Below are 144,179 nucleotides of genomic sequence, written 5' to 3'. Positions count from 1 at the left end.
GTTTCTTCGTTTCCCAAGGGAGGAAGAAGTAAAACTTTTATTGTACTTTGGACTAAATTTCTTGGTAGCTTAGAAGTTGGAACAATATCAACTTGATAAGATGAATGCCATTCCTTGCTTATGTTAGGTCTATTTTCCCCCCATTAAAGTAGCATTTATATTTATTTGAAAAAGAAAGGTATGGAAAGCATATTCTTTATTTGTTCTGGAGGGTTTTTCTTACTGTCATGCAGAATGAAGAGTGAGCTCTTTGTGATGGCTTTGGAAGTACCGCTAGGTCTATTTTCTACAGGTTAGAACTTACTTGAATGGTGGTTGTTGGTTCTATGTACCGAGAGTACATATTTAGTGTTTCCTACCTGTCTATCATTATGCTAAGGGCTTTATACAAATGATTCTCAAGACAACCTAATACAGCAGATCTTAAGTTGTCTTCAGTTTAGAGATGAAGAAACATAGGCTTAGAGTTGTGGACTAATTCCTTTAAGGGCACATGAACAGTAATTTAGACTCACATGTGTCTGATGTCAAAACCCTTGTTTTTAATTACAGAATTGTCATTGTCCATACATGACTACATATTCCTGGTCACTGACTTCTTTGCATTTTAGCTCTGTTAATTTTCTGCAGATCTTGGCACATAGAATAAGCTCAACAAATAAACTGCAATTAATTGATTTGTGGCAAATAATTCTGAATTGGTTTGATTCCTATGATTTCATTCCTTATTTCAAAATTATGACATTTTAATTTTCTTGAGTATAAGCCATTGAAGATCTTAGGTGGCCTTGGTTGCCAACTACTATTTTAAGCTCTAAATTACAAATCAGAAATTAATAGACAGATTTCAGAGAAGTAACTGAACTAGAACTTCTGACTCTCAATCTAATTAGGGAGCTTGATGATAATTATTTTGTTTACAAACTTGGAGTCATCCATCTCATTACCCTAGGCATTCAGCTAAGCTCTTTAATTTCCATCACCACTACCACCACCACCACCATCATCATCATCCCCATAATAATCATCAGTCAGCATGTATTTACAGGGTTTTTTTATGCTTGCAAGATACTTTCCTAGATTCTGGAGATAAATATAAAGAAGTACAATCTGTGAGGATTTGAAGTCATATTTGAGGAACTTCTGATTCAATTGAGAAACTAGAGAAATTTCCAGGTTGAAGTACATTTAGACTGAACCAGCAGGAGACAGTTTATCAAAGGAGAGAAGGAATCAACAATATAAATAAAGGAGATGTGGATGACTACACTTAAAGAAATGTAGGCAGTAGAAAGGAGAGTGTTTAAACACTGTTACCCATGTAATAATCTTACATGGTGTGAGGTAGGGACCTGACCATTTTCCTTCATGTGAATGGTTACTTGTTTCAACACCATTTAGCAAATCATAGATCCTTTCTCCCCTACTTAACAATAACACGTTTTTCATATATCAAATTTTCTTAAACACTTGGGTCAGTTTCTGGATTCTTTTCTATTTCATTGCCCTCTTTGTACCTGAGCCAGGACCACATTATTTAGATTCATAGAGCTTTGTAATGTGCCTTGACATCTAGTAAGGCAAGCATCCTTTCTTTGTTCTTTTCAAAATAGTTATGGCTATTCTTGCACACTGCCTCTTCTAGACAAATTTTAGAAGTTACTAATCAAGTTCCCTGGAAAAAATCAGAGTAGGCACAAAGAGAATGCTGTGAGGCATAGAAGGAGTGTAATGGGCTATGAGGTTGGTAAAGTCATTTGAAAGTCAGATAATGGAGGCTTCGATTCTCCAGTGAAGACATGCAGAACCCACAGCACTTCTGGGCATTTCAAAAGAAGTTAAGATCACTTCTAACATCCAGGCCCTTTCTTAAGGAACTTGCCTGTATTGCTTGCTCCATAGACATTCATGGACTGGCCAGAACACCCATGTCCCTAGAGCCTTATATTGTGAGCTAACAAGAAAGCTTGGCTTGTGTCTGTCGTCAAAAGAGCAAAAAAAGGCTTGTCCATCTCTCCTATTCAGAACTCAGAAGTGGCCTGGTTCTGAAGTCCCAAAGCAACTCCTTTCTCTCTGCCTTGGTCTTTTCATTTCCTCTGCCCCTTTCACATGCAGCCCTCCCTGGCTACCATCTGTCACAGTTACAGATGATTGGACAAGGATAAGGAGAGAGAGAGTCAGCAACCCATTGTGTCTTCCTCTGAGGACTAATGTCAGCCCTGGATCAGAAATCACGGGAAGCAACCCTGGCCTTTGCGTATGGGGAGGGAGCACGTGGGCCCCTCAGACAAGCCTCCAAGGACTGGCTGTCCTCTCATCCATCCCATTCCATTAGCTAGGAGACAGAGACATGAGAGTGGGGAAATACCTCTCCTTTTTTGTCTCTGGTTTCTCTCCTCTTCCATTTTTATTTATTTCTTCACAGAGTATTTATTGAACTCTTGCTATGCATCAGGTAGGCAATAGACAAGGTGAGCAAAACAGACTTCGTTTCTATCCTCATGTGACTGATAGTCATGTGTGTGTGTGTATGTGTGTGTGTGTGTGTGTGTAACAGTCTAAAATAATCTAACCAACACAAACAAACAAAAAAACTTCTCTAAGCACAGCTCTCCTCAGGAAGCCTCTGTCTGAATGGAAGATAGGGAAAAGGATGATGTATCCATCATTCCCTTTTGAAGGCTGGTTGTATGAACAGCATCCCTCACAAAATGGTATGATGTGTGTGTGTGTGTGTGTGTGTGTGTGTGTGTGTGTGTGTGTTCAGTAGCAGGATTTCTCTGTTCTAAGCAACAATGAAGAATGCAGAATGTTTTATCCAAAAGTGGTAGGGAGGAGGCTACAGTAGTTTGGAGGATCCCAACTTCCCAGAGGCAATCTGTAAAGCATTCTCCCCAGAGGGGTTCCTGGTGCTGATGACCATAATGTGATGTGTGTGATTGAAATATTGGGCTGGCTCTGCAGACAGACTAATCCAAAAGACCAGGGGATCAAGGAGCACACAAAAAAGGAAGATGCAGTGGCATAGCCTTGACACCAGGCATAGAAAGTCTCATGTCCTGACAAAGCCAGGAGATCACCCATCAGGTTTTGCATTTATAAAGAAGAAATCATGATGGGAAGCGGGGGGAGGGGGAGGGAGGAGTTGAGGTACTGGGATGATATTTAATAATTTATAATGTTTTTTCAACTTTCAGTATATGTGATTCCATGAGAATAGAAGTGTGTTAGGATGTGTGGTGTGGAGTATTTGTTACAGTGGGTTTTCCTAAGCTTTGTTTTTGTGAGTCTATAGGCCCTGAGGATAATGGATGTTTTCTTAGCATAAAGCCCCTCAAAGTTTTGTTGAATAAATTATGAATGAAGAATAAATAACATGAAAAAAGTCTATCTCTAGGTTGGAAAGACTGAATAATACTTTTTAAATAGTCTTAAAAAAAAAGTCTGCTGGACAATCCATACTTAAGTTCTAAATTCTAACTCAGGTTCCAGAGATAACTGTGGACAGCTCCATGGTGCTGAAGTTGCAGTTATAATGAATGAGCGGAATGCACTTTCCAATTCAGTGTTCGCCAATTCATTCATCCCACAAACATTTACTGAGGGCCTTTTACATGCAGGCAGCATCCGCAAATGGAAGGAAAGAAGAAGTCTGAGTATTTTAAAGTTGAACATCACCTTAGGGGAAGTGACCAGAAACTATTACAACATGTTTCCAAAAAAAGAAACACAAAAGAAAGACAATTTTGTTTGTGGAGTCAAATTAAGAAAAATGAGGACCAGAAAGAAAGTGTGTGTGTGGGTAAACAAGAGAAGGTAATGGAAAGAGACTTCCTATATTCTGTGACTTCCCCATAAAGGGATTGATCCTCTCACCAAGGGAGAAAGGAACAATTACTTGTTGGACTTATGAGGCATGAGGTCAGCTGCTTCACTCACTTCCTCTTGTCTGTCCCTCCTTACCATCTTGGTCTAGGTTAGCACCAGCTGATGAAGAGGGGAGGCTCTAGGACCATTTTGGATGTGTGTGTTGAGGCATTCATTAGAGATTTTTGAGTAGGGTAATGTCTTTCCCATCTCAAGTAAGTCTTAGGGAGAGAGGGAGAGAGAGATGAGGGAGAGAGAGATGAGAGAGATAGAGGAGTGAAAAGAAGGGGGAGGAGGATGAGGAGGAGGAAAAGGAGGAGGAGAAAGAGAAGGAGGAGGAGGAGGAGGAGGAGGAGGAGGAGGAGGAGGAGGAGGAGGAGGAGGAGGAGGAGGAGGAGGAGAAGGAGGGTGGGCATTACCTTGGAAGACCAGGAACTGTGGATGTAGATCTAACTTCAATACCCTGAATCCTCCAGTGGTGGCTATCACAAGCTATCATCATGACTCTGTGCCTTTCTCTGGTCCTCATTCTCTGCTTTGTTTGATTCTGAAGACAGAGACAAGATGGTTGCCAGGGGCCCCAAAATCACACCCTCTCTGGCTTGCAACAGTAGGAGAAAGGTACTTTCTCTCTTCATTTCCACACCTTAAAGACAGAAGAAATGAGTACTGACTGGCACAAGGAACATGAGAATGACATTCAGATGGTGTCCCCTGAAGTGACGCAAGCATTTCCTAAAAGCTAGAAGAAAGACACTGAGAAATCGAACTGGAAAAACGCAAATGGAAAACACACTGTACTGGTAGAGTAAAACACACAGGCCCAGACAGTTAGGTCAGGGGCTCCTTAGATGCTTTTTATCTTAAGAGAGGGCAGTGGAGGAGGCTGTGGAAAGCAGGGCATAAGCAAAGCACGTGGCCCCTCTCAGTGTTTTTTGAGGGACAACAAAGCTTTTTGGGTCTGCAGAGGTCCCTGCAGAGCTCTCTCCATTATAAGGCAGGTCTGTAACCCGTTCTCAGCTGTCTGACCATTTCCACAGAGCTGCACAACAACTCTGTGCAAGGTAGACGTTACTTCTCTGTTTCACAGGTGAGGAAACTGAGATGCTCAGATGCGAAGTGACCTTCCCAAGGTCACTCAGTTAAGTTGCAGTGTGGTGACTATCAACCAGCTTTCCAGCATGCTGAATTAATTACAGTCCTATGAAAATCCTCCAACACGAACGAGATTGGTTAAGTGATAAAGGACAGATCTGATTGGTTAGACAAAAAGCTGCAGAGGGGACAGCCCTGCCAGTTGGAAAGGCAAAAACAGGAAGCTTGGCCCGATTGCACAAGAAGAGAACAAAGAAATAGCCAGAATTTATAGGCGTGAGAAGAGAAAAATCCAAGAAAGAAATGAGATGCAACCTGCAAAACACATAAAAGGAAATAGAAAAACATTCTTTAAAATACACTAGGAACAAGAGAAAGATAAGGGGGAATGCTTCTTCTTAATAGATGATGAGAGAAAGCTGATAATAGATGACACCAGAAATGCATAGATTTTTAATGCTCTGTTCCTTGGGTAGCTGGAACTAACTGCATACAGACTAGAAAACAAGGGCAATGGCTGGAGTATGGAAGGTGAAGGACAATACCAGAGAGGAATGGAAAGTTTGAGATTACTTTTAGGGCCTGGGGGGCCCGCATGTCACTTCTCAGACAGACAGAAATCAGCCATGGGGAGAGAGTTGCCCAAGGTCACTCTGTATTGGTAGAGCCAGGACTAGACTTGAGGTTCTTGGCTCCCAGTGCAGTGAGTTTCTCTCACCCATGGAAGATGAGGAGAAGAGAGACAGTGATGGATAAGCCAAGGCATAGGAAATCTAGTGCAAGAATTAGCAAGTGCACAAATAACTCTGACTGGAGCCAAAGTGAAGGACAGAGTTGCAAAGTAAGGAGGAAGTTACTCTGAATAGCAAGGTTTGAGTCTTGCTGTTGCTTTGGCCTCCAAGGTCTTGATTTCAGGCTCTTTCAGATCCCAGTGTCAGTGGCTGTTTTCAGATGTGGATGCTGCCTGTCTCAACTCTCGCCACTTTCATCCCAACATCGCAAGCCTTAAAACAGTTAACATTCCTTTGCCTTTCTCAGTATGGGTGGGTAAGTTCTAAGTAGCTGTTTTCTTTTACATTTGTGGAAAGGCTAGCTAGCTGCTGGCTGATCTGGATGACCTCAACTGGATGGACTGGATGACTGAGGTGACTAAGATGACTTAGACCTTTTTCCAGGGCCAGCAGGTTAACCCCAGTGTGTTCTCATGGTATAGCTGAGTTGCATGACCAACAAGCCCAGGTGTACAAGGAATGGAAACACACTTCAAGGTTCTGCTTGCAAACATGTTTGCTCACATTTCATTGGTCCAAACAAATTATGTGGCCAAGTCTAGAGGCAACTGGGTAGGACTATACAATGACAGCCTAAAGGGCACAGTTTGGCAAAGCTGTTATCTGGAGCTATTTGCTCAGTCAGTCCACTACCATATGTGTTCCCATGGTCACTGGCCTCACGGCCTTGCTCTATTTTCTATCTTCTTTGTCCTCCCAGTTGAGCTGCTTATGTAGTTCTTGACCCTCATGCTTTGAGAGAGCTCTCTTCTGCCCAGGATCCTCAGCCTGTTTGCTGGTGGGACAACTACCCTTAGAGACGGGGTCTTTATAGAAGTAATTAAATTAAAATGAGATCATTAAGGTGAGCAATAAACCAGTAAGGCTTGTATCCCCAAGAGAAAAGGACACTGGCAAGTATAGAGGGAAGACCCTGGAAAGAAACAGAAAACCCGTGAACACTATTAAGCCACAGAGCAAGGCCTCAGGAGAACCTAGCCCTGCCAACACCTTGATCTCAGAGTTTGAGCCTCCAGGATTGGGAGAAAAAAATGATGTTTGTTTTGGAGCCACCTAGTCTCCCTTGCCTAGTTCTGGCTGCCCTAGGGAAGGCACACAAAAGGAGTGGCCTGGCTTGGCTACTGGACCATAAGTAACAGGAGAGGTAGGGATAGAGCTCCTTGGCACTGCCACTCCACACTCAGACAAGAATCACTCCACAGAGACACCATTTATGTGTCATCTGGAGAGCTGAGCATGTCCAGCTTCCCTTTCTTGTGGCGCCTTGAGTTGGGCCTACTGCCTGTGGGATACAGCCTAACTTGCAGTTTTCTAGACAAGGCAAAGTTTCCCTGGTTTGGGCTCCTCTTCTATTGCTGGGCTCTTCCCACCTCCTACATCTACCCTCCCTATTCTCACTGGCTAGTTTAAGCCATGTAGCATTTCCTGGCCCAGGAGGTCCATTGCCAGGAGGTCGAGTGTGGATTCCCATGAATTTTGGGAGACGAAACATACTCTCTCCTTTCTACCATCTTCAATAATTCATATGATTTTTTAAAAATCATTTCTCTGGGGCTGGGGATATAGCCTAGTGGCAAGAGTGCCTGCCTCGGATACACGAGGCCCTAGGTTCGATTCCCCAGCACCACATATACAGAAAACGGCCAGAAGCGGAGCTGTGGCTCAAGTGGCAGAGTGCTAGCCTTGAGCGGGAAGAAGCCAGGGACAGTGCTCAGGCCCTGAGTCCAAGGCCCAGGACTGGCCAAAAAAAAAAAAAAATCATTTCTCTGGAAGGAAAACTTTGAGAAGGAGGGGTATGTTTCATTACAGCAAGAAGTAAGCACCCTTGTTAAGGACTGAAGGAGGAGTCCATGCTCACTGGATGTGGAAGCAGTTTAGATGTCAGGGGATGGGCTGTATGCTGGGAACTGAGCCAGGCAGCCATAGTTGGTTCTGTCAGGTGGGAATAGCTTGCACTAGGAGTCAGAAGACCCTGCTCGGAACCTGTCCACTAAGCCTTGTATGGATTTAGGGTAATGTTTTGTGCTAATTTGCCAGGTCTGGGCACCGAGAGGCCGTTTTCCTTGTGCATTTTAGGCCACAGGACAGGAGAAGAAAATTGCCACTTCATTGTTCCAGCCTGGGGAATTAGGAACCGGAGACAGCTGTCCTTCTTAACACAATGTTTCATCTTCCAAGGGGCTCGAGTGCCTGGCAACCCAATCAAACCATAAGCACCCACCATTTAGTTAATTTGACAAGTGTTATTTTAGTAACCTTTCATGTTCTGAGCAACAAGTTAGGTGCCAAGGCAGAAGACATGAGTAAGGGACGGTCCCTGCTCTAAATTTAGAGTGGGGTGGGGCAGGCCAGACACATATGTGACTCACACAGGCTGTGACTTAGTGCAGTGTTTCAATGCTGGTGAGTAATTGGGACGGCTGAGCTCTGGGAGAGCCTCACGGAGGAGGTGGCATTTGTGCTGGACTTTGTGCACAATCTGTATTGAAAAAGAAAAGCAAAATACAGGGACTTACAGAAGCATAACCTGCAGGATTTGGCAGGAGGAGAAGGGCAGAGGATGGCCTGGGGAATGGAGAATGTTCTGGGCCAAGGATGTGATTAAATTTGGAGATGGCTTGGGTGGGAGCTGAGGCAAAGGGAAATGACCTTGGATGTCTTTAGTGCCCACCCAGGACAGGATCAGATGCTGTAATTTAATTCAAAGCTAAGGAGTACTACCAACCAGGGGACAGGAGAAGCTATTGGTGGTGGTGGGTGGTCAGCCAGAGGGGGAGGCAGGAGAAGAGCCAGTTATAAACAGCCATTGGACATGGAAGGTTTCAACAGTGCTGTTTCAGAGGGGTGAAACAGGCCAAGTTGCAAAGGCAAGGAAGGCTCCAGAGCCTGAGAGGACAGGGCACTGATGAGCTGCTTGGCCAGTGAAGCAAGGAAAGGAACCGAGATGGCAGCTGAAAAGATACATAGGGTCAGAGTAGGAGGGAGGCAGGAAGCACCTGGGGGTTCTTAGCTCCTCCCCACAGTGAGGCCTGAGGCTAGAGGTGAGGGGGTCCCAGGGCTTGGTGGGCTCCACATGGCTGGGTTGTGGACCCACCTGGGCTGGGGGTAGAGGGTTCTGAGCAAGGTGGGGAGGTTTCCCATCAGAGCACAGGTAACCAAGCTTTCAAAGCAGTGAGCTGACCAGATGCAGACCGCATACCTGGCAGGGATCACAGACAGGGGATGAGGTATAGGGTCCAGACCCTCCCACAACTCCCACTAGCTTCCTCCTAAACACCCTGCCTTTCTTTTCTTTCTGCTGGTCCTCCCCACCACTACCCTTTCTTCTCCACAGTGAAAATGTATTAAGCTTTTATTACATTCACATTAGGCTTTCTTCTGCACTGAGCTTTAGAGATCTTTTGAAGGTGGAAAACTCCAGCTCTTATTCCTGTGTCCCTCAGTCTGACTCCCAGTTAGGGTGTCTGGAAGAGCCAGTCTATGCCCCCACATAGCTGAGCATAATAAATCATGTAGGCTAGTCTGTTCTTATGCCCATTGCCCTGGTTAATGACATGCCAAAGGAGACACAAGGTAGGGCTCTTAAGTTCTTGGCTAAATTTTAATCTTGACACGAGCTTGTGTTATGTTCAACCATATTTATCTTGTGAATGTTAATTCGATGAGCTGTTTGTGTTATTTTAATTTCTGACTTTCCCACATGGTTTTGAGAGAGCAGAATAGTTCATCTAAGAATAATAATGGTGGCTATCTCTTAATAAGCAGTTATAAAAATGCCAGGCATGATGTTAAACAAATAACTGTAGTTAGGCCTTAAAATAACTCTGTAAGGTGTATATATCCCCCACCCCTGCCCCAGTTTTCAGATCAGCACACTGAGGCTCAGAGAAGATAAGTTACCTTGTCAGACAGTTCCTAAGAAGGTCCTATTCAACGTCACTCCTCCCTGACTTGGGACCTAAGCTATGAATACTATAGCAGACTGACTTCCTCTACTATTCAAGTAGGATTCAGGGATATCTGTCCCCTGGGATGAGAGATCAGATAAGCTCCTCCCCTCCCTCATCTCTCCTCCCTGTGAGTCCATCATCCACACCCTCAATTCCCATCTAAGAACAGTGACATTAGCTTTGTTGAGGAGGAGATCTGGGGCCATAATTCCCCACTGGCTTATCTGAGCCAGGGGAGGCCAAGGGAATTTGGCTGCATAGATGACAGAGCTCAGACACAGAACACCCGAGGACAAGGGCAAGGGAGAGAGTGGGTTCCATTTTTCAATCCTGGTGGCTTTATTGGCAGGACAAGGTAACCAAGCGTTGCCAAAGCTAGTTCACCAACCTGTATTTTCCTCTCTAGCTGGAGCTGATGCTCCCATCCCCATCCAAGCAGATTGGTGTCCCAGAGCAGCTGTTGGTTCCTGTTATGTCTGCTGCCTTCCCTCTCTTCCTAGTGCCCCCTCCCTCAAGCCCCAATCTCTTCCTGAGGAACACAGACATGAGTGTGTTATATGTAGCAATCTGTACAGCATTTTCACAAGTATCTTCTCCTCTGGCATGTTTAAGCAACAAGACCCTGTCCCAGTGCATTCTTGGTGGTCCTGCCAAGCCTACATTCTATATAACACGGTTCTCTATCTCCTTGCTTAGATTCAGATCTTCCTTTGCTCTTTAGCTAGGCTTCAACCCCAATTCCTTCTCTTAATCAGTAGACTCCACAGTTTCTGGCAAGGGAAATTGTGCTATCTACTTACAATATGGAGAGACTGTCAGGTTTAGTGTTTCATGTCTGTAATCCCAACACTTGATAGGCTGGGGAGGACTGTAAGTTTGAGGTCAGCCTAGGCAATTTAGTGGGACCTTGTCTAAAGAAAAATATGGAGAGACTGAGGCTCTAAGAGGTTAAATCTTAATTCCCACAGTTATTAAGTAGAGAAGCTAAGATTCAAGCCTATGGGTCTTTCTACACACTCTCTTTCTGTACTCTTTTCCCCACAGAGACGTGGGCCATGTTGCACAGGCAGGATGAGTGAGGAGTATGAAAAAGTCATGAAGGTGGACAGTGTATAATGAGTGATCTTAGCAGACAGGCAAGGGGGAGGTGACATGGTGGGGAGGTAGAATCCCCTTTTCTAGGCTTTTTTTTGTCTATTGTATTAATGACTTAGACTCTCATTAGAAGCATGGGCAATGAGGAACCACTAGAATGTGTGTATGTGTGTGTGCGCGCGTGCGCGTGTACTCATGCACTCACTTGTACACATGGGCATGCACTGATCCTGGGGCTTGAACTCAGGGCCTGGGTGCTGTCCCTGAGCTTTTCTCAAGGCTAATGTTCTACCCCTTGAGCTACAAGTTCATTTCTGGCTCTTTGGTGGGGTATTTGAGATAAGAGTCTCATGGATTCTCCTTCCCCAGCTGACTTTGAACCACTATCCACAGATCTCAGACTCCCGAGAAGCTAGGTTTAAAGACGTGAGACATCAGTGCCTGGCAAGCCATAAGAATTTTGAGGCAGGAAGTGTTGCCCTCTAATTTGAGCTTTAAGGAAGTAGGATTTGTGAAGTAAATAGCTGACATTCCAACCTTTGGGGAATCAAATGAAATAATTCAAGTTGAATCTAGTGGTTTTGCCTAGTAAGAACATCACTGGAGCTTGTTGGTCAACAGCAAGCAGAACAGACATCAAGAAAATCATGTCTGGAGGACCAAGAAGTCCTCCAGGCTGGCTTTTGCTTAGGTCATGGCACGGGATCTCAGGGGAATAGGGACAAGAAGGGTCCCCAGAGTTCCCATCAGGTGAAAGAGCAAATGCCAGGGCTTCAGGAAAGAGCTGTGGATTATTTTTAGATCTCAGGACTCACGTGAGCCAGTGCTCAGGGAAATAGGAACTGGTCTGAATGGACTTTATGGAACCCAGAGTCTAGAATCTGATCTCCCGTGTATGTCCAAAGGGAGGGGAGGGGCTCTGCCTTTTAACATTAGACCTCTTGAAGAAGGAGGTTCAGCATGTGCTCCTAGCTGAGAGGTGGTCGTCCTTCCTGGATCGACATCTTTCTGTACTAAATTGCCAAAGGGGTTTTCTCCAAGCTCATAGGTTCTCTAAGTCATTAATATGGCAGAGAAGGTCCTGGAGATGAGGACCCTGCTTCTTTAGGTGTATGCTTTGCATCTGTCTCCACTAGGCCACATGTGTGCACCTGTTTTCTGGCTGAGCCTGGCATACAGAAGATCCTTGGTAAAGTATAACCTCTCTGTGGTTAGCACTTCTTGCCATGGCCCCAAGCCAGATACAAGAGTGCCTTGTGCCTTTGTGTTAACCTCAGATCTGTGATTCTATGGGGCCAGGGCTTAGGCATCAGTGGGCTGGCAGGGCCACCACAAACCCTGGGAAGAACACCAGAGAGCTTTGGGGCTATTTTGGGGCATTCTAGGGGCATTTACTGGATCATGTAAGAGACTCATTTTCCTTAAGTGGACATCTGTGTGGTTGCCCTCCTATGTCCAAAAGCACTTTTTTTTGGACTTTTTTTCTATAACATCATCCAGTAAGAAATGCTGTACAAGATGTGACAGCCATTATGGTTGCACTTTTTTTTCCCACTTGATTTCACAATGTGGATAAGTGGGGTAAGGATTATGACCCCCTCCCATACTTTATTGCAGTATTTGGGATTGAATTTAGTGCCTTCTGCTTGCTATGCAGGTACTCTATGATTTGAGACACTCTGCAAGGCCCTTTTATGTTGATTATTTTCAAGATAAGGTCTTGCTTTATGGCAAAACCAGCTTGGACTATGAGTTTCTGTTTTTTGTGATTCCTTGTGTCTCTAGCATGAAAGGTGTGTACCATTGCACCCAGCCATTGGTTGAGATGGAATGTCATGAACTTTTTGGTGGGGGGTGGGGTGGGGAATGGGCTGGCCTTGAAATTTGGTCCCCTGGTCTCAGCCTCCCAATTAGCTAGAATCATAGGCTTGAGCTGCCATGTCCAGCTTATATTCTCCTTTTGAGAGGGGTGAAAGCAAGACTTTGAGAGCAAAATGGTCCTGGTCAGCTTCATCTGTAATTTAGGATGCTAGGTATGCACCATTGTGTTCAGCTTTAGGTTGAGAAGGGGGTCTCCCAAACTTTTCTGCACACACTGGCTTCAAACCACAATCCTCTTATTCTCAGCCTCTCAAGTCACTAGGATTATGAGTGTGAGCCACTGGTACTGAGCAGGTTAAACACAGCAGGTAAAAGACAGCAAGACAGTGGCCCTGATCTTCCTGTTTGGGGGAAAGGCATCCTTTCCCTTTGCCCCTGATATCCTCCAGATGTTGCCAATGGGACACATGTTTCTCCCTATTATCAGGAGGCTAGCTCAAGTCTACCTTGGATCCAGGGCAGCTGTGACAGTCTACAGAGTGGAAAAGTGAGAGACAATAGAGGATAGTCCACCTGTGATCTTGTGTCCAGTCAAAGGCAACTGACATCCTGAAGGAAATTCCTTTGTGCCAGGGAGCCATCGTGTGTGTGTGTGTGTGTGTGTGTGTGTGTGTGTGTGTGAGAGAGAGAGAGAGAAAGAGAGAGAGAGTATGTGTATGTGCTGGTACTGGAGCTTGGCCTGGACACTCTCCCATAGCTCCCATAGCTCAGATCCAGTCTTTCACCCTCGCAATGTGCTCACAAATAAACTGAATTCTGGGGAAGTCCCAGTCTGTCACCTAACTCTCCCTTGCACAGGGCGGCTTAGATTCTAGAACAAGAAAGTTTATGAGTATCTTTCCCCCAAAATTGAGAGAGAGAGAGGAGGGGGAGAAGGAGAGGGAGAGGGAGAGGGAGAAGGAGAGGGAGAGGGTGAGCATGCAGCAAGCGGTGGGCATTTATCAACGGAGAAAAACAAGACAGAAGAACAAAGAGAAGTCGGGGGAATGGGAGAAACAGGAATCAAGGGTATGGTGGACCACCAAAAAAGACAGAATGACTCAGGAAGAGGGATGGGTGCCCTGGGGGATGGGTCGGAACAGGACTAGGATTGGTGAGCTGCAATTTGTGAAGTTTACAGATAAATCTTGGTCCTTTCAGCAAAGCTTATCTGTAATGGGCTCCGCTTGCTGAGGCCCCGTCTCCTGTAGACATAAATCATTTTCTAATTTATAACATGAATAATTGATTTTGCCTCTGTAGCCTCAACAATAAATCTCCCGATCACACATGCATAAGAAAATAATAATAATGAAAGCGATCAGGATATGCTGCCATCGATTAACTGTGAGAGGGGCCACTTGATTCGCAATTCATGTTTTAAGAATTCCAGGTGGCACTGTGCCCACAAGCCCACTTCTGCCCCCTTTGCCCCTGGGCTCTGTGTGTCACCAGTGGGGTGCAGAGCACAGGTGAAAGGTGTGGGGAGGGGCAAGAAAACTGGGTCTGGCCACAACTGGAATCAATTCAAATGGTTTTGTGGCAGTCAGTTATTCATATAGCAGCTGTTTGTAAAGTGTCTTTTAAGTAGAAAGTCCTGGGACAGCACAGGCCCTGCTAGTTGGTTTTAAGTTGTAAATGTTTCAGTTAAAGGGTCAAGCTGGGAACATACAACTAGGTGTACAGGCTTTCACAGTCCTTCTGTAGTCACTTCCAAGCCAGAGACCCTGGTGTCCTCCATCTCTCTCCACTAGGTGCTGCAGATTCTGTCTCTCAGAGGACCCAGGATCCAGCACCCTTCAGCCCTATAGAAGCCTATCATAGGCCGCTACCATCTTTCCCCTGGTGACAACCTTTAACATGGCTGCCCTGCATCTCTTCTACCCCTACCCACATCCATTATCCTGTAATCAGAGTGGCCTCTAAATTAGCACAGGTGTGCTTTCCTGAGGTTCATGATCTCAAGCCGCCTCTTGAGACTGGATAAGGCTTCTGTGGTAAGTACCCCTGTCACATATTACTTTGCTCCTTGGTAATTTCCTGTGGATGATAACGTTTAGGAGGCCAAGATTCTCACATCTTTGCCATTTGGAACTCAGCAATGCCCAGCACCTAATAGGAGTTTAACCACCAGCCTCCTCTCTGGATCATCCTGTAGAAATCTCTCTCTCTCTCTCTCTCTCTCTCTCTCTCTCTCTCTCTCTCTCTCTCTGCTTCCTCCTCCTCCTCCTCCCTCCATCCCTCCCTCCTTCCTTGCCTCTCTTCCTCCCTGCCTCCCTCCCCGCCTCCCTCCCCGCCTCCCTCCCTCCCTCCCTCCCTCCCTTCCTCCCTTCCTTCCTTCCTTCCTTCCTTCCTTCCTTCCTTCCTTCCTTCCTTCCTTCCTTCCTTCCTTCCTTCCTTCCTTTCTTCCTCTTTGTTTTCAACATGGCCAGGTTATTTTTGTTGCTGTTATTTAAAGAGAAAAAAAAATCACCAGTTTCCAGGGCCATCGCACCAAGTCCAAATAACCCAGCCTGTAGGAACTTGTGCCACTTAGTCATTTGCTGTTTCTGTGTCTCAAGTCATCTTAGTGGACTCACTGCTACAATCCTGCTCAGCCTCCGGATGGGGTTCAAATACCAGATCTCTTGCACACCCATTCCCTTGCTTTAAGCCCACCTTTGTCTTCCCTTTACTGATTGGTGGAAGGGCGACACTGAGAGGAATGGAGGAAGGCGGTTTCAGGCTGTTCATGGGCATTTGCATATCCATGGAGCCAAGGGCTTGCTCAGATTGTGCAGTGATCCATCATCAGACTTAGATTTATACCCAGTTGATGCCCAGGCTTGCTGTCATTTTTATTCACTTAGGCTCTGATCGGGCCCCTGGGATTGTGGGTTTTCTAGCTCCCTGGATCCCTGGCCTGAATCCCAGGGTCTCCCTTACAATGGAACCTAAAAATAGAAGCTGTGGTTATAGAGTTGAGGGAAAAGGTGAAGGACCCAGGCAAGGTTTGAATAGATGGGCATGATCCCTAGAGGGCTCTCTGGGAAGCCTGGGGACTGCCCAGGAAGGCACTGGGTACAAGGGGCAGGACTTCAGCAGGAGACAAGTGTGGCTCTGATTGCATTTGGAAGGCCTGGATTTTCTTCTTACCCACTCTGTCTCTTGTTGTGACTTTCCTGGCTGGGACCCCATGCCTTGGACAATATTCTGTGCTTTTCCCTTAGAAAAGACTTTTGTAGCCATCAAACCAATAGGGAAGCATAGAAAACTAAGGAGCCAGGAAACCAAACCCAAAGCATGGCACTGAGGTGGGAATGTGGCAGGGGAAGGGCAGAGCAGGGACAAAGACATGACTCAGGATATCCAAAATGACTCATGGCTACCTGGAGCAACAAGCAGCTCTTTCTGATGACAATCCCAAGCATGTACTGCTCCCAGCCCTGGGTCATTGAAAATGCCATCGGCATGCCCAAGTGCCAGAAGGGCTGTATCACACAATCCTTGGAAGGTTCCAGTCTGACAGTGTGATCCTAGAGTTATTACTTTCCTAGACCGCTTACTTTACCAATATAAAGATCCTTGTCTTTATAATGGGATCTTTTTAAATAGGAGGGTTTAAAATGAAAACAAGTTGAGGTATAACTCCATAAAGTAAGTGACATAAATCTTAAGTGCTCAGCTCAATGACTTTTTGCACATTTGACTGCCCCTGTAACCCCCATCCAGATCAATATTGCTAGCATCTCCACCCACCACAACCCCCATCTACCAAAGGAAGCCACTGTTTCTGATTTCTATCATTATCGACTAATTAGGTTGATGGATCTTGATATGTCATGTAAACCCATACAGTATGTACTCTGGTGTCTGGATTCTTCATGGAGTTTTGTAAAGATCAAATGGGATCAAATCATAGTTCATAGCAAAACATTTAGTACAGCAGCCACCATGGAAATCTAAGAAGGCACAAAGCGGTTTGAAGCAGGAAGACCTGACTTTGACACCAGCTCTGTGTCTTGCCAGTTATATGGCATTCTAAGTCTTGATTTTCCCATCTGTATAAAAGGGGTACTAATTGCTTCCTCAGGGGCTCAACACAGGGGTTAAGTGAGATAATGAAGGGATAGCATGTGACAATAAGTGCTCAATAAATGTCCAGTCTGTGATCCTCCCACCAAGAGGGCTGCTGAAGCTTTAGGCCATTAATAGCACTGATTCTAAAGAGCCAATCACTTTGCTATATTCCAGTGTTTTTTAGATTACATTTCCTGGGGCTTCAGGATTCTGCAGTCATGAATCAAAGTCTGAAGGGAAAAGGGAGAAGAACATGGGAAAGAGAAAGCTTAGCAGGTGAGATTTGGGTTTCCTGTCGCAGGTCAGCCAGAGCCGCTGTATGTGTGTTTGACGTCTCACTGTCTGCTGGCTCCATCTGTATGTATATATCTTCTGTGTGTTAAAGAGGTGTGGGATGGCCTATGAAAAAAAATAGACCAAAAAAAAAAGTTCTGCTTTCAAACTTGGCTTGAAAACAACAATTCTGTTTCACAGAGCATTGCTCAAGATGACAGACATATGTTGCAGAAAAGAAAAACAAAGGAGAAAATATCCACTGTTAATTGGCTAGAACTTCCTGAAAGCCTCTCCAGACAAGCACCCTTCAGGGCAAGGACACAATAAGATGGCTGAGAGAAGGAATGAAGCTGCCCATGCTTGTAAGCCTAGCATTTGGGAGGCAGAGGATTGAGTCTGAAGCTAGCATGGGCTACATAGTGAGACCCTTTCTCAAAAAAAGAAATGAAACACAAAATTAATCCTTTAGAAGTTTTTCCCTCTCAAGTTATAAATTTCTTGGTAGGAATATTTATATTTTTCTACTTATTTTATGAACTACAATACAAAATAAGGTAATTTTTTTTATTGTCCTGAGGTTTGAACTTGGCTTCAGGCTTGTTGGGCAGGTGCTCTACCCCTGAGCCATGCCTCTAGTCCTTTTTGCTCTGGTTATGTTTTAGATAGAGCCTTGCTTTTTGCTTGGGCTGGTACCTGGACCTTCATCCTCCTATTTTATGCTTTTTGTAGTAGCTAAGGTGACAAGCACATACCCTCTAATTTCTTCCATTAAGATGGAGAATGTTTTTATGCTAATATGGCTTGGAACTGAGATCTACCTTGAAGATTTGATCCCTGCCCCATTTTCCCAGGCTCATACAGGCACCAGGCAGAACCCCAGGTATGTACAGACTTGCTTTTAATGTGCAGGCAGGGCAATTCACCTAAACCCAGCTGTAAACAGCCCATTGTAAGCCCAACCCCAAAGTCCCCAACTTCCTAAGACCTAAAGGCTTTTTATTAACCTCTTCCTCCTTGCTCAGACCCCATGTAAGCCTGATTCCAAATTCATCCCATTGCACAGTCTCCAAGCAGGGGAACGCTGTGTCCCTCGCTGCTCTCTATAAAAAAAAAAAGTCCTCACCTGTGGAAGATGGAGTCTGGCCTGTTTCCTTTTCTCCTCCATTTTCCTAACATTCCTAATCTTAGCTTCCTCCATAGCTGGAATAGCAGGTAGGAACCATTGTGCACAGCTACTGGTTGAGATTGGGGTCTCATTCATGAGCTTTTTGCTCAGCTCAAACTACAGTCCTCCCAATCATGGCCCACGGGATAGCTTGGATTACATGTGTGAATCACTGTGTGCATGCGTGCGTGCGTGCGTGTGTGTGTATGTGGGTGTGTGTGTGTATATGGTACTGGGTATCAAACTCAGGGCCTTGTAATGCTATTGCTCTGCCACTGAGCTGCACACCTGCCTTAAAGTAAATTTATAAAAGAAAATCTTTCATGATTCTATTACTTTAATTTGACAATTATGAAGCCCATTTTTAAAAAGATCAGAGTGAATCTGTTATTTTTGTCTCCTAACCATACATCTGTCCCTACTCTGGTACCTGAATACTATTTTACCAATATGGAGGCACTCTTTGCTCACTCTTGGTTCATGTGGGGTCAGTCTTGGTTGTGGTCATTGTTTTGGGAGGGTCATCATACCAGTTTGAACTCTGAGACTGTATCCTGGGACTTTTGTTAAAACTAGTGGGAAAGTGAAGGTCTCTCTCTCTCTCTCTCTCTCTCTCTCTCTCTCTCTCTCTCTCTCTCTCTCTCTCTCTCTCTCTCCCCGCCCCCATTGGACTTGAAGATTGAACTGCTGGGGTTCTTCTTCCATGTCAAGTCTGCTTGAGAAAGAGAAAGAGAGAGAGAGAGAAGAGGGAAAGGAAGAAGAGGTGAAGAAAGGGGAGGAGCAGCAGGAGGGAGAGAAGCAGGAGGAAGAGGGGAAAGAGGAGGAGGAGGAAGAGGAGGAGGAGGAGGAGGAAGAGGAGGAGGAGGAAGAGGAGGAGGAGGAGGAGGACAGCTGAGAGATTAAGAAAGGCTACGCTATTTAAACCCCTGGTTCTAGCCATACCTAAAACTTTTATTTCAGACATGATCTTCTCTAACTATTCAGTTGGGTCTGATCTAACTGTAGATGTTTCAAGTCATTGAGAAATAAATTATTTTCCCCCTTAAGCCATTTTTTCACTTTCTTTCACTCTCCACTAATAAGCTCCTGCTTAATATATAAGTAGATCAAAGCTTAATCATGGAAGTATATCTCCCTTCAAAGTTGTCACCTTGGGAAGCCACACTTATTCCAAAGCAGTTTTTAGAACTCCTCGGTGAGATAATCCATAGTATCAATTTAACAATAAAGTTGTCTCCTCACCTTATTTCATCTGAAGGGAGATTATTCTGTTTGATCACCTGCTTTGTGCATGAGGCTTAGTTCTGAATAATCATTTCCAAAAGCCAGACCTGGCCCATCTCAGAAGATGGAGACTTGCTGACGAGGATGCCAGCTGCAGATGGGTTGCAGGCACAATTCTCAATTTGTGATTTGCTTTTCAAGGTGAATGGGAGAAAATTAATTTGCATAGATGAGTTGTAGTACGAAATATCAACCTCATTATCTTTGGTCATACCTCAAAACTAACAACAGTGCTTGTTCTCCTCTAGCCTTTTTCCCCCCCTCAGAGCCATATGGATGTCATCTCATGAAGATCTTAAAGGGAGGATTCATGTTCTGGTTTTACAAATAAGAATAGCAAGGGAATGTAAGTTCTGAATAAGTTTCTTTTTCAATGAACTAATTAATTTTCATTTTCAGATAAGGTCTTGCTATGTAGCCAGGGCCTCGAGCTTGCAATCCTGAGTATTGGAATTGTAGGTGGGCATCAACAGGCCTAGATCAAATGAGGCTCTCTTGTGAAGCTGAATATGTGTTAGGATCCATGATATTAGGTGGAATTACTGAACAAAGAGAACAACCAAGAGGCAGGGCCAGAGGATAGATTTTGAGATTTGGACCATGACTAACAGATGGAGCCAGCAGACAGTGAGACGTGAAACACAGGAGGAAAGGAACAAGCAATGATAGCTCTTAATCAGGAGCAAGAGGAAACAGGACCAGAAGAGCCACCCAGCAAAGGGAACAGGTGTATGTGTCCTACCTACTCCAGCTGGTGATTGTCTGTACTCAGTCTGGGCTTCCCTGCCAATGTGTGGATGACCTAGGGAGCAAGTAAGGCTCCTAGCTTCCATGTTCTGCCCAAGAAGAGGTTTCTTGGCTTTTGTGGAGGTTTACTACATCCAGAAAATTGAATCCTCCCAAGTAGTTGGGCAGGCCCTGGAGATCATAAAGAAAGAAGGTAATAGTAGATCAGCAAAGCCTTTAATACACAACAGTAAAGGGTAATGGGAAAATCGATGGGACTATCCAACAGGGTCATCCCAGCTGGCAGCAGTGCTGTCATTAATGGGACAGTTGGTCCTCCAGTCACTGCAAGGTGGTTAGGAAGTGCCCTAGCACCAGAGCCCAAGCCAACCTTTTCAGAGCTCAAGTGGTTTTGCACACTCTTAGGCTTCCCACTGATCAGAACATGGACAAATAGTCTTCTTCTCTGTCTTAGGCACACTTCATGCTCCAAACTTGGCTAAGTGACTTAATCATAGTGATCATTTATTGATCCCTTTCTTTGGGCCATGCTTTAGGCTAAGATAACTTTCTGAACTATTGTATTTAATACTTTTACCAGCTGTATAAATTAGCTAGTGGCACCATAATTTTCATTTCACATGTAAGTAAAAGCAAAGGAAAAAGTCAGAGAGACCCATGCACCCTTGACCATTGGCCAGGAGATAGGGTAGATGGCTGAGCACAGATCACTGGCAATGAAAAAGCTGAGAAAACAAACCCAATGCTGGTGACTTGTGTCTGTAATGCTAGCTACCCAGGAGGTTGAGATCTGAGGATCATAGTTCAAAGCCAGTCCAGGAAGGAAAGTCTGTAAGATTCTTATCTCCAGTTAACCACCAGAAAATGGGAAGTGGAGCTGTTGACTGAAGTGGTAGAGCTCTAACCTTGAGCAAAAGAGTTCAGGGACAGTGCCCAGGACCTGAGTTCAAGCCCCATGACTGGCAAAGAAAAAGAGAAAGAAAAGAAAAAGCTAGGAAGGGTCTCACAGCACATCAGGACTGACCCCTCAGGACACGGATGGAACAGCTTACTTGGAATTACACAATGGGTCAGTGGCAAATCTGGAATTATAAAGCAGGTGTCCACTATTTAGTTCTGTATTTTATCATCACTATTATATCATCTCAAACCACAGAACACACACCATGCTAGTGTTAGACTTGGATGAAAGGGATGGTCATGTAGGAATTGTTTCAATTCAATGCAAAGCTCCTAATCATAGTCACTGTGTTCCAAGGATAAGGGTACTAAAGAACCAAAAGGTCTAGTTGTTGTTTTAAAATTCTGTACCATCCGGCTGGAAAAAAACGCATAAACCTGAAACAATCTGAGAATAATTTTTAGACAACAAATAAGTAAGTGTGAGAGCGTGTGATGCCAACCGTGTACACTGAGAAGCTGGGAATTAGATGGGATGGGAGACTTGGTCACTGGAGGCTGTGGAGGCACAGGTTTGGAACTGAGCTGTTACAGGAATGAAGAATCAGGATTAGAGAGAACAAATGAGGAGGGAGGGAGTTGTCTGATGGTGGATACCACATGGCTGCAAAGAACATAGCATATAATACTCTAGTCCTGCAGAAAGGAGAATTCATACTGCTGAAGCAAGGGTTGGTCTGGGTGGCAGAGGTTTTAAACCAGTATAGGAAGCAATGCTGGACCAATGTTGGTAGTTAAATAAAGCGAAGTGAGACAACAGAAGTGGGCTTAGGAAGATTCAGCTGATGGCAGATAGTCTAGAACAGTGGACATTGAGGGATTCTGGCTGGGAAGGTAATGAGGTAAGGCTTCCAGGCATGGGGTTGGTGGTGGGGGGGGGGGGGAACTACTGTAAATGCTACAAAGCAAATAATCAAGAGAAAAAGGTATTAGATGGGACCACCTTGGCACAGACCTGAGAGTCTGGGAGGCTAGCTGGATAGTTTATGTTGAAGTTGGGATGGGAGTTATCTAGGAGGAAGGTCAGAGGTATAAGGAAATGGAAACCAGCCTTTTTTGTTTGTTTGTTTTTGCTGGTCCTCTTGCTTGAACTCAGGGCCTGGGCACTGTCCCTGAGCTTCTTTTACAGCACTCTACCACTAGAGCCACAGCGCCACTTCGGGCTTTTTCTAAGTAGTTTTGTTGGACATAAGAGTTTCAACAGGCTTTCTTGCCTGGGCTGGCTTTGAACCATGATCCTCAGATCTCAGCCTCCTGAGTAGCTCAGATTACAGGTATGAGCCACCAAGCCAGGCTGCCATTTTCTTTTTTTTTTTTTTTTTTTTGGCCAGTCCTGGGCCTTGGACTCAGGGCCTGAGCACTGTCCCTGGCTTCTTCCCGCTCAAGGCTAGCACTCTGCCACTTGAGCCACAGAGCCGCTTCTGGCCGTTTTCTGTATATGTGGTGCTGGGGAATCGAACCTAGGGCCTTGTGTATCCGAGGCAGGCACTCTTGCCACTAGGCTATATCCCCAGCCCACAGGCTGCCATTTTCTAAGGCCAATCTTCCTTTGAACTTTGAATGGGAAAAAGAAGTTCCTGTAACCATCTCCCTCCCCCACCCTTACATGTGTTCTCCCCTTTACCCTACCACAGCATACTTATGCTGTAAGCAGTGTGGAAGGTTAGGGCCAAGGGCCAGATGGACCGGCAGCTCAGATGTCAGCTGTGGCTGCCTTCCCCAGAGTCCTTGTAAACATGTGTTAGGTAAATGATAGCTACTGTTACTAGAAAAGCAACTTTAACACAGATGATGGCCCGGGTTCCCAAACCATCAAACGAAAGCTAAGGACTTAAACACGTGGATGCTACAGAGAGCAGAGTTGGAGGACGGACAAGCTGTTGGAGGGCCATTGGTCAGGGAGGAAGTGTGCAGTAACAACTTGTCCCACCTCACTTCTGAGTTTCTCAAAGGGATTGACAGCCTCCTTGCCTGTGGGCATTTCCACGGGGAGGGTGGGAACTGTAATTCTCTGGACTCTTTGCAGATCTGGAGAACAGAAGCTCAGCCCAGGGTGTGGAAGTCTTCTTTTAATAAGCTCCATAGGTGACTCGAAGTCAATCTGAAGTCTGGGGAACACACGTGAAGTGCCCTCATACATCTTTCCACAATCACCGATGCAAGGTGGCCCAGAGTTCACCTTCAGCCAGCCAGTCCGTCTCTCTTGGTGGACCAAGGCTCTGGTTAATAAGGTCCCTCCAGGTTCATGTACCTCTCAGAGAGAGAGAGAAAAAAAGAAGCAAGAGAGAGAAGGAAAGTGGTAGAGCAAGCAACAGGGGAGAGGAAGAGAGGGACTGAGAAAAAAGTAAAGAAGATCCTTGCTGGGGAGGGAGGGGGTGAGAAGGAGCCAGCGCTGGCCCCCAGGGCAGCACAGCCACACGAGGTTATTAAAGGGAAGAAGAATGAGGCTCCTCTGTATCTCTATGGAGCAGGGCAAGAGTCATCAGCAGACGTTATTAAAATCCTTTCCCCACCAGTGAAAGACACTTATCGCTCTTCATCAGCAAAGGGCTCTCTTTTTGAAAAGGAAAATCAACTTAGCAGGTGGGAGCTGTCCTTCCCCTCCTCCTGGGAAAGAAACCAAGGCTGCCTCTTGTCAGTGCAGGACATACAGAGCTCCCTTCAGTGGTGGGTGGGGTTATCTGGACCCTCAGGGTTCTGGCCTTGTAGACAGGAGGGGACCTCTCCCCTGCTGCAGGGACTATGCAGTGGTGGGGGTGGCAGCTGCATGCTGGACAGAGCCATAGTGACTGCTGCAGAAGAGGCCTGGATCCCTGGACAGGAAACGGTTGGGGCCTATGCTGCAGTGTGGCTGCAGGCCACAGGACCTGCTTTGGGCTGCAGCCTCCTTGCTGTTTTCCCTATAGCTGGCCTCCTTCCTTCCGCCCTCCCTCCTACCAGTCATCTCTCTGGAACATGTCAGTGCCTGCTGACAAATGCTTGGCAATCACCCAGGATAACAGGAGCACAGCCATGCATTAGCACCCCACACCAACATGCAGACAGGCCCAGACTGACTGCAAACCCCTCTCCCAAGCTGGCAGCAGGTCAGATCATTCCTCAAATCCCCATTGCTACCACACTCTTGTCCAAGGTGCTGCTCTTTGGATACTTGCTTCCTCCCTTTTCCTCCCCCAGGTGTTCTGTTTAGTGACTCAGCTCAAGTGTTTCCTCCTCTGGGAAGCCCACCCTGACCTCTCCTGGAAGAACTAATTACTCCTTCTCCAGCTCTCACAGCAGAAAGCACATACTGTTTCCATAATGACCACTGTTCTCCTGGGTTGTGATTCCTTGTTCTTATATCTGCCTCCCTCATTATGGGCAGTTGATAGGAAGAGGAGGAGGTCCACAGGACTAAGCACAATCTTAATAAAAGAAGAGCTTAACACTCTGGGGCATCCAGACATATTATTGTACTAATTCTTGGAGACTGTATTTGTGTGTGTGTGTGTGTGTGTGTGTGTGTGTGTGTGTGTGTGTGTGTGTGTGTGTGTGTGTGTAGAGGAGGATCTCAAAGCTCAGTCTAGTCTGTAACTTGCTATGTAGTCTAGGCTGGCCTCAAAGTCACTGTTCCAGAATTCAGTCCCAACACAGGTAACTCTTGTTGCAGCTGGCTCTGGGCAACTTGTCCTCCCCAGCTGCTGCTATGCAGGCAGCACAGCTGACTCTCTCTCTCTCTCTCTCTCTCTCTCTCTCTCTCTCTCTCTCTCTCTCTCTCTCTCTCTCTCTCTCTCTCTCTCTCTCTCTTTCTCTCCCTGTCTTTCGCACCAACAATTCTTAGGCCTTGCCTCTGGCCAGGCACTACACAACCCTACAGAACAGTAGTGCTCTTGTCTGTCCTCAGGTTCCAGGTATCTCTGGAGGGAGACAGAGACCTGGACAGTTGTCCTTTTCCCACTGTTGGATTTAGCAGTAACTCTTTTCTGTGGGCCCCAGTTTTCAAGACCAAGTCCAATTTTTCAACCTTGTAAATTCCCTAATGATAGCAACTAAGCTTTTCCCGATTCTGCAGGTCTCACCATCCCTAGTCCAGAGCTCTGCACCTAGACAGATGCCCTGTAAACAGGAAAGAATGACTCCCAGAAAGCCAAGAATATTCCATAAGTACCTTTTTCAAACCCAACCCTTCCAATCTTGATCCATTCTAGCCCTTACCAATCCCCTTATTTTCCCTCTAGTTCTGGAAAGAGTAGTCTCTCTTCATCTCTGTTGTGCCCTCTTCTTTGAGCAGCAATTTTCTAACTACCCTGTGCACTGGCCAGTGGGCCCCAATGACTCCTCCCTCTATGTGCCCAGTACCCTTGCACACTGGGACTCTGCTTTAGATGGAGAACAGAACCTAGGATGCTTCTGTATTCACTTAACCTCTAGTGACTTGTGTCAGGAATGGAGAGGAATATGGTTTGGGGTCCCCTGGTGGGACACAATCCATTAGCACAACTCCACCTGCCTGAGAGCTTTGTTTTTAATCTCTCCTGTTTTTCCCATCTTCCAAAGTTCCATCACCGTGTGTGTGTGTGTGTGACACGTGCACGTGCGTACCAGTCCTGGGACTTGAACTCAGGGCCAGAATGACAGCTTTGTGGTAGTTAATTGGAGATAAGTGTCTCAAAGACTTTCCTGCCTGGGCTGCCTTTGAACTGCGATCCTCTGATCTCAGCCTTTTGAGCAGCTAGGATTACAGGTGTGAGCCACCAATGCCTGGCTGCCTTCTATCCCTGTTTTTCTTCCTATGAAACCTGCAACATTATGAACCATTTCAGTGAAGAATTTGGTCATCTCTTGGTGACCCACAGAGCCTCATGGCCTGCCCACCTTAGCAGTTATTGGCTCTCAATGCCCCCAATCCTTCCTTCTCTGGAAAGAGAGACTGCATAAAAATCCTGCATGTCGGCCTCACTACAAATGTATGTTGACTAGCTTCAGTTGCTTGCCAATGCTCAAAAAAATGTGCATTTAAACAATTTTCTGAAAGGGAAAACACTCTTTTCATCTCCTTGTATGAACTATTAACATAACTCAGTGACCTTTCATGAACCATATCATTGTATACTCGTTATTTTCCAGGGTAGAAATCAACTCATCTAGCCTATTTCATACTCTACCATGTTCACCTCACATTTCTCATGTATTGACAGAGTGCTCAAATTTATCATTTGTAATGGTTATATAATATTCTATGTTATTAACATTCCATAGTTACTTAAACATTCCCTATTGGTGGAGCATTTGGGTGTTTTTGCTGCTATGAACAAGATAGCAACACACATCCTTTTGCAAATAGTTTGTATTTCCTTTTCAGTTATGTTATGGTGTGTATTCCCAGAAGAGGGATTATTGGGTCATAGGCCAGAAACACTTTTATGGCTCTGCTCACGAGGCGCCAGACTGCTCTCCAGAAAGACTAGGCTAATTTGCAATTCTCCAGTCTTTTTATTTCTGTTTTGTAGCTTCCAAATGATTTCCCCCAGGGATTATTCCAATGTTTCTGGGTCTGCGCGGGCCATCCAGCCACCCTGACCCTCCACAGGTGATTTTTCTTGAGATTCTTCCAGGTTTCCCTGAGTTGCCTCAACTTCATTCTACACCAACATTTCTGACTTCATCCTGCTCCCCTCCTTGGCTGCTCTCTGAGGAAGCCATGTCCGATTTCTGTTCCCACCAACCTCGTGGCCTGTATATGTAACCTTATTTCTTCCTGTGTCCCTACATGTCCACATTACCTTGCTTACTCCCCCTTCAGCATCATCCTTCTATCCTCTTCTGCTCCTTCTCAGCCTGCATAAAACCTCAGATATCCCTCTGTCAAAAATCAATAAACAGGGCTGGGGATATGGCCTAGTGGCAAGAGTGCTTGCCTCGTATACATGAGGCCCTGGGTTCAATTCCCCAGCACCACATATGCAGAAAATGGCCAGAAGTGGCTCTGTGGCTCAAGTGGCAGAGTGCTAGCCTTGAGCAAGAAGAAGCCAGGGACAGTGCTCAGGCCCTGAGTCCAAGCCCCAGGACTGGCCAAAAAAAAAAAAAAAAAGAAAAGAAAATCAATAAGCAGCTTTCCCTTCCATTGGAACTACCCTCTTGTCCCTTGGCCATATACTATTCTGAAAGAATAGTATATCCTACCTGTCTCCTTCTCTTTTTCTAGTTATTTCTCAGTCTGCTATTCTTTTCCATCTCTGACAAACATTCAATTAATATAATCATCTCAAAGACACTAATAATGATTTTTTTGGTGCCAGTACTGGGGCTTGAAATCAGGGCCTCATGCTCTTGCTTAGCTTTTTCAATGAAGTCTGGTATTCTACCACTTGATCCACAGCACCAGTTTCAGTTTTTGGTGGTTAATTGAAGATAAGACTCTCACAAACCTTCCTAATCTGGGATGTAATTGAACTTCTATCCTTCGATCTCAGCCTCCTGAGCAGCTAGAATTACAGGTGTTTGCCACTAGCACCTAATCACTCAAACAATGGCCCTTATGTCATCATCCCCATTTTGTTGGTTATCTGCACTGAGACGTGCCATGCCAGTGCAATTTCCTTAGAGCCTCTGTTTATCCTATCAGGATTGCTATAGGAGTCTGCCATGGATCTTTTAAATTTTAAATTAAGTCTGCTTCACATTGGTGTAGCAGCAAGAAGAACTGGACAGAACTGATTCTATACTCCGCTCTAGTGGTGGGCTATGGCTGGTCCAAGTCCATAACTACAAATGTATTCCTGCTATCACAGGGAAATCAGACCAGAGCAATCAACATGTTATCTCTGGAGATCCAATTAGAGCAAACTCAAGACTTTTGTTTGCTAGTAGAGGGAAATGAGTGTTTTTCCCTCCTCTGTGTATATATAATAATAATGTAAATATAATTATTACTGATATCATTTTATGATCTGCAGGGAATCCAGTATGAAGAATGAAGTGAAACATAGAAAAGAGCAGACTTGAGAGAACTGACTCGAACTCCCTGATTAAACTATGCCTGATGCCTACTCTACTCATACTGTTGTATGAGCCTATACATTTCTTGCACTAAACGTAGTGTGTAGAAGTTCCTGTTATTTGCATATTACTATCATAACCCTTCTCACTGCTCTCTCTTTATATTCTATATCTCATTGCTCTTACTCATTCGTCACATTTTCCAGGATGATATATGCATAGATAACTCCTCTGTACCCCTTGCTACCACCTGTCTCCTCAGCTTTAGCTCCAGTACTCATTGTTTGTGCTGAGTGGCTATACTGAATGTTTTTTGAAGTTCTAATCTTAGCATGTTTAGCAGCAACAATGAAATTCCACCACCTAAGACAAATCAATCTCACTTGTTGTTTCATTATATCTGATTATTCAATTGTCAGAGTTGGAAACTTCAGAGCTTCCTTAACCTTTTTGTCCTTGAGAGTCTGCAGGCATCAGCTGCCATGACCTGAACCAGTGTTCTTGGCCCCTGACTCTGACTGCATTGGAGCTGTGGTTCCCAGCATATGGCCAGCATGGGGGCGGGGTCTTAGAAACTGAGGGAGGATCTACCTTTGAATGGTACCCATATTTAGGAAAAACTGAGTTGTTATAACTATTAAGGCTAGTGGGAAAAAGAATCCAAGGACCAAGAACCAATGGATCTGTGTCTTTCGTTAACTGTGAGACCTTAAACAAGCTTTCCTTCCTTCCTTCCTTCCTTCCTTCCTTCCTTCCTTCCTTTTTTCTCTCTTTCTTTCCTTCCATCTTTTCTTTTTTCCATGTGCTGAGTTTCAACTCCAGACTTCACGTTTGCAAAGCAGGTACTCTACCATTTGAACTACTCTGCCACCTCTATGTTTTAAGTTGATTATTTTCAATATAGGGTCTTATTTTATGCCTGGGCTGGACTGGACTTCAGTCTTCTTATTTGTGATCTTCTGTGTTGTTGGGATGATGGGCATGCACCACCATACACAGACATTATCCTTTCTCCATAGTTTGGGAGAAGCTCCCTGCCATTGCTTGAGATGGAATCTGTGAACTTTTATTTCCAAGGCTGGTCTCGAACTTCATTTCTGCAATCACCTCCTCCCGAGTAACTAGAATTACAGGCTGGAGCTATCATGCCGGGCTTGAACAAGTCTAACTTCTCTGGGAACCTTCAGCTCCTTTATCTGGGAAGCAATAGGGCTAGGCTGGAATGTTTCTCAAAGTGTAGTCCTCAGAATATTTGCTTCAGATTCTCCTGAGTGACTTTACAATCTGCAGATTCCCTGGGCACAAACCAGTGTTATTAAAAATGAATCATTGGGAGCATGGATGGGTGTCAATTAGACAAGGTTTCTTATTCCTATTCAAGTTAAAACTGTCCAGAAGGTAACAAATGCACACTTCCTTCTGTTCTAAGATGTGATGTTGCTGGCTTTTGTAATTGTTTTAGTTGCTTGCATCTGGATGACTAAGTGACCCAGAGATTATTTTTCCCTAAAGGAGTGTTTGTAGATAGAAAGGTTAGAGGCTTCTAGCCCAAGGTCAAGATCCTGGGCCATCATACCCCTCTACCAGCTGGCATCCTTTCTTGACCTCTCCACTCCTTCTCTTCTTTTCCTTTTCCCCTTTCTTCCCTTTTGTTCCTCTCTCCCCTCCTGTCTCCCCTACCTTCTTTTCTTTTCCTTTTCCTTACTTTCATCCCTCCTCTTTCTCTTCCTCCTCTCTTGTCTTTTGTTTTCTTTGCATTTTTGTTATTGATTTGCGATTCTTCCTGTATAACTTGGGCTAGCCTCAAACTTGCGATTCTCCTTCCTCAGTCTCTGTGGTGCTGGGATTAACAGGCATGCAGCCCCACACCCAATCTCTTTCTTGCCTTTCACATTTTTCCAAATCCCACTGGCACCTGGGCTAACACATCATTACTAGTACATTCATTTGCACTTACCTAATATCCTTCTTCCACGAAGTCTTTCCCGCTCCCTCAACCAGAGGTAAACATTTCCTGCTCAGAACTCTCACAGCACTCTGAACTTCCCTCAAGCCATTAATCATGCTTTGTCCTGTAATATTTCTAGCACGACTCTATTGTCTGCTCCTGAGGAAAATGGCCACTGTGTTAATCTCTATGTGCCTCCTTCTATAGCACCTTACATGGTCTTCTGAAGGTGCTTCACATATGATGACAATATTTCACATTTCTATAGCATCTATCTGTCTAACATTAGAAAATAACCAATGTGAAAAAGTGTTTTCTGAGTAGACTGATGCACAAATTACTTTTTCCTCCTGTCTCATACTCTTTTTGGCTGCAATGGAGCTTGAACTCAAGGCCTTGTGCTTGCTAGGCAGGTTCTCTACCACCTGAGTCATGTCCCTAGCCTGTTTTGCTTTTGTTATTTTTTCAAATAGGATCTTTTTGTTCCTGGCTGGCCTGGACCATAATCCTCCTATTTATCTTTTTTTCACAGTTAGGATAACAGGCAGGTGTCACTGAGCCTAGGTATTTATTAGTTGAGATGGGAGTCTTGTACACTTTTTGGCCTGGACTGGCATGGAACCCTATTCCTCCTTATTTCAGCCTCCTGAGTCACTGAGATTACTGTTGTGAGTCACCATGCCTGGCTATAACTTATTCTTGAGCTTGTCTTCCTCTTGATCCAGGAGGCAGGATTGAGTAGAGGGATAGACATTGACCTTGAAGTTAGAGGACTGAATTTGAAGACTTTTTCTACCTCTCAATAGCTGGTAGTCTTGGGCAAATCATTTAACCTCTCTGAAGCATGATTTATATATGCAGTATATATGAAATGCTTTCTTTCCAGAGTTGGTGTATTTAACTGCAATTACCTGTGAAAATCTCTGGCACATAGAAGATAATTTTAAAGTACTCCTCAAATGGAAATATTCCTTGCTCCTAAACCTTCGCCTCCATTAGAATGTACCTTAAGGACAAACACTGGCCCTGCTAATTCTTTCTCTCCAGCTTTTTACGCTGTGTCTTGGTGTGCTGCATACAAAGTGTGTAGAATACATTTTGTGAGCTCAAAAGCAGTCAATGTCATAAGGTGAAGCAAGTATGAAAAACATTTGGATGGAAACGAATAAACTGTGTTCATCAAAAGTTCTTTGTTGAAGGTCCAGACACTCAACTCAAACAAGCTTGGGGGGGTAGGGGAAGAGACATAATTTATCTACTTCTATCATTGGGAAATACCAGGATTTAAGTACAGCTGTGTTATGGGTTTAAAATACTGAAGTCAGGACACTGCCTCTTTCTCTAGCTCTAGGCCCTGCGTCTGTGTCTTCAGCCTTGGGTGTTGGGAAAGATGGCTGCTGGCTGGTGAGCCAAAAGGGAGGGGTCCTTTCTATTTTGTGTCGATGTGCAAATCCCATGGAAGAATTCTCATGGATCCTGCTTGCACGCTATGTCCACACTGAGCTGGTCAGTGGGTAATCTTGGCTTTGCCTGCCTAGTCTCGTGACCATAGGAAGGGCACAGCACTGGGCAAGCCCTCAGACCTCAAAGAATGAGTGAGAAGTTGTTTCTCCAAAAGCAAGGATGCTGGCAGGCAAAACCAACTTGTGTGCACATGCAAAATATCCCTTCTGCTTCCTGTAAGATGAGTCTCTTGGTCAGCTTTGAGTTGTTATAACAAAATGTCTGGAGTCATTAACTTACAAAGAGAACAGACCATATTTGGCTCATGGCTCTGGAGATTCTAGTTCAAGACCAAGTTACCTTATGGCTTAAGGCCTCTGGGGAGGGGTCCTAGATGGCAATGCTAGGGAGTACATGGTGAAGCAAAGAAAGCAAAAAGGAAGAGATCAAGGTCCCATTGTCACCATCAAGGTCATGCCTCGAATGGACCTAAGGACTTCCCACCTCCTAAAGATTCCACTGCCTTCTAAAACAACCACCCCAGGGACTATGCCTTTGGGGGACAATCAACATCGAAACTATAGGATGCCCTATGTTTAAGACTGCCTGCTTTGTGTTATATCACGAGCCCAGCAGATTGATTTATTCATTTACTGTTATTGGACAAAAGACAAGCATTTGGAGTATCTCCTTATTTTGAGTTCCCCACTGTGAATGGTTGGAATAAGGGAATGAAGACAAGCACAGGCCTCCTCCCACAGAGCTTCAGTCCAAGGAGGGCCCCAATACCTGTCACTACATGGACTACCACAGTTCCTAAAGTCTGTCCACTGCATAAGGTATTTTGCTTCAAGGAATGATTCCAGAAGCTCATTACAGTATATCAATGGGGAGGAGATTTGCTTTATTCTGGTATCACTCGTTTAGCACAATTGGTTTGTTGGCTGTACTAGCCTCTCCTGGCAGACAGAGATCAGGGGATAGGATGCTCAGGTGAACAGACAAAACGGCTTCCTTAAAGAAGCCTGGGCACAGTTCTGCCACCAAGCATAAGGGGCAAGTTCAGGGGTTCCATTGTTGTTTATGTTTTTGTAATTTAAAACTTCTTTGTTGTTGGGTGCTGGTGGTTCTCTCCTATAATCCTAACTACTTTGATCATACTGCTTTGAAGCCAGCCAGGGCAGAAAAGCCCATGAGACTCTTAACTACAATTAACCAGCAAAAAACCAGAAGCAGAGTTGTGGTTCAAGTGGCAGGGTGACAGCCTTGAATGAAAAAGCCAAGTGACAGTGTGAGGCTCTGAATTCAGGCCCCAGGATTAGTATAAACAACAAAAACAGCAAATCAATTGTGGTAAAATACACATGACATAAAATTTACCATCTTAATCATTCTTAAGTGTTTAGTTCAATACTGTTAAGTGCATTTATACTGGGGTAAACCAATCTCCAGAACTCTTTCATCTTGCAAACCCAAACTCTGTACCTAGGAAATATCAACTGTCCATTCTTCCCTCTCCCATCTTCTGGCAACCACCATGCTATTCTCTCTCTTTTCTATGAGTTTCACTACTGTAGATTCTTCCTGTAAGTGGAATCACATAGGTTTTGTGCTTTTGTAATTGGCTGATTTCACTTAGTGTAATGTCCTGAAGAGTCTCATCCATTGTTTTTGTTAACTCCATTTTGTCTACCAATTCATCCATTCACAGATACTGAGTTTGCCTCCACCTTTTGGCTATTGTATAATTGCTTTTTTTTTTTCTTTTGCCAGTCCTGGGCCTTGGACTCAGGGCCTGAGCAATGTCCCTGGCTTCTTTTTGCTCAAGGCTAGCACTCTGCCACTTGAGCCACAGCGCCACTTCTGGCCATTTTTCTATATATGTGGTTCTGGGGAATCAAACCCAGGGCTTCATGTATACGAGGCAAGCACTCTTGCCACTAGGCCATATTCCCAGCCCCACCTTTTGGCTATTGTAAATAATGCAGTTAGGAGCATGACAAGGAAGGCCAGTTTTAATGGCAGGAGCCCAGCTGGCAGAATTCACATGTAGCAGGGCTCAATGAGGACCCTGAACAGACAAGCCCAGTGTTAGAACAGGCAGCATACTCCAGGGAAGGCTAGGATTCGAAGAGAGTTGATTTTCTGGGTCTAAGGAAGTATTTACACATGAGGGAGAAGATCTAGAAGGAAAGGAACTGCCACACTTGATATAGCTCACAATTTGTTCAGCACTGGCCGGGATTTCACACTTTGTTGACCAATCTTCAGAGCTCTTGTCAGGTCATTAGAGGTGACTTCCACACTATAGCATTATACTAATTACTGTAGGAGAGATCTCATTCTTCAAGACCTACCACTTTCCTCTGTTGAGCAGTCCATCAAAGGGCTCCCAACAGCCTCTGCTGGTCCCATCCTACCCCCCAGCAGAGCCAGGCCTCCCTCCTCTATCATCGCCCAGGATTGATTTCACTTCCCCTTGTCAGATTTGCTGGTGTATCTGTTTATCTTTTGCCTAGGCAAGACTGAGGTGAGAAGCTAGCCTCACTCAAGTGCCCAGCTCTTCCCACATCTGAAGAGGAAGATGTTCAATGCAGCGGCTTTGAAGGCAGTCAAGGGTGGTGCTTTGGACTAAACTGTGGGCAGGATGGTGGCACCAGCATAAATAGCCTGTTAGCTGGAGACTGAACCAAATAGAAGCTGAGTTTCTAGGGGACTTTGAAATGGCTGCTGAAGACCAGGGAATTGCTTGTTGGAATTAGGTGACCCAGAAGCAGACTTCACCATGCAGGAGATCAATACTGTTCCTTCTAAGAAAACAAACAGAATCAATGCTAGCTGCCCTAGGTCTCAAAGCAGATCTGAAAGCCACAGGGCCCATGGACAGAAGGCTCCATGCTGATTTTGTAGAATATAGCACTATGTACTTTTCTGGGAGACTAGAACACACTTCTCTGAATTTTATATCTGCAAGTGGACCTGGACCACCATAGACCCAACATCCAAGCATATAGAGTAGCAACAGAGGAACATTCAAGTGAACAGTGGAACAAGGCTTTAGACGTTGCAAATGGCATTTTGGCCACCATCCTTTGCTCTTCTATACACAGTAGACAACGTGGTGATTGATATCTATACACTTGCATTCTGAGCCTAGTCACAGCTTCAAAATGATTTCTTTTAAACCATTGTTTCAGGAGCCAGTAGCGCCTAGTCCTGGTTGGCTCTCAGTGTGGGTCAATCTAACACCATTCCAGAAAGGGCTATTTCTATAGCTTTCAGGGGAACTGCTCTGGAGGCCTTGTAAACATGATTTCCTTATTGAACAGCCCAAATTCTTAAACCTCCAGTTTAGTTAAAATCCATCATGTGTTTACTACAGGAAAGGCTTTGGGCTAAGTGTTTTGAAGTCCCTACCTTAAACAAGGCAGAGACTTCCTCCTTTTAACTGCTTCTCATTGGCTCTGCACTTGTCTTCAGAATGACACAGAATAAGGTTGTCCCTACCTGTATGTCTACTCTTTCCAACACATGAAGTTGGCATGTTGTGTCTTCTCTCTTCCCACCTTTGTCTTTTTGTTTTCATTTCTTTATTGTCAAAGTGATGTATAGAGGGACTACAGTTTCATATGTAAGGCAGTGAGTATATTTCTTATTCAACTTGTTACCTCCTTCCTCATTCCCCCCTCCCCATTTCCCTCTCTCCCCATGAGTTGTACCGTTGGTTTACACCATATGGTTTTGTAAGTATTGCTGTTGCATTGGTTTGTCTTTTTATCCTTTGTCTCTTGATTTTGATATTCCCTTTCCCTTCCCTAGTTCTAATACACATATACACAATATCCAGGATACTAAAATCAGTTACAGTGATATCAGGGGTAAAACCATGGGAAAGAAATACAAAAGAAAAAGGGCATAATTTCACATGGCATGTTGAAAATAACAACAATAATGATATCCACTTGTTTCCATAACTTAGAGTTCATGAGTAAGTCATTCTAGCTGTTTTAGACTGCTCACACTCTAATGGTCATGCTCCAAATTGTCTGCATTGTTTTTAGTTGGAGTGACCAGGCACACCCAGTACGTATCTGTAATCACAAACCAGCACACAGGGACACAGGAACATTTAGGTGAGTCTTATTTTTGGTCGGTTCTGGGGTTTGAACTCAGGACCTGGGCGCCACTCCTGAGCTCTTTTGCTCAAGGCTAGCGCTCTACCACTTTGAGCCACACCTCTACTTCTGGGCATTGTTTTTTTGTGGTTAATTGGAGATAAGAACCTTACAGACTTTCCTTCCTGGGTTGGCTTTGAACTATGATCCTTGGATCTTAGCCTCCTGAGTAGCTAGGATTATAGGTGTGAGCCACCAGCATTTGGCTGTGTGTTTTTTTTTTTTTTAATACTTGGGTTTGAATATTCAGAGCCTTTTTTTCCCCTTCTAGTTAGTTTTCAGATAGGGCCTATGTTTTTCTCCTGGGCCAACATGGATTGAGATTTTCCTATGCCTCCTGAACAGCTATGATTATAGGCATGGCCCACCATGCCTGACCTATGTCATCCTAAGACTTTACCAAGTTAACAAAGTACAGCAGGGTATTTCTCAGCAGGGAGAAGTCATTGCAAATGTGTCTGTGACTTGTTTGGGATGGATTATGTAAATTCTCATATGAACCCAGTCCCATCAATTTCATGGCTTAAAATTATTCTTAGAAATATAAAAGCTCAGAGTTACAAAGATTCTTAAAAAGACACAATATCCTATCTGATGATTAAATGGCTAGTCTATAATATCACTTACAAAGGATTAGAGGTCTTGAGTCTCTTCTATAATGGGAAACTTTGTTCTTTTGAAGGCAGTCCATTCAATTTTTGGCTCCTCTGTTCAGAAGTTCCTCCTTTCCAGCTGAAACCTGTTTCATGGCAACATTAGTCATTTTTCAGACATATTAAGTATTTCATTTGCTCAGCGCTATTCTAGGCATTGCTGTGTATGGAAAGCAACTCTGCTCTATGTGAGTAATCAAGAAGAGAAACAAGACAAATAAGCTCAAACTTTTGTCTCTTAAGAACTTAAACTCCGGTGGAGACACCATATGCATAAAAAAAAAAAGAGTGAAAATAAATATCGTGAAAGGAGACATGGGAGAAATACTGAGGAAGCACAGAGGAAGATATCAGAGATGACCTGTTCTCTGGTCTCAGCAGCAGCCAGAGTTATCTCTCTCCAAACCAAATCAGATGGCATTACATCTGCTGAAGACTCAGAATTGAACCCAAAGTGCTGACTATGGCCTGCAGCACCTACACGAGCTGACATCTGGACACCTCTCATTGTTCACATGACCTCTTGCCTTTTTCTACTTTTCTTTTTCCAGGTCACCTTCAGTCCCTTTGGTTTTTCCATGATGTACTCCTTCACATCATTCAGTCTCTGCTCCACTGTCAGCTACACAGAAAGACCTAAAGTCCTCCTCCATATCCCATGATGCATCCTTTGCTATTTCCCTACTTCTTTACTTAACTACCAATCATTATTACCTAAAACTACCTTTTTGTTTATTTACTAATTGTCAGTCTTCTAGTAGTATGTGATTTGGTAGAAGCATGGATTTCTATCAGCTTCATTCATCACTGTACCGTTAGTACATAACAAGCACCAAATAAATATCGTAGTGAAATGAATGAATGAGTTAATGTTTTTGATAATCAGTTCTAAAAACCTTGGAGCAGGTGATAGTAACATCCTGGATATGTTGCTCTTTTTAGAAACAAGTCCAATCTTTGCGAAATGAGCCCAAATAGTTTCTCATTTGAAATCCTATGCGACCTCCTTCTTTATATGATTTCTCAAAAGATTTTTATTTGTGATTCTAAGATTTGCAAGTTCTTCCATCTACCTGGGAGATTTTTCTACCTAGGCTGAGGTACCAACAAATTGCACGCATGGAGGATTCTTATAAGGTTATATTTTCAAGTCAGCATGCAAAGGTAAAATTGACATATCACTGGAATTTTCCTTGTACATCCTCAGCACCACAACAGAGAAAGGGTTCCTATTTGTGCATCCAAGGAATTGAGTTGTTTGCATTAAAAACCCCGCAGTGTGAAAACCAGGGCTCCGCGAGTACAAATCACTCTTTGCCTGGCTAGGTACTTTTCCTATTGGAATGAGTTTGGGAATTAAGGCTGAGCAACCAATTACTTACATTTCCTGGCATAGCAAAGTGATTCTGAGTATGTGTGTTAGAGCTAGACTGTCTAATTTTATTCTGTTTTATTTTTGTGCTAGTAGTGGGGCTTGAACTCAGGGCCTCACGTTCTTGCTTAGCTTTTTTCTCAAGGCTGGTACTCTACTTGAGCCACACCTCCACTGCTAGCTTTTTGCTTGTTAATTGGAGATAAGAGTCTTTTGGATTTGTCTACCTGGGCTGGCTTTGAACTATCATTTTCAGATCTCAGACTCATGAGTAGCTACCAGTGCCTGCTCAGATGGTCAAATTTTGAGTCAGTCCTGCCTCTAACATTTGTTTACTTGTCATATGGCTTGCAAACAAGAATTACCAAAGCTCTCTACAAAATCAGTTTCCTCATCTGAGTACCTACCTCATGAATGTATACCAGATCCTTAGAATGACATCATATGACTTGGCACATAGTAAACATTTCTATCAATGCTATCAACTGGTTTATTATCTCTCATCAAAGTTCATACCAGAACATGAACTGAGTGGGTGGAAAGGCAGGCAGAATATGCTGGACTGTTCAAACTGTAATTGCTTGCTTGTTCTTGCCCCTTCTTTCTCGTTTCTCTTTCCCTAGATGCCAATAGTTGCATTTATCTGATGTGACCTCACTACAAATTGCTCGAGTGCTTTCCCTCTGCTGGATTTCTTCACATTCTTCTATTGATTATCATGTGATTTCTAGCTTACGTGTCTTTCTAAAGATTGACTAAGGTGAGAACAACACAAAACAAAACATTTATGGAGTTGGGTGACCTGCTCCTCTGCCACACACACATTTTCATACTTCTACCAACAGACACTTTGGCTCTTTCCTAATGTCCCCCTTCCAAACACAGCTACTGACTCTCTTCAGTGGCTTTCCACTTTTCCTGGAGCCTTGGTTCACCCTATGGCTTCAGGTAGTTGGACACTTTTCTTTTAGATTCATGCTCTTCTCTTTCTTTTAGTACTGAGAAAGAAAAAAAAGCCAAGAAGAAAGGCAACCCTGCAGAAAATGCATGAAAAATAGCCAGGCAGGAATTTTTTTTAAATGTGAAGAACAGAAAAGAGCGAGGCTCAAGGAGTTGGCATGAGGCAGAAGGAACATTTGCTGTTATATACGGCAGAAGCTGCTGTCCTACCAGAGGTGATGAATTCCCAGAGGCCAGAGCTGCAGGAGACACATGGGGCTCTTTTTTTTTTTTGGCCAGTCCTGGGCCTTGGACTCAGGGCCTGAGAACTGTCCCTGGCTTCTTTTTGCTCAAGGCTAGCACTCTGCCACTTGAGCCACAGCACCACTTCTGGCCGTTCTCTAGATATGTGGTGCTGGAGAATCGAACCCAGGGCTTCATGTATACGAGGCAAGCTCTCTTGCCACTAGGCCATATTCCCAGCCCCCACATGGGGCTCTTGGGGCAGTCAATCCGGCATACAAGCTTAGTGCCAGAGGGTGCAGGCCAGGTTTTGACCACATCTGGAAAGTTCACTTATTACAAGTATTTGTTTTCCTTTTAAGCTCTGGCACAGAATCCCTTGAGACTAGAGAGGGAAATAGTATATAAGCCTCAGTAAGGGCCAGCTGTTATTATTAATATCCTTTGATTCCCTATTTGATTGATTGATTCATTTATTCATTCCTTCACTCAGTAAATGTTCTCTGAGCATTTATATTCCAGGCACAATACAAAACACGTGGGATAAAATGATGAAATAGATGTAAGTCTTCTCTTTTAGGAAATTCAGGTCCATGGACAAAGAGAGGCAAACATAGATAACTGTCTAAAGGCCAGATGGGTCAGCATATGAGGTTGGGTATCCAACAGTCATGAAGAGTGATCCCAGGAATTACCAACAGAGGAGAATAAGGAAAGGAAATCTAGTACAGGGTGTGTTGATCAAGTTACTGCTTTGGGTCCCTGGGGTTCAGTCCCACTGCGGGCCTCTCAGAGACAGAGGAGAAGTGTTGTCCCATCTGAGGATGAGGATCTGAGGTCTTATTCCATGAACTAGCATCTAGACTGCTCTGATTTTTGGAAACGTGTATGCCTGGCCATAGGTAATAGAAAGAAATAGAAATTTACCAATTGGTAAATAGGAAACAAAAGTTCCACAAGAACACTGACAGTATCTATTATGTACATTTAAAGAAACAAGCAGAATGCCTTGTGGAATCTTTTTTTTTTGCCAGTCCTGGGGCTTTGGACTCAGGGCCTGAGCACTGTCCCTGGCTTCTCTTTGCTCAAGGCTAGCACTCTGCCACTTGAGCCACAGCGCCACTTCTGGCCATTTTCTGTATATGTGGTTCTGGGGAATTGAACCCAGGGCCTCATGTATATGAGGCAAGCACTCTTGCCACTAGGCCATATTCCCCAGCCCCCCTTGTGGAATCTTGAAGGGATTCCAGTTCAGCCTGGTTGAGTCTAAGAAGTCTTCCTGGAAGAGGTGACAATTGAGCAGTATCCCAAGGGCTATCTTGCTCTACAGCTGTTCAGGGGTAACTCATGCAAGGAGTCCCTGATGTCTGGCCACATGGAAGTTTCAAATTGCAAGTTCTGGTTAAGGTTAATAAAATATCTACTGATTACCCTACCCATGGGTGTCAGGAGGATAAGAGCAGAAGAACACACGGAGCAGAAGAACACATAGAGCTGTTTTTGTAAGATATGAGAGAGAGAGAGAGAGAGAGAGACAGACAGACAGACAGAGAGACAGAGAGAGAGAATGCAATAGTGAGAGCAAGAAAGAGAGGCACTTTTTTGGGGTTGCCTATGACCTGCTCTAGGTTTCTGTGGCTCTGTGAGATTCGGTGCTTTCCCAGAGCATCCTTCCTTCCAGATCTGTCTCCTTGCAGCAGCCCTGCCCAGCCCCCACATGCCTGCTGCACTGGCTTATTCTTCACCAGCACTGCCTCCCAATTAGACCAAGGATGTGGCAACTGGGCTGCCCAGAATTGCTCTCCCCACCTTCGGCTTGCCCTGAACAGAGTTCAGATTGCACATTTCCCGACACTCAGAAAGACCCATTAATATTTAGCATATTACATTTTCAAAGCACTTTGCTAACACGAATTGATCTTCTCAGCACCCCCTTGTGAGGCAGCTCAGTACTGCTAGCCCTACTGGGGACATAAGGCTTCAGGAAGATAAGCTACTTAGGCTGGGGCCATGGCTGATGAACGATGGATCCAGATTAGAACCAAAGGTCGATGACACCAGTTGTCTGCGCCTCCAGACAGAACTCTAGAGTGGCCACGACACCTCCTCCCTCCCCAGGCTTCCCTGGAACAAATCCAGCCCTCAGAAGGTTTAAATATAATGGATTTGTCATCTTTAAGATTGAACTGTCTACAAACCAGCTACCATTTATAGACCTTGGCACTTTACACAGATTGTAGCATTTAATTCTCACAACCCATGTGCACATTCTGTGATATCACTATTATTGTGTGCATCAGAAAACTGAGGCACAGAAAAATTAAATAACTTCAAGTTTGCCCAGTGAGTAATTAGTGGAGCTAGGACTCAACCGTAGGCTGTATAGCTTCTGAGGTCTTACCTCTTTTGAAACAGAATAGGTATGGATAGATGGACAAGGTCAAGTGGAATTACTCTTTGTGAAGTTCTGCCTACTCCCAGGCAATTCATCATATGCCTTGCAATATTATTTCTGCAGGTAAAGGAATTAGAGGAAAGTGGGGGTGGTCTGCAAAAAATTTTTTGGTGTGTGTGGGGGTCCTGGGGCTTGAACTCAGGGCCTAGGCACTGTTCCTGGGCTTTTTTTTTTTTTCAAGGCTAGTTCTCTATCACTTGAGCCACAGCACCACTTCCCACTTTTTTTGGTGCTACTTAATTGGAGATAAGAGCCTCAGGGACTTTTCTGCCCAGGCTGGCTCCAAACCACAATTCTCAAATTTCAGCCTCTTGAGTGGCAAGGATTGTAAGAGTGAGCCAATAGTACCCAGCAAAAAAAAAGTATTCTTGAAGAATGAGAATATAAATTAAAGTTGTTGGTTGTTGGATTTCTTCTGATTTTTTTCATCCGCTTCCTATTGCGAGCCCTCCCTAAAAGGACAGAAAGAACCAGTTTATCCAATGAACCTAGGGCTCATATACCATGCACTGCGTTTCATGGTGACATACGTGCAGAAATTCATAAGTAATTACTCACAAGTAATTGTGATTTAGTAGGGAGCACTAAAACCAAGAGTTGTAAGAGCTCACTGAAGAGGAAAGAGGCAGGGATACTGAAGTTTTTGGTAGAGGTGCTACAAGTTAGATACTGATGGAGGTAGAGAGAAAGGACAACATGAGCAAAGGAAAGGAACTGTGAGAGAGAAAAAAAAAAACCCACAGTGGGGTTGGAGACCAGTAAGAACCTCTGTCTGCCTGGAATTATGTTTCTTGCTTTTTTTCCAGTGATGTGTATCAATTTGGGGCTTCACTCTTGAATGAGAGAATGGTTACAAATTAGGGGGGGGGGTGGTTTACCTGAAATGTAACTCTCGGACATAACTAGATCAGTTCTTGTCTTAGTATTTTGCTGTCGAATTGAAAGGATAATTGTCTAACAGATAATATATGCAAGGCCCTAGGAGTCCTGGCAGGGGAACCATGCCTTTCTGAGAACACAGGCCTATAAGGAAAGAACCTGGGACTGAGAGTTGAGAGTTGTGTCCTGAAAACGAACTAATTTTAAAATGTATTAGTTCCCTGTCCATATTATGTCCCTTTGTGTGATGTAAATCCTCTCCCCGTTTAAAAATACTTTACTAAGCCATTCCCATTCCTTTTGTAACTTAGTACTCACGGTTACTTGACAGTCTTAGTGGGTCTCCATCTTATAGTTGAGTTTTAGTGAATCCTCTAAGGTTATATACTTTTGGGGGGCATACTGGGATTTAAATTTAGGACTCATGCTCAATTCACTTGCTTGCTCATCCTGGGCTTTATACTTGAGCCATGCCTCTAGACCCTTTAGCCTGGCTTTACTCTGAAGGTAGTCCAGGACTATCTCAAACTTTGGTCTTCTGATCTGAGCTTCCTAAGTAGCTAGGATTACAAGTGTGAGCCACCAATGCCTAGCTATATCTTTCTAATAGAAGGCATTTTTTTGGGGGGGGGGTCTTGGTTCCAACTTGTTCACTTACACAAGACATTTCATTTTCCACCTCCTGCTGGGTACTTGGCATTGCCTCTAATGTAGTCTAGAGGTCCCCAATGGCACTTTTAGAGTGGGAGGTGTGGCTTGCAGCAAATCCAAGTGTATCTGAATCAGTGCATAGATGATACCATTTTATAGAAAAATCCAGACTAGCCTGGCTCTGGTAGCTCATGCCTATAATCCTAGATATTCAGGAGGCTAAGAACTAAGGATCAAGGTTCAAAGCCAGAGGAGGCAGTTAAGTCTGTAAGATTTTTATCTCCAATTAACGACCAAAAAGACAGAAGTAGAGCTGTGGCTCAAGTGGTAGAGTGTCTTGAACAAAAAGCTCAGGGACAATGCTTAGACCCGGAGTTTAAGCCTCACCCACACCTCCATACCCCTTCATTACCCACCATTAATTATGGCTCTAGGGAGTTAAATTAGTATCAGATGATTCAGTCAAGATGAATGTAGGCTGAGCCCTTCCCATCATGTGGGCAATTGTGGCATTGCATAGCTGAGCCATACAAGTCTAGAGATCAAGAGCAGGGTGGAACAGTCTTGGTGCAGGAAAGCTAAGTACATAGTGGGTGGATGTGTGTGCTGGTGTGGTGGTGGATACTGGCACAGCTCCCACAGTTGGACAATAGCAGCAGAGGCTGTGCCCTCACAGCCCAGAGATTCAGCCAAAGCAGCATTTGCTACTAGGTCCTTTTACAAGTGGCTCCAGTTACAGCTGGGGAGGCCTCTGGGTTCCTAAACTTAGACTTTGGAGTCTAGAGTCATTGTCATTTGTTAAGAGTTCTAACTTCCTCCATTAATTAGAGAGCTGGCTTTGGATGACCTGCCCAACTATTGTCCTAAAACAAAACCCCAAACCCTCCAGTTGATGTCTTGGACCAATGCAATTCAAGATAGTAGAATTTACTGATGCGAGTCACATGGAAGGGTGTGATATTCAAAAGCCCAATAAAATTTGGATTCTTGGTGCTTATGTGTTGAAAATGACTAAAGAGAAGAACCCCTAGGTTAGGAAATACTAATCAGGACCCACATTTCCAAGGAGAAGGCTTATTTAGTCCTTTCTTGATAATATTTTCTTCCCAATCTTCCATACTATATGGGTAATTATGATATTATATCAGAGAAGAATACTGAAACCCAAAGAAGATTGTGAGATATTATCCAGAACAGTTAGGACTTTCATTATAAATATATTTCTTATATCTTATATGTGCTTTGTTCAAACTGTCCATTTTGAAATGAGGCTTGAGATAACCATGTCCCAATCACTGAGCAGACAGGCAATACCCAATCCCTGAGTCACACTATTAAAGGGTCACACTATTAAGGCTAGGAATCTGGCCCCAGGAGCACCTGAGAGGAATAAAGGTAGGTAAAGTGATGTAATAGAGTACTTGAGAGCTCAGACTTGGAAGCCAGGCTGTCTTAGTTCAGATCTCTGGTTTGTCACCTCTTAGCAGCATAGCCTTAGGCAGGTGAGGTAACCTCTATGTGTATGCTTCCATTTTTTTCTGATGCACGTGGGTCCTCCCTGACATGATTGTATGAGACTAACCCAGATCAGGCACGTAAAGGATTTGGCCTAGAACACATTAGTGATACTGTTAACTGCTAAATTCTATTATTTATTAAGGGAGGGTTTTTTTCCTCCTTCATTGTCTTTTCTTTCCTATCTCCTTGAAATATCCTCACTGTTTCTCTAGCTCACATTTGTGGAACTAGCTCTTTCAATAGCCTCTCCTTCTTCTGGTTAGAGATGTAAAGAAAAGCAGCTTGCATGTGAGCAGGTATTATCCATTATTATTTGATAGTGCTTACAGTATCACCATAAACCAATATGTCACAGCTCAAGTTTATCCAAGAGCTAAGGGCCCTTTAAACTAGCCATTCTTTATTTATTCTGCTTTTTTTAAAAAAGGTCTTTTGGTTTCATGTTCTTTGATTGGATTTTGTAAGGCACAGAACACATACTGGATACTATATAAATGTTAAAGACTCTAACAATAGTAACTGAGACAGATGAGAAACTCAAGGAAGCAAAGTCACCATTTTGAATTTAGCTTTTTATTGATGGGCTGAGTGATCTGGGAGAGACAGTGTGGCTCCAAGGCTAAAGAGCCCTCAGGGATTTGGATGGCAAGGGCTGAATCTCAGTCATGGCAGCAGCTCTAGTGAACCCCGGGCAAGTAGCTTCCTTCCTCTGGACCTCAATGTCTCCCCATGAATACTGGGCTTGATGCCATAAAACTGTCTCCCAGGGCTGCTAAGTTAAACTGTACTGCTATATGTGGTTGTGCAGACTGTGACCTGCACAAGGGCATCAGCAGAGGGGTCGATGGGGGATGGAAGGTAGTCCACATGCTGCTTATCAGTCTGTACCCTGGAGGAAGATGGCACAATTTAAAAAAAAATTGTACAATAGGCAAATTCTGCTACTATGTGGGCTAGTAGAGGGCCTATCTTAAGCAGTTTGACATTTGTGAGGCACTGTTTAGCACACAGAATGTGTACATTCATTCAGGGCAACTATTGAATATGAACTATGGGCCAGACTGAATCCTATGGGCTAAAGTTATAGAGATGGATCTAACCAATTACTTTACCATGGGTCTGATCCTTCTTCACTAGCCCATCCTCCACTACGTTCAATCTTTAGAAAGTCTTGTTGACTTAATGGGACAAACCTACTCACTTCTCTTCATCTCACCACTAGCAGTTTGTTTCATTATTTCTCATTGCCTACTACAAGAAATACTTCTACCTTGGTTTCTCCAAACAAAAACAGTGAGTGCTCAGGAAAGAGTTGGGGATAGGGGATACTCAGGAAAGGCTTCCTGGAGGAAGTGATATTGGATCTACAGTTCGTTGACTTAAGGTCTCAAGCTTCTAAACTGGCTAACATAGCCCTACTTCCCAATAGTCCACAATCAGCTGATTCTGGTTTTTCTATTTCATCCATTATCAAACAATTCAGTGGAATCCTCAGCAAATCCTTCTATGTGGCTAGAGTTCTCCTGGGTTTGCTTTGACTCTAACAAAGGAGAATTAGAGCAGAAGTTAGTCAGGGGAGAAAGGGAATTAATGAAGGGACAGCTTATGCAAAGGTGAGAGAACAAACATAATACAACAGTTTGGCAAATTTACATGTAGGTGGGAAGAAAGTGTGTGTGTGTGTGTGATTGGCTTCTGAAAGGCTTTGCTTGTTAGGCTAATATAAGCTCGTTCTCAACCTACACTGTGGCTGGTGGCAGACAGAAGGGAAAAGGGACAATCACTTTTCATCCACTATTCTTATCACAGATGGTAGTATGTTTGTGTGAGTGTATGTGTGCGTTTACTGTTATTCTTTTTTTTGGTATGGGATTATTTGATTAATATCCATCTCTTACAAGATAATGTAAACCCCACAGGGGAAGAGAATCTTCTGTTCACTATTATTTTCTCAGTAAACAGCAATGACACATAAGAAAGAACAAAGTACATTTGTTGTTAAATAAATTACTTGTGGGACTTAAAAAAATGTCCATGCTTACCCATCTTACAACAAAATTTGATGTAAATCTTCCTTTTCTAAGCCTCTCAACCATAATAGAGGATAGGAAGGATAACAGTGTGTTGGAATTTTTTCTTTTGGAGTGAGGTTCATATATTTTGTTTTCTTGCTGTGCTGGAAAGGAAACCCTCTGCCTTGCATTGCACAAGGTAGACAAGCACTCTCCTACTAAGCTGCATCCCCAGCCTCTGGGATTCCTATTTTGAAAAAGGTACTCAAGGTGTTAACCTCCATTCCTCTTCTCAAACTCAATCTAATGGAGACTTTAAAGGATTTTTTAACACAAACACGACTTGATTAAACTTGTTATTTACATTAATTGGCCTAAGGCAGTAGGGAGGACCCCACAGAGGTACTGAGATCAGTAAGCAAGCCCACACAGTAATCAGCTAGGAAATGAGGCGAGTAGGAATTAAATCACCCGCTGTGGAGGTGAAGTGGAAACAGACGCAAGGAGTTAGAATGGGATTGTCGACAAGATTTGTTGACCATTTGAACATGGCGAAAGAGGCAGAGAGGGCAGAGAGAAAGAGAGGAATGCACGCACATCAGGGAATGATGAGGGGGTAGCAGTTCGTTTTTCGGGTACTTTTCTTTTTCTTTTGTGGTGCTGGGAATTGAATCCGGGACCCCTGAGCTACATACACCCCTAGACCCATAAGGCTTTAGGCCCTTCGGAGTCGTCCATGGATACGTGGATTGGGAGGGAAGGTCCTGGAGCCTCGCCTCTCACTCCAACATCAACAACCATGTTTAAGAGGTGCATCGGTGAATTCTTGAAGGAGGCCGATCACACCGACTTGAAAGCAGGAGGGCAAACCCGGATAGGTGTCACAGAAAATAAATGGTCATGTCTAACAGCGTCGAATGACTAACGCCTAAGTTAGACGAGCTCGAAAATACCTCCAGTGGGTTTGGCTTGCAAGGACACAGACGGCGACAAGGACGCGTGTTCCGCGTAGAGGGGGAGGGAGGGAGGACAGGAGCCGCGGCACACAGTGGAGGAAATGGAGACACCGAGTGTCGATTACTCTTCGGAGAACGTGGCGGTGAACAGCGAGGAGACGGATGACTGAGAGGGACGCGAGGAGCTGTGAGCAGGTTGACAGCGGATGATCGCCCCGGGAGGGTGGAAGGGCAGAGGCCGCGACATCTTCCCGCCCCCGCCATTTACAAGCCCCGCCTTTTCGTGACGTAACACGGAGGCGCCGCTGGACTCGGCGCGGACTACAAGACCCAGAAGGCTCTGCGGAAGGGGGAGGAGCTTAGGCCTGGTGCGCGCCCCAGCGGCGAACGGAAGCGCGGGAGCTGCGGGGAGGCGGCGGAAGCAGAGAGCCACGGCGTCCCGGTAACCACGACCCCTCACCCACCCGCCCCACCACATTTCCCCGTCCCTTCATACCCCGACCTGGGGTTCATTGTCCCCACTAAGCCCTTTCTGGCGTGTGACAAATTCTCCTTTCCTGCTCTGTTTGTTACCGTTGATTTTTTTCCCCCTCTCACGTGACTCGCAGGGTCGGCCTCTGCCTGGGGCGGAGGTTACTGGGACCTGCTGCCCTTCGACCCTGCGGGCCCGGCGGCCTCGGAGACCCACCTAGATCCCTGCTGTCCTTACTAGGGTCCCCGGGCCACTTTGGGCGTCGTCGCAAGCTTTTTCCTGCTTAGGGGTCGTCTCTTTCCAGGGTTTCAACAGGTAGCGAGGGCTGTGTTGTAGCCACCCCGTAGGGCTCCCAGGACCAAGGCCGCAGATTCCACCCACCCCCAACCCCGACTCCGGTGTCTCCCACCCCGGACGTGCTGGCGGCAATCCTGGCCGTCAGCCCGGGGCAACTCGTCAACCGCGCTATCCCAGAGCTCGGGGCTAGGGCTGGAGCCTGCGGGTTAGGAGGGGAGTTGTACTTCCTGCTCTTGGTGGGCGGTCCTCGAACACTCCCAAGTTCCATTACCCCAAGTTTTCTTCCCCGAGTACAGCCGCCCCTCGGAGTAGTGTAAGGGAAAGAGAGCCTGATGTCTTTGGGGGAGGAATCTGCCACTTGCTGGACCTACGCTCTCTTTGTGTAGTTCCCCTTGCTGTCGCCTTGATGGACCTATCTGAAAAAAAAAAAGGGTGTTTTTGCTAGTTTCCCTTCCAGGGTTGTGGGGGTTCAGCAGAAGTGATACATGGGTGCGAAAGCTTTGGAGTACGGAGTATGTTCAGAATATAACCTTAATGTACCTTCTGTCTCTAGTCCTGGTCAGTTGAATTTTAAAACTACATTCATGTAAAAGATCAAATGAGTTAATGAGATCAAGTGAGTTAATAAATGGCCCTTTGGGAACTAATACAAATGATGTACACCAGTTTTCTTAATGAGGAGGTAACCCTAGGGAGGACTGCTTTACGGCCTGTGGAGGCAAGTTTAAACCTGGATTTTAAGGCTCGCTATTCGGATTCTTCCCTTTCTCCAACACTGAGCCTTCTACTTAGCTCTCATGCTCTGTACTACCTTTCTTCTTTCTTTTGCCAGTCCTGAGGCTTGAACTCAGAGCCTGTGCACTGTCACTACTGCTTGAGCCACAGTGCCACTTCCGGCTTTTTCTGTTTATGTAGTATTGAGGAATTGAACCCAGGACTTCATGCATGCTAGACAAGCATTCTACCACTAGGCCACATTCCCAGCCCACTACCTTTCTTTAGCATTACACAGGTCCAAGCATTAGAGAAAGCACTTAAAGGTTCCCTGCTATGGGGCGCAATTGATTGATAACTAGCCTCCAGCAGTTCTTTTTTTCTGCTTTACACGCAGTAGTACTCATTCACTAAGCTAAACACATAGTACTCATACCCTAAACTAAATTCATGCTCTGCTTCTTAAAGAGTCCGACTCACCAACCCGTGCACATGCTGGCAGAAATTCTAGGATTATTTTCACTTATCTTGGTTATATTTGAGTTCACAGAATTGAGAGTATAACTAGCCAATATTCCAGCCTATTTTCTGTAGGCTAAGCACAGAGATTCTAAGCAGGTTGTTTATTGTTTTTTTCTTTCCTTTGTAGAAAAAAGGAAATTATAATCAGTTTATACAGGTCTTATGGTATAGTTAGACAATATCTCTAGCCTGTTTTTTTTTCTTTCTGAAGTCATTGGTTTGAAAGTACTTGGTTCAGAAAATACAGAATGGCAGTAAAAATGCCATTAATATTTAGTGTACAAAACTGGACTAGTTTGAGTTCAAATTCTGGTGTTGTGACTTACTACTAGTGTTTAACTTTGGACAAATCTACCTCCTTGAGTCTATTTACTAATTTCTAAAGTAGATTTATAGCATATACCACCTAACAATGTTCTTAGGATGAAATGAGATACAATAATAAAAGGCATAGTAATGTCTAGTGAAAGTAAATTCCCATTATGTTGACTGTGATGATGATGAAAACTTGATGATTTAGGCATTCTCCAGGAAATTAATTTATTTGTAAAATGAGGATAGTTATCCTTAATCTACAGGCTTAAAAAATTCTCTTGAGCCGCTCTGACATGCACATCTACAATCCCAGCACTAGATATTGGCTCCCATAATTTCTATTAGAAATTCAGTTGTTTGCATAAAAAGAAAAATATCCTGCATTTTGAGAACTTCCACTTAGTTTTTGTTGTTATTAGAGTTGTTTTGGAACTCAAGATCTCAAGTTCAAAGCCAGCTTGGCCACTTAGTAAAACTTTCAAAGTGAGTATTTGTTTACTTCCTTTAAGTGCTACTTCATAATCAGATGTTTGCACACTCCAGTATCATATTGAGGAAATGTTTCCTTTATTCTTCTTTTTGATATTGTATCCTCTGGTTATGCTTCTCTAGTTTCATTGTTACCATTAGTTAGGAATTGATCTAATAACTATTTTTTCACAACAGACTTGTGTGTATACAAAGCTATGACATGCTTGCCATCCTAACCTACTAGTGAGGCCAAGGGTAAGAAGATTGGAGTTTGAGGTCAGTCTGGGCAGAAAAGTTTGAGAGATCTTTTCTCAACCCATACCGGGTGCAGTGGTACCCCTTACTCTAAGCTACATGAGGGGCTGAGATTGGAAGGATTTTAGTTCCCGGCTAGTCTGGACAGAAAAATCCACAGGACTCCTTTTCAACAGAGGGAAGCTGGGCATAGTGGCATGTCCTTGTCATCCCAGCAAGTATAGGAAGCCTAAAACAGGAGGGTCGTAGTCCAGGTGCAGGGAGACCCTGTATTAAAAATAACAAGTGAAAAGCAGGACTGGAAATGTGACTCAATGGTAGCCTAGCAAATGTGGGGACCTAAATTCAAACCCTACTACTACTACTACTACTACAAAAAAAAGAGCTCTGGCAGTAGTCATTCTTATTAAAAATGACTTTGTATGCCATTATATGTTATTTCCTTTAAACATTTGCTTCATGACTCTTAATTTAAAGGAATTTGGAAGGTAGACTTCACTCTCTACTATTGTAGCTAAGTATGCATACTAGATGTTTGGTGATGGTGCTGAATAAGAACATTTATTATCTTATGTCACGGATGCATGCTCAGGAGAAGCTTCTCTCTATAATGAGAGTAACCTAAGCTTTGGAATGAGACAAAGGTCTATCCAGACTGCTGGGTGTGACATTCGTTCATATAGTCATTTCGTGTTCACTTTATCTGTAAATCAGGGACAATGATATTAACTCTGCATGACTGAAATGATTAAAGATTATTTGAACTTAAACTTTTTTCTAATTTTTATTATTGTTTTGCCAATAGTAATAGATTGGGCTTTACATCTGTAGCCATTCTCCTAATTCCTCATGTGATCAGTATGTCTTTTTTAGACAAGGTTAAGATTGTTGATTGTGTCCATGGAACCTGAAACATTACAAAACTTAAATGGCAAATGTTCTATGGAGTAGAGCTGACTCCATTTTGATATGGAAACATGGTAGCAAATGTTGGGGGGAGTAGAGCTGACTCATCTCGATTAGAGAAACATAGTAGCAATTGCTAAAATGAAGTTAAATATTAGGTCAACAGTGACAGCAAAATTCTGCTTCTCTAGATGGCTTGCTTATCTTGTTTGTTGCTTGCTCTACTCCCTGCCATCTGTGCTACTCTTTCACCTTTATAAACCTCAGCTCCAGGACTGTTATGAGTTGCAGTTTCAGCTCTTGAATCTATGCTGTGTCCTTGGTTGCTCAGTTCCCCTTTTTGCTTCCCCAATAAATCCTGGCCAGTCAGTTTGCTTTTTGCTTCCCCAATAGATCCATCTTTTTGCTTGGTTTGCTTTTTGCTTCCCCAATAGATCCATCTTTTTGCTTGAGACTGTCCCTGAGTGGTGGACTCTTGGAGGGATGTGGAATCTTGGAGTTTGAATCTGTGACCTTGTCTCCATTAGCTTTATGAGCTTAATACAAATATTCCACTGGAATAAATGAAAAAAAACCTGGTGTATGTTTTGTGTGGTATTTCTGCAGTTCATATAAGTAAAATGAACTAATGCATGAGGAACTGTATAGATTCTTAATTAAATATTTAGAAGACTAGCTCTCATGCTGTGTATAAAACTGGTAACATGCAGGATGACCTTTGACAACCACAGACCTGAATTATAATTTAGACATTTCTTTGAGTTGTTGACTTCTCACCAGTTAGAGAAGTAAGAAATGAACTGTTGGGTTGAAAGCGAACTCTATGTATCCCGGAAGAAAAGGCTTGCTTAACTAGTGGAAAAGTATTTAGAGTTCTCTATTAATGAGCCCAGTAGGAGGATGGATGGGGCTGGGTGGGTCCCAACAGTGTATTGAATGACAGAGATACTCTAGTTGTCTGAGCATTAGATAGGAGAAAAGTATTTGTAAAAGTTAATGGATGTCAAGAAGGATGTCTCGAATATGGGGTGGATATAGAGTAGAGGAAGGCAGAGTCTGAACAGTACAGTTGTACAAACACAATGGGCAGAGAATGAGAGCCTGTCAGAGACAGAAGTTATGAACACTGAGCTGGACAGCTAGTTTCACAGGCAGTTAGAAATGTAGAGAGATGTAGAGAGAAGGGCAGCTTTAGAAGGTCAGCCTCTGAACTGAGAGACATAACATTACAATTAAAGGGAGGGAAACAAAAAGCAAATGTGTGAGCAAACAGCTGGAAGAGTGGGATCAAGGGATGGGGAATGAATTGAATCTGTTTCTATTTGTTATTTGAGGACATCTTGTAAATATTTATAGTTTTCTAGGAAAGGGAAGAAAACCAGGTAGTAATAAAGCGACAGGCTTCTGCAATTTTTAACTAGCATTTCCACTTAAGTATTTTGCATCTTCTTCATGTATGTAAGCCTGTTTCAGTCCTGTTATTTACTTGACTCTTCATAGTGTAAACATGTTTCTAAAAAAAAAAATAATTATATCTTCTTTTCCTTTTTTTTTTGGTGGGTTGGATTGCTTGGTCCTGGGGCTTGAACTCAGGGCCTGGATGCTGTCCCTGAGCTTTTTTTTGGCCAGTCCTGGGCCTTGGACTCAGGGCCTGAGCACTGTCCCTGGCTTCTTCCCGCTCAAGGCTAGCACTCTGCCACTTGAGCCACAGCGCCGCTTCTGGCCGTTTTCTGTATATGTGGTGCTTGGGAATCGAACCTAGGGCCTCGTGTATCCGAGGCAGGCACTCTTGCCACTAGGCTATATCCCCAGCCCCCCTGAGCTTTTTTTGCTCAAGGCTAACACTCTACCACTTGAGCCAAAGCTCCATGTGCAGCATTTTGATGGTCAGTTATAGAGCTAAGAGTCTTGTGTACTTTCCTGCCCAGACTGGCTCTGAGCCATGATCCTCAGATCTTGATCTCTCCCGAGTAGGCTGGCCCTGAACCATGATCCTCAGATCTTGATCTCTCCCGAGTAGACTGGCTCTGAACCATGATCCTCAGATCGTGATCTCTCCTGAGTAGCCCTTGCAAGTGTGAGCCACCGGCACCTAGCGATTTATTTTCTTTTTTAAAAATAAATTTTTATGTAAAGAACTTGGAATATACATGGAAAGATAAAACACTCATAATCTCACAGTCTAAACATAGTACATAAGAAAGTTCTTTTTTTTTTTCCCTTTTCTGCCCATCTGGGGCTTGAACTCAGTGCCTGGGCACTGTTCCTGAGCCTCTTTGTGCTCAAGGCTAGCGCTCTATGACTTGAGCCACCGCTCCATTTCCAGCTTTTTTGGAGTAATTGGAGTTGCATCTCATGGGCTTTCCTGCCTGGGCTGGCTACAAACTGCAGTCCTCAGATCTCAGCCTACTGAATAGTTAGGATTATAGGCTTGAGCCATGAGTGTCCAGCTTCTCCCAATCTTTTTAGTCTAGGCATTTACTAAAGTTTGACTTTCCTAAGAGAGTAAAGAAGCTATTCATAAATCCAAAATTGCACTGTAAATTAACTGTATGTGGCAGGATTATTATCTCTTTGTACTTAATCTGACATGTATTTTTATAAATTTTGTATATGTGTCTTTTTCTGACTCACTAATAGGCTACAGGCCGTATTTGTTAATGTTTTTGTCTTAAGCTTCTAACCAAATGTAGTGTATATGTAGGTATTCAGAATATTTTTGAGATGAATTATGAAGTCCTCTGAGCAGAAATTGTCTTACTTAAAATAAGTCTGCCTACTTGCACATTGGTGAGTTGGACCATCTTTAAAGTTGATTTTATGGGATATATGTATGGTTAATAGTAAGCTACTGAACTGGGAAAAGATGCTTTGTCTGGTTAGCTTTTGTTGTATAGCAAGGTGCTCCAAAAGTTACTAATATAAAATGAACATTTTATTATGTTTATGGATTCCATAGGACTTCATACAGGCAATGTGGAGATGGTGTGCCAGAGCCTGCCTTGAGCCTTAGCTGGGAAGGGTTGAAAGATGGTTGTGACTTGATGGCTGGGAGCTAGAACCTGAAGGCTTCTTTACTCACAGGTCTCATGGTAGGCTATCCCTCAGAACCCCTATGTGTCAATCACCTTTCCACACACAGGCTCGTTTGATCTGCTTCACTGCTTGGTGGTGACTGTTTTCAGAGTGAACACTCCAAGGAAACCAGGTGGAAGCTGCATTATTGCCTTTTGTGAACTAGCCTTGGAAGTCGCCTCGAGTCAGAGCTAGGCATAATCAAGGAGTGGAGCCCATGGAGCCCACTTCCCACAGATGGAGAGTCCAAATCACATTAGAGTGGGATGGAAGATAGGTACCAGCTATCTTGGGAGTCTGTTAAGCATTTACTTAAATACAAAGCAATAGATTAAAAATGAGTTAAGAAAATGGTATCACTTTTGAGCCTGGCTTATGGTTGAAATCCTAGCTACCCAGGAGGCTGAGAACCAGAGAGGATCATGGTTTGAAGCTAGCCTGGGTGGAAAAATCTGCTGGAGTCCATACTAGGCTGGAGGCAGGGCTTAAGTAGTAGTATACCAACTGGGCAAGTAAGCTGAGACAGTAGTTCTAAACCTAATACTTCCAAAAAAAAACAAAAAAAAAAGAAGACTGGATTGCGGGTGGTTCATGCTACCAGCATGTAATCCTGTGCTACCACCTGTAATCCTAGCTACTCAGGAGACTTTATTCCCAGCTAATCAGCAAAAGCTAGGAAATGGTGATGTGGTTCAAGTGGTAGAATGCCAGCCTTGAGTGAAAAAGCCAGGCTAAGAGTATGAGACCCTGAATTCCAGCACTAATAGCAGTGTGTGCTTTAAAAATGTCTTTTGAGTAAAATGTCTTGTTTATTACTAAAGGTTTTCCCTATTGCTAGTGGTATTTTTTACTTAGTTTTAAATCTTACACTAAATTTATAAAAACATGTAAATTCAAGGTTTGAAATATGTATATATATATGATTACTTTTAAGCTTAGAACAAGACTTTTTCACTTTCTTGCTGTTTCAGTCTGTTTCTCTGTATCCATCTCTCTTTGGTAATGGAGATTATATACACAGGTCCTTGTGCATGGTAGGGAAGTGGTAAACCATTGAGTGGTGAACCATTTTCTCTTTAACTTACTTAGTAAGATGGTCAGTTCTGTGCTTGGGCCTTGCCTCATTCCATTTTAAAACAGTAGCCTTAATTTTGTAAATGATATGATGTATGTTTACTGCAGAAAATATGGAGAGGTAGGAAGGAAACAGGATCAATCTACACTCCGACCTCTTAGATTGTCATTTCAAGTCATAATTTTTTATTCATAGTTCCTAAATTCTAACTTCTGAAAATGAAGTTTTTAGTTAGTTTATGGTAAACTCAGTTGGTAACAAAGCCTGATATAAGGCTATTTGTAGTCTTTATTCTTTGTAGTATAACAATTCATACTTTCTCTATTTTTGGTGGTATTGAGAATTTATGTTTACTAGACTAGTATTCTGCCCCTGAATGACATCCTAATTCCTTAATGTGTTGGAAATGATCTAATAATAGTACTTCCACTGAAAGATATATAAAATGACTGCCATATTTGAGAAAGGTTGTCTTGACATTTTTGTATGTGAGAACTTCCAAGTACTAAGTGGCTATAGAGCATTTCAATAGTAATGTGGGGTAGTGTAGAAATAGGACATGGGCTGTCTCTTGTGGAGGAGGAATATTAAGACATGGGGTTCAAAAAATTTGAAGAGTTTGAGCTAGACATATCAAATACATTGTGTCTGGAAAAGGGTCTCAGATCTAGGAGAGAGATGATGAGTTCACTTTCTAATATGTTAAATTTTAGGGGTATAATTGATGTGGTATGGAAAATATGGTACTTTAAAAATTTATCAGTCTTTATTATCCATTTTAAAGTAGTCTGTTTTTGAGGTCACACATTTATTTTTAGCAAATAAATATTCTAAATATTTCTTTTAGCAAATAGATAATCTGTCTTTTGGAAATACTTTTAGAACCAATAGAGCCATATGAAAAAAATCAATCTCATCACCTGATGGTTATATCCCTTGACCCTAAAAAGAATACTATCTTGTTTGGTCACTCATCTTATTTATATACTTGTTTCTCAGTGATACTTCAGTTTCTAAAAATTAATCTGCAAAGGCATTAAATTTGTTATCACATTGGAGATTTAAATGTCTTGTTGTTGTTGAAGCTATTTATGAAGTGTTAGGCAATACTGGCACCTTAGCAATAGCATGCTAGTTAATGTGTGCTGGTTAAAGAGAATGGGCTTGGAAACAGGTTTGAATGATTTCCCTTACTTATCATGAGCAAGTTATTTAATTCGTATGGGTCTTTTTTTTTTTTTAATTTGTAAAATAGGAGTTGTGGTAATACTCCTTACTTTGTGAGATGGTTGTAAGGATTAGCTCATAGAACAATGTCTGGCAAATATCAAGAGTTCAGTAAACACTAGTTATTTATTACCATAACTACTACAAGTGTGATGCGACTGCCATCACTTTGTATATATGATAAACACACACACACACACACACATATATATTCTCATCTAACATTAGTGTTGACTACAGTCACCTCATATGACAGCAGTGTGCAAAAAATTGATGATAGCCTCTGATGTTTCTCTTAAGGTTTTAAGCCTGTTATTTTTCCAACACCCAATTCACCAGTTTGATTGGGTTTTGGCCAGTGTTTTTAATCCATCTCTGTCTTTTTATATTACTTTTCTCTCACGGTGCTGTTAATTGTATTTCCCAAAATAGATAAATGAACAAATTTAATTAAATGCCCTATTTGCACAGTTTCCTGATCATTAATGAATTCGTAAGTAAGGTCAGACCTACAATCTTCCTAGTATAACAATTACTGAATTTTGTCTTTCCATTCCTGATAATTATTTGCTTTTAATTTTTAAGATTAAAAAAAAAAAGATTTCATGGGCTGGGAATGTGGCTTAGTGGTACAGTGCTTACCTAGCATGCATGAAGCCCTGGGTTCAATATCTCAGTACCATATAAGCAGAAAAAGCTGAAAGTGGTGCTGTGTCTCAGGAACCACAGGCATTGGACTCACATACTTTTGCCAAGGCTGGCCTAGAACTAGGATCCTCCTGATCTCAGCTTTCTGTATAGCTGGGATGACAGGCACAACCACCCTGCCCAGCTGTTGGTTGAGATGGCGTTTCATGAAGGTCAGCCTTGGCTGACCTTGAACCATGATTTTCTTGATCTTCACTCCCAAGTAGCCAGGATTACAGATATGAGCCATTAGTGCCTAGATGGCTGTTTGTTTGTAAATTATTTTTGTATGTTACCAATAGATATATAGTTTATAGACAAATTTTAAAAGTCAAAGAGTAAAAAATAAAAAGGATTCATATAGTGAGTAGTTTTTTCTCATCATCCCTACTTTTTAGTCTCTCTAACCATTTTCAACTCCTTATTTATTTATTTTAACATGCTGAAGATTGAACTCAAGGCCTTGTACTTGCTAGGCAAGTGCTCTTCTACTGAGCTGAACCTCCAATCCCACTCTTTTTCTTTTGATGTAACATATCTCCATATTTTAAGGTAATTTATAATGCTATCTTCTCATTGATTTGTTCATTATGTATGGGCTTTCCATTATGGTAGAGAAAGTTTTACTCTTTTTAAATAACTATCTCCCCTTTTGTTCTCCCTACTCAATTCAGTTATAATATTTGGTGAAATTTTATTGTTACTATTGTTTTTACATTATTATGTCAGTGCAGCTTTTATTCTGATAGTATCTTAAATACCCTCTCAGTGTGGTTTTCTACAATGTTAATTATAGTAATCTGTCAGCTCTCTTTCCCTCCATTTTTCCCTCTACCCCCTCCAAAAACTTCTCTTCTAGAGACTTTTCTTATTCTTGCTGTCTGAGTCTAATCTCTAGGCCCACTGCACAGGTCTTTTTTGGGATGATTTCCCTTTGTTGCAGTCCTTAGACTTTCCGTTCAGGTTTGATTCCTAGTACTACTATTGGAGCTTTTATATCTTCTTTTCATTTGCTCTCTAGGTGGAATCTCTAATAGTTATAGGGTACTGTGGCTGAAAGCAGGAGTGACTGCCTTTAGTGTGTCTGTTTGTCACATAAACTCAGTGTGGATTGGTTGTCTTAGCTGTGGTATAGCGTTATTATCCAAGAATCCCAATTACCAGTGTTTTTCACTTCTGTATTGTATTGAATATCCTGCTTTCCATTCCTCCTATCTTTGTTTATGTTATTATCCTGTTATCAAAGAATGACAAGGTCAAAACTTATTCTCTAGAATATCTGACTAGACTCAATCTCCTTGAACAAAGCAGATTACTAATCTTACATAAACCTTTATATGTTTTAACTTTTAAAGTTTTATTGCTACTCTTTCCTGCTCTCCATCTTGTGAGTTTGTCTTAAAAGAAATTTACTATTCTGTTAGCAATATTTTTGGGAAGAAGCAAAATTACTGTGTACGTACATGCTAATCAATGCACAAGACTGAGGTGATTTGAGAAGAATAGTATGTTTATGTTTATTTGTTTATGATGGTGGAAACTGAACCCAGCGTAGGACATTCTTATGTAAGGCAATATTTACATGATCATTATATTTTTAGTAAGGTGAAAGTAACAATACTCAAATGTAACTAGACATAGGCTATCCCTTTAATTTCTAAAAACTAGTTTTGGAAAAGACACAAATGTCATCTTATAAGAAAATGTTGCAGTGTGAGGATGAAAGTAAGGATCACCTTAATTTCACTGCTCAGAGGCTACCACTAGTAACAGATTAGTGTGTATTTTCTGTGCCTTATGTATTTGTGTGTTTAAATGGAGCATACTACATACATTTTTATTCCTTCCATTTTCTCCCACTACAGAAGTATGTACCTCGAGTCAAGAGAACTTCATTTTGCACAGGATCTTGAGATTATGGTCTCATTAAAAACAGCTGACAGCTATCAGGAATTTGAATGTAGGTCATGCTGACATCTTTTTGCTGCTATTTTGTTTATAATTATTATCAACTACTATGTTGTATATATAATTGTGTGTGCTATACCGCTATACAACTCGAAGCTTAGTAGGTTTGTTTACACCAGCATTACCATAAACATGTGGCTAACACAGGTTTTGATGTTACTCAGGCTTTGTGTCATCAGGTGATGGGAGTTTCAGCTCTTAGAAGCTTTTGAGACCACTGTTGGAGCTACAGTCTGGTGATACCATTATGTGGTTCATGACTAAATTTCTTTTTTTTTTAATTTTTATTGTCAGATGTACCAGAGGGGTTACAGTTTCATACAGTAAGCATTGGATACATTTCTTGTACTGTTTGTTACCTCCTCCCTTTTAAAAAGTCCCTTTTTGTTGTTTTTTTTCTCCCCCTCCCCCTTTTTTTGCTGGTCCTGGGGCTGAACTCAGAGCCTAGGTACTGTCCCTGAGCCATTTCCTGCTAGAGGCTAGTGCTCTACCACTTAAGCCATAGCTCCTCTTCTATGACTAAATTTCTTGTGAGACAGAGGTGTAGACCTTCTTGCCCCTTCTGCCTAAATAACTTCATGTTTTATTTTCCAGAAAACAAGGGCATTTATTTATATAACCAGTTGTCAAAAGCCGGAAATTAGATTTGATTTAATATGATCCACAGCTTGTTCTGATTTTAAAGAAAAAAATTCCAATTGTGGAGTGCAATTGTCATTATCCCATAATCTAGAGCAGTTTCTCAGTTTTGCTCAGATTTTTCACGATATTGATACTTTTGAAGAATTCAGGCTACTTATTTTGTAGAGTGCCTCCAGTTTGGGCGTCTGATGATTGGATTCAGGTTATCCATTTCTTGCAGGAGTACCACAGAATTAATATGCTTCTCAAGGCACATAAGGAGGCATAAAATATTGAAATAAAATACTAAAATATTGATGTATGTAATCTTAGATCACTTCATGAAGGCTTTTCACTATATTGTTAACTGTTTTCCCTTTTGTAATTTATGTGTTAAAATGAATGTAATGAAATGGATTTTTATGCTTTAATTTTTAACTGTATAGCTCAGTGGCATTGCATTCTCTTTGCAATTTATGAATTACATAGTTTGAAAATATCTTGTGGAAAAATACTTTGAGATTTTGTTAATATTTTGTTATTCCCTGAATTGTCCTGCACTAATTTAAGTGTCATTAGGTGACTTCTAACTGAATAATTTTTGGTGTGGTTCCTAATGGATTATTTTCTAATTCTTTCATTCCTTCTACATTTAATTTCAGTAGTAACTTTATTTACTCTAATTTTGTTTCTGATTTGGCCATTGGGAACCCCTTCAAGCTGATTTCTGCTTATTTTTACATACACTTGTCATTCCTTGACTTCTTAACACAAGATAGTCTAGGATTACTTTTCAATCTTCCTGGCCCCAACCCTAAAATGAGTAACTTTTTCAAGGAATCCTCATCCTCTAAAATTTTTTTGATTTAGTTTTTTTTTTTTATTATCTTCAGATTTAAACAGGGGTTTCAGTTTAACCCATCAATATGTGACTACATGTATCTTGATCAGTGTCATCCCTTATATCATTCTACTTTTAATAGAGAAATGGCTTTACAAGCAACAATCTGGATTCTTTGTCTTAGTTGCTGTTTGGTAGTATTGTTTAAAGCCCTTTCAGTAGATATCTATGAAAAGGATATATGTGAATGTGAATGTGAGTGTGTGTGTGTGTGTGTGTGTGTGTGTGCTGATTCCAATCTAATACTACAGATTTATTTTCTCTCCTTCATTCTATGTTTGTAGCTCCATCTAATAGTGGGAAACCTGGTTCCATTATTCACATTTTTGTTTATCAATTCAACCCTAGAATATAAAAATCTCTTTAATATTTATAAAATGTGATGAAAGTCAAGTATATGTCACACTATATGTTTTTATAGAAGTAATTCTTTACAAAGCTGTATGCTGTAAACCAACTAACTGTACAACTCATGGGCGGGGGGAAGAAAAAAGGAGGGGGAATATGAGAGAAAAATGAGGGAGGAGGTAACAAGTTGGATAAGAAATGTACTCATTGTCTTACATATGAAACTGTAACCCCTCTGTACATCACTTTGACAGTAAATTAATTAATAAAATAAAGTAATTCTTGTTACTATTTCCAGGTGAGGCTGCTATCAGAAGGAGATTTTTGTACAATTTGCCTTCAGACACAGTCTGTCTGCATATTGTAGAGTTGTATTATTCAGAAAATAAATGTAGCAAGTTGCCTACACTTAGGCATATTTTATGGGGTTATTATTTTTGTTTGCTTTATACATAGTACTTGAATGCCATCTTATTTTGTAACTCATCTAAGTTTCAAAGTGTAAATTTTTAGAAAGACTAGGGTCTTCAGCTGATTTTTCTTGCTTTTCTTCACTGTCTTTCTTAGTGTTTGTGGAACAGTTGAATTACTAGCCTTGTTTTGTTTAGTCTTTCTGCTGCAACTGAGAATTAGCCTTCTTATCAAGCTTTAGTTTTCTTATTCATAACAGGAACAGCAGAGATGCAATGTTATTGTGGGGGTTTAATTTATTCAGGAAGAATAGATGGCTATTTTAAATCCTTAGTAAAGTATAATAAAGCAGGATAAGTAATGTTCTTGAAGAACTTGAAAATGAAGAATAATTAGATAACTAATTTTAATGCTTAATATTATCCTGTAAGCACTTCTTTTCAGTTAACATGTTTCTTCAGAGAAGACTTAGTAAGTTCATACAAACTACTGTTTTGTGAGATGTTCTTACCTGTATCTTCTTAGGATCTTTTCAGTCTTTCATGTTTAGTAGTGCAAAAAGCTTTAGTGTGAATCAGAGGATAGGTCACAGCATTGGAACTCATGTGTTGCTCAATCATATGACAAAACTTGGGTATATACTACTATAGCCATGTGATTTTGGTGACTTTCTCATTTTCTTTTTTTTTGAGTGTGTGTGCTTGTGTATCTGTTCCTATGCGCCTATCCTGGGGTTGGAGCTCAGATCCTGGGCACTGTCCCTCAACTTTTTTGTGCAAGGATAGCACTCTACCACTAAAACTATACCTCAATTTCCAGCCACGCATGCGTGTGCGTGTGTGCTTGTGTGTGTGTGTGTGTGTGTGTGTTAACTGGATATTAGAGCTTCACAGATTTTCCTGCCTGCACTGATTTTGAACTATGATCCTCTGATCTCAGCCTTCTTAGTAGCCAGGATTATAGGTATGAGCCACTAGTGCCCAGCTTGTTGTTTTTTGTTTTCTTTGGGTTTTTTTTTTTTTTAAGCAGTATGCTCAAGCTATCATTGAATTCTTGATCTTCCAACCTCCGCTTCCCAAAGGCTAGTATTACAGGATTGTGTTATAACTCCTGGTTCAAAATTTTCCTTTAAATGGTTTTGTTTTGCAGTTGATATAGCAAGAAATAAATATTAATGTTGAAATTTGAGTTTAAATAGTGTTCTCTCTTTTAAATGGTTTTGTTTTGCAGTTAGATATAGTGAGAAATAAATATTAATGTTGAAACTTCAGTTTAAATAGTATTCTCAAGTAGTATACAAAGTTGAGGAGCTATAAACACAAAAAAGGGGGAAATTAACATTCTCCTTTGCTATACTTTTGGGTAGTCTTTTTGCTTTTTTTAGTATCAGAAATCTCTTTAGACATTTCCAGCTGTTGTGTGTGGCTTATATTGAGTAGATTGTTGAGATTTTGTTTTGTTTTGTACATGACTGGAACAGCTTATATCTCAGAACAAAACAAAGTGAGTTTCAGTCTTGGTTATTTAAAATCTCCTTGTATCTGTCTTATTGAGTATTATTTATTTTTTTAAGAAGAAGCTAATTTGCATCTGGCTATAAAGATTGACATTGTGTCCGGGAAAATGCTGTACTAACACACTGTACTGTCCCACAAGAGTACTTCTTAAGTCCCCAAATGCAGTACTGACAGTCTGTGACAGCCTGTGAATTGTTGAGCAGCAGTTTGGGAAGATGGACAGTAGAATAAAGTGGCTATTAGTAAGTTAAAGATGAGATGAGATGGGAGGAAGTGAGCAGAGCAACTCAGGTTTTATAGGTAGTTTGAATGGAAGCTATTCTAGTTGTTAGGCTTTGTTAATAAGAATATGACACAAAAAGCTAAAATTTGTGTGTTTGATGAAAATTTATTCTTTTATTGTTTTGTTTTTTCACCAAAACTATGTGGCTGGATTAAATGGAATTTAAATTTTGAAGAGACTATGCATACCACTTTATACCCAGAAATGAAACTGTAAGTGTCAGGGTAATGGAGATGGTAATAGTATTACCATTTCTAGATCCATAATAAAGTTACTATTTCTAAAGTTCCATAGATCCATAAAGTTACCATTTCTTTTTTTTTTTTGGCCAGTCCTGGGCCTTGGACTCAGGGCCTGAGCACCGTCCCTGGCTTCTTCCCGCTCAAGGCTAGCACTCTGCCACTTGAGCCACAGCGCCGCTTCTGGCCGTTTTCTGTATATGTGGTGCTGGGGAATCGAACCTAGGGCCTCGTGTATCCGAGGCAGGCACTCTTGCTACTAGGCTATATCCCCAGCCCCATAAAGTTACCATTTCTAGATCCATAATGGCTGGGCCTTTATTCAGGCAAATATGTCTATGTGACTTATTGATTGCTTATTTTGATTTGATTCATTAACACACACGAATACAAAATATTAGCTAGTATTGTTTCAGAAATACATGGCTTACTGTACAGTCTGTCAGATATCAAGGAATGAATTTCAGACTTTTGGGCTAGGGATGCTCAGTTAATAAAGTCTATGTAAATATTTTAGAATCCAATAATCCCTGAAACCTGAGACTGTTGTGGCCCAAAACTTTTCAGATAAGGAACTCTCGATCTGTAAATGTTTTTGATTGTTTCATGAAGTATAATGTCTAATTCTAAGATTAAATTTAAGACCCACTGTTTTGGAGCCCACTCATTCTGTTGATTCTGTTTGTGTTTTTAAATTAAATACGTTACTGGTTGGCACAGCTACCATTGGATTAGGAAGCATGCGAGAAGGGAGAAGGAGAGGGGAGAGGGAAAAGTAGAGATAGATATCATTATTAAAGTTTCTTGTATCGTATTTTCTCTACAGTGATATATATTTATATAAATGTATGTGTTTATTTATATGAACATATATATATACATACATACAGATATATTTGAACAGATGCGAGGGGCAAATGATAAGGCAAATGTAATGATCAAGGGAAAGTGTAAGACCTAGAAATACTAGTACTATTCTAGTCTAGGCTTGATTCTCTCTTGCCTAATTCTAAGTTTTGAAGGTCTTTCAGGCTGAATACAATCTTTATGACAAAGTCTTTCACAACTTTCCTAAAATGCATCTTTGACTTTTCCTACCTAGTATTAGGGACTGAATGTGTCTTCCTTCCCTCCCATTATTCATGTGTGGAAAGTTAATCCCCAATGTGTTTTTTGTTTTTTGTTTTTTTAGAGGCAAGGCTTTTGGAAAGTGATTTGATTTGATTGTGAGGACAAAGCCCTCATGAGTTAGATTAATACCTGTATAAGACAATACCAGAGAACTATCTCACTTCTTTTTTCTGCTTTATGAGAATGTGAGGAGGAGTCTATCTTCTACCTGCTAGAAGAGAGCCTTCACAAGAACCTGGCCTTGATCTTGGATGGCAAGCTGTCAAAATTGAGATTTCTTTTGTTTATAAGCCAATTGTAAGCCATAGTATCTTGTGATCACAGCTTGAACTAAGTAAGTCAGTAGTTTATATCGTCTTCAAAATAATACTTTCTGACTTAGTACCTTTTCATATGTTTAGTTTCTTCTTTCTGTTTGGAATGTTTCCCCTAAATTCTCTATCTAAATATCAGCTTCTGAATGTCTGTCTCCATTCAGTACCACCCAGTTCGTGACATTTTCCTCAACCATTCCAGGCTTTGTGTGATATCTCCCTTGAGTTTCTGTCATTTATTACTTTTCTCTTTATGTGGCACCTATATTTGATTGTTTTGGACAACGTCTTTATTTTTCCCCCCTTACATCTTTAAGGTAGAGATACTTTAAGTGTGAAATTGCATTTTTATTCATGTGTTTCAAATAACTTTGTTACTTATAATCCTAGATTTTAATCTCTACTACTCCAGCATAGATATCAGTATAATGTGTAAACTTAATAAATATTTGTTTGATGGTGAGAAAATACCATTACCTATTATTAGCTTTTATCTCTCTTTAACATTTATCTTTCCTTTTGAATCATAAGAATAATAGATTAGAATGCCCTTTAAGTATCTGGGAAATGTTTGTTTAGTAGATTATTCTTTGAAAGCAGTCTGTAGCCCTCTGTACTAGCTTCCTGATCCTTAAAATAACATTGCTCTGAAGATGTATTCTAAAGTAAATTGTTATACTTGAAACTCTTAATTAGTAAACTTTCAAGCAGCATAGAAGAAAAGCTTTTATTAACTACCTAATATTTTCTTTGCTTGCTTAAAGTGAAACTTGCTTCTTTTGGTGTCTCTCTCACCAAGCACAATTGGCTTTTGTATGTGCTGGTATAGCAAGTATGAAACTATGATAGAGTAAATATGGAGAGAGGAGTTAGATAATAGAGGAGTTCTGACTGTATTTCTATATATATATATTCTCTGCCTCCTTTACAATTACTCATTTTTGTTGCTACTGTACTTTAATGTTTATTAAACTAAATTATTTCTGCTGTGCTTTATCACACTTAGAAGTCTAGTGTAGTATAGTGTAATAGACTTTGACATCTGAACCAACATTTGTTTGTTTTCTTTTGCCAGTCCTGAGGCTTGAACTCAGGGCCTGAGCACTGTCCCTGGCTTCCTTTTGCTCAAGGCTAGCGCTCTACCACTTGAGCCACAGTGCCACCTCCTGCCCTTTCTGTGTATGTGGTGCTGAGGAATTGAACCCAGGGCTTCATGCATGTTAGGCAAGCATTCTACCACTAAGCCATATTCTCAGCCCTGAACCAGCATTGAAGAACATGGTGATCTTAAGTGACTTAAAGTTCCCATTTCTGATCCAGGAGGTTGAGATAATAGTAGCTCCTACTTAGTTGTAGTTGGGATCAAATGAGAAACTATATGTAGACACTAAGCACAGATTAAATTTAATGTCTGTGACTTAAAAAAATTTACTTAGTGGAATCGTAATACATGTCATGGTTGAGATGGAACCCCCAAAGACTTACCCATTTGAGCTCCTTTTTTGTACCTATTAGATAGATGTCAATTTAACTTAAGCAAAAGAAACTATTGTTAAACACAGACTAACTCCCAGCTATGTAGTGAGAGGAAGTATTTATGGGTTTTTTTATTTCCCCCTTCTCTGCTTGCTCCCTACTGCTAGACATTTATACAGCGTAGGAAGCTTACTTTTTGCTCTACTTTTCTGTTGGATATGATATTGCTGTTGCTCATTTATATTAAGGCTTATCTGGGTGTTTTCAGAGGTGGTCTGTAACTGATGCTAGCATTAAACTTGAAGCAGTTAAGTTGGGGTTACCATGTCAGTGGATTGTGAAAGAGACTCAGCTGAGGCCTATGTGCCAGCCTATTAAGTATGAAATCAGTAGGAGCCAATGCTTGGAAACTATATCTAGTGGAGTATAAAATAAGCTTAAGACATTATGTTGTATTGTGAGGAAAAACCTCTTCATTCCGTAGTATCTTTATGTCTTTGGGGGCTTTCAAGGTCATAATGGAATATGTATCCTGTATCCTGATACTCAGGTTTTCCATGAAATATTTCTTATTGTACAAGTTGTATTCTTTGTTTAACTGCATGTAGAAGGGTAAAGATTGTGTGTCCATGGAAAGCTAGTTAAAATACTGTTAATATTATGTTCTGTGCAAGATTGAATCTGTAAAAGCTATCTACAATTGGTATTTGCTGTGCATGTTTCTTGTTTTAATTTTAATTTAATTTTTTTGAGACAGGGCCATGAATTCACAATCCTTCCCAGTGCTGAGATTACAGGCATGTACTACTATGTTCAGTTTAGTTTTTTCTGTTTGAAGCTCAGACTGAGAGTATATTTTATGTTGTGCTTTGAAGCTTTCTTCAGCCTGAGATATGTTTTAATCAGTTTTACTGGTTGTTAGTCCCATAATTCATGTACCCCTGGATGTTTCTAAATGCTTAGGGAGTTGGAGAGAAGTAGTATAGAAATTATTCTTATGGGAAATAGAAGAGGAAGAGTTCTTCTCCTGACACCTGGTGAGGTTCTTTACCATATGGCTTGGAGGGTGAGTCAAGGTGAATGAGGAAATTTCAGAAACAATAGTGAATTATTATTGTCAGCACTTTTAAGTCTAGAAGGTTAGTGGAAATAGATATGCCATGAAAGCATTACTTCTTCCATTGTTACCCTGATTTTTTTTAAAATTATCGAAGCAACAGTCTTTGAACTTTCTGGTTGCTTTGTATTTTTTACAGATAGTCTAAGAAGATTGGTAATATTTATGAAATTAATACATTATTGTGAAACAGACCATCCTGCTGAGTATGTGGCAGCTAGCATAGTAGATAAGTACAAAGACTAATTAACCAATCTTAGAAGCTGGTTAATCGAGATGTTTAAGCTCTAGATTGCCCATCTGTAAAACTAAAGCTATCTTGTAATGTTGTAGTTGATTCAAATGTATACATATAATATTTAACACAGTCCTTTTGACATTGTAAATACTCATTAAACAGTAGCTGATCTTGTTTTTTATCTTCTACAACTATTATTGTTATTACTTTATCACAACTTTGTAGAGCCTAAGCTTAATAAAAAAGAGAGTGTAATTGACATGGTTTACAACCAGCAGAGTTTGAGAAAAATGCCATTTTTCTCTTAGGCATGGAATAATGGTTCTTTCTTGAAACTCCACAAATGACTTTAATAAATAAAAGTTAAAGATCTTCATACTGGTTTAAGATAGTTGTCTAAATGAGCATAAAAACAATTTTTCTGAAGTGTATTTAGTTAATTCATATAAAACAGCATCTATGAAAACATGGATTATTATAGAAGTACAAGGTGGAAAAATTGTCCTTCCTTATTTAATATAGCTATTTATTTCTGAGTTAGTGCCCTTTTGAGGGGCTTAGAAAAAAATGCTTTTTCTCCTCATAATAAGAGTAGTTGTAGTATCTTGTCCAGTGTATGAGGCACATCTTTGTGGAAATGAGATAGAAAAGTCATCCCAATCATTTACATTAATGCAGCTGAGCGTTAGTGTGGATAATATATTTGGATTTGATGTTCATTATGCAGTTATTTTTGCAGCACAATTAACTTCCTGATTAAACTTTGCTCAGCATATATCCTGAGTATGTACTGGGTGGAAAACTGGGTGATATAGCAATAATGGTGATAAAATTAGTTTAATTGATAGATGATCTAGATTCTAGTCTGAGTTTCTACACACACACAGCTGTAAATCTTAGGTAAATTTCCCAGCCAGTTTTTTTTTTAATCTTTAATATGAGGAGGTTATTCAATATAATTTTTGAGGGTACTTTTTAGTGATAAGGCATTAAGATATGTGTGGAGGTAGAATGGAAATCAGGAAATGCAGTGACACATCCTGGCCACCAGAGGGTGAAGTCTAGTTAGTCATCTTCCATTTTTGACCAGTGTGTGACATTCCTAGGCATGAAGAGGATTTATTTGCTCCCATAGCTCATCTATATGCTAAGTATTAGGGCCTATTATTCTCTAATTCTTATGTTCACTTTCTACTTTTTTTTTTTTTACTTTTCAACCTTCTTTTTTTTTTTTTTTTGGCCAGTCCTGGGCCTTGGACTCAGGGCCTGAGCACTGTCCCTGGCTTCCTTTTGCTCAAGGCTAGCACTCTGCCACTTGAGCCACAGCGCCACTTCTGGCCATTTTCTGTATATGTGGTGCTGGGGAATCGAACCCAGGGCCTCATGTATACGAGGCAAGCTCTCTTGCCACTAGGCCATATCCCCAGCCCCAGTTTTCAACCTTCTTGATAGAACTGGAACAAATAAAGAATAGGAGAGAAGTAGAGGTTTCTAGTTGTTAGGCTTTTTCTGACTTTGTTCCTTTATCTAGTAAATGGCTTTCAGATGACCTGTGTGCCATACTGATGGGGAGGGAAGCACAGTAGTATAGGTGATCAAGTTTGTTTGTGACCACACTCCTCCCCCCACACCTCAAACACACAGGCACACACATACACAACACTTAGCCCCTCATCACCTACCTTCTTGAAGAAATCCCTAGCACAAAAATAAAATGTCTGAGAAATTGATTAGAATGAGCACAGTACTTGTAAACTATGTACCAGTCTTGCTTCAACATCTAGTATTTAATGTAACTCTGGACCTAAAACTTTATTTGAATATTTTTGTTTTATTAAGTTCTGACCTATATGATCCCTTCCAGTAATTAAATTCTAGGATTCTGTTGTACAACTATTTAAAGATAATTTTTAAAATAATTTAAAAAACCCCAAAGTTATGTAAAATATTTCCTTGGGAGGAAAGTAATACTGGAGTTTGAACTTAGGGCTTTGTGATTGTTAGGCTAGCAATCTACTTGAGCCATGCCCCTGGCCCTCTTTTTTTTTTTTTTTCAGTTATTTTGGAGATAGGGTCTCTTTAACTTTTCTGCCCAGACTGGCCTTTAACTTCAGTCCTCCTACACTTAGAAGATTCTATAAAAATTCTTTAATGTTTATGTGAATGTTAGTGCCTTTTGTAATTACACTTAAAATAAGGAGTACTTTTAAGCATAGAATATTATTTTAATTAGAACAGGACTATAGATATTGTTAAGGTATTGACATTTAAGTATGAGACTACCTACCATACAGAAAAAAGAAAGATAGTTGCCATACCTCCTACAGATAGAAATTCTCTGAGCAGAGGCTTAAGGTAGCATCATTTCAGTCAAGAGTTGGCCAAGACTAGGAGCCAGGTTATCCTGCTAACATTTAGAAAAGTAGTACAATTGTAGCTGTACTAGTAGTACAATTGCTTGTATTTAGAGGAGGTCACTGAGGCTAAGTAAGCATCAAAAAAGAAAGCATGTGTATTTTAGGATTACATATCACAAAACTGGAATCAGTTTCCTATTTCAGGAATAGCAGTGGAAATAATTTTGTTATGTTGTCCAGTGATAAGAATCTAAGTTGTCTGAGAGCTGAGGATAACAGGAAAGGGACAAAGAAAGGTATGAAATTTTAAATAGACAAGCTTGAGATAGTGTTTAGAAGGTGACAGAAAAATGGACACAGAAATGTGCTCATGAAGGTAGACAGGGGCTTGTAGTCTGATCCGTACACCACATATTAGAACCCAGTCAAGCAGACTAGATAAACAAAACATTTAAGACAGAATCTTAGTCGGTCCTAGTTGTGATCACCATTCTTGGTGTTGGTAGATGTAAGGCCTCAAGCATTTGAGGCTAGTGATTGTATACTGAGAAACTGTAGGTAGTTTGATGGTTCTAATAATTTCATAGTACACTGGATACACATATTCACAGATCTACTCAACACTACTGCAGAGTTCATTTTCCAGAAATGAACTGGCTAGTAAGAACAACAACAGCAACAACAACAAAAAAAACTGGCAGGCAAGCTAGCTAGGAATAGAGCCCACCTGTTCCCTTTGGGCTTTGAGCTGTTGGAATTCATTGTGTTAGCAGCTAGAAAGAATGAAACTATAACGTTTTTAGCCTGGTTCATGACAGCAAAGCTGAGGTGTTAAGATTTCTGCTCTAGAGGTTTACACTGCTAGTAACTTAACCTGATTGTGTGTCTTAATATTACTGGGCTTCTGACCGCTGAAATATGGCTTGGATCGATGGTGGTTTGGAGAAAGTAGAAAGAGGGCTATCCATCATTTAGAAGCTCCATAGAAGCTGGCTGATAATGCTGCTTTCACCAAGCAGCCATCTGTCCATCCATCCATCAGGCCGATGAAATGAGATTTAGTGGAACAGGCAGCCGTAACTCGGAGACACTTTTTAACCAACAATTGTAGCACTGGCCTAAGTCTGACCACAGAAGACAGTACTGGGATTTGGCGGGGTGTGGCAGCAAGGGCAGTCTTTTTTCTCTGTCACTGCTAGTCTAGAATGTATTCAGTGTGAAGACCTAAGGTAGCCTTCCTTATCATGCAAAATTTGGCCGAATTTGGGATGATTGGTAGATAGTAATTATCTTTCAGCTCTAGATTGAACAGATATTTTGATGGAGAATTTTTTTAACACTATAAGCACTTCTGCTGGCAATTCCTTGTTTATCATGGTGATAAAGGCTAAAGTTAAGTTATATTCAAAGATAGTTTAATGATTTCATTTTATATAACTTCTTCTTAAGTTAAAAATTTTACCTAGATTCTTACATAGAATTGAATTTTCATTCTTATCTCAATGTTGGTGGTTCTAATATGAAAGGAAAAAAATGCGGACAGAAAAATGATGTAAGATTAGAAGCAAGAAGCTGGATAATCCCTAAAATAATCAGTCTCAATACATGAATGTTAAATGTATCTTCCAGGTTCCCCTGATTTTCCAGTACATTGAACCTTCCGAGAGAGAGCCTGACAGTATAGCACTTTGTACTCATGTTCTTATCCTGATGTCTTTCCTGGTCAGCTTCCTTGACTTTTCTTATAGTGGTCACCTTAGACCTCAGCTCCTGTTCTTTGTTCAGAAGCCTTGATTTTCATTTCAGATTGAGGGAGGGGTTGAGGGAGCCTAATGTACCGGAGATGCCTCGGAAATGAGAGCCTTGGATGAATTCCTGGGCCTATTGATCCACCAGCAGTTTATGCATCCTGACATTCATAATCTCAGTAGGCTGCTGATGTTCCTGATTAATGGGCCCAGGGGCTGTCCATCCGTCACTTCACATTAATTACTGAAGAGGTGTTTTTCCAGTGATTTACCTGACAGTGGGCTGTGATAAATACCCCTAAGCAGAGTGGGCAGTGATTAATCATGGGGCCATACCCCTCCCCCCCTTCTCCTTTCCCCCTAACCACAGGCCAGCATGGGGACCTGACCAAAGAGTGCCCCCTCCCCATAAGCTATCTATCTCTATAATTGCTTGTGGATGCATATTTATTGGGACATGGGGCCTGGCATAACAGTTTAGATTTGTGCCAAAAATGAAGAAAAATAAATCTTCATAGTAGGAAGAGTAACTAGCATGTTTTTACATAGGATAGATAAGTATATATGAGCTTCCCCTGAATAACTTCCAAAAATTTGAGAGAAATATTTCGTGCCTACCATTACAAGTACTATGATAGTTGCTTTATAAATTACAAGCAGAAGACAAAGTGCAGTTTTTGTCTTTGTGACACTTGGAGTCTATTCAGGGGTAATACATGAACAAACAATTTAGAGACTACTTCAAAATGACTTGCACATTCTCTAGAGGATTGAGACAGAAGGTTCTGTTTATGGCTGTAGAAAACAACATTTTATTAAGTATTTAAATATTTTAGTGTTTTCCATGTGTCAAGCACTATCTTCAACTCTGTAATAGGAAGATGCATGTGATACAGATGCAAATCCCAGAGACCAAAGTCTAAAGCCCCTTAGTCACTTTTCCAACAAATGATTGAATTAATTTAAAAATAATGTATAATTTTGTAATTTATATTAACCTTTAAATGTTTTCCTCTGGATATTTAAGCACTTGTACTTACATGGATATAAGAAACATGTGAAAGACAATATCTATCTTTAAGAAAGTTAAAGAGTGAGAATACATTCATAAATGCAGGTTTATTATTTATATAAAAAAGAAACAGGGTCTCACTGTGATGCCCAGGTTGGCCTCAAAGTCTTGGGCTCAAATGAGCCTTCTGCCTGAGCTTCCTGAGTAGCTGGAACCACAGGTATATGCCGCCATGTTTAGCTATGAGTTCAACATTTAAATAAGAATATAACTTGTATAGCATGACAAATGAATATCATAGATGATGAGTGCATATGAATTCAGAGGATGGTTAAATTAGAAATTAGTTGCTTTCCAATAGTTATAGGAAAAAGCTGAATTTGCTAACAAGCCATTTGAATGAATTGTGACTAGGGCTATTTAAACTGACAATTCAAGGAGGGCATTTCATAGAAATTTGAAGGACCAGGCTGTAAGGCCATCCATCCATCCTAGAATGGAGGATTTTTTATCAGAATTGTGGAAATTTGATTGGAACAGTAGATAGCTATCAAATCATAGAGAGCCTTGAATATCAGGTAAACTTACATTTTATATCTTGTAGACTGTGTGTGTGTGTGTGTGTGTGTGTGTGTGTGTGTACATGTTGACCTCACAGCCTTACTCATGCTAGGTAAGCACTCTTAACAAGAATGTGAAGGTGTTGATGGGACTATGAAGTGGATAACTGTGGAAATACTTCCGAGTATTAAAAATAGAAGCACGTGTGACTCAGTGATTTCCTATTCTTGGTATATATAAAAAAGAATGGAAAGCAGCATCCTGAACAGGATCTGGACTCCCAGTGTTCATTGCTACATTATCTGCAGGAACTAAAATTTGGCACAATTTAAATGTTCATCGTCAGATAAATGGTTCAAAAATGTGAGATGTGTATACATAGGGGAATATTGTTCTACCTTAAGAAAGAAGGAATTCCATTTTTTGTAGCATCTTGGCTGAACCTTGAGGAGTACAAAGTTAAAAAACAACAATGATATTTACATATTTGTCAGTTGTGGGGCTTTTACTCAGGGCACTGTCCCTGAGCTTTTTCCCTCAAGGCTGGTGCTTTACCACGTTGAGCCATAGCTCCACTTCCAGTTCTTCGGTGGTTAATTGGAGATAAGAGTCTCATGAACTTTCTTTCCTGGGCTGACTTTGAACCACAATCCCCAGCTCTCAGCCTGCTAAGTAACTAGGATTACAGGCATGAGCCACTGGTGCCCAGCTAATAATTTTTTTTAAATATAAAATTGTATTTTACCTTCTACTTACAATCTTGAGCCATCTGTTATTTTTTAAGGTGCTAGAAAAAAAATCACACCTTTTCTACTTTGGAGACCTTATTCTTCATGTTTTAGTCTATGGTGACCAAGAAATAGAATTTTGCAATCTAGTGTTGTCATCAGAGTACTGAATACTGTATAAAGGTTGATCAATGAATATTTATTGCTACATCCCAAGGTTGTCCAGTACTACAAAGGTATATAGGGCCATTACTAGTAAATTATGTTTTTTTAAGCATTCGTTCCTTAGACTGTTTGGATACAAATGACTGAGGAACTCATTTTTTTTTATTTGTTTATTAATTGAACACAAATTTTTTTACAAGGTGTTGTGCAAAAAGGGTACAGTTACATAGTAGGGCAGTGTGTACATTTCTTGTGATATCTTACGTCCTGTTTTTCTATCCCTTCTCTAGGTCAGGTAGACATATATACAATATACAATGTATCAAGAACATATATAGTATTCACAGACTTTGTCTCTACTGTCTCTCCCGTCTCCCTTTGTTAACAGTCATATATCAGGGAGATCATGCCCCTTTGTTTTCTGTGTTCTAGGCTTGTCTTGCTCAACATTATTTGTTCGAGTTCTGACCATTTCCCTGCGAATAACAATATTTCACCATTCCTAATCGCTATGTAGTATTCCATTGTGTATAAGTACCATATTTTTTGGATCCATTCGTCTGTGGAGGGGCATCTGGGTTGTTTCCATATTTTGGCTATTGTGAATTGTGCCACGATAAACATGGAAGTACAAATGTCTTTTTGATATCTTAGGTTTTGCTGTTTAGAATAGATGCCTAGGAGTGGTATGGCTGGGTCATAGGGTAGGTCTATATTGAGCTTTTTGAGAAACCTCCATACTGTTCTCCAAAGTGGTTGTACTATGAGGAACTCATTTTGTATAGGTTTTAATCCTGAACTTTTCTAAGTCTGAGTAACTTCTAAAAATATTTGGAATTTGTGAGTTTTATTTGTATACAAAAATGCTGAGGTTGAAATTGCTTTAATTGTCCTCTGGTGAAGAGTTGAGCTATCTGGAATATTTTATTCTCTGCATTATTTCCCATTTATTCCTAATAAAGATATGATGAAGCAGGCTTATTAGAATAGCTAATCTCATATACTAACTATATGCTCTAGAATTCAAAGCCTGTTTATGTCTATTATACCTATTATGGCCTTCTATGTTTCCCTAGGTAATAGTATTTTATTATTTGATTTGAAACTTCATGATGATTTGTAAGTGTTCATCTTTAATTCTTACACTTTCTTTAAACTTCAGAATTATTTCCCAGTTATTTTCTTAACAACTATAGGATATCCAGTAAGCAGAATTCTTAATTGCCCTTTTCATTTTCCTTCTCCAGTGTTCCCATCTTAATGTATGTAACTGTTGTCACCCAGGTTGATCATACCACAAAGTCTCAGAAACTCTTGTCTTCCTTTTACGTCCTGTGTAGTCAACACATCATTTTGTTAGTTTTGCTTTGAGAATCATATCATTAATCATTTCTGGTGGTGTTTCTGCATTTAGCCTAGACATGCAGCAATAACTTACGAAAACGATTTACAAATCTCTTGCTCTTATCCCCCTATATTCACGTATTGCTAGTAAGATGTTTAGAAGCAATAAGTAAGCTTGTATCTGGGTTTTTTTTCTTCCAGAAAATTTCCAGTAATTACCAAACACATTGAAAGTAAAATCCAAAGCTCTTGCTATGACTTACATACCCTTATTTGTTCTGGTCCACACTGTCCCTTTTATTCTGCTATTACCACATTTGTTTTATTGTTATTCCCATATATGCCTTAGAGCTTTTGACCTTTTCTTCCTCTTTTCATAGATTTTTCTTTCCCATAATCTATTGTGTTACACCAAATATGATTATGGTGTGTTTATTCCTCAACAGGGGTCTCCTTGGTATACCAACATTATTTTCTGTCAAAATAGTCTCTCTCTCTCTCTCTCTCTCACACACACACACACACACACATACACACACACCATTGCTCAATATGCAATCCTTGATTCATTTTACTCCATAGTATCACTGTCACACATAGTACATGTGTAGGTTTATTACCTTCACAATTAGAATGTTAGCTTCATGAGGTCAAGGACTTGGTTTACTCACTATTGTGTTCTAGAGCCTAACGTGACTTTGACACATAGTAGGTACTCAATAAGTGTTTGTGGAATGAATGGATAGATCAGGATTGGAAGAGGGCATCACCTTTTGAGAGATTCTGTTGTCATGAGTTTGTACATTGTTTCATGCCAAATGGATACTTATAGTTAGGGCTTCATGCTTGCTTGTTTGGCTGGTGTTCCTGCCAGCTGAGCTGTGCCCCCAGTCCAGCTTTTTGCTGGTTAATTGGAGATGGATTCTCCTGGACTTTCCTGGCTTCAAATTGTAGTTCTTAGCCTCTTGAGTAGCTAGGTTTATAAGCATAAGCCACCCATTCCCAGCTAAAGATAGCGTATTTTAAACCATAGAGGTATGAGATGACACCTGGGCATGCTTCTGCTACTTTAAGCATTTGGAATTGATAGAAAATGCAGTCTGAAATTAAACTGAAGGTGAGCCGAAGCAGAAAGTTCTAGGGTAAGGATGGAGCTAAATTATGTAGGACTATAAATATACTGTTAAACATACTTTTAAGTTCTGTAGTAAAGAGTCTCTGAAGAGTGTTAACAAGGGAAATGACCAAATCTGTTGAAATACCAGGCAGTGACTTCTAGCTATAACTGGGTTAACAGTTATAATATCCAATAGAATATGAAGTTGAAGAGATAAGGGTAGTGAATTTTTTCTTTAGAAACTGGCTAGAACTTGAAAGTACGTAATTATCTTAGTGCCCAGAAAGCTTTTGTCACTTAATATGTTTTGTAGCTTACATTTAATAAACATACTAAATGGTACTGGGAATATGACCTAGTGGTAAAGTGCTCGCCTCGTATACATGAAGCCCTGGGTTCGATTCCTCAGCACCACATATATAGAAAAAGCCAGAAGAGGTGCTGTGGCTCAAGTGGTAGAGTGCAAAAAGAGCAAAAAGAAGCCAGGGACAGTGCTCAGGCCCTGAGTTCAAGCCTCAGGACTGGCAAAACGAAAACAAAAGCAAATAAACATACTAAATTTACTTGTAGCATACTTGTATTTCTTTACAAATGGTATCAGCACTGCTGAACTGAAGACTCTTGGCATTTGTTGATTTTGCCAGTTTATTAGTAGTACAAAAAAAAGAATGCTCTTGATTATATAGAAAAACCAAGAAAGTTGCTTTCTTCATATGTGAAAAAATACTTTAAATCTAGGATTTACCATAGTTTCAAATAAATAAAGCTCTTGTTTTTAGAAAAAGAAAAAGTTTGAAAAAATGATCCTAAACTTGAGGATAGCTTTTATGTCAAGGGTGTGTTGTCTGACTGATTTACTTTGGGGATCTGTGAATCATTAGTAGATCTTCTTTTGATAAAACATTAATTTATAGATTATTAAAGTATATGTAAACATAAGCATGTATTTCCATTTACACTTTAATTTCTTGATTTAGTACATTCCCATGTTGCTGAAATAAACAGGGATCAGGGAAAAGGACTGTTTTTGTCTACAGTGACATATTAGGGATATGATAATATTTTAGACCAGTGCTATTTCATTAGAAATGTAATATTGGCAACAAATTTAAATTTAAAACTTCTAGAAGTTCACCAGCCTCACATTTATAAGTACTAAAGAAAACAGATGAAGATGCTATTCTATTTAACCTGATATATGCAAAATAGTATTTAAAATAATGAGATATTTAAGTATTTTTTTACTAAGTCTTTCAAATCTGGAAATGTTTATGTACAGCGTATCGCAATCCAGACTAACCATGTTCCCAATGCTCCATAGCTACTGTGGCTAGTGTTTTGGACATTGTAGTCTTAGATTATTCTTAAACCAAAGAGTAAAGATTGCTCAGCATTCTGTAACATTCGAAGCTGTCTTTCCAGCACCAAGTAATAGATATGCTGCTTGTTTTATTATGCTGTCTGGTATGCTAAAGAGTCCTCTGTTCTCCATTTATCATTTCCCTACTTACAATTTTGTGGAATAAAGATGTGTTTAACCATATTCATTGCTTTGCTTTCTCTTATACTAACTTATAGTAATATCCTACTTTACTATAAAATAGTATATGTTTACATTTTAATATGTTTTCTGTTTTGCAGTATTGCAGATTGACTTGCTGGGCAAGTGTTCTACCATTTGAGCTATGTACACTTTAGTTTGTAATTTTACTTAGCATCCTGTACTTTGCCTGACCAGTCTCAGGCCACAGTTCTCCTACCTCTTTGTCTTTCTAGAATCTGGATAGGCATGTACCAACAGACCTGGGTTGTTTTTTAAATAAGGTCTTGTCTAGGCTAGCTTTGAACTTCAATCATACTGTCTCTGCTTCCTGAGTAGCTAGGATTACAAGGATATGCCACTACTTCAGGCCCAGACATACTGGGCCATTGTTGCTTTTAATAATAAAAATACTACATGGAACAAATGTAACAAATTTAAACAATGCTGTGATTGTATAGTATAAAAAGATGACAGTCTATTTAGATTTTGTTCCTCTTTTTGTTTCATATGCTCCTAGTTGTAACCACTGACAAATACACACATACACACACACACACAAACACATATGTGTTTTTCTCCATTATATATTTATGAGAAATTCTTGCTAATTAAAAATATTGGTACTTGGAAAAAGCCTCTGAAAAGATGGCCTATTAAAAATTGAGATTAGATTATTCTCACCCTAGAGATGACCCACTTTCAGTGTATTGAAATTACATTACCTTCCTAATAAACTTTGCTATTTCACACAAACAGAAAGCTCAGAAACAAAAACTGTAGGAGCCCAGCATGGTAGCTTGCTGTCTGTCATTTCAGTGAAGATTGGGGGGCATTGCAGTTCAAGACTAGCCTGAACAAAAATTTCTGCAAGACCTCCTCTTAATCTATAAGCTGGATATGAGGGTGCATGTCTGTCATCCTAGCTTCTACTGGAGGTCCAAGGCTAGCTTGGGCATAAATGAAAGATACTATCTGAGAAAATTTAAAGCAAAAATGACTGAGAATGTGGCAAAAGTGGTAGATCACCTGTTTAGCAAGCTTGAGGCCCTGAGTCTAAATTCTAGGACTTCAATAAAAACTCAAATGGAAGCCAAAACTTCATTCTTTTTAATTAAAAAATAATTACTTGTGACTTTTTTTTTTGGTGCTAGTACTGGGTTTTGAATTTCCTTAAGCTTTTTTTTTTTTTTTGCCAGTCCTGGGCCTTGGACTCAGGGCCTTAACACTGTCCCTGGCTTCTTTTTGCTCAAGGCTAGCACTCTGCCACTTGAGTCACAGCGCCACTTCTGGCCATTTTCTGTATATGTGGTGCTGGGGAATCGAACCCAGGGCTTCAAGTATACGAGGCAAGCGCTCTTGCCACTAGGCCATATCCCCAGCCCTCCTTAAGCTTTTTTGCTCAAGGCTAGTGCTCTACCACTTGAGCCACAGCTCCACTTTGACTTTTTGTTGGATAACTTGGTGACTTTTTGTTGGATAACTTGGAGATAAGAATCTCATAGAGGGCTGGGAATGTGGCTTGGTGGTAGAGTACTTTCCTCACATGCATGAAGCCGTGTGTTTCCTTAGTACCACATACACAGAAAAAGCCAAGTGGCCTTGTAGCTCAAGGGCTAAAAGAAGCCAGGACAGTGCTCAGGCCCCGAGTCTCAGGACTGGCAAAACAAAAGAATCTCATAGACTTTCCTGCCTGGGGTTGCTTCGAACCACAATCCTCAGATCTCAGCCTCTTGAATACTTAGAATTATAATTGTGAGCTACCAGGGCCTGGCTTTCTAGGGACATTTTTCAGAAATACAAACATTTATTTTATCCTGTATTTAACAAAAAGTCACTGGCATGATTTTTCTAATGATAATTGTGTTATAGCTTGATAGTATCCTTTATTTGTCTATCTGGTATTTATCAAGTAGACTGATTTATCATTAGATTAGTCTATCACTTTTAACAAAAACTATTGAAGGATTTAACAGTTTTTCAAGATTTTCTTAATCCTTTGTTTTATGTTTTTTGATTGCTATTGTATAATCATCCCTGTGAAGTTTTTCTTTTAGTTGTTCACTGGCTTGATTCTGTCAGAATCCAGGAGTTTTCTGTGAGATGAGTTCCTTCTTGAATATTACTTCCATAATATTCTACATTCTTTTCAAGATTAGAATTTTCACATTGATTGCATTGTGTTTATAAGATGTTTACAAGATTAAGTGATTAGTGAGAGATTATATTTTGGGCAAAGCCAGGTGCAGTACATGTTAGTGTCTAGTAGAAATGGATTTTATTGTTGGTTGGGTGTGTTGTAATATTTTATCAGGACTTAAGAGTCCCTCTTTAAGCTCTTAATTTAAAGAACGCAACTGCCCATTTAATGATGGTAACTTTAAGAAAACTTGTGGGTATTTTTTGTGGTAGTGGAATTTGAACTTGGGGCCTCACTTTTGCTAGGCTTTTTTTTGGCCAGTCCTGGGCCTTGGGCCTGAGCACCATCCCTGGCTTCTTCCCGCTCAAGGCCAGCACTCTGCCACCTGAGCCACAGCGCCCCTCTGGCCATTTTCCACATATGTGGTGCTGGGGAATCAAACCGAGAGCTTCATGTGTAGGAGGCAAGCACTCTTGCCACTAGGCCATATTCCCAGCCCCATGAGTTACTTTTGGAATAGGGTCTTGAACCCCACTGTGGTACACTTCTGAGCTGATAAGTCACCTATGTTTAGGCTTTCCATTGTTACGGGGATCACAGGGTTATGCTACTGTGTCTGGTTTCTCTTTTGTGGAGATGATGTTTCCTTTTGTCCAGGAACCATAGTCCTCCCAAGTCCCAGTCTCAATCCCATGTAGCTTGGGGTGACAGGCATGCACCACTGTGCCCAGCCATAGGTTAATAAGGGGTTTGACAAACTGCCTGGACTGGTCTCCGTCTTCAACCCTTTTGTTTTCAGCCTTCGAAGTAGTACAGACATGAACCACCAGTGCCTGTCATCTTTCATGAAGACTTTTATTATGTATATATCATCTTATTTAATCTGCTTGGTATGTCTTTGAGATAAATCTTTTATTGTCATTTTATACTTTGAGTTAACTTAAGACTTAGAACAGTAACCATTATAAAGTTAAATAATTTGTCAAGGTAAGGCATAGGTAAGTTGGATTGAGATTCTAATTGACGATTTACAACCTATTCTTTGCTATATATTTATGTATGTACATACACGCACAAGCATGCACACACATGAGAAAAAATGGCTGGAATTATAATTTTTTCACTTAGCATTATGGTTTTAGTATTTTGTGTGGTTGTGCCCTAAAATATTTTTATTTACATTTCTTGCAGTTTTTGTTTATTTTTACTAATGTTATATTTTTAGTAACTTGAGACTTAGATTTCAGTAGCATGTGGGAAATAGGAATGGAGGCCTTGGGCCTAGGAGATAAAGAGTGTTTAGATACTGAATTCACCTCCAAAAGCCTTACTTCTGAAAGACTTGTACTTTCACTCAAAGGGTAGGCCATAAAAACAATTCACTGCATCACGGAAAGAAAACAAGCTTTTCTGCTTTTATCCGGGCTCTGAGTAAAGGGAAAATTTTCTTTCAGAGTTTGTAACTATTGATTTATTCTCATGTGGATTTGTATTTCAGATGCATACTAACTACTTGGTCCAAAATACCTCAGACAGAAAATGTAGTAACATTATTGCAGAAACTGTCTAGAGAAACATTTGCAGTCTATAGCATGGAATTCTATAAAGCCCCACCCACTGCCCAAAGTTACTAAAATAGCAAACAGATAACAACAACAAAAATTTCTTAAGCAAAAGTCAGATACAGAGTAAGTAGAAAAATTAACTCCCTGAGAACTTAAAAAAATAGTATTAAACATAAAATATAAAACCACAATAAATTTAGTGCAATTATAAATTAACAATGCTATAATTGCTATACATATTGTAATTTGATAATATAAAATGTTTAAAGTAGAGATAGAAGAAAAGAATGTAAATAAAGTAAAAAATGCAACCAAGAAGATCAGGCATAGTAAAGGAAAAGTAAAATGTGTAATAAAAATCATAGCCATGGGGGATGGAGAGTGATAGGATAGATGCTCTGAACACATAAAAGGGCATGTTAAATTATAATCCCCTTGTACAAACACTAATAGATAACGCATATATACACCATAACCATTTAAAATTTGAAAGCTCATTACATGGGTTAAAATGTACATCAAGATAAAACACCAACAAACCAAGTAAACAAACACACACAAAAACCTTAATGAAGATAGATTTATTTAAGTCTCTTGTCTTGAATTTGATGTATACCTGTTGAATCTTGCTGTCAAGATATATGCATTAGTGTGTTAATATGTGGAAATTGTAATGGCTTGGTCATATAGGCTTTATGTGTTTTTATGTTGCATATGTTTTGCCAATCATTTGAGGAAGGTAACATGGTCAGAACTCAGTGCATACCTCATTTGAGACATTTATTTATTCCATAAAACATTTTATAACTTAAATACATTTAAGTGGATAAAACTTAAAGATATTCTCTAGAAAATGGATTTGGAATAAGTAGATTGCCACCATATTTTCAATGAAAGATGTTTTCCTCCTGTACATGTTATTAACATGTATGAATTGTATGAAGGCCTTTTAAAGCCTTCTCAAAGGAACTATAGATGACTTTAAAAAGGAGCAGTGAAATAAACATTACCAGACATCTGGGATGAGTTAATCATTGCATTTGGAGATCAAACCCAACTTTCTGTTTTTCCAGAAAAGAGGGAGCAGAAGGGGCACATTATGCTGTGTTTAGTGAAGGGACAATATAACTGGGAGACATTCCTTTTTTCTTTTTATTAGCAGGGTACTGGGGATGAGGTAATAGTTGCTTTCAACCTGGATTTTCAAAATGTTTTTCAGATGGACATTTCCTGTATTGACCAACCATGAGACGTGAAATTTTAACATTGAAATTTTAACTTAAAGAACCTTACTATCTTGTGCGTTAAGATACATAGTTGGCTTTTGTTCTCAGAAAAATTCCAAAGGCTGACTGGTAAATTTTGGAAGACCACTTGTATTGGCAAACCATCATTTTACAACCATCATCATACAAACTAGATCAGATAAAACCATCAGATTTACCATTCAGAATACTAAATCAAGAGGGAAGTTGGTTTTTTAAAGTGATATCCTGCAGAATGCTTATTATTATTATTAGCAGATGAGAAAATACAGTTATTAGACTGAAGAAAAACTGGATATACCTTGCACTGGATGATCAAAGTTAAGAGCATCACTGAAGAGAAGATGCCTTCATCTATTTTCTTGAGGACATATCACCACCTTGTAGTGTTTAGTTGTGAATGTATGACCTCAGTCATGGGGAGATAATCCACAGATAAAGCTTCAGTGAAGAATGCTCTGTGTGTGTGTGTGTGTGTGTGTGTGTGTGCGCGCGCGCGCGTGTGTATGCGTGCCAGTCCTGAGGTTTGAACTCACTGCCTGGGCACAGTCCCTGAGCTTCTTTGGGTCAAGGCTAGCACTCTACCACCTGAGCCATACCTCTACTTCTGGATTTTTTTTTTATAACTTATTGAAGAGTCTCATGGACTTTCCTGCCCAGGCTAGCTTTGAACTGTGATTCTCATATCTCAGCCTCCTGAGTAGCTAGGATTACAGGGTGAGCCACCAGTGCCCAGCTTGGTATGCTCTCTTTAATAATAATATATATGAAGAGGAGGAGATATTCCAAATGTCATTGTCATAAAAGACAATGGGAAGGTATAGAAATGTTTTAAATATAGGATGCTAAAGAGACATGGAATCCAATGTAGTGCCTGACCCTAAAATTGGTTCCTTTATTGGAGAGGGAAATATTACTAGATCAGCTGGCAAAATTGGAGTATTTACTGTTAGATGTATTCACATTGTATTATATCAATATTAAATTTGTTTACGTGGATACATTTGGTTGTATGAGAGATTGTTTCTATTTTTAGGAAATACACTCTGTAGAACAAATGTAGAACAAATGGCCATAATATCTGTAATTTATTCTCAAAGACTTAGGAAAAATTTCAGTGTGGAGTAGAAGGAAAAGAGGGAGGGGATGAAAAAGAGGGAGAGAGAAGGAGAGAAAAGAACATGCATGTTACAAATGATAAAAACAATGGTATAAAATATTCACAGTAACATATAGGTAAAGGTATATGGACACTTTGTATAATTTTTAATTTTGCAACTTGTATGTGGGGTTTTAATTCTAATACAAGTTGAGACTATAAATGGTTAATTATGATGCATTTCTATTAAAAGTAATAGAGCTTAGAGAATTTATTCTAGAGGCTTAGATAGATAACACATCCATTAGGTAGTTTCTCTCAATCAGATATCCTAAATGAGCCTTCAGCAAATACTAGATCAAATCAATTCTTGGTCAAATTATCCATTTAACTTTCTGAAGGATTAATAACCTGTTGATTGATGAGGGACCTGTGTATAGATCACAAATACAGGACAAGGAGTATTGACTTATGTTGTCAAATGTAAAAGCCGATTTGTTTTGTGCTAGTTTACTTTCTTATGAAGATGGATCATAGAGGTCTTTAATAGATCAGTTACATGTTAGAAGTTCAGACACAACTGTTTTATTTCATTAGAGTAAATGTAAATGTGCTTTTGATATAAATACAAAGCATTTCTTCTTAACTAATCGTAGATGTAGACGTCACAATATATTCAATAATAAAGGAGTCATTAACCTCTAAGAAAAGGAATATAGACACAAGATTTAGAGATTGAAGGGTGCTTAAAATTAATATAGATCACTTTTCTTATAAATATAATTATATTCTCTAGTATATGTCCGTCATCTAGACTTTCAATTATTAATAAAAGATATCAAAGATATCATTGCCCCTGATGGTAGCATTGAAGGTATCTAAAAGTAGAATTTCTTCCTTGCTTTTTCCTTTTCTTCCCCCTGCCCTGCCTTGCCCTGCCCCTTAAGCTTGCCCCAAACTCATGATTCTCTTGCTTCAGCCTCTTAACTGCTGTGATTACAGGTATGCATCACCATGCCCAACTGAGTTCTGAGCATTTTCTCTCTCTCTCTCTCTCTCTCTCTCTCTCTCACTCTCACTCTTTCTCACCCCTCCTCCCTCTCCCATTCTCATTTGAACTCAAGGTCCTGTGCCTACCACTTGAGCCACACATTCTCAGCTCTTTTTGCTTTAGTTATTTTAAACAAGGGTCTCAGGTTTATGCCTGGGCCAGTCTAGACCATGATCTTCCTACTTCATGCCTCCCAGTTTATTGGTTGAGATAGAGTGTCATTAACTTTTTGCTTAGGTTGGCATCAAACCCAATCCTTCCAGTCTCCACCTCCCAAGAAATTGAAATAACAGATGTGAACCACCTTGCTTGGCCTTATCTTCATTAATTAATTGGTTATGAGTCCACTTTCTATTTCTTTAAGTAATCTACATCTCATTCAAAAATCCATCAAGGTATATTTTGATAGATGACTTGCTAATTAAAATCAAGATATGCCATGTTTGTTGTATCCCTTATTATGAAATAACTTTAGTTTCTTTTATTTCCTTTCTTCCCTCCCTCCCTCTGTGTGTGTGTGTGTGTATATAATGTGTAATGATCCAATCAGAACCATGGTATGTAAATACCTTTTCCTTTTCCACTACTTATTTATTTCCATGAAACCATAGTTCAGAAGCAAATACTCTTCTAGGTTAGAAACATTTCTCGGATTAGTTATTACATTGTATAGCTGATACTTATTATTACTCTGAAAAATATTTTAGTTATATGTGTTTATTTATGTTGGGCAAATGTCACTATTGAGTTCTTCCTTGATTATACTCTTCAAAGTAAAAATCTAAGCTTCTGAATACAGTGAACATTATTGTGTAGGTAGTTTAGAGGAGTATCAACAAGGATATTTGGATAAAAATTTATGATTAAAAATACTTCCTTGGGGCTGGGGATATAGCCTAGTGGCAAGAGTGCCTGCCTCGGATACACGAGGCCCTAGGTTCGATTCCCCAGCACCACATATACAGAAAACGGCCAGAAGCGGCGCTGTGGCTCAAGTGGCGGAGTGCTAGCCTTGAGCGGGAAGAAGCCAGGGACAGTGCTCAGGCCCTGAGTCCAAGGCCCAGGACTGGCCAAAAAAAAAAAAAAAAAATACTTCCTTGGGGGCTGGGAATATGGCCTAGTGGTAAAGTGCTCGCCTCGTATACATGAAGCCCTGGGTTCTGTTCCTCAGCACCTCATATATAGAAAAAAGCCGGAAGTGGCACTGTGGCTCAAGTGGTAGAGTGCTCGCCTTGAGCCAAAAGAAGCCAGGGACAGTGCTCAGGCCCCGAGTCCACGCCCCAGGATTGACATCAAACACAAAACAAAACATAAAAATACTTCCTTAACTACAGAATTTATTGGCAGATTTTATGACAGATTTTACTTTGCTTTGTAACCAAGCATTTCTATTGGATGGATTAGAAGGCCTATCTAGTCTTTAAAAATCTTTTGGTTTCAAAAAAAAATCTCTTTGTTCAATACATCGTAATTCGTTTTTGGTAATTAAATCACTCTCCTTTCCTTCAGATTGAAGTGGTGCCATGCAGCCAGAAGCAGAGAGGGGCAGAGTTCGTGCCAAAAGGCCGGACATGGCACTTTATGTCCCTAAAGCTCGAAGGAATGCAGCACTTCTCAAGACAGATGATAAAGAAAAAAACTGCAATCCTCCTGATTCTGTGCCGAAAGAACAAAAAGAAGATTGTCATTCTCCAAAGGAGATTTCTGTGGACAAATTGGAGACTGAAACACTGAATGTGAATCTAAATAGAAAAGAATATAATTGTAGGGAAGGCAAGAAATCATCAAGAGTAAGGAAAGACACATGCCTTCAAAAGAGAAATAAAGATAGACTTTTTACTAAGAAAAGAACCATGGAATCCAAAGACGTATTATCCCAAGAACATCAGCAAAGAGACCCAAGTGGTGGGATCGTGTCTGGTGTACCTGTACAAAGACATTGTAAACCAAAGGACATGGAGTGTTTAGAAGTTCAAAATACAGCTGTGGCAAGATATGAGGAGACACTTGTAACACAATCTTCTTCAGAAATCAGTGATATTCTACTTCTAAACAAACCATTTCAGAAGGAAGAATTCTGTGATTTTAGTAGGCATGAGTTAAATGGAGAAACTTTAGAAGACAAAAATTTGGAAAGCAGAATCGAAACTGATGCTGAAGTTGTGGAGATCCTCCCCCAGTTTCCCAAAGTTTGTACTACTGTGTTGACACAACCACCAGAGAGTATGCTTGTACCAGTAAAATTAAATTCTGCTCCTGAAATCTCACAAAAACAGATACAACCATCAGATAGAATGTTAAAGCTCACCAGTGGAAGCATCACTGCTGCATCTGTTCCTACAAATCCAGATAATGTCATTGATCAGACTTGTATAGACTCTGAAGCTGAGACTATAGGTGATACAGCCAGTAGTACAAGTCTCATCTTGGGTGAGAAAGATGCAGATTCCATTCTTGATACTATGTGTCACATCTCTCATAAAATACCTGCAGTCAGCAAATTAGAGAACACAAATGACATTGATCCACCAATGATTAGAGAGGGCGAGGACAGCACTGTTCATAAGTTATGTGGAAAGTGTGAACCTTCTGATACAACAGTCCTTGATCATGAAACAGATATAGATAATGGGTCTAGGAGGGTAAGTGCCAGTGCCTGTGAGGCATGTACAATGGGCATTGCGGGTACTGTATGTGATCACATAACTGGAGGCAGCCCTTGTATAGTTGGAATTGGACTACCTGATGAGACTTGTAGCAGTATAAGTACTTTCTCAAAGTGTACAGGAATGAATGCAGATGCAGCTCCTCTTCATGTACCTACAAGTGAGAATGACTCTGGAAATGTCAGCAACCTGCCTACTTGCTTAGATATTTATGCTGAGAGTTTTACAGAGTCAACAGGAAAGTTGATAGAGAGCCTGTCAGATTGTGCTTCTTCCTTACCTATAAAGAAGATTGCTGATAGTAATTGCAATACTTTTTTGGACTCAGAACTCACTGTGTCAAATGGGACAGAAGTACTTTCAGAGAATGCCTTGGGCAATGATCTGGATGGTACTGGTGATATAACAGAAGCATTGCATGAGCTAAGAACTGCTGAACAGTTCCAAACAGAAGAGCAAGATGCCTCCGAAAATGCAGAATTGACGGTATCATTTCCTGATAGAGAATCATCTATAGAAATATCCATGGAGCTAAAAGCAAATGAAATGCCTCACATACAGGGTAGTACTGCTAGTGAGGAGAGCTGGGAATCTATGTTTAATGATGATGGTGACTGTGTGGATCCACGACTTCTGCAAGAGGTATGTTTAGTTGAAACTGCTTAATGCTTATATTAATTTGGGCATCCTAGATTTTGGAAGTAATTTTGGTAGCCATTGTGTACATTCATATATTCACTTTCATTCAATTTAAGGGTTCCTTCCATAACTTAATAGGCTTAAAGACTAAGAAAAGTATCTGATATTTAGAGGTTAAAACTATACAGGATTAAGCCATATCTATTACACTCAAGTCCTAAGAGATATTACCGAATCTGTTGAAGATGAATATAGTGGATCTTTGGCGATTTGATGAGGAAACACAGAGGAGAACTTCAAAAGGGTTTTTCTGTGTGGACAGGATATAGTGTACATGATCCATTTGGGAGAAGGAAATAATTTATAACTTGTAAGTCATACATATTTTATTTTGGTGGATCTTGGGATGCCATTGGTCACAGTAGAAGGAAAGAATTAGACAAGGAAAAGGTAAAAATGTATGGCTATATTTTAAGTTTTTTGCTGATTTAAATCGAAGAATAAATGACTATTGAGTATATGTAGAAAATGTAAGTGAATAATGGCATGCTGGCCATGGTCAGTTAGAGCTCATAAATACAAAACGTTAGAGTGAAGCTATCTTACAAATTCCTTAGCTCAGTCTTTTTATTTTCCTAATTTAAATATTTACACTATGTCCAATAGTTAGTGTCCTTGCTATAAATTAGAACTACCATTGCCAAAAAGTAGAACCACTTCCTCTTTCATTCCTTATTGTGAGTTCACAAAACCTTTGCCTGCAAGGGAAAAAGTAATTTCCCTGTCAGATTCCCATTCTATAAAAGAAAACTGAAGCTTAGTGGACATACTTTTAGGAAAGTCAGAATCAGGACTTTTGTCTTGTTCTTTCATTTATATTTTGACTTTTTCTACCAGACATCTCCTCATTGAAGGGTTTTGTTTGAGCTATTCCAGAGAGGAGTACTAAGTGATGAGTCTTTTGTTTCTAAGAATTAAACTATCAAAGTATAGAAATATTATCACATACCTATGAAAGAGGCACATGAGACCAAAGAGAGTGTAGCCTATTGGACAAGACTTAAATTTCCAGTATCAAGTGGCCCTATTCTGACATAGGCATATTGTTATTATGAGGAGCTCTTTCTACAGTGAAGTCGGGAAACAAACATTACAACATTCCTTAGAATGTTTAGGTGTAGGGGTTAGGAATATGGCCTAGTGGCAAGAGTGCTTGACTTCTATACATGAAGCCCTGGGTTCGGTTCCTCAGCACCACATATATAGAAAAAGTCGGAAGTGGTGCTGTGGTTCAAGTGGCAGAGTGCTAGCCGTGAGCAGAAAGAAGCCAGGGACAGTGCTCAGATCCTGAGTCCAAGGTCCAGAACTGGCAAAAATAAGCAAATAAATAAAAAGAATATTTAGGTGCAGAGAGTAGCCATGAATGAGCTTCTTTTGAGATAATTCCCGTGCAAAATTGCATGAGTACAATGCATTTCATCAGATTTCATCAGATTTCATCAGATTTACCATGTCATTGGTTTCTAAAGTGTGATACTAACATTTTTCCAGTAATTCTGGTACATAAGAGGTTTGCTAGCACTGCTCAGTAGTAACACAACTTAAGTGTATATTAGAATGTGAATAAGTGGTTACTGGTGATAGTTGGCCCATCATTACAAAATCACTGTCAAGCAGAGGTTTAAAATACAAATCAGATTTAAGAAACACTACTGATGCGGGAAGTTAGATAACTGACTTGGGCTCTAAGACCCTCTAAGGTGACTTCCAGGGGCTTTTAAACATTGTTATTGTGAGAACCAGATTCTGAGAAAGTAGCTTAGGAATATTGATTATATTTTGGAGGAGCGAGGTTTATGTATGCATCTAGGTATTTTAGGCCTAGGTGCAAATAGAATTTAGGCAACAACATAGCATTTTGTGGACCACAGGAACATAGGAGTTGCGTGTGACTTAAAGCAGGAAATGACAAGAAAACATATGGAGGACTGTATTCTAAGCTGAAGATAGCCAATGTTTCTATGCCTTTAAAGGGACTTAGGGAGAAGTAGGGGTCTATGTGGAGAGAGAAGCCCGTGTAAGAGCAGAAAAGAGGTAGATGGGCTGGGTGCTGGTGCCTCATGCCTGTTGTTATAGCTACTCAGCAACAAAGTTCATAAGACTGCATGTCCAACCACCAAAAAGCCAGCAGTGGAACTGTGGCCCGTGGTAGAGTGCTAGGTAGTGCCTAGGCCCTGAGTTCAAGCCCCAGGACCACCCCCCCCCCAAAAAAAAAAAGAGGGAGATGAGTGTGAATACAGGCAAATCCAAATCCAAAGTATGCACTTTTCTGCTTTGTATTTTAGAAGATGTAACAAGGATAATATTCTAAAATGCCACAAATCCAATAATATGGTGACTTTTGCTCTAAGTTTATTATTTATATTGCTCAAACATGCCTTATTAAGTGCTAAACCAGACTTCCTGCCTACCTTGAAAATTTTCCAACCAAAAGTTTTTGGCTGTTTTCCCAGGTGGCCTACTTATTTGTTGATAATGGCTGGACATATGAGGCATATCTAATGCTTCTAATAGGTAGGAAGGTATGCTGAAGAATAAGGTGTGGCAGCCATTGGCATGTGAAGGAATTTCTTGTGCACTTGAACCTCTAAGGCTGCCCAGAAAAGGTAGAATATAAATGTGTCACTGTTGTTCTTCTAGAACTGCAACTATGTCCAAAGGTCACAACTAAACCCCTAAAGCTCTGATATAGAATGTTCAGAGATTCAAGTTACTAACTGGTAAAGACAAAAATGTTGGCATGACTTCTTTAAAGCTCTGTAAGATCTTGGTACAAAGTCACTGGTATTATTGTTTCTGGGGGGAAAAAATCTTTGCATAGTCCTGCTGCCTTCTGTATTGGTTAGCAAATTTATTGGTAGAAGGGTAGTGAGCTGTCAGCAACACAGCACTAATATTGATAGATAGGCATTTGGTACCTTCATTAGTCATATCCATTTTTCACTTGGGTTTAAAGATAGAGGCAAATAGGGAAGGAGTATCTGTATTTTAAAGCCTTTCATTTGGGAAGTCTTTTGCTTACAAACATCCACCAGCCTGGTATACCCATAGAAAAATGGATTGGAATAGCGCTCATTCAAGGCATTCAGGTGTAAATTGATACAGGGAATATAAGGGCTAATCAGTAATCTTACTCAGAATTTCTTTTGAGTAGATTGGCTAGCTACTGGGCTTCTTAAGGAAAGTCCAAAGGGATCCTGGTTAAATTACTGATCCTTCAGATTGTGGGTCATGCTTTGTTGGGTCAAGATTGCCTTACTTAAACAAGTAGGACTGAATCTGCTATTGAAGGCTTAGAAGTACATATTTTTTGTCTATTTGCTAAGAGGGATAGATAGGCAAAAATTAATAAATAAGAGAAATTTAGGAGAAAACATCCCTGCATATGACTGACACACAATTATCAGAGAAATCAAGCATTAGACAAAATTATAATAAACCCAAAAATCTGTTAGTTTTGTAGTTTTTCTTAGGTCTCACAGACCACTATTTCATACCTTTAACGTTTCCTCTTTTTTCCCTTAATTTTACTATACCAGTGTAGTCCACACTTACCAATGACATACATCTCTGCTTCTGGTTCTTCCAAGAATACAGGGAAGAGGAGGAAAATGTGCGTTTTCCTGCCCTTCTGATGTTGACTGAATTTATCCTCACTCATGCTCTTTGTTAATTCTCTCCATCCTGCTAGTGCACGTCCCCCCCCCAATCTGTTTTACTTTCCTGTCATTTATTTTCTTTAAACCTTTTAAAAAGTATGTATTGGTGTATTCATTGCATCAAGTTTCATTATGTCCTGTATTAAGTTTTGCTCAGAATAACCCTCTCCAATTCTTTCTTTTCTACCATCCCCCCAGTTACCAGTTGTCAATAGCTTCTATTGAGGTTCCTTATGCAGTCTTCATACATAGTTGATCTGTTGTTTGAAATTAATCATCCTGCATCTTGTTTTTCCCTCTTTCCCCTCATCATCTTACATAACTTCATAGTTAAAATAACAAATTTGTGTTTTTATGTATGTGCATATAAATATATTGTGGGCTCTCTCTCTCAACTTCCCCTCGCTTGGGGGGGGGAAGGGGCTTGTCCGCCCCTTCCTGGGTGGTCCTTTATCGCTCTCATGTGGGAGCGATGGCCACAGGTAGCCTCCTCTCTCTCTCTCTACTTCCCCTCGCTTGGGGGGGAAGGGGCTTGTCTGCCTCTTCCTGGGTGGTCCATTATCGCTCATGCGGGAGCGATGGCCACAGGTAGCCTCGGTGGCGTGTGGTCGCAGGGTGCCCCAAAACCGCCAAGAATGACACGGATGTGCGGGCCCCTGGAGAAAACCTCTAGGGCTTCTGTTTATTCAAATGAGGAGCCTCCCAGATATACCCCAAAGGCGGGCACAAGAGAGGGGCCCCTGATTGGTCCCAAGGGGCTGTCCCTCAAGTGATGTCAGACTTCCTTCTCTTCCTGTTAAAGACAGAAAGGGGAGGGACAGGCTGAGGTCAGCTGTGGCCCCTTAAAGGTGCAGCTGACCCCAACAATATATAAGTGTGTACACATATGTATATATCCATGAACTTGCTTTTGGTTTTGTTGTTTTTTACCTGGGCTTGAATGCAGGGCCTAGTTACTGTCCCTGAGCAATTCTTCCCTTCAGCCACTTCCCTTCTACTACTTGAGCCACAGGTCCACTTCTGACTTTTTCTGAGTAGTTTATCGGAGATAAGAGTCTCATGGACTTTCCTGCCCAGGCTAGCTTTGATGATTCCTCAGCCTCCTGAGTAACTAGGATTATGGTCATGAGCCACTGGCACCTGGCATTATGTTTGTCCTTTAGGTCTAGCTTCCATATATGAGTGAAATCATGCTTTTTTTTTTTTTTTTTTTTTGAGGCTATAGTGAAGGAAATGGTTTTCCTGATGTTTTTCTCATCTTACTCATTGTTAATGTATGGAAGTGCTACTAAGTTTTTTGAAGGCTGATTTTTTATATCTTGCTGTAGGGTCTGTTAAGTATACAGTCATATCATCTTCGAATAGGGATAAAATATCCCTATACTTGACTTCTTCCTTACATATTTGAACCCATATTTTTTTTCTCTCTAGGAATTCTAGTACCATACTAAGGAATAGTAGGGAAAGTAGATACCCTTAGTCTTAACTTTAAGGGAAGTGATTTCAGTTTTTCACCCTTTATGTTGTATACGGGTTTGTTATAGGTAGCCTTTAAGTTCAAGTTCTACTTCTAGGTTTTTCAGAGTTTTTATCATACAGGCTGTTGAATTTTGTGTAAGACTATTCTACATTGATTAGGATGATTTTTGTTCTAGGTCTTGTTTATGTGATGTATTTTATTAGTTCACATGTGTTGCATCCCTTGGATGAAACCAACTAGATTTTTTGGTTTGTTGCTGAATTTTGTGTGTAAGGATTTTATTGACAGTTTTTGCATCAGTGTTTCTCAAAGAGGTTGATCTGTAATTCTCTTTCTTTGTTGTGCTTCTGTCTGATTTTGGAATGGGTTTAGTACATGTTTCATAGAATGAGCTCAATAGTGTTCCTTCTCTTTTTCATGGGAGTGTTTGAGATGTGTTGGTGTTAGTTTTCTTTGAAGGTCTGCTACAATTTGGCCATTAATCCATCCAGCCTGGGTCTTTTCTTTGTTAGAAGACTATTATTGCTTCACATTGCGTGCTGTAGGTATGTTTTACGTGGTTTATATGCTGTTGATTCAGTTGTGATGGGTCAAATAGATTTAAAATTTTTTTTTCAAATTTTTATTATCAAACTGATGTACAGAGAGGTTACAGTTTCATATGTTAGGCATTGGATACATTTCTTGTACTGTTTGTTACCTCGTCCCTCATCCTCCCCGCCCCCTTTCCCTTTCCCCCCATGCGGTGTTCAGTTCGCTTACACCAAACAGTTTTGCAAGTATTGCTTTTGTAGTTGTCTTTTTTTACCCTGTGTCTAATCCTTTTTTCTTTTTTTGCCAGTCCTGAGCCTTGGACTCAGGGCCTGAGCACTTTCCCTGGCTTTTTTTTGCTCAAGGCCAGCACTCTGCCACTTGAGCCATAGCACCACTTCTGGCTGTTTTCTATATATGTGGTGCTGGGGAATCGAACCTAAGGCTTCATGTATATGAGGCAAGCACTCTTGCCACTAGGCCATATTCCCAATCCTTTAATCCTTTTTTTCCCCCTAGGTTTTCCAGCTTATTTGAATATAAGTTTTCAAAATATTCTTCATAACCCTTGGATTTCTTTGGTATTTGTTGTGATAGTCCATCCCTTCTTTATCTCTAATTTTGTTAAATTGAATCTCTTCTCTCCTTTTGGTCAAATTAGGGTTTATCAACCTTATTTATTTTTCAAAGAACCAACCTTTGTCTCATTAATTCTTTGTATTGTTTTTTAGTCTTTCATTCATTTTTGCCCAAATCTTTACTAATTCTATCTGTTGATAGTGTGTTTGGTTTGTTCCTGTTTCTCTAGAAGTTTGAGGTATATCATCAGACTATTTGAGAGCTCTCTCTCTCTGTGTGAGGGAGGATCATATAAGCCTTCATAATATAATTTTTCTCCTCAGCACTGCTTTTGCTGCATCCCAATGGTTCTAGTAGGATGTGTTTTCATTTTAATTTGGTTCTAGAGCTTTTTGATTGCTCCTTTTGAATAACAGAGTTACTTGTCTGTCATTCAACAATATGTTGTTCTGTTCTTCATTCTCCATGTGTTTGAATGTTTTCTGTAGTAACTTTGCTGTTGAGTTCTAATTTAATTTTATATTATCTGGTAGAATATGAGTACTTATTTTGCTTTTCTTGTACTTGCTAAGGCCTGTTTTATTTCCTAGAATATGGTTTATTTTGGAAAAAGTTTCCTGGGCTGCTTGAAGAATGTGTATTGTGCAATAGTTGGATGAAATTTCCTATAAATACTGTTTTTCATTTGGTCTGTGGTGTCATTTAATTCTGAGGTTTATTGATTTTTGTTTGTTTGTTTGAATGCCTGTTTATTTGTGAGAGTGGGATATTGAAGTCTCCCACTGTTATTGAGATAGAGTCTCAATCTAGTTGTATCACTATTTGGTAAATATGTTAATCACTATAATTTCCTCTTCATAGATTCCAATTACTAATATGAAGTGACTTTCTTTGTCTTTTCTGGCTGATTTTAGTTTGAAATCTATTATACTTAGTTATTATACAGTCCTAACTATAGTTTAGTTTATTATATTGAACAATGTTTAATTAAAAGTACTTAGAAGTATATTCTTAATACAAATTTCCAAGACCTGAGTTAGCATTTTATTAATAGCCCTTAAACTATAAAGGACTAGGAACCTGAATTTCATCATGTCTTAGAGATGGAACTTTATAAGCTGTCTTTTTAAAAAATGCAGTGTTAGTATTGGAAATCATTTTTGGACCATGTGATTCAGTTGTTCCACTTGTGAGTATATATCAAAAGGAAATTATATCTGCATATCAAAGAGATACCTGCATATCCATGTTTATTGCTATATTATTCATAATGACTAAGTTAAGGAACCAGCCTAGATAACCATCAGAAGATAAATGGCTAAAGAAAATAAGAAACATATACACAATAGAACATTACTTGTCCATAAAAAAGAATGATATCATTTACAGCCACGTGGGTAGAACTGAAGAATATTATGTTAAGTGAAATAAGTTGGCAAAGAAGGATAAATTCTCTTTCACGTGTGAATGCTGTAAAAAAAATGTCAATTTTCACGTAGAATAGTGGTTACTAGATGCAAGAAAAGCTGGGGAGGGAGGTTGGATAACAGATACTAAAACACAAATGAGTATTAAGTTGTAATGTTCTACAGCATAGTGGCTACCTATAGTTCACAATAAGCTTGTGTATTATATGAATAATTACAAGAGAAGAGCTTATTTTGTGTTTGGTCCCAAACACAAAATAATTAGGAGATGGAAATGTTAGTTACCATTTCTTATCTGTATATACCTGCATTGAGAAAAATCACACGATACCTCCTACATTTGTAGTTCTCATTTGTCAGTCAAAAACCCCTATGGTTGTGCATCCTTAAAATCTTCACACTTTGGGAAGTGGAGGCAGGTGGATTAAGAATTTGAGTCCAGCCTGGGCTATCTGTAGTGAGACTCTGTTTCTTACAAAAAGTATTGGAAGCTAATAAAAAATATTGGTACTGGGTACCACAACAGTAACAGAGCTTCATATTTTTCTGGGGTTTTTGGTTTTTATGTCCCCTTCCCCCTTTTTTTTTGTTAATTAATGGAGTGTGCTGAATGTCTTAATTTTGTTCAAGTGACTGCAGAACCTGGAAAAGCTGTTGCTGCTGGTGCTGCATAACATACTGCTATTATTGGTCTTTTATATAAATATATAGAAACAAACACACATATAGTTGGAATTTTTTGAAAACGTAGCTGTGCTAGTGTTCCATGTTGAGTTGGCATTATATAGGATTTAATAGCCATGTTGGTATAGAAACATTAAACTTATTTTTTTCCATGTATTAGAAAGGTCTTATTCTTGTGTTTTTTATTATGAAAACTAATAAAATTTTCTCCAAATAAAGAAAAAAAATATTTGAGTTGCAATGTTGACTACTTTGATTTGATCATTATACATTTTATACATATCTCGAATTATCACACATACCCCATAAATAGGTACAATTCAAGTATTTGGTTTTTTTTCCAATCCTGGGGCTTGAACTTTCAGCTTTTTCAGAGTAGTTTATTGGAGGTAAGAGTCTCATGGAACTTTCCTGCCTGGGCTGGCTTCAAACTGCAATGCTCAGATCTCAGCCTTCTGAGTAGCTAGGATTACAGGTGTGAGCCACCTGTGCCTGGCTTCAAGTATTTGTTATTAAAATATCATTTCTAAGACTGCCTTATTAGAAACACAAAACTATATAGCAACACAAAACTATAAACTATTTTACCATTGAGCCAACTCTGGACCTGCCAGGAAAGCCTATAATGTAGTCTGGGCCCTCTTGTTTTTATAGAAAAACGAAAGCTCAGAAAGGTCTTATTTACTAAGCTAAGGGCTGTTAGTTCCAGAATTAGTATTAGAATCAATGCTTCTGGGTTTCTAGTCCTGGACTCTTTCCATGATTTTAAGCTGAAGTTCTCATGAGAGAACTAACAGTACCATTTCTTTCTTTCTTTTTTTTTTTTTTTTTGCCAGTCCTGGGCCTTGGACTCAGGGCCTGAGCACTGTCCCTGGCTTCTTCCCGCTCAAGGCTAGCACTCCGCCACTTGAGCCACAGCGCCGCTTCTGGCCGTTTTCTGTATATGTGGTGCTGGGGAATCGAACCTAGGGCCTCGTGTATCCGAGGCAGGCACTCTTGCCACTAGGCTATATCCCCAGCCCTAACAGTACCATTTCTAATCAAGTAAATTTTCTTCCTTTTTCTTTTCATTCATTCATTTGTTTTTTTTTTAACTTGATTTTGGTGGTGCTGTGTTTGGTCCCAGTACATTGTGTTCTAAGTGCATAAGCTTATCATGTGCTTATCATTAAGCTTACAATTCTGTATTTTCTCACATGCTAGTTGATAGATACAAGTTAAGATTTATGCATTCATTGCCCATTTGCTGGAATTTCAACAGCTTTTCAAATGGTCCACATGTATAATATAAACACCTAGTGGTAAACACCCAGTCATTGTTGTATTCATGAGCAGATTCGTATTGACAAAATAACAAAGGTTAACGAATGGGAATGCAGTTGTGTATGTATATAAGGGAGAATATTTTACAATGCCTTGATTTAATATGAGCATTCACGTACATATTTCTACCACCCTAGTTATCAGGAAACATGAAGAACAGAGAAAGCATTCAAGAGCCTAGATTTGATTATTACAACAATGAACTTCCTGATATAGACCTCAGTGAATGTGAGTTCCCACATGTCATTGAAATTTATGACTTCCCCCAAGAATTTCGTACAGAAGACCTTCTCCGGGTTTTCTGCAGTTACCAGTAAGTATTTGCAAGTGGTTGGTTACCAGTGCTGGGGAAGGTAAAGTAAAGTCTTGATATGTTCACTGAAAAATTATCTCTTGCTTTTATATTCCCCATTGTTTACCTTAGCATTAGATTTGTCTGCTGCTTTTAGGTCTCTTAGAAATGTTGTCTATCAGAAATGGTGACACTAATCAAGATGTATTTTACATGTGAATTGACATGCTGAATTGAATCATTTAAGGATAATCATACATTTATTTAACAAATATTGTATACTAAACTTCTAAGTTCCTTGAAAATGCCCGGTAACTTTGCTAGACCTCATTTTTTTTTTTTTTGGCCAGTCCTGGGCCTTGAACTCAGGGCCTGAGCACTGTCCCTGGCTTCCTTTTGCTCAAGGCTAGCACTCTGCCACTTGAGCCACAGCACCACTTCTGGCCATTTTCTGTATATGTGGTGCTGGGGAATTGAACCCAGGGCTCATGTATACGAGGCAAGCTCTCTTGCCACTAGGCCATATCCCCAGCCCCAAGACCTCATTTTATCATTTAAGAAGATCGCTATTTCTGATTACTCCAAAATTTGTCTTCATGGTGCTTGTAGTCCATTTATATTTATTGTAATATTAATATATTTGGATTCACATCTAAATATATGTATTTATATTTTCTTGTTATCTTTATTGTATGTGTTTACCTTTCCTATCCTTTTCTTTCTAGCCTTCTTTTGGATTGATTAGGTATTTTTTTCTCATTCCACAAATAAAAAAATGATTATGTGTTTCATTCTTTAGTACTCCCTACAGAAATTATAAAATGTATATTTAATTGATTAATAGCTAACGCTAATTTTATGTCTTCTTTCCAAAACCTGTAAGGACTTTCTCTTAATTTCTCTTTCTCTCCTAATTTATATGCCATTATGACTATTTGATTCTTTTTCCTCCTATGGGGGTTTATCATTTAACTTAGTAATAAGTAGTCTGCTAGTTACAAACTTGTTTTTGTTTCGTAAAGGCTTGACTTCTTCATTCTTTTGATTTACAGTATTGAGGATCAAATCCAGGGCTTTGTACATGCTAGACAAGTACTCTATCTACAGCTGAGTGACAACTCCAGATATTCAGCTTTATCCTTAAAAGATTTTTGCTGGGTATAGAATTCTAGATTGGCAGCTATTTTTCTCTCTGAAGCTTGAAGATAATTTACTGTCTTCTGTCTTCTCAGTGATGAGTGGTCACATAAAGGCTTTGTAGTTTTTTGTTTTTATTTGTCCTGAGCTTGCTTTTTTTGGCCTATTAAATCAGTGGATTACCGTTTTTCATTATTTTAGAGAACTTTATTCGTCAACTATTACCTCTTTCCTAGTCTCTCATCTTCTTTAAAGTGCTCATCAGATGTGTATTAGAGCTTCTCATTTAATCCTCAAGTTATCTCTTTCATATTCTATCTCTTAGTTCTATTACATTCTGAGTGATAGCTTTATTCTAATTAGTGTGTATTTGTGTGTGTTATACATTTGTGTGTGTGCATGTATTATGTGTGTACATTTTTTGGTGTTATTGATGTTTGAATCAGGGACTTGTACTTACCACTCCTTTTTGCTTCAGTTACTTTTTAATAGGATCTGCCCAGCCTAGTCTGCAGTCCTGTTTTGACTTCTATGTGGCAGAGATGAAAGGTAGACATCACTGCACTCAGTTTTTGTTTATTAAGGTGAAATCTCAAACTTTTTGTCTGGGCTGGCCTCAAACCATCATCCTTCAGATCTCTGCCTCCCCTGTAGCCAAGATTACAGGTGTTACCACATCCCATTTTCTTTAAGTATATTAAACATAGATCCTCTGTAGTCTCAAATTACCTGAAGTCTTTTTAGTTCTTTTCTGGTATTTTATATTTCTTCAAGACTTTACTCACAATGTCTTCCTTCTTAGGTTTTTAAAATTTTTAGTTGTGAGCTGATGATAAAGTTGAACTGATCCTTGGAATTTTATTTGTGGGAATTGAGGCCTCCAATGAAAGAAGCACCAAAGACACTAGTAGTCTAGGTGCTCTCTGAACTAAACTATAGACTTGAGGCTTTTCTGGCCAGTCAGAAATAGTCAAATGGAGAATTATTTTAAAAATCATTATATTCACAACTCTTTTAGTACCATTCACTTGCCAACCTTTTGATATGGTGCCAAATTCTTTCTCTTCTTTTGCAAGGTACAGGTGTATTGATAGAGTAGTTTTTGTAAGTTACATTCGTAATTCCTTATCTTTTTTTCAGTAACCTGGGCTTGAACTCAGGCCTTACACACTAGCATAACTTGCTTACTTGAATGTGTTTTACCACTTGTGCCATGCCTTCAACCTCGCTTTTTGCTGGTTATTTTGGGGATAGTGTCTCTCAAACTTTCTACACAGGCTGGCTTTAAACCTTGATCCTTTGTGTCTCAGCCTCCTTAGTAGCTAACAATAAACAGCTAGCTTACTAGCTAGTGAGCCACTGACACCTATCAATTTCATTTAAGTGGATCAAGAACTTTAACCTACTCTTATCCTACACCCTCTGAATGTACTTTACTAATGGGATAAACTATTTTTTACTTTTTATAATATATATTTGTCCATAAATTATACTCGTTTTTTGTTTATGTCCGTGAATACATTTCCTTTGTCTTCCAGAGGTAATTTTATGGACACAGTTCTTCACATTCATATTTCATTCATTTAATTTTATTTAAATTATGTCGTGAAAATAGCAGGTATAATTGGTATAAGTGTAAGTGACCTTTAGAACAATTGCACAAACTCCTGATATGTATATAGTTGATATATTTATAGAAGGTAAGATTCGGAAGTATATCTTTTATTTCTAGATTTAAGAAAAAAATAAACTACAGGAATAAAGAAAAGTACTAAGAAAAGGAATTAAGAAATTAAGAGAAGTATTCAGGGTCTAGAAGAAAGTCAGTGCCAGGAAGGATTAATTGTATTTTAATGTTACAATCCTGATTGATAAAATTAATTGATAAATCATATGTAGCCTTTGTGCTGGCATTATAGGTAAGTCCCACCATACCCCACTATATATGAATTTGTTAGATTCTACATCAAGATAGAGCTCCTAATTCTTAAAGGGCCAAGTACCAACTTTTTTAGGCAACTTGCTCTGTCTCACAAAAGCAGCCATAAATAATATATAATTGTAAAATAAAGCTTTATTTATAAAAAATATGACTTGTTTTATGTAAAGTGGTAGATTAAAAACTATGTATAGAAGTTATATACTTATTTATGTAATATGTAAGCAAACAATTGTTAAATAAAGCTTTAATTATAAAAATGTCTTGTTTTTATGTAAAGTGATAGAATGGACTAAAAGCTATGTAACAGTTATGTACTTATTTAATCAGTTAAATTTGATTCAAGGAGAGCATCCATTTAGTACCTGGATGAAATAAAGTGAATAGATCCTAGAGGAGAGTTAATCTCTACCATAAATCTTACTCTAAATATGTGGTGTAGGTCAGTTATTTGATTACAAGTATGTTAAGACCCAATATTAAGCTCTGATCAATTCTTAACAGATCTTTAAAAGCAGTCAAAGCTACCTTAGATTGTCATTAATAATCATAATTCTTAAATCATGAATTTGTTGATGTCTAGAATTTCCTCTAGAATAGTTAATTCTTATGAATTATTTGCTTTGTTTCTACCTAACCTTAACAAGCCATGAAACAGTTTTTCTATAAAATCCAAACTCATTCCTAAAAGAGAATTTCAAAGTATTATGAAATCTGACTCTTCAGATCCCTTCTAAGTCTTTTGCCATCTAGTTTGTAAACTATGTTATAGCTGAGACTTTTACTGTTAAAATCTTTCAGTCTTCAGTCTGTATCATGGTCAGTTTATATCACGGTCAAGCTTATCTTATATTCAGAAAATTCTCTTATTTTTCTGCCCAAGGAATATTTTTTATTCATTGTTAAAGTGGGACGATAGCAGTATTGTTTTCTTTTATAGTAATTATAATTCTTTAAAGGTTATGATATAAAAGTTTATACTGTCTCTGAGTCAGATAGAAAAGTCATATTCTTGTTTTATCACTCTATTCATCAGTACTAATTATTTTCCTGATCTACATTGCAGTTAAAAATGAGTGCCATTCATTTGCCTACTGAGTACTCAACATCATGTTCTTGACCTTGTCATAGATGACCTTACTGCCATTTCTGCAACAGTTCTGAAAAAGATTACTGTACCCATTTTTATAGATAGCAAATTTCAACTCAAGAGTGATTAAACCAGCTTAGTGTCTGAAGATAGGAGAACCTTGGATCCATTTACGACTGGTCTTCCAACCCATGTTCTTTTCCAATGAATAGTTGAGTCCATGAGCAGTTTGGTATTTGTAGCTGAAAAAAATAACTTGCCTAATATCTCTTGTATCCATTATTCTGTTTCAAAATAAGATATTTGCCTAGTATTAAATGATCATTCTTTTGATTCCTTCCAATCTGGTATTTTAATTTCTCTTTGTGAATACTTTTATTCTGAAGTTTTCTAACTTTGCCACAGTTTTTCCTATTATCTTTCTTACAAATAAGAAGTAATACATAAACGTCTATGTTTATAGTTGTTTCTATCACTTAACTTTTTTTTAATAAAAAAGAATTTGAATGACATTTTGCATTGTAATTTCCTCTCTCTGTCTCTTGTCTGTCTCTCAAGGTCATACTTCATATTTGCATTAAGTCCAAGTGACCTTTCCTGACTACCCCTCATATATTCTTTTATCCCTTCTCTGCTTCCTCTTTCCATCTCTTCTCATTTCCTAATTGTAAGAACATCTTTTATAAATAGAACATTGAATACTTTATCTCCCCAAGAGACTTGTGAGGATTAATTAGTTGGTATCTATAAAATGTTTGGGAGCATAAAGTGCTCCCAGGTAATTTTTTTATGACAGTCTTATTGCTTTTAACTTTCAGTGGCTTCTTCTGTCCTCCAAGCTGTTTTTGTGTCATTATTCCCATTCCACCTCTGCACTCACTGAGTGCTTCCTCAGTCTTATGAAATGCTTTATATGTGTCTATTTAAAAGATGTTTTTTAAAAGTAAATTTTATTTTAAGAAATTGTTTTCTTCTGTTACAGAAAGAAAGGATTTGATATTAAGTGGGTAGATGATACACATGCTCTAGGAGTATTCTCCAGTCCAATTACAGGTATTCATTCAGTGAATTTTAGTATTTCATTCTTTCCATTTTTTTTCTCTTCCTACTTGTTCTTATTTCTCTTCTATTCTAGCCATTGTCATTTTATTCAACCAATCCCTGAAAGAATAGATACTGGTTTTTGAAATATGCTGCTTTGGTTATTCTTATGTTTCCTTTGTCCCTTTCTACTTTGCTCCAGTGGTATTAGGAGAATAGTTTCCTCCTTTCAAGGAAATTTGTGTCGTTAATGTGATAAGTCATTTTACTGCACAAACAGTAACAGGTCTCAAGAAGATAGTAGAACCAAATTTTACAGTTGTTATTTTTTCCCATCAGGCAAATGAATTTGAAGTGACCTACCCAGTGAGAAATTGTAATACGTATGCTGAGTATTTGGTTGGACCCTGTGAACATACCCATATACACACACATATATAATTGGGCTTATAATAGATAGGATGCAGAGGAATTCATAGAAATTAGAGATATTAGAATGTTTCTGTCTAAACAATATAGAACACAGGTCTACAAACTTATTTTGTAAAAAACCTAGTTTTAGGTGTAGTGGCGGTCTATCACTGCTTAACTCTGCTATGGTAGAAAGCAGTCTACAAACAAATGGATATGACTCTGTCTTATTGTTTGTTTTTTATTTTTAGTGCCAATCCTGGGGCTTGAAATCAGGGCCTGAATGTTGTCCCTGAGCTTTTGTGCTCAAACCAGTACTCTCCCACTTGAGCCATATAGTTCCACTTCTGGCTTTTTGTGCTTAATAGGAGATAAGAGTCTCACAGACATCTCTTCTCCGTCAGGCTTTGAACCGTAATCCTCAGTTCTCAGCCTCCCGAGTAGCTAGGATTATAGGTATGAGCCACCAGTACCCAGCCATTAAGTTTTATTTACGAAAACAGGTAGTTGGCTGGATTTGGTCCTAAAGCCATAGTTTGTTGATCCCTGATCTAATATAATCACTATCAATTTGTTCTTTACAGATCTTCTGTATCTTACGGTAACGTTTTTTCTTGTTATGAAAAAAAAATAACATCTAGATGTAGATTCTAAGAACTAGCCCTAAAAATTCCTCTGTATGATGTCTTCTACTTCCTTGCAGCTCGTGATGCTCTGGGTATTAAACATACCATGGTGAAGATCCGGCCCCTGTCACAAGCTACAAGAGCAGCTAAGGCCAAAGCTAGAGCTTACGCTGGTGAGCCTGTCCTCTCTGCAGTTCTTTCTCATTGACATTATTGTTCTTTACAGTAGTTGTGTCCTACCTAGAATTGTAAAAACTTACTTTTCCTGTTAGAGGAAGTGTGGATTTTGTTTGTTTTTTATAGAATTGAACCCAGAATCTCAAGCAAAAGAGAAGCATCTTATATTTGAGCCACACTCCTGGTCCCTTCTATGGAACAGGGTCTCTATAATTTTGCCTGGGCTGTTTTCAAACAGCTCTTTCTGCCTATGCTTCCTAAGTAGCTGGGATTACAGATGTATGTCACCATACCCAGCAGGAAGTATTCTCTTAAGGACAGAAAGGGGAAAAAAGATCATGTTGGAAATACTCCATCTCAGTATCCACTTGAAGAACAGGTGAAACTAACTGCAGATACTATAGTAGCCAGTTTGCAATATCTTAGCTATTTTGATAGAGTCACTGAAATAAGGTGTGTTAATGCAGATAATGAAGTCCGGGTTGTTTGTGCTTTGCCATGTTAATTTCCTCTGATCATCATCTATAAGGCTTGTATTAATTACTGCTGATGCAGCCCTTGTTAGTCAATTTTGCATGTTAATTACTGAGTTAAATCACTTGGAGCTGGAGTGCTTTCACTTCTTTCCTCCCTACTAATCCCTCCCCTTTTCCCATTCAGAGTTTCTCCAGCCAGCAAAAGAGCGACCTGAGACTTCAGCAGCTCTAGCCAGAAGGTTGGTCATCAGTGCCCTTGGGGTTCGAAGCAAGCAGAGCAAAACAGAACGAGAAGCAGAGCTTAAGAAACTGCAAGAAGCCCGAGGTGAGTTTACTCAGTGACCTTCTCTATTTCCCTAGAGTTCACCATAAGCCTTGTGTTTAAATAATGAAAAAAAAAATGAATGAAGCCCTTTTTATTTTGTCATTTCTAGAAGGCTTTCAAGTATATAGAAAGTTTTCAAGCCTTGCATTCAGGAGGAAGGCATTTCAGGATTTGTCTCCCGTTCCACATACAGAGGCATTCTATTCCATGCTCTGATGATTTAAACATAGGTTTGACCTTCTCAGTTCATTGCTGGAATTTTCTACAGTTTTTGCTCCAAACTGAAAAAAATTACCTGTGACATAATTGTCTTCCAGACAAAAAACCTTATTTGCTATAGGTTTACTGGGTCATAATTACCATGATGTTGCCATGATAATATTAAATGGTTTAGATCTTGGGTAGAAGACAAATTAAGGAAAAGCTTGCAACTGGCATTGGTGATCATAACTCTAAAGGGGATGTTTGTCATTTTAAAGACAGTACTGAGTGGCTCATTTTAGAATACTTCTGGATTCCCCTGTCTTTTAATGATTTCCTAGTGCCTAAGAGTTCATGAAAATATCTCCATATTCACAAGCAAGGATTTTCTTTCCTTGGAGTTGGGGTTAAAATAGGTCTCTTCTTTATAAGCTGTTGAATTGTATGTAAAGACTTGGAACTCAGGCTTGACACTTAAGTGCTTTTTATCAACCTTCAGGCTTTAGACTGTCTTATTGCCTTAGCCCCAAGATCTGTGAAATCTGTGGAGGCAATTTATTCTGAAAATTCCACTTGCTGAGAAGTAACTTCATTTTTCTATTAAACCAATTGAAGCTCCACACTCCTTGTTTATTGCCAGTCTAACAAGGCCATTAATACTTCCTGTCCACTCTGCTTTGGTGATAGCAGGCAGCTTTTGGACTCTCAGCTGCACCAGCTAGATAACCAGTGACAGAGTGTGACATGGCAGGTGCTAGACTTTCAGAGTGGAACCCAACTAATTTTTGAAACCTTAAAGACTATACTGAGGCAGTTTTCATTTTTTGGGGCTCATTGTTTAATCAAAGCATCTCTTATAAACTATAGAAACAGTAGAAGATTCCTCTGGTCTTTATAGATGGTAATGAAAGAACTAGATTAAAAAAATGTTCAGTATACTAACCTCTTATTAGTTATCTCTGGGGAAAATAATTGTATGTGATCACTACAATTGTCCCAAAAGATGAGTTGAAAGATGGGTCTGGGAATATGGCTTAGTGGTAGAGTACTTGCCTAGTATGCATGAAGCCCTGGGTTTGATTCCTCAGCACCACATAAATAGAAAAAGCCAGAAGTGGCACTGTGGCTCAAGTGGTAGAGTGCTGGCCTTGAGCAAAAAGAAGCCAGGGACAGTACTCAAGCCCTGAGTTCAAGCCCCAGGACTGGCAAAAACAAAACAAAACAAAAGATGAGTTGAATGATGACAATGTCGCTCAGTGTAGAGGGTTTGCCTAGTATACGAAAAGCCCTGGGTTTAACCCCCTACGCCTGTACTATATTGAAAGAAAGGAAGAAAGAGGGAGGGATAGAAAAGAAAAATAAAAATGAATAGAGAGCAATAGCAGCAGTATCTAAAGGAGGTACTTCCCTTTGTAATATGCCTTGCTTTCCTGTGGGTATAATATTACCTATATCTTTACAGTTACTGCAGCAGTTGCTTCACGTGAATATTATCTAGGTATTCCCCTCTAGCTGTCTGTAGACACATTAGCATGCAGCTCTACTTGCAAGTATTTGTTTTAAATAAATGCCTTGCTACACAAAAGACAATTCCATGATGCAGTTAAAAATGAGACTGTTGGCCACGTGTTGTACCCTATTACTTTTTTAAAGAAGGCCTTACTTTATTTATCTACCCTTTTGGGGATAAGACTATAGTTATGTTATTGGTTATGCTCAAACTTGGAAAGCCCCTGCCTCAACCTTCTGGTTAGTTGGGACTCAAGATACCCTTATTTGTGAATAAGGTTCTATCTATTGATGCAAAAATTATAGAAGATCCTTGTTTGTTTTACTTTAGAGCTCTCCTATTCATCTTTGAGAAAATGAAGAAAATGGAGAATTTCATGGCCTCTCTCTGGCACTTTTCAATATGAGCAGATACTCATATAGTTGCCTACATAGAATCTATATTTTGTACCTGTTTTTTTCCTGTGGAAATTAAAAGAACTTTTTAGGTATTGAAAGAACAGAACAAATGTTTTTGTTCCCAGTGGAATCTGTACAACATAGAGTCTAAAATCAGACTACCTGAATCGTTTTAGCTTTTCTATTTACTGGGTATGTGACCTTAGGCAGTAATTATTTACTCTCCAGAGGCCTCTATTGTGTTGGCCATAAAAATGGGAAGCAGAAAAGATAATTCGTGAAAGATACTTAGTCATCCTCAAAACTCATAGGAAATTTTGCTCCTGTTTCAGTCGGTCTATAATAAATATATGGTAAGTGTTATTAGCTAATATTTAAGTATGTGACGTTAGTAGCTATATTTGTAATACTAGCAATATTACCCATAGTAGCAGTATGTTGAATTTAGATTCCAAGTCAATATGACTGCTCTTTCTATTTTAAAGTTTTTTTTTAATACTGTAAGCTCTACTTGGTGTTCCCTACTTACCTACCCTGTGCCAAATACTGTCTTCCCTATTTATGAGAATTAAACAAAAACTTGTTTTGTTCTATTTGCCTTGAGTCAGGAACAAAATATGAACTGTCTTTACATATTTTAAGCAATTATTTTCTCTCTCTCTTTGTCTTCCTCTCCCTCTGTCTCTGTGGTGCCATGTTGTTGCTCATGTTAGTCAAGTACTCTATTGCTGAATTACAATTCCAGCTTGTCCTCCTCTTTAATTTCTGAAGATTTTAAGATTAAAAGGCATAAAAAAGGTTTTATTGATGGAAAGGACTGAAGAGAAATTCCAGGCAGTGTAACATGTTGTGATAGTATTGTGTCATGATAACTCTGTGATGGATGATATTATCTGCACTTTAGAGCTGGCCTAGAGAAGCTAAGTAACTGACCTAAAGTTGCCCACCAAGGAAAATGTGAGGTGGAATTTGATTTTTGTAGTTAAAACTTATGTTCCTTCTACAATAGTATACTTTCTCCTGAAGGACTTTTGGGACAGTTAATTTTCCCCCCTAAGTTGTCAAGATGTGCAAAGGGGAAAGTGCTGGTGACCCACACATATTCTTACCTACTCAGGAAGCTGAAGTCTGAAAATCAAGGTTTGCAGCCAAACTAGGCAGACAAATCCAGAGACTCTTCTCTCCAATAAACCAGCAAAAGCTAGAACTTGAGATGTCAAGTAGTATACTGCCATCTTTGAGGGAAATAAGCTAAGCTAGAACTTGGGGCCCTGAATTCAAACTCTAGTACCAGCACCATAAAAACAAAATAAAAACAAAAAATGTGTAACAAAACGACTACCAGGAAACTGAAACATGACCTGACTGAGGGCAGGTGAACCAACGAACGGAGACAGAAATGGTGGGCAAATTCAGTTAGCATATTCAAATGTACGTGTGCAAATAAATGGAAGTAGGCAACTTGGGAGACTGGTGGGGATGTGAATATGTGAGGGGAAGAGAATGATGGAAGGAGTGCCACTGATCAAGATGCATTGTGAAATTGAAACTCCATTTCACAACTATTTGAAAATAATAAAAATTTTAAAATCCTCCTGTGTTCCACATGGTAGTTTGAACCAGTTTCCTCTTTCTTTTTTCTTAGTAGAAATACAAAACATCTGGACACCATTCTGTTCTAACAACTTTTAACTGTAAAGATCAAGGACAGATTGTTTAGGAGTAATGGAATCCAGGCTGAAATAGCAATTTGGCCATTAATTAGGTCTGTGGCCCTGGGAAAGTCCATTATTCCTCTGTTTGCTACACTTTCCAACAAAGTGAAAGTAATGCTTATCCTTTCAGCACAGTATAATTTCACATATGTATGAATATTTTAATTTGTGTCTTTTTCCTTTTTGCTACTGGGGATCGAACCCAGGATGTTTCATTTGCTAGGCAAGCACTTTGCCACTGAACTACATCCCAGCCCAGTATGACTATTTTATTTGTTTTGATGTTTTTTGTTTTTTTTTGCCAGTCCTGGGCCTTGGACTCAGGGCCTGAGCACTGTCCCTGACTTCTTTTTGCTCAAGGCTAGCACTCTGCCACTTGAGCCACAGCGCCACTTCTGGCCGTTTTCTATATATGTGGTGCTGGGGAATCGAACCCAGGGCTTCATGTATACGAGGCAAGCACTCTTGCCACTAGGCCATATTCCCAGCCCCAGTATGACTATTTTAAAAAGTGCTATATAGCCAAGTGCTGGTGGTTCATGTCTGTAATTTAGCTACTCAGGAGGCTGAGCTCTGAGGATTGTGGTTTGAAGCCAGCCTGGGCAAGAAAGTCTGTGAGATTCTTATCTATAATTAACCACCAAATAACTGGAAGTGGTGCTGTGGCTCAAAGTGGTAAAGCACTAGCCTTAAGCGAAATAGCTTAGGGACAGAGCCCAGGTCCTGAGTTCAGGCCCCATGATTGACAAAAAAAAGGAGGGGGTGCTTAACTAATGAGAATTTCTGTATTACAATAATGTGAACCAATAATGACAATTTTTTTTATTATCTGTTACTGCTCTCTTCATTATACATGGCAGGTATAGATCAATCAGGACTTACCACATGTTCATAAACTAAATGTCTGAATGACATTGGCTTCTTTAGTTTTTCTTCATGAATCTTTTGGTTTTACTTCTGAACTTTGTTCAAGTCTTCTAATTTTTTCTTTTTAAAACTCATAGTTGACCACTGTATTTGAAACATTCCTTCTTAATGAATTTGTAAATTGTAATTTTGAGTTTTAAATACTTTTTCTGCTAGTATTTTTCCATTCTGCCTGGGTTTTCCTAGCCTTTTAGTGAAAGAGAATACCATAATTTTTAATAAGGAGATTGGGAAATTTAACTTGGAAAGAATTGAGGAAAAGGAAGTTCCTAAATCATTTTCAGCAAGTCATTATAAGTGATGAAGCTTAGTATGTAGTCCTTAAACATTAGTCCAGCTGAATATGTAACAGATCAGAGATATACTAAGGAGAAAATAAAAACATCCATTACTCTGAGTTCTTTGTATTTGACTTAATCCTGTGTTTTAAGTCAGTGATTCACTGAGTAATAAAGCCACATTTTTTTAAAAAACTGACCTTGAGAACACATGTAAAAACTACCTATGTTCTATTTTTCCAAACATTTGATTCCTACCTAAAATTAGAGATAGATGTCGTTGCCTTTCAGAATATGCTACCCTATAACTTTATTTCAAAATTTGTTTCCATTTTACTCTTGGGAGTAAGTGATTAATTGACTGGCTCTCAAAGACCATCTTTTGGTTCATAGGCCTAAAAGACAGAGTAGGTAAACAATTTGATCATCTAGTTTGATTAATTGAACCACTGACACCTTAAAATCATCTGTATAAGATATTTAGTCAACTATAATAAAATAAATTTCACCATAGTTGATTCCTCCTGGAAACTTCTTTAGGCATCCCTTTATTCTGCAATGCTACATTACTACCTCATAATCTAGGCCTTCAGGTAATTTCTTAGTGTCTTTTCTTCCTTGTTATCTGATATTACCTTCATTTCCAACTATACTTCTAGTGTGTTTACACACACACACACCCACATACCCGCTCAGCCCCCCACCAAGATGCAGTATTTACCTGCTTCTTGGTGTCCGTAGTTTTTGTTTTCTTGAGACAGGGTCTTGAAATACAGACTCAGCTGGCCTCAAACTTACCATCCTTTTACCTCAGCCTCCAAATGCTAAGATTAGACATGTACCACCATGCTTAGCTCTTGGTTGCTCTTTAATAAACTCCTAAATCAGAGATAAAAATATCAATCATAAGACTGACCAGTTTGCCAAGTATTGCTTAAATAAATAGCATTTGTTTCCTTGTAATAATCATTCTCTCTGGAGTTAAATACCCCCTGATGAGATCTAGATTATATTTTCCCAGTATATTAATGATTAAAATCTGAAATGTTGCTAAAATTAAGGCTTACTTATGCTATGTCTTGATCTACTAGGTCTGTCATGCCATAAAAGAAAGCAATTAAATTAGTTTAACTAGGCTTGTTCTTCACAAAGCGTGTTGATTATTACTCTGTAGTGACTACAAGTGGATTTTGTGATCATTTTTCTTAGGTGTGGAAGTAAAACTTGAAAGTCTATAATTTGCAGCCATTTTTCTTTATTCATTTTTAATATGACAATAAATTGGCCCCTTTACATTCTCTTAGTGATTTCAAATCCACTCACTTAATGTACTCATTTCTGTCCACTTGTTTATAGTGGAGAATGAAAGTCTTTGGAGAAGTTTTTGTAAATGTTGCAATCATCTCCTGCTAATCCTCTATTTTACTTTAGTTCCTTGTTCTTACGACTTTCTATTTAACCAGTTTCCCATTTTTTTTTATTTTTAAAGGTAAAATTATAGGAGTTGTTTTTCATGTGGTCTACCAGCTACTATCTGCTTTCTTTTCTGCTTATTAAAGGAACAACTTGTTTCTGTCAATACTTACTTTTCATATGCTTTATCTTTTCCTTTTAGATATTTCAGATTGTATTTTCAGATGTGAAGATAGTGGAATGTTTACTACTTAAAATTAAAGACGTTGGTTCCAGCTTCAGTTTTCACTGATTATGTAATCTTTGGGAAGTCATTCAAGTTTCCCAAGTTTCTGTTACTTGTCTTAAAATTGACGAGGTAGCCAGGCACCAGTGGAATCCTAGTTACTCAGGAAACTGGGATCTGAGGCTCATGGTTTGAAGCCAGTCTGGGCAGACCATGAGACTCTTATCTCCAATTAACTACAAAAAGCTGGAGGTGGAACTGTGGCTCAAGTGTGGAGTGCTAGCCTTGAACACAAAAGCTCAAGGACTATGCCCAGGCTCAGAGTTCAAGGCCCAGGAATAGCACACACACAAAAAAGCTAAGTGAGAGCTGTTAACTTTGAAGTCTCATTCTACCCTGTATTTCTCTATGCTGTTCATGTTCTATATTTCTAATTTTTTTCTATTTATTTGTACTTGTTGACCTGTTTTCCCACTCTTCCTAGTTTTGTCATGATTTGCCAACAGAATTTCTTCTTACATTTATTTACATACTTTAATTTTATTAGAAAGTATCAGGGGCTGGGGATATAGCCTAGTGGCAAGAGTGCCTGCCTCGGATACACGAGGCCCTAGGTTCGATTCCCCAGCACCACATATACAGAAAACGGCCAGAAGCGGCGCTGTGGCTCAAGTGGCAGAGTGCTAGCCTTGAGCGGGAAGAAGCCAGGGACAGTGCTCAGGCCCTGAGTCCAAGGCCCAGGACTGGCCAAAAAAAAAAAAAAAAAAAGAAAGTATCAGCACAAGCTATGTTTCAGATTTGTGAACTTTTACAACTTTAGAAAGACAATACAGTATCTATAATAAAACACATTAACACTAATATTTCTGCAGCAAATTGTGTGACTGGCAATACAAAATGGAATATATAAAGACCGAAACATCTTGTATTCTTTTGGGTTAGATTTGCCACCATCAATGGGTTTGGGCCCAGTCTTTAAAATGAAAACAAAAACTTTACTTATAGAACTGTTTGTATTTTAGAATTGTGGATTTGGGGATAGTCATAGTTTTACACTATGGATATCTTTTCTTACAACTTTCCATGTTGTCTTTTTGGTTTGTTTCTTATTAAAAGGCTTGAGCTCTAATAACTCATTCTTTTTGCTTTTTCCTTTCCTTGAAATTGAAAACCAGTTTTTGATTGATGTGATCCAAAGGTGTCTTGCAGTTAGCTCTCCTCTTACTGTCTCCATGATTTAAACATCAAAACTATACAGCCTACCTAAGAAATGCTCGTATCCTTTGGACAAGTCAGTTATACTTGACTCTATCTCCTGGAGAATCTCAGCCCAGTCTAAATCTGCCTTACAGCTGAGTCCCCCATTTCTTGCCACTTGTGACTTTGCTGCTATATTCAGATAATGCCACAAGATGGTGCCCAAATAGCAGGGAATTTCTGTTGCTCACATTTCCAAGTGCCAGTCAGTTTCCCTTAAAGTACAGTCAAATATAGTTGAGGAATTTTGTTAGGGATTATGCTAATTTGGAGAGATAAATTGAAATAGCAAGTGTCACTCTAAACTCACCTTGATTTCTGTAATACACCTGTTTCATGACCTACAAAGTCTTTTATAGACATTATCAATCTGGAATAATAGCCCTTGAAAAGAAGCATTTAGGCTTATCACCTGCATTTTATGATATCAAGATAAATGACTAGCCATAAAATTAGAACTGGTATTATGGCATCTAACAGTATTTGGGCCACCCAACTCTATATGTTGTTTTGGTGGGGAGGGCATACAAGATCTTGCTATGTTACCCATGCTGGTCTTAATCTCTTAGGTGTAAGTGATCCTTCTGCCTCAGCCTTCTATGAGAAAGATTCAAAATCAATTCTAGACAAATCTTGAGACAAATAGATTAATAGACCTTTCCGTGTTCTCTCCCTGCTAGGAGAGTATGAGGGCCTGTCACTGTTCTACCCTGTAACAGCACATCATTGTCCTAGTAGATCATTTCCAGCCAGAAAGTACCATTAAGCTTCAATATCTATAATTTTCATTGGGGTATCATTAGATACATGGGATTGACTAAGTTATCTCCCAGGTAACTTTACCCTATCTCCACCAAACATATACCACAACTCCTAGCTTGTATTTTCTCAGGTCGTGTTAAAAAAAAAATTGAAAACCAAGTTTCTGCTGGGTGCTATGGCTCACGCCTGCAGTCCTAGCTATTCAGGAGGCTGAGATCTGAGCCTGGGCAGGGAAGCCCATGAGACTCTTGTCTCCAATTAACAACTAGAAAGCTGGAAGTGGAGCTGTGGCTTAAAAAGCTCGCCTTGAGCAGAAAATTTCAGGGACAGCACCCAGGCTCTGAGTTCAAGCCTCACAACTGACAAAAAAAATAGGGGGGAGAAAAGAACAAGTTCATATTAAAATTAGAGGTTGATTATCCAGGTTTGTTCATTTTTTTTCTTTTCAGAAATAATTCCTTTTTTTTTTTTACCAATTATATATAGTAATATATATATATATAAATATTTATTCAATAAGTTTGTAGTAGGGAAATATGAGTGGAGCCCAGTGGCTTCTATTTCAATTTGAACAAAATGGTGGGAGAAGAATATTAAAACATATTCTTAATCCTTATTGAAACTTTTATAGACAACAGTGCACTAGGAATAATGAGAAGTTATTCTGAAGTATTGGTCACAGTTGAAAAATAGAAGTAAAATAAATACATACTAGGAAGACTCAAAAAATCTATCTTGATAGATTCTGCTTACTCTGTGTGTGTTTGAGAGAGAGAGAGAGAGAGAGAAAGAGAGAGAGAGAGAATGTGTGTGTGCGCGCGCACACACTCTAGTCCTGGGCTTAAACTTGGGGCCTGGACACTGTTCCTGAGCTTTTCACCCAAGGCTACTGCTTGAGCCACAGCTCCACTTCTGGTGTTTTGGTGGTTAAGTGGAGATGAGAGTGCCATGGACTTTTCTCTCCAGGTTGGCTTTGAACCATAATCCTCAGGTCTCAGCCTCCTAAGTAGCTGGGAGTACGGTGTGAGCCACCCGCACTAGGCTCTGTCTACCTTTATTTACAGAGGTACTGAAGCTTGAACTCAGGGTGTGGCACTTGCTAGGCACATGCTCTACTGCTTGAGTTTTGCCTCCACTCCTTCACCTTGGTTATTTTTTAGATAAGGTCTTGCTTTTTGCCTGGGCCTGCCTGAACTGTGATCCTCCTATTTATGCTTCCCTTGTCGCTAGAATGGCAGGTATATTCTACCACACCTAGCTGTGGGTTCTCATAAACGTTTTTGCTTGGGCTCACCTGGAATTGTGATTTCACCCACAGTCTCAACCTCCTGTAATACCTGGGATGAAACATACATGCCACTGCATGTTTCATGTACTTGTTATTTCTATTACCCCTAAATCTTTCTTTTTTATTATGTGAGAGACATGATGGATCTGGGGGTATGACTCAGTTGGTAGAGTGTATGCTTAGCATATTCAAGGCCCTAGGTCCAATTCCCAGTACCACTCATGTGCGCACACACATACATAAACACACACGGAAAAAAATGACTTAGTAGTGTGCATTTCTCCTTAAAAAACAAGATACATGAGCATTTAAAAGAACTGACCCCTATCATCAGGGTAAAAGATGACCAGAAAATCTGTCTCATGATTAAAGTATTTTGTAATTTGGACACTAGTTTTATGAAGTGTACAGTCATGTTTAACACTATACTTTACTTACAGAGAGAAAGCGGCTGGAAGCCAAACAACGGGAAGACATCTGGGAAGGCAGAGACCTGTCTGCAGTTTGAACATTGCTCCGTGAAAAGGATAATTCCATGCGTTAGAAAGTGTTTCATAGTCTTCAGATAAGAGGATCATTCTAGAGCTGTGTACATGCTGAGGTACATGTTAAAAAGAAAAAGTGGTCAAGACAAAGGCTGACAGGGCTCAGAGAGAAGGTAAACTCCTGGGCTCACTCCCAGTTACAGTTCTTTGGGTCTTTCCCTCCTAGGGTAGATGCAGAAGGGAACTATCATGGAAGATGTAGCATCTAAGAATCCTCTGGAGAGGGTCACATACACGTCATGTTTGTGCAGTTCATACTTCCCAAGAAGTCTAAAGCAAATAAAGAGCACAACAGAGGATCCAAACCTTCAGTGGCGGGAGATTTAGGCCTTCTAAAGGCAGAGTATTCCTTAGTACCTCACAAAGCCAAGTATAGCAATACTGGGGCAAGGGAAAAGGGCAAGTAGGGAGCAGTTACAACAAAAAGAAGAATGTCTGGTGTACTTGGCATACACAGACTTACTCTGCCAGTTCCAGCACTCCAATGATGGTGAACAGCAGCAGCTATTTGGGTATTTGGACTCCTGAGTTCCTACTGATCTCAGTGCCTGGGGCTGTTCCAGCTGCACTGCAACCAGGAGTCTGCCAGCTTTCTTCTCGTAGGAAGCCAGTCCTGAGGAGCTGTGTGCCAGTTCCAGTTGTGTGCCAGTTCCAATTTAAGCAGCAGTATGTTGCAAGAGGGAGACATTAAAGGCCATTTTATGACATATATCATCTTGGTATTTATCAGTTTTGTCTTTCCCACAAAACAAAAACAAAAACAGGAGACCACCTCTCCTTTTCATACCTATAATGCCATGTGTGATTCAAATCTATCTGTTGCTTTTGTTGAACCCCAGTAAGTGGACTGCTGACCATTTCTCTGCCTCAAAATATATTCCAAAAATGACTTATCTTTGGGTTGATGGGTTGCAGCTCCTCTGACCTTGACCTCCTTGTGCACCCCAACCTCCTGTTCTTTCCCTTCTCTGTCAAATTTGACATCCTGCAGGAAACATCTGGCACACCGCATGTTCTTGGTATGATCTTTTCAGCTTTTGCCAGAGGCCCTTGGCAAGCAGCACCAGACCATCCATTACAGTGAGAAGCAGCCAGGATGAAATAAACACCTCTAGGCAGTGAGAGATTCTCCAAAGGACACAGACAGGACAGAGCCATCAACTCAGGCTCTACCTACCTCATACCTGCTTTTTCAGTGTGTTTAGAAAGTAGTTCTGCACTGAAGAAATGGTAGTGCTAGGCCATAAGGCGCAAAAGTGACAGTGCCTCATTGGGCCTTGGACTAGGCCGAAGTTGCCTTTTTCTTCATTTTATGGTTTAGTGCTCTTGACAATGATGGATTATTAGCATTGCCTAGAACATGGTGGAACATTCCTTAAATGGCACTGGCCTTGGGTCTTAGTCCTGACTTAACTATCCCTGCTACTGTTCCAGTCCCCAGGGGACTCGGCATTGTGTGTCTAATTCTTGGTCATTTCTCCCAGAGGCTGTTGTTTATGCTCATTGCTTCCATGTCAAGTTTGGAAGAGTAAATAAGTAATTCTCTTGACCTTGTGACACTGTGTCTTTGAGGGCTACCTTGATTCCACTGTGATCAGATAGAATAGAATACATGGGATAATGTCAATACTCTTGTATTTGCTGAGGTTGTGTGGACTATGACATGATCTATTTTGGAGTATGTTCCATGGGCTGCTGAGAAGAATGTGTATTGGGTCTCTGTAGGGTGAAACACTATGTACAGATTTGTCAGATCCATGTGGGATATGGTGTTACTTAGGTCTTCGGCTCCCTTGCTAATCCTCTGTGTGTTGGATCTGTCTCTTGGAGAGAGTGGAGTGTTAAAATCTCCCACTATGATTGTATTTGGGTCTATCTTGTTTTGTAGTTCTGAAAGAATTTGTTTGACATATTTAGGGCCTCTTTTGTTTGGTGAGTATAAATTTATCACAGTGATATCTTGATTCTGGATTTTTTTCCTTGTATTAAAATGTAGTGTCCTCCTTTATCTTTTTGAACTGATTTTAATGAGAAGTCTAGTTTGTCTGAAATCAGGATGGCTACCTTTGCCGTTTTGGTAGGTATGTTTGCTTGGAAGATCTTGCTCCATCCTTTCATTCAGAGCCTGTTTTTGTCCCTTGCTGTAAGATGGGTCTCTTGAAGACACATTGTCTTTGGTTTATAGCTGTTGGACTTCAGTTCTCTGTCTTTATGGAACAAATTCCTCTAAAATAGTTCTTTTTGAATAGTGTAGCTTCTTTGAATGAAAATTCAGGGAAGTGAGTTACAGCATGACTTCATACTGAATGGTCTATTTCTGAGATACTTTTGTCCTTTTTTGGTTCTTCTCCCTCCCCACCCCCCAAGTTCTGGAGATCAAACTCAGCCCCTTGTGTTAGGCAAGTACCCTACTACTGATGTGTTAATTGTTGAAACCTAGGAGTGACCTTGTGTGTAAAAAAAGATTGGTGTTCCTATCACTTACCTCTGAGGATATATCCCCTTTCTGGTTGAAATTTTCTTTTTAAGACATTGTTAATCGTAACATCTATTTATTATGTCCAGTTTATATTTCTTTTTGTGTGTATGTGCTGGTACTGGGGCTTGTACTCAGGGCCTCATGCTCTCACTTGGCTTTTTGCTTACAGCTAGTGCTTTACCACTTGAGCCACACTTCTGGCTTTTTGTTGGTTAACTGGTGCTAAAAATATGTCTGCCCAGGCTGGCTTCAGGCTGTGATCCTCAGATCTCAGCTTCCTGAGTAGCTGACAGGCATGAGCCACTGGCACTTGGTTCCAGTTTTCTTTTCTTTCTTTCTTTCTTTTTTTTTTTTTTTATCATGGGGCTTCAATTCAGGGCCTGGGTGCTGTTCCTGAGCTCTTCAGCTCAAGGCTAGCACTCTACCACTTTGAGCCACAGTACCACTTTTGGTTTTATGGTGGCTAATTGGAGATAAGAGTCTCATGGACTGTCCTCCTTGGGCTGGCTTTGAACTGAGATCCTCAGATCTCAGCCTCCTGAGTAGCTAGGATGACAGGCATGAGCCACCAACACCCCGTGCTCCAGGTTTCTTATAATGCTCATAATTTTAAGAAGTTACATTGGTTCTCATTTTAAGTGTTGTAAAAGCTTTTTTCAGCTGACAATCAGCCACTTCTAACTCTCAGGTTTATACCATAGAAAGAGATTTAAAAATTTAGAATGTTGCTGTTTCTACCAAATTTTGAGTTATATTATTCTAGTTGTTGGAGTTGCTGTATACTGGCCAATAATGACTATTCTTTACTCATGTTTAAACCAAGCCTTCACAAGTAGGGTTTGCTAGAGAACACCTATAGGCTGCTATTGGCTCAGGGAACAAATAAAGTTAAGTAGATCTATTTGTATAGGTTGGCTGCTTTTAAAAAAATGGTAGCTATTTGGGAAGACAGCTTGTCCACTCTGCTGTACATATATGATTCATGTGTGTCAAACATCTATATCCCAGGATTATCTGGAATTTATAATAAAAATGAGTTCTAATTTCATAGAGTGAAAGTTTTTGTGGGTTACCTTCTACAGAGTAAGCTGAAATTCCTAGCACTTCAGTTTCTCTGAGGCCAAAATGTGTCAGTGTGAAAGTCTTCTGAGGTTTTTTTATTCTGTCTGGAATGTAGTGGTCGGTATTCTGTTAACATTCCTCATCTAGTTATAAGTCATGCCAACCACCAGTCTTCCCATGTCCTTCCCTTTCAACTCAGGTATAACAGCACAACCCTTGTATAGCTTTTTCCAGGAATTAGAAGTGGCCACACCTATCAAACATGTGATGTGGGCAGCAAAACTGAGACTAGGGCTAGTGCTGTCGACTTGGCTTGCTTTTTCTGGCCTCTTGGAAACTAGATAGAGCAAGAAGCGGAGGGAACCTCCCTACCTGAATCTAGTCATCAGTCACCATACTTGGCCCTGTGAGCTGCACATTCTTTCACAGACCATTAGCTGAATGTGTGAATATAATGTTGTTACTGTTTGGGAGATGTTTGCTAGATCCAACAGGAAATCAGTCCTTCCCTTGTTTACCTAGATTGCCATGCCAAAATCGGCTCCCATGCTTGGTCTAAAGGAGGGGAGGGAGTAGTGCAGAAGCAAGTGGAGGAGAGGAAGGCAGAAAGCACTTCTTTGTATTCACAGAAGGCACCCAGAATATGTCCCTGTGAACTCCCTGTGGTAGGGCTTGCTCGATGGGGGAGAAGAGTACTGTCATAAATCTGCTGTGTCTGCTACCATTTATTTTGGTTTTGTAGCCTCTATTATGAAAGTTTATAGTCCTTAGATTTTACCTTCTCTCTTGTACCTTTTGCCCTGTGACCTGTGTTTCAGCATGATCCTGGGAGGATAACTGGGGAGCAGAGTAGGCTAATACTGGGGTAGAGAAGCCTATGGTAGACCTGTCATAAGTAGTCCTTATGCCCTGTACATCTTCATCCCCAGCTTGAAGGGAGGAATAAAAACTAGAGTTAGCATACTAGAAACCACAGACTCACAGCTGGTCTTGCCTTGGTAGGAGTCCATAATGAACAACCTTTATTGGCATTAGGATGTCAGACCTATAAGAATCATTTCTTTAAGTGTGTGTCAGTGGAGAAAGGGTCAAGAGTCATGTCCAAAAAGACCATATGATTTTAAACCACCTGAGCAAGAACATAGTGCAGCCACACCAAGCAGGGATGGTGGTCTTTTTAGGTTCATTCTTTAAATGTTCCCCCTTCTGCTTTCTCCATAGTTTCTTTCTTACTCTTCCAGACCTGCCTTTGTGTTTCTATAGTGTCTTCTTTAACCTAGCTTCTTTCTGTTGCAAAAAAAATTTCCTGAAAGCAAAGTTGACTTGGATAAGACCTGAAATTTAAGCCAGTCCGGGGGTATGTGGTGATCCTGAAAGACACTGGATAGCCTCCCAGGTATAGGACACATTGTTTTCTTTGGCAAGAGGTCCTGACAAAGAGAGGGTCTATATCACCTCAGTGTCTTTTCTGCTTGATGGCTTGCAGTTCTATCAGAAGGCCCTTTTTTGGCCACTTCGATGAAATTTTTCCCTTCTCAAACTTCAGTAACTGGGGTGTTGACCCATCAGGATATGATGGAGTGCCAGAAGCCTAGTATATAGGGGTATTAAAAACACCCAAATATGTACTAGGGTAAAGACACTAAAGAACAGACAGTTTACAGAGGATAAGAGCTGAGTTGTAAAGAAAAACAGGTAAAGCAAGAGATGGCATTCATTCACCAGTTCACTTCTCTGCCAGTGTGACTTTGACATCATTGTATCTCACTGAGCTCCTAGCAGAGAACTAACTCCTTTTCCTGTGTATTTTAGTCCTTTATCCTCTGCTCCTCTAGGACATTCGGAAAGTACCACTTAGATGGGCCACAACCCGTTCCCAAGGAACTGAGAGCCCTTGAAGTGGGAACCATGGCAAGTTCAGAAAAAACTGGGTCTCCTTATAGAAGAGGAGCTTAGCTGACTGCAGCCTGGAGGCCATACTGTGTGGGCCACAGGCCTTCAAGGGACAGGCTCAGAGCCATCCTGAGGCCACAGTACCACCTGGCAGGGCGATCCTGCCGTCAAAAAGCTTCCTGAGCAGATTCTTGGTGCTACTTGGCACTAGCCCCTTTCCCTCTGAGTCAGAGCTCTGTGAAGGGCATGGCTCCAATAAGCTGAGGTATCTAGTGTGTGGGCAGAGCTGGGAGCATGCAGTGATGACTTCAGATGAGGTTGTTCCTGAGTCGCTGTTCCTGCTCCAGGGAGAGCTCCGCATTGGCTCGATACGAATCTCCTGTGGCCAAAGAAAAATAGCTAAGTAACCACCCCTTCCACAGCCCCTCTCCTTTCATAACTTCAGACAGATCCGTTCTGCCCAGCTTGTCCTTGCCATCTGGTCAGTTATAGGCACAGGCGCCAGTCATCATCTATAAACAGACCTTGATTGGAAAGAACAGGCTATTTAGTTGGTTCTATTTAGATTCATTTTGTGTCCTTTGTTCTCTCTATGCCTGGGGAACTGATCCCTAGAGACCTCACCACCCTGGAGGTCAGAGAGTAGAGGGAGAAGAGAGGACAGCCATTTCTTTGCATAGTCTGGCTCTACAGTTCTGGGAGTGACCATCTGACTATAGCCTTGGCCAGGTTCACCATGGCTCTAGCTTTCATCTGACTCCAGGATGTCCTTTCTCCCTTCTGGTAGAAGGATCTGCAAAATTGTTTAGTTTTTTCTCTTCTTATTTTGCCCTGGAGCCAGGGCCAGTAGCTCACACCTATAATCTTAGCTACTCAGGAGACTGAGATCTGAATGCTATGGCCCAAGTGATAGAACACTATCCTTGAGCAAAAAGAAGCTCAGGAACAGTGCCGAGACTGAAAAAAAAAAATCTTCCCTGGATCAACTACTCCTCACTCTCCTATTTATTACCAGTCAGTTTTTGAAAACAAATGAGGCAGGAAGGTTGCTCCACAGTAGACTGCTTGCCTTGTATATGCAAGACCGGCTTCAACCCCTAGCACTACAGAAGGAAAGGGAAAGGAAAAGAATAAACGTTATCCTTGTTCCCTTGACTGAAATTTGTCTGTGTTTCCTAGAACTTCACAAGAAAACATCCAGAACTACCATAATTTTCCCTGGAGAGCACTTGGTAGGTTGGATGTTCATGGCTCTGTTTTACAAAAGAGCAAGAGAAGACAGTTGGGGTTTCCTGACTTCCTCAGCTACAAAGTGTTGGGATTTAATGTGGGATCTTGTGAAGCTGTCTGAAGCCAAATCCAATGCATCTGCTTATCCTTTCTTTGTCTTTTGCACCTCTTCCTCTCTGAAACCTTTTCTGGTCCCCAGGTTGCTTGCTGTCTTTGCTTGCTGGTGGTTATCTGTATTCTGCACATCCAACTCAGCACTCTTAAGAGTGCCTGGCACAGTGTTCACATGGTAATAGGCCTTAATACATGTTGACTGCAGGAGAAACTGTTCCACTCCACACCACAAATGCAAGAATGGCTGAGAGTACACTATCCTCTTCACAAATAAGATGAAGTAGAACAGTGACTTTCCAACTTCCCTGCTCCATTCCCTTGTTGCTTCTTTTACCTAACAGTACTAGCCCTGTAAGTGTTTCTGTTTCTCTTTGGCCCAATCCTAGAAGCAATGATCACAGCTGGAGGTAGGAACACAGATTGTGGGAACTTCTACAGTCACAGGCAAAGCCATGAGAATGGAGGAAAAGAAATGGCCTGGGAAAGAAAGTCATGACAAGGCTTGAGGTGACAGGAAGGATCCTAAGACAGATTGGAAACTTAAGTTTACAGTCAAAGAGCCCTAAGGGGCAGATAGGCATTCAGAAGTAGTTACTAGGGGAGGTTTTGATGGCCTGACCAATTCTAGAAGTTTACCTGTGAAGATGCCAAAACAAATTCACCTCTGGGGCCAGTGGGGCATGTGGCTTAGTGGTAGAGTGCTTGCCTAGCATGCATGAAGCTCTGGGTTTGATTCCTCAGCACCGCATAAACAGAAAAAGCTGGTAAGTGGTGCTGTGGGCTCAAGTGGTAGAGTGCTAGCATTGAGCAAAAGAAGCCCAGGAACAGTACCCAGGCCCCGAGTTCAAGCCCTACCACTAACAAAAATAAACATTTTAAAAAAGAAATTGACCTCTGTCCCATCCCTAGCAATCTATCCATTCACTCTTGGGTATGCTTAATGTCTTCCTGTGCCCCAAGCCCACCACACAAGGCTCTCCCAGTGGCCCTTGAATTACCTGTGTGGCAGTTGTGCAGCCAAATCCGCTGCCCGTCATATTTGCAACGGCAGCGCATCATGTTGTTGGAGAAATCTGACTCTGCCACCTCATTTGTGGGGTTCACAACCACCTGGAGTGGGGTGGGGGTCAAAAGAGAATGATGATGTGTAGGATCCCTTCAGTCACCTCCATTTTACAGAGGGAAACAGAACTACACAATATCCATTGAATTGGGAGACACACCCAGGCCCTTGGGATCCCTATTGGAATGTTCTTCCCCAGGTGTTTTTCACCCATGGCAAAGGTTGGAGTGTCAGGACTGTGATGAGGAACTGTATAAGGGGAAATGCCTTAATTTGGACCTGGAGAAGGCAAGGCCCCTCCAGTGCTTCCCTCAGGTCTCCTTACCTGGAAGATATAGTTCCCTGGCCTCACATCTGTGATATCCACCCACTGGCAGTCAATATCATGCCTGTAGGTATCCCAGCAGCCCACAGTCACTCCCTGCTCCCCAAAATTGGCACATGCATAGCGTCGCTGCATTCCTGCAAGGAAGGATACACCATTACCGAGGCACCAAGTAAGCATGTGGGACCAGGCACTCTGCTAGGAGCTTCGTGTACTTAGCATGTAATCCTTACTCCAGCCTTGTCATCTCAGTGCAGTTAAAACCAGTTCCCAGATTTGAGACTGGAGTTTCAGTTCATTGAGTATCCAAATTTCAGCTAAGTGTTGAACCTAGTATAAACCATGTGTGTGACAAAAAGATGATTACTTCAGATACACTACTTTAAAAAAAAATCCCTGCTGGTCTGAGAAATGTAGTTGAGAGATTCTCGCCCTATTGAGCTGACTTGTTCATCTATCCAACCCTCTGAAGATCTAGTAGATACCAGGTCATTCCTAAGAAACAGGGAAATCAGACAAATCCTGCCCTCACCCTAGCAGACAGCAAATATTATCCAAGATACAAAGTAGTTAGCCTTCTAAAATGTGGTGCAAAGTATGTTGGGATTTTAGAGGAAATGGAGACCTTCCACAATGTTGATCCTTTTGGATTCTGTTGAATGCTGGAGTCTCTGGATGTCTAGGGCTGTTAAACACAGAGGAATTCAATGCAAGGGGGATACACTGATAAACTCTGTACCTGTGGGACAGTTTGTGTCTTCTAGACAGAAGCTGGCCTTGTGCCCCTCGGCCACCTTGGAGCCATTGAGTGTGAGCAGGTCATAGTGGGTGAAGACTTCAATGCTGTGGTAGTGCCTACCGAAGAAGCAGAGCTGTCAGGCCCATGGTAACAGAGGGTCTACCCTGGAGGGGTTGGCAGGGAAGACTGAGGCACTAGGCCCCATCATTAAGCAGGGAGGAAGGTTATAATAGCAGGGCAGTGCCCCTCTCCCTTCCAAACCTGAGATTAGTATGGCCCACAGCCTACTCTGTTGGCTGGCAGCAAGGTACAGCTGTCCCTATCACCTAGTCATAACCTAGGTAGAAGAGGGAAAAGCTCTGTCCTGATCACCTTGGAGTAGCTGGTGCCTGGCTACAGGTGTGAGGCAGAGGTGGGAGGAAAGAGCACTGGTCTAAGGAACAGCTGGGAGGGAGCTTACTCTGCTCCCTGTCAATCTGGGACCAAATTGCTACCATAGTTTCCAATTCAGTATAATGACAACTCTTCATGCTACAGGAAAAGGTGCTCATTATCTCAGGCAAGCCAAGACCCAAAGTCACTGCCCATTCCTTTCAACTTTCCCTGCCCATGGCTATGTCCTGAAGAAAAAATAGTTCTTTCCCCTTCAGTTTTGCCTTTGTCATGGGCATTGTCCCTCTCTGTCCAGCCTGATGGGGAAGAATGCTCATTGTCTCCTTTCTAGCACCAGCCTGTGCCTGCCATTCTTTGGGGGCTTTGCTTCATGCCACTGCGGGAACCAGCAAGCCTTGTCTGCAGAGCCAGCATCCTCTTTTGGGCCTCTAGTTTTCTGGGAATCCCCATTTCTGAAGACAGACCCTAGGGCCCCAACATACAAAGATTGTATAAGGCAATGCTAACAGCACCAGCTGCTGCTGCTGGCTTCTCTCTGGGACTTCATTGTGGGAAGCAGATTCTGTGGATACCACCTGCACAGGTACATCTAAGGAAGATGAGGGATGAGAAAGGCAGGTAGATGCTACAAGGATCCCCTGTGAACACCTACCCCCACCCCGCTAACCCACTCCAGAGGTGTATGGGAAGGAAGACATGCAGTGTGCACAGCCCTCCTGGGGAATTGTGTCTAAAATCCTTTGGTCCATGAGCTCTGCTGTTTGTCCCTAACTTTCTAGGGCCAAGGCACTGGCAGGCACTAACCTGTGACACTGGTGCCAAATCCAGCCATGGCGTCCAATCTTGGGACGGAAGTCTGCCCGCCCCAGGTTGTAGATCTGTGAGGAGAAGCGCAACAGGCGCCGGTGTCCATAGGGCCATTCCATGTGGTCGGCGGACTTGGAGAGGCAATTCTCCTCATGAGCACAGTATAGCAGGCTGAGCGGGCGGTCCTCTAGGTAGGCTGTCTCTTGCACCAGCTGGGCATTCATCACTAGGTCTGGAGCACCTGGGTCAGAAGATATGGAGTGGGAGGGAAAGGCAGGAAGGCAGCGCTCGTGTGATCAGCCCGAGCCCAGGCTTGCCTCCAAACTAAGCTCTCTGATGGGAGCCCGAAAAAGCAGTTAAGTCACGTGTTTTCTAATTATGATGAAAGGAAGAATCCATCACTTTAAGATAGGAGATAGGATCATGTCTAAGGTTGTCAACTCAAGCCAGGTCACCAGGGTTCATTCTTGTGTCATGTGTCTGACTACACCATCTTCCAGCTTTGTGACTGCTTGGCTTTTTTGTTGTTGTTTTAGTCCTCTGCAAGCTGGAGATAAGATTACTGATAGGAATATGACAATACATCTAGATCATTGTCTGCCCCACAATAAGCCAGCAGGCAATGGGTATAACCTACCATTTCTTTTGTAAAATGCTTTTCAGCATTTATACAGCCTTTATGTAGCTTGGTGCATACATAAAACACTCTTGAAAATTTCTGCTGATACCAAACTCCATTAATTTAGCCAATTCCCTGACTTTGCTTCAGTGTCCAGGGTGAGCCAGAAAGGATGGTTGGAGGAGCTTGTTTCCCAGGAGTTCCTGAGTACTGCTCTTCCAGCCTGAGCAAGGGTTCCCTGGTCTGGGCCACACTGGGCAAGTCCGGTAGTTTTCTGTATGTAAAAATCCAATCTGCCTGGATCTTATTAAGCAGCTCAGCCTCTGTCCTCTACTCTTCCAGGGACCTTAATCTCTGATAGCACATGTCTCTACCCTTGTTGTTCCTGTGTCAGTACAGAAATAGGGAGATTCAGAGCTGTTGCCATGTAACCTCAACAGACAAAAGAGGCCCCTTCTCAGTCCTTGTCCATGACAAAACACCAAGCTGCCATGGAAGTATTTGGACAGTAGCCCTTCATGTGGAAGGGTGGAGAGCGTGCCCTGGCATGCTGAGTCCTTGGTGCTGAGGGAATGAAACCTCATCACTCTGCAGAGGAGGGTGTGATGGGTGGACCCCGTGCTCTGCCCAGCAGGCACTGCACAGAGAGGAAATCCAGAGCTCCCTGATGAGTTCAGGATGTTTTGGACTGAAGTGTGGCGGGGAAGAAGGTCAAAGGGTTACTAGGGCTGGCGCCAGCCTGCAACCTTTGAACTACATATAGTCATCTTGGCCTAAGCTGTGTTGGGTAGTGTAGCAAATGTTGCTGTCCTTCGAGCCTGGGTCTGTGAGTAAAGCCTTGCCACAAACTGGTCTTGTCCCCAGGTTTTCTGGGTAAATCCCGGAACTCAGGAAGGGCATACACAGGCCTTCTGCCCCAGGGTGCCTCACATTTATATCTCCCCTACCATGGCTCTCAAGCTGTTTTTCTTACAGACAATAACATGTTTTGTTTACACATGCACATAGCCCCAAGAAAGAAACACGATCCTTCCTAAGTGTAATACACTCTTGTTTACCGTAAAAAATAAAAACTGCTGGGCATAAACCCCAGGTTGAGAAACCCTGTGTGTCTCCTGTGTTTTCTCATTTTCTCAGTTTTAATTCACCTGGTACCTCCAGAGCGACAGGACAGGCTTTACATCCTGATGTAACAGCTGGCACTTCTACTCCCGACCCACACCTGCCTGTCCACGCCCGTGAGCCCCTCCTGTAACTCACTGTTCATGCAGGCCACTCCGGCTGAGAAGCGCCCGGCGCCGTGGGAACAGTGCACAGGACCGTGCCTCGCACACTGCTGCAGGGCTAGCTCTGTGCCTGAGCAGCGCATCCCGCTCATGACCACTTCTCTGGCCTCCGGCGTCCCCTGCCAGTACCAGGTGTCCTAAGAAGATAGCCAGCATCACCTGGTCAGAGCCAGAGGTGCCGTGGGAGTCATCTCTTACGTACAACTAAATTTTAGCCCACACCACCCATCCTCACCAGGCTGGATACAGCCTAGGCCACGAAATCTTCACTGATAAGAACCCCCAGCCCCCTGGGGTGGTCCATCATCACATCGGACCCCTGTGGGATTAGGGATTTCTTCCTTGTATGGAGACAAAACATCACTGCCTGTGGCTTCCATCTGATGCCATTCCTATCCGTATCTTGGAAGACAGCCCTCTCTGAGGAGAAGGAGTCTATGCCCACATCCCACACAGATGCTGTATTCTATTTTCTCTAGTTGCTGCTCACACAGTAGATAGGAGTATCTACTCATTTTCCCCAGACTGCCATTAGCTTGGTCCAGCCCAGCATCTTTTCCTACCTGGACCACTATAGTAGCTTAGGCATGTTTTCCTATATTCAGGTTACTCAGTACTCAAATGTTTTCCAAGTAGCAAAGGAAGAAAGCGTCTAAAAATCTGGGGTGCAGGTGGTAAGCTGTCTTATCTTTCTCTTGAACTTTGTACCCACTCCCTTGAGAGAGACATGGCAGCCCATCTCCCAAATTTCCTCAATAGACATGAGCTGTCTGTGGCCACAGGGCTTGTGTGCGCTGTTTTACTCCCCTCCCACCTCATCTGGCTGACTTCTCGCCTTCCCTAAAGATACAGCTGTGTATCTGGTCGTGTGAACACTTTACTAATAAGTGCCTCAGCCGTGGCTCCTGCGGGCAGTATAGCTGGCCCCTGGCATCACATAAGCACATGCTTTCATTCTGCGTGAGTTGCTGAGTGAGTGAATGAAGGGCCTGAAAGCTCTGCTCCTTTCCATCCAGGAGGTTCAGGTTGTAGAGAAGGAGCCAGACAGAAACCTACCTTGATGGCAAAGTTGGCAAAACCCAGGCCAAGCTGTCGGCAGACCACCATAGCTTCGGTGAGCCCCCAGTGGTCACTGCACACTGTCCCCCAACGTGGGATCCCGTGCACCTCCACCTGCACCTCCACCACGCCCTCCTCTGGGCTGCGCCCGCCAGCCAAGCGCACCTGCAGTGGTTAGAGGCCTGTGAGGGATATGTGGATATGGCTTCAATCTCTGATTTCCTCCCGATTGCCATGGGTCTATTCCACCCAGGAGAAGGACAGCACAGGGCTGTGAGTCTGGAGACCTCCCAGGTCAGCTGAGTGTGACTCTAGGCTAGATATTATCCCTCCCCAGGCTTGTTTCCTCTATTAAGGAAGGACAGGCTACCAGGTGGCCACTAATGTCCCTGCCCACAGGAGCAATCTGACCCAGGCTTCTTCCCTGGGACTTGTCTTCCTCCTACCTAAAATCCCACCATGAGTGACATAGCCCCTAATGCCCTCCCTAGTGCTGGCAACCTGTGGCTCTGGCCTTAGGCACCTTCTTCCTCAGCTTCAGTAGGAGTGTGTGCCTACAGAGCCCCGTGTGCCCGTTTCTCTAGGGCTGCAGACAAAGAGAAGACTTCCAGGCTGGCTGCTCAGGTGGGATCACCAGCCCTATGTTTCCTGAGCCCCTCTCCCTGGCTCAAGGAGGGGTCCTAGGGGTGTCCCAGTGGCTCCCAGACTCCGCTCTGGAGACATACTCAAGCCCGTACTCACCTGGTTCTGGAAACCCATGTCTGGGATGTTGCACCTGACAGAAGCATCATTTGCATGTTGACAGCCGGTCTGGGACCCTTCCAGGCTGAGGCAGTCACTGAGGCTCTGCTCATAGCCCCTGCAGCGCACCTCACTCAAGTGGATGGGCCCGAGTCCTGGGGGCAGGGGGGGAGGGTGGTGGTGGTGGTGGTGGTGAACAGTCTGTGTGAGCATCCACCTCTGTAGTCCACCCCGTGCTTTCTCTCCTCAAAAAGGAGGACCTTTCCGTTCTGAGCCTCGGCACCCCAAAACAAAACCTCCAAGAGAGGAGAGACAGAGGGTGGCATATCTGGGTCCTCTGGTTCCACCCCCAGCCTCCTGGCTCACCTTGGCCCAGCTGGGCCCCAAAGAGGGCCTCCCGTGCAGAGCCAAAGCCGAGCTGACGACACACCACACTGGCAGAGATGAGGTTCCATCTGTGGTCACAGACGGTGCCCCACTGGTGGTTCATGAGCACTTCCACGCGGCCCTCGCCAACCTGGGCCCCAGCGCGCAGGCGCACCTTCAGTTCCTGCTGGGAGAGGAGAAAAGCAGCTTCACGAAGGGGCAGCTAGAGGAGCTGGGCTCCCACCTGCAGCTCCAGGGCCTTCAAGCTCCACGGCCTGAGCGGAAGCGAGGAAGGCCGCATGCATTCTGATCCTGCTTGGAACTCTGTGGTATGTCACCTTGAACAAGCCAGTTTTCTCTCCCTCTACTTCTCCAGGGACAAGTGTGGGTGAAGTGCCTCATAGTTCTCACTCACCTACTTTTGTAACACAGAACCAAGCTCAGCTTCAATGCCTTCAGCTGAATGGGCTGCAGCTATGATCTAATTACTGTTTTTTACTATCACCTTCTATTCATGGCAAGTGATTTCTGCTTTCCATTTATGGTAGGGTTATAAATGATCCCTTTTAAATTAATTCCAAGGTACTCCCCATTCTGAGTCAGTCCCCTCCTCCCTGTCTGGGTCCTCTTCCACCCCACCCCACTGAGCATCAGGGTCTTGTTGAAAGCACAGGTTGGGTACAGAGCATCTTGAGGCTTACCTCTGTTTGGGACTCCTTGCGACGGGACTTTGCTTTCAGTGAGCGGAAATAGGGCCCTGCTACACAGCTGACCACAGCATGCATGCCACCTGGACAGGCCGGGCGCAGCTTGCCCCTTCCTGGAGACACCTGTACCTGGCAGTTGGCCAGGTGGGGCTCTGTCCCCAGACAGTTGACCCGGTGGATCCAGAAAGAGTTCTTACTGGCCAGGCCATTGAGCCTGGAAGACAAGGGAGACTGAAGGTGAAGGAAACTCAGGGAGGCCAGGGGAGAGAGGAGGAAGGAAGGGCAAGGAGCCCTTTGTGCCACACCTCTTCACCTCCTACCTTGTAGGCACGACTACTTACCTAGATTTTGGATCCTTCATCTTCAAATTCCAGACTTTCCTATGGCGGGAGCAAGCAGATGGGGTAGGAGGTGAGCAAGGGTGCAGGAATTTCACCCCCTGCCATTCATGATCTCCAAGAGTTACTCTTTCATTTACACCGGACTTTGCAGTCTGCAAACTTGTTTGCTGATCCTATGTCATTGCTAAGTTTCACAGTAGCCGGATAAGGTGTGACCACCTCATAAATAATCATGGCCCCATTTTACTAGGACCTTTTGGGCTTGATCTATAGTGGGGTCTCCACTGTCTGGGCCACCCAGGGACAAGCATTCACATCTGCCCTCCACCCAGCCCAGATGAAAGTAGTGTTCAGAAGGCTCTCTGAGAGAAGAGACTGGAGAAAGGTCCTCTGGAGACAGGTGGACAGGGCCTTGCTGGAGGGAGAGGGGGGAGAGAAGGAGCTGCCACCCAGAGACACCCAGACTGTAATCAGGGCTGCCTTCCTCATGGGTGGTGGGTGAGTCAGTAAGGATCAGTGTGCAATTACCAGGCAGCAGGGAGCCAGGGCCCACGTCCCCATCACTCCCAAAGATGGAATTGTGTAGCTGCCCGGCAACCCCCTTCCTTCAGGACCTGGGTCATCTCAGACAGAGGCACAGGGCAGAACACCCAGGGACTTGCTGCTTTGATGAAATGTGATGCACTCATCAGGTTTGGGGGCAGATGACTGGAGGATGCTGAAGGAAGGAGAGCCTCAGAGTTCTTGCCAATATAGTGCCAGTGGGCCTGGGACTGGCCTTGTGATTTACTGAGCTGATGTAATCTGCTCTGACAGTTCTGCCACGTTTCTGACAGAATATTTTTTAGGTCTCCTCTTCCCACACTGGCTCCACCCAGTGCCTTGCTTACATGCAAACCCAATCGAAGGGTTGACATCATTCATGAGGCAGTGGATTGTTCCCCAAGGCTTCACGGCTAGTTACTGATGGAGCTGAGCCCAGTGTGCAGTTTGTCTATATTCGTGGGTGACACTGGATAGCTCCTCATTAAAAATCTATCTTCTTAATCTGGGATATAGATTTACATTCACCAAACGTTTTCATTTTGTACAGTAGTCAATTCCTTTTATGGGTAGCAAACAGAAAGTTCTATTTTCTCACCTCCTTCTAGGTATTTCTCAGGATCTCAGAACTCACCTTTGCTCATTCATATAACTATTCCAAGGTATCTGTGAAACCCAGGAAGTCCAGACCCAATCCTCTATGGAGCTGTTTGGAGTTGTTTTGTGTATGACAGGTCACAATCACAAACACGAGCCCTGCCAATCCATCCCCCCCAGCCCTCGCTGAACCCTCCATCTCCTTCCACAGTCCCAGCCCCTCCTACCTGTAGTAGTGGCTGTTGACAGGCACTTGTTTAGGGAAGCCCAGCATCCCACACACCACTCTGCTATTGTTCATGGTCCAGCCCTGGTCACACACCTGCCGCCAGTGGCCCTCGTACCGTACCTCCACAGCCCCCTCGGTCACAGGGCTGCGCCGCTTGGCGCTGGCAAGGATGGGCTTGAGGCGCACCTCCTCCAGACGCCGGCCCTGCAATGTGCAGAGGAGGAACCTGGTCAGAGCTCTGACAGTTCATCTTCTGGCCCCTTCATTGCTTCTGAGCGGGAGGCATCCCACAGGGTGAGTGAACAGCAGAACTTGGGTTTGACTAGGCTCTTCACCCCATCTTGTCTGTTGAACTAGAGAGTACAGCAGTGGCGGGGGGGGGGGGGGGGGGAAGAACTGTGCCCTCCTGGGGACCAGACAGGAGCTCATGAAATTTAGAAGGCTTCTCCTGGGCATGGAGGTTGTTACCCCTGGGATTCCCTTCAGGACCCTGCCACCTCACTCTGAGGTGACTCAGGCCAGCGTGGAGCTCCCCCACTATCAAGGCCCTCTGCATTCAGTGAGCAGTTGTCCTCAGGCAGAGGCTGCCTGGTGGCCGAGGGCAGGAGCCAGGGCTCTACCCTCCCCACTCCTGTTGTTTGGCTTGGGCTGTTTTTAGCTCACCGTTGTTTGTGCTGGGAAGAGGCAGCAATTGTGGCCACATCTTGTGGGTGAAGTGGTCCTCTCGCTCCCCCCCCCCCCACCACCACCTCCCTTGTGGGGAGCAGTTTCTTTGATTCCCAGCATGCCTAGCCACTTATTCCTCTTGCCTGCCTGAATCAAGATAGGGCCCTCTGTCCATGCACCTGCTCCAGGCCCGAAACCTTCAGATTCTGCTCAGTCCAGCTCTGCTCTATCTCTTCTCCCTCTTCCAGGCTAATCATCTAGGAAGTTCTGTCTTGAACCAACCAGGTCACAGCCTTAACAGCCTCCTCACCTGGGGCCCGAGGGCATTGGAAACCCGCTCAGAGATGTAGCCACGCTGACGCTGGGGGTGACATACCACCCCGACATCTTCTGAGTGGCTACAGTCACTGACACCCCAGCCATTAGAGCCGCACTGGTCCAGGGTGCTCTCAGTACCCACACAGCGCACATTGTCCAGCCAGATAGGTCCTGAGGGGGAGAGGAAGGGAAGCTCAAGGATGCACAGAGAGGCAGCTGCAGCTCCATTTCTGGAGACTTATCAAGTCTCCTCCACATGCTGAGTAGAAAATAGGGAGAAGGTTGGTTTTCCTTTTGTTGTCAAAATCATAATCAATTTCTGGAAAATGGCATGCAGATATAGTTATTGGACCCATCCATCCACATCCAACCATCTACCCATCTACCAATCCATCCATCCATCCATCCACCCAACCACACTGGCTAAGAGCCCACTGTGTGACACCATGGCTACATTCAAGGATTAGAATTTAGGGATGGAGGTGGCCTCATTACAGAAAGATGGAGCAGGGATCATCTGCAGTTGGGACACTCAGGAAGTGTCTCATGGTGACCATCTGAGGTGGGCATTAAGCATGGGTGGGCATCTAGAAGTTTTTGTTGGAGCCTCAGTGAGCCCAACCTCTGAGAGAAGCCCTCTTATTATCTCCTTGCCATCCTGAGGGGTAGCACCGTCACTCACCCTCCCCTTGGCCATATTTGGCACTGTGGGCCCAGGTCAAGGCAGACTCAAAGCCCAACTGGCGACAGACCACGTTGGCTTCCTGGAGAGTGAAGTCGTCATCACACACGGTGCCCCACTGGCCCTGGTGCAGCACCTCCAGGCGGCCCTCCTCTGGTCGGCTCCCTGGGCCCACCAGCCTAAGCTTCTTGGTACCCAGCGACTGGGAGAGGCTGGGAGAGGCTTGGCCTAGCACCAGCAGTAGAAACAAGGAGATGGTGGCTGGTGAAGACGATGTCATGGTGACTTCAAGGGCCTGGGGAAGGTGTAAATAGTGATTACCATGTCCAATCACAACCACAGGCCCCCTCAGCGGTGTACTACAAGGAGAGAAGGGAGCCTGTCTTCAGGTGGAGTCCTCCTAGGGGAGTGGCCCAGGGTCTCCTGACTCAAGAGATACTTCCCTCTCCTATCTTTTGATGCTCTCAGCATTCTGAGCAAAGGTGTAAAATGCCACCTTCCCCATGACTGCTGGGGTCAGCAAAGGTTATTAGCGAGTCAAGATCTCTTCCATTCATTTGTTGTGTAGGTTGGCCAAGTCTCTGCAATCTACTCGGCACTAGTTCTTTACTTCCGAGGTGAGGAGGTTGGACCAAATATCATCTAATATTTCCTTCTGCTTGGATTTTCCATGTTGCAGGCCCATCTAGCAGTGTGATCTGTGCACTGATGCAGCAGACACTTTCAGAGGACTCGCTTTGGTCCAGTTAGCAGAACAGGTGCTTGGACACAGAAATAAGACATCAGCCTGGTGTGGGGCTCCTCACACAAAAACGACGGGAGCTGGCATACAATCCTAGCTACTCAGAATTCAGAGCTCAGGATGATCAAGGCACAAGGCCAAACGAGGGGAAAAGGTTCTGAGACCTCATCTAAACCAATAAAAATCTGTGTGTGGTGGTTCACATCTATCATCTCAGCTATTCAGGAGGTATAATAGGAGGACTGCAGTTCAAAACAGCCTGGGAAAACACAAAGAACCCCAAACTAGCCCCTAGCTAAAGCGAAAGGGGGTAGAGGAGATGGCTTAAGGGACAGAGGGTCTGTCTGGTGTGTGATTTCTTGAGGCCAAAGTCCAGTACTGAAAAATAAAAGAAATGGAGAGACATCAGATATGTTCATTACCTTCACAACACACAGAGAAGAGGAATCAGGAAAGGCTTTCAAAGAAGGGACACAACCTGGGCCTTGCTGGAGGAGTAAGAGTTCTTCTAGGTAGGAAAGGTAGGAAATGGTTCTCCTAGATAGAAAAGGTGCTCCAGATAGAAAGGACAGGATGGGTAGAGGAGGGAAGTGGGGGGAACAAGTGAGATTGTTCAAGAGCAGGAAGTGCCATCTCTTACTCCCATACTACAGTGCTGGGGTCTCTTTAGAGGGGAAGGAAGTAGACAAGGAGGACCCAGATGATTAAGGGTTCTGAGCACCTTGTGGTAGGTTTGCTTTTCACAAGTGTGGGGGGGGGGCAAACAGAAGGGGGAGGAGACACAGAGAGAGAGAGAGAGAAGGCTTGAGTACAGACTGGGGGAATTGGACTGCCTGGATTCAGATTCCACTGCCCTTATTAGTGAAGGTGATTTGTGATTTGGGACAATTCTGGACCTCACTCACTGTGACCCTCTGTAAAGTAGGCATATCAGTAACACCTGCCATATAGGGATTTTGCAAAAATTAACCAATGGGTACTCGCTGAGCCCTCAGAAGAGCAGGCCCTCCATAGCATGGTGTCCTTCTTTGTACCAGTCTCCAGATTTGCTCCATTCCCTGTACATCCCCTTAAATCTTTCCAGGCTCCAACATTATTGCCTTTCAACATTGATGGTGTCACTACCAGCAGAACATTCTCCACTGCTTCCATGTCCCTTGCCTGTCTTCATACCTGAGCCACACCGAAGTCACTTGGCCATTAGGACCCAGTGGTCACATAGTCTGGACCCGGAGATGATCTTTCCTCCCCACCATTCCCTGGAGTCAGGATGCTCCTAGTTCTCCCACAAATGGAGTTAAGTTTTCCTCCGAGTTCCTCCTCCATGCAGAATAAGGGCTGGCCCTGAAGGATGACATGTTCTGACAGGCCCCAGGAAGGGCTAACCAGGTCAGCTGATTGGCTTGTTGTTGAAGTCCCCCAGCATGGAGGGGGCCTTGTGAGAGGCCGTGGACAGTTCCAGGCCAGCAAGTTCCCTCCAAGGGCCAGGGGTGGGCTTCTGCTGTAGGACTCTGGGCACTGGGCCAAGACAGCTTCTTCTATGTAGTCTGCCAGGAGGCACAACCCCTGTCTCAGCCCTCCTGCCTCTTGTAGCTTTTATCCACACTAAATTTGTCTTCTCATTCCCCAGATGTTGCCTTTGCTCTCATTGCTACTTCTACTGTGTATCTTGGACTGTTCAACTCCTACACCTTCTTCAACACCCAGCTCAACTACTACCACCGCCTCCAGGATGCTTTCTCAGGCCCCTGTCTTCTTGGTCCTTGGAGCACTTGCTTCCTGACTCCACAGATCTGTTGCCCCAGTAACTGCACACAGGACGAGGCTGAGAATTAGCCCTGAGAAGGAGGTGGCCTCCACCGCTGGTCTTTTTCCTAAGTGAAGGAGAAGTGGGTGGGATGGGAAAGGAGAAGAGAGAGGAAGGAGAAGTGAAGGAGGAGATGGAAAGGAGAAAACAGAGAAAAAGGAGAAGGCAATCATACTTTAAAAAAAAAACACATTTAAAATAGCTACTGAATGCTCATCTCCACGTTACTTACAGAGGAGATCAGGCCCAGAGAAGCCAAGAGACCTTGGCTAGTCAGGATGCCAGCAGACTGCCTGGGAAAAAAGGCCCAGCCTCTCAAAACCTCAAGTGATGGATGGGAGAGGAGGGAGAAGAGGGAAGGGAAGAAGGAAGAGGGAATGAAAGTGAACCCTGTTGGTGGTTGATTTATGATCCAGGCCATGGCTTGAGGGCCATGGTGTGGGTGCCAGCACTGAGTGCTACCCAGTGACAGATTCAGGACCCTGCCAGCTCTAGGCAGAGAGGCACCTGCTCTAGGTGCTGCCAGGGGACACTGGCTCTGCCCTGGCCCAGTGGGGAGGGTTGGAGGAGGGTAAGGCTGGGAGAAAGCACCAGGGCTTGTACTGTCCTGGAGGTACTAGTTTGGGGATGGTAACCCCTTCTCTGTAGCTCCCTGGGGTGAGGCTTCTGCCTTGGGCCTTGTCCCCTCCCCAGGACTGCTGACTGAGGGTGTGGAGTGTTGCCAGCAAATGGGCTCTGGGTTCCACCTGTGGGAAACTCACCTTCTAGCATAGTCAGTTCTGGGCTGGTTAGCTAGGGAGTCCAGCTCATAACCCCCAGGTCTCATAAATGACTTCTGAGGCTACTCCCCCCTCCTCCTCTGTGCTCCCCACCCCGACTGAGAAATGGTTACGCATCGTATGATCACAGCCCCAACACGCAGGCACCCCCCAGGGACCAGTGCGCACCACCCATGCCGGCCTTGAGCCAACCACCCCCCTCCCCCAAGCTGATCACTGGTCCATATAGGAGCAGGTTGTCAGCAACTCCAGTGTCAGGGAAACTGTCTATGGGACACCCTCCCCCTATCTATCCCATCCCCCAGCCTTCAGGGACTCCCAGAGGCCTGCCGATCCAGGAGAGGCAGAGGATGGACAGAAGTCAGACAGCAAGAATCAGACGCCAGGCTGGAGGCCCAGCCGGGCGGGGGAGCTCACCAGCCGGATCGCGGACATCAGGGCAGGGTCTGGCGCCCGTGGTGGAGCAGCGCTGACCGGGCTCCCTGGGCCACCCTGGGGGCCTTTTATCCACCAGTCGCCGGCCCCCAGCCAGGGCCCATGGGGGAGGCCCCAGGCCCCGCCCCGGGCGCGCCAAATGCGGGCGCCCCGCCCCGCCGGCCCTGCGCCAGGCGCGCGCTGCCCGGGACAGAACGCAGCCCGGCCGGCCGGGAAGTCCCGGGGCTCGGGGCTCGGGGCTCGGGCTGGAGCTCCAGTCTCCCTGGGGGCCGGGCGAGCACGCGCCTTCCTCCTTTGCCCACCCCAGGAGTCACATTCAGTTCCTTCCCGTGGGAGCGCCTTGCTGTCCCGGGGCCAGACCTCAGGAGTTCCTGGCTGCAGGACAAGGCAGGCAGCCTTTTGGGAGGCGGCGGGATGGGGGGGTGGGGGTTGAGCCCTCCATCCAGATGCCTTTGAGATGAGGTGCTGCAGCTCTGCTCCATGTCACGTCCCCCACATGTATTGCCTGCTACTTGGGGGAAGTGGGGTGGCCGTCTGTTGGCCCACTGTACAGTGGAGGACGCTGAGGGGCAAGAGATACAGCGACTTGCTCCCCAAGCCAATAAAGAGGAGAAGAGGGAGGGCACTGGAACCTTCCTCAAAGTTGGCTGAGGCGACCTGGGGCCTTGGCAGGCTCGTGGGGGAGGTGAGAGTAGAGAATGGGATTGGGGTAGGGGTAAAGAATAGAAGGAATATCAAAAGGGCTGAGAAGGGAATCCCAGCAGGAGTATCCAGGTGCTCCAACCCCAGCCCTGACCCCCCCCCCCCCCCCCAGTTTCTTTCCCACAGTCCTGGACTCCCTGATGTCAGCAGGACCTCATCTATGAAATGGGCAGAGGATTCCCCCTTTTCTTTCCTGGGTACCCAGTGCAGCCCCTTCTGTCCCCCTGTAGGCCCCCTTGCCCAGCACCCTGGCAAAGGCTCATTCATTCTGAAAGCTGTTATTGATTTTCTCCTCTGTACCAGACAGGAGGCTGGAGTGCTAGACACTGGCTGGGGGGCTTCCCAGCCTGGGGGAGAAGGCAGATGTGCAAACAAGCCCCCCTCCCCACACAAGGCAGTGTGGTGACAAGACCCCAGGTAGTAAGATGGAGCTTTGTGATCCCTGGATGAAGGCCAGGACACACTGACCCTGGGTCCTGCGACCTGCTGCCCACCCCCTGGATGCTCATGTCTGAGATGTCCCCCCAGTGGCCCTGCCCCACCCCAGCTGGGCCCAAAACATTCCCTGTGATGAATCAACAGGAAGGAATGTGCCCAGCTTCGGGTCAGTGGCAGCAGCCACAGCCCAGCTCCTCCCCCAGGGACAATGAGGCAGCTGTGGACCTGGGTGCTAGGTGTGTCCGAGCCCCTCCCCATGCCCAGACACCTCTCATGCTGCGCCAGAAGCAACACAGAGGGTTCCGCCTGCTGCCAATCACCCACAGGGCCTGGCTGCCCAGAGCTAAAAATACCCTGGAGCTCAGGGGCTGGCACCCTGAGAGCCCAGTGAATGAATGGAAGTTGTCCGGAAGTCCTTAGCTTGCAAGGCTGGGCAGAGGGCCCAGGCTGACAAGCAGTGGAGGGGAGGACCTCCAGGAGACTCGCTGTGAGTCCTTTCTTTGAGAAGTGAGGGACCTGGGTTCAGGCCTAGTCCCAGGACTTATGGTGGTGGGATTTTTCTCAGGCATCATCTCCTCACCCCATGATGTCATGGGGGTTGGATGGTACGACTCAACTGGTTCAATTGAGATGCTCTGATCGGACACCACTTCCTCTGTTACAGGGAGTCCAGCACTCATAACCTTCTATCAAACTTTTTATAGTCAGGCCTGTGGCTATCTCATCTCTGAGGTCCTCTTGACCTTATTTATCCATCAACCCAGACTCTATTACAGGCTCTGACACAAGCAAGTCTCATTAAGTGTTCAGGGATTAAACAAATGGGCCCCATGGGTGACACAGACAACCCAATCCTACACTCAGGACTCAGCACATCAAGCTTCGGAGTACCATCTTATTCAATCCTTTCAAAGCCCCATGAATGGCACTTTTTATCTCTTTGAAAGTAATGTAGGGATGGGACAGAAGAGCACAGAGGAGTTATGTGGCATGGCTCAAGTCACACAGCTATTCTTTAGAGAATGTAGTGAGCCAGAACCTGGAAAGGAAGTCAGGAACTATGAAGGCACACAGGAGGCAAGCGGGGTGCTGGAGGCTTCATGGAAGAAGTGCCTCATGCCTGGAAGGATGGGTCTGGCACCCTGAGTAGGGTGGTGGAAATGTGGGGTAGCCAGGAACAAACTTGCCAGTGCTTTGGAGCTGTGGTGCAGTGCACATACAGGTTCGGGCCCCCTTTGTGGGTTATTCCTCCATGAAAGCTTCTTGCATGAAAGCTCTTGAAGTACAAGGTGCTGGAAGAGTCACAAAGCTGAACCAGATGCCATCTCTACCCTCAAAGAGCTCACTGTCTAGTGGGAGGGATAGTTAAAAGACGTGCAGCTGTCAGAAAGTAGACTGTGATATGGAAGGCAGGATCAATGAGGAGAGCAATCCATTTTTGGCAAGATAGACTTTTCCTTTCCTTGGAACTGTTTAACTGGGCTTGCATCCAGACAGGATGGGAGCCTGGGGGATTGGCAGAGTCAGTGGGTGTGTGCTGTCAGGAGCAAAGACCTAGCAAGGGAGTGAGTCTAGCCCAAGAGATGGTTCCTGGGGAGAAAGGTGGGACCGGAACTTGGGAGTAGAGCAAAGGTGGCTAAATAGAACTTTTGTGATATGTAATGCTAGCTGTCCCCCTCCCCCAGCTTCTTCAGTTCTCTGTGAAGCTTCAGAGAAATCTCCATTACTCAGTAAGGTGTGAAATTGGCTAGGTTCATTCCAACATTTGCAGGGCCTGGGGTTAAGAGTCAAAGGAAGTCTTGTGCCTTATATAGAGCTAAGAATTTAAGACTCATAAACCAGACTCATTGCTAAATCAAAGATGTCAACCTAACCTTGTACCTTGACAAAAATACACATTTGGAACAACCTAGAGGATCTGATTGGACTCAGAGTTCTCCATTCCTTGGAGTTCTTGTGTAGAACATGGTACCATAGAAGTTTCGCCCTTGGCTATAGACCTCCCTGTGGCCTACCTCTTCTCTAGCCTACCTTCTGGTCCATGAGCACTCCTCAACTCTGAGCAGAACTCTGAGTACAGTGTTCTGGGGTGTCCCATCCCTGTGGGACACATGGAGGTGTAGGCAGGGCCCAGGGATAGAGCTGGAGGCAGGCTCAGGGCTCTTGGGCAAGGGAACTCCTAGAACCTGGGTTTGGGGAAGGGGTGGAGTTCTGCAGGGCATATTCCTTAGCCATGTAAGGTGAGTTTAACTGTACCAGGGCCAGAGGGATGCCCTCTGTGGCATGGGAGACCAGAGCATGGACCCTGTGCCCAGGTGTAGAGTTAGATTGTGTGTAGGAGGTGGCAGATGTGACATGAAAGGGGGATGTGGCTAAGAGGCAGGCTCTGGGGGAGGGCACAAGACTAGAATCATTTGCCCTCTTTTGGGTCCGACTTGGAGTTTGGGGGCTGAAAGAGGGGAGGGGATGGTCCATGGGGAAGATGGTTGAGGTCTTGATCTGGGCTTCAATCAGTGATATTGGTGAGTAGAGAAGGTGAGAGAGGGAGCTGCAGAGAGGGCAGAAGTCAGGATACAGGAAGGGGACGGGAACAGCCTATGCTAACAGTGCTGTGGCCCCCAGCACCAGAGCCAGGTTGGGGTGGGGGGGGGTGTGGGGAGAGCAGCCTGGAGCTTCCTGAGGAGGGTTAGGTGAGTTAAGATGGGATTGTACAACAGACCTGGATCTTGGGCTCTGTCTGGAGCTGGGATTTAACTCCTCACAGGTAAGCCTTTTGGGGGCAGACAGGAGACTGGTAAGAGGGTTAGGATGAAGCTAAGCAAGGATTACACTAAATTCCAGGTTCCTAAAGGCTGGGAACAGGACTCAGAGCCGCCCCCCCCCTTCCCATTTCGCTTCCACCCGCCTCCCTGTTCCCCACATCCGGGATTCCCAGCACAAATGCCGTGAGTTCTCACAGATGTTTGGACGTTGGTTTTGCTTTGCTACTAACAGCTTCATGCTCATCGGTTCCCCAGAGCCATGTCCTCGTCCCTTGGGAAGACACATGCTCTCACTTCATTACTACTCCACCCTCCTTTTTTTCTCAATTAACTCCTCTCCTTAAAGAGGCTGCTTCACCCATCTTTAGCACTGTCACTGCTCCATCTCTGCCCTGGCCCCCTCTACCCTCCACCAATCCCTTCCCACCCTCCTTCCCCCGCAAGCCACACACTCTCTTTGAACTCCCAATTCCTTTCCAGCTCCATTAGTAATCCGTCCCCTCCCCCACCCACAAACCCCTGATTGTCTCAGCAGCTAAACACAGACAAGACACAATGCCTAGTGCCTCTGTTCAAGTAAATTAAAGTAATAAATTCTGGGGGTGGGGGTGGGGAGGGGGGAGCCTAGACTGAATGAAGACAATGCTTCTGCCAGGAAGCCCCTGAGGCCCCCTCAGAGCCCCACACAACTCTGCACTGACCTGCTCACCTTGCTAGTAATTGGACCTCATTTTTCCTCAAACAGCACAAGTTAAATTAAAAGACATTTCTTATTCCATGATGTTTTCCTGAGTCTTTCTGCAGCAACAGACACAGTGATTGCATTGCTTCTTCCCATCTCTCGTGGCAGATGAGGTTACCAGGCTTTCGTGGGCTAGCCTGGGAACTGCTTTTCCTTCATAGTGTTTCCCATAGCCCAGAGTCTTGCTTCTTCTTGGCTCCTTGGGGAAACTCATTGACTGGAGGCGGAGCAAATGGAACACTGAAGTGTATTAGGAGACACTCCTGGCCCTGGATCAACTATTTTGAATTACCTCTAGAATTGATTGAGGTATTTTGTAGGAAATATGAGTTCAGGAAGAAAGCTATTGATTAAAAAGAGCTACACCTAATCTCACACACAGATACTTGCAGTTTTACCTTCTCTTGCATTGGAGTTCGTTGATATAGACGTTTGTAGGCATTTTACAGTGTGTGTGTGTGTGTGTGTGTGTGTGTGTGTGTGTGTGTGTGTGCCAGTCCTGCCACTCAGAGCCTGAGTGCTGTCCCTGAACTTTTTTGCTTAAGGATAGCCCTCTACCACTTGAGTCACAGTTCCACTTCTGGGTTTTTTGGTGGTTAATTGGAGATAAGAGTCTCATGGACTTTCCTGCCGGGGTTGGCTTTGAACCAACTGGAGAGAGAGTGTCCTCAGAGCTCCACTTCCTGAGTAGCTAGGATTATAGGCATGAGCCCCTGGCACCTGACTCATTTTACAGATTCTTACAGAATTGGTCTTTGGCTTTCCAGAAAATATTAAATATTGTTTAC

The 144,179-nt window shown here is 41.9% G+C and overlaps 2 protein-coding genes across 6 annotated transcripts; one reads left to right on the top strand and one right to left on the bottom strand.

Moving 5' to 3' along the window:
- Positions 1-47,728: 47,728 nt before the first annotated feature.
- R3hcc1l (R3H domain and coiled-coil containing 1 like) lies at positions 47,729-117,474 on the top strand. Of its 2 annotated transcripts, none has more exons than XM_048338513.1 (7): positions 47,729-47,813; positions 87,153-88,951; positions 98,829-99,004; positions 104,132-104,202; positions 105,305-105,400; positions 106,065-106,205; positions 116,621-117,474. In XM_048338513.1, the coding sequence occupies exons 2-7, from the start codon at positions 87,167-87,169 to the stop codon at positions 116,686-116,688; spliced, it is 2,337 nt and encodes a 778-aa protein (XP_048194470.1). In that variant the 5' UTR covers positions 47,729-47,813; positions 87,153-87,166; the 3' UTR covers positions 116,689-117,474. The 2 variants fall into 2 exon arrangements, with proteins under 2 accessions (XP_048194470.1, XP_048194469.1); XM_048338512.1 differs by lacking the exon at positions 47,729-47,813 and adding an exon at positions 47,882-48,158.
- A 3,588-nt stretch (positions 117,475-121,062) lies between these two features.
- Loxl4 (lysyl oxidase like 4) lies at positions 121,063-138,845 on the bottom strand. Of its 4 annotated transcripts, XM_048338516.1 has the most exons (16): positions 138,730-138,774; positions 136,560-136,640; positions 134,985-135,279; positions 134,295-134,473; positions 133,317-133,522; positions 131,950-131,988; positions 131,603-131,822; positions 130,902-131,088; positions 130,536-130,690; positions 129,792-129,959; positions 128,710-128,872; positions 126,828-127,071; positions 125,631-125,746; positions 124,892-125,028; positions 124,502-124,613; positions 121,063-122,538 (listed from the first exon to the last, which is right to left on the bottom strand). In XM_048338516.1, exons 3-16 carry the CDS (start codon positions 135,262-135,264, stop codon positions 122,468-122,470), a joined length of 2,277 nt encoding a protein of 758 aa, XP_048194473.1. In that variant the 5' UTR covers positions 135,265-135,279; positions 136,560-136,640; positions 138,730-138,774; the 3' UTR covers positions 121,063-122,467. The 4 variants fall into 4 exon arrangements, with proteins under 4 accessions (XP_048194473.1, XP_048194472.1, XP_048194471.1 ...); XM_048338515.1 differs by lacking the exon at positions 136,560-136,640 and having other exon boundaries at positions 130,902-131,085; positions 138,730-138,845; XM_048338514.1 differs by lacking the exon at positions 136,560-136,640 and having other exon boundaries at positions 138,730-138,844.
- Between the last annotated feature and the right edge of the window lie 5,334 nt (positions 138,846-144,179).

This window comes from Perognathus longimembris, chromosome 2 (genome assembly GCF_023159225.1).
Source record: "Perognathus longimembris pacificus isolate PPM17 chromosome 2, ASM2315922v1, whole genome shotgun sequence".
NCBI classification, from domain to species: Eukaryota; Metazoa; Chordata; class Mammalia; order Rodentia; family Heteromyidae; genus Perognathus; species Perognathus longimembris.
This window is presented reverse-complemented; position numbering and strand designations above follow the sequence as displayed.

Excerpts from the sequence above, each read along its gene's own strand:
- R3hcc1l (XM_048338513.1), top strand. The coding sequence starts at position 87,167 with ATGCAGCCAGAAGCAGAGAGGGGCAGAGTTCGTGCCAAAAGGCCGGAC. Across the intron at positions 104,203-105,304 it reads ATTCTCCAGTCCAATTACAG|CTCGTGATGCTCTGGGTATT; the intron begins GTATTCATTCAG and ends ACTTCCTTGCAG. Across the intron at positions 106,206-116,620 it reads GAAACTGCAAGAAGCCCGAG|AGAGAAAGCGGCTGGAAGCC; the intron begins GTGAGTTTACTC and ends CTTTACTTACAG.
- Loxl4 (XM_048338514.1), bottom strand. Across the intron at positions 134,474-134,984 it reads CAAATATGGCCAAGGGGAGG|GACCTATCTGGCTGGACAAT; the intron begins GTGAGTGACGGT and ends TCTCCCCCTCAG. Across the intron at positions 125,747-126,827 it reads ATTTGGCACCAGTGTCACAG|GCACTACCACAGCATTGAAG; the intron begins GTTAGTGCCTGC and ends CTTCTTCGGTAG.